Source organism: Somniosus microcephalus, unplaced genomic scaffold, assembly GCF_052327205.1.
Source record: "Somniosus microcephalus isolate GS21.2 unplaced genomic scaffold, FLI_Smic_1.0 scaffold196, whole genome shotgun sequence".
Taxonomy (NCBI): Eukaryota; Metazoa; Chordata; class Chondrichthyes; order Squaliformes; family Somniosidae; genus Somniosus; species Somniosus microcephalus.
Genome location: NW_028225383.1, coordinates 180,284 through 324,462, shown reverse-complemented (window position 1 = coordinate 324,462; position 144,179 = coordinate 180,284).

The window sequence follows — 144,179 nt, the reverse complement described above, 5'->3', positions numbered from 1 at the left end:
TCTCGGCACTCACGCAGCGGATCGAAGCGGTTTTCACAGTGTTAGACTCGGCTTCGGTTGCCCCTTCGAAGGACAACTCGGCCGACGTCCAAAATGTTTTTTTTAATTTCGGCCGCTTTCGATCATTTATTTCCCGGCTAGCTGAGATCCGACCACCGGCACCACTTTGAAAGGTCATATCTCGGCACTCACGCAGCGGAGCGAGGCGGTTTTGCCACCATTCGACTTGTCTTGGCTTGCCCTGTCGAACGCCACCCTTGTTTCAGAAAATGCACACATGACCATTTGCCGAGACCAACTCGGTTCCCCAAGCGGGAAATCTGCACCCGACGCCCCGGTAAGGCGGCCGAATCCATTCCCATCGGACAAACGGTGAGTGCCCATAATTCAGTTACTGAGTTGCCACTTTGGTTAACCAGTTGTCGCTCTGGCTTTTGGTTACCCAGTTGGTAATGTTCAAATTTCAGTTATTGAGTTACCACTTTAAAATTTCAGTTAATGAGTTGCCTCTTTGGTTACTCATTTGTCCCTGTGCCTTTTGGTTAGCCAGTTGTTAGTTTTCAAATTTCAGTTACTGAGTTGCCTCTTTGGTTAATCATTTGTAGCTCTGACTTTTGGTTATCCAGTTGTCGATGTTCAAATTTCAGTTACTGAGTTGCCCTTTTAGTCTATGATTTCCTACCTTGACAACTCATTAACCAGTGTTTCAGACAATGCACAAGGCCATTTGCCGACCCCAACTCGGTTCCCCAAGCGGGAAAGCAGCACCCGAAGCCCCGGTAAGGCGGCTGAATCCATTCCCATCGGACTTCCGTCCCCAATGTGAATGCCAAGTATTCAGTTATTAAGTTGCCTCCTTGGTTACTCATTTGTCCCTCTGGCGTTTGGTTACCCAGTTGTCAGTATTCAAATTTCAGTTACTCAGTTGACTTTGTCTTTATCACTCTGTGTATCTCTCTCTTCTCTCTGTCTCTCTCAGTGTATGTGAGTGTCTGTGTGTTCCACTGCCGCCCGGCCGAACCGGTTGCAAAGGCCCGCCTTGTTACACAGGAAAACCCCGGGCTCGATTCCGAGCAACGGGCACCCGGCTTCCCTGTGTGGGACTGACTCCGTTCCAGTACCGTTGGATGCCGCTTGCACCTGGCTTGCTCTGGCAGCCGGCGAGTGCAGGCTGCCCCTCGCCCCGCCCTCTCAGTGGTCGGAAAGCGGTCTCCAGCGAACAGCTGTACCTCGGCCGGGGAGAGGGGCAGCTACACATGCCCGGTACTGCTCTGTGCGGCCCCGCCACCCCGTTCAACTGCCGTTGTCCTCGACCGGATCGGACTTTCCTTCCCGAAGTTATCCCCGGTAAGCTGCCGCTGACCGATGGCCCGGCAGCCGGTACGGGACGGCATCACTTTCCCGAACTCACCTGGGGCCAGCCTGGTAATATAGTGTGCGGCAGCGCCGGGGCTTTCCAACGAGCCGTCCGGGAACGAAATCGGACACGGGAGCCGGGAGCGAGAGGCGTTCGACTGGTGCCGGGCAACCGGGTCCAAATGCCCTCCGAGTTACACACTCGAAAACCCCGGGCTCGATTCGGAGCGACGGGCACCCGCCTTCCCGGTGTCGGACCGACTCCGCTCTGATACCGTTGGATGCCCCTTGCCCCTGGCTTGCTCTGGCAGCCGGCGCGTGCAGGCTGCCCCTCGCCCCGGTCTCTCAGACGTCGGAAAGCGGTCTCCAGCCAACGGCTGTACCTCGGCCGAAAAAAGCGGCATCTGCACACGCTTGGTCCTGCTCTGTGCGGCCTCGCCGCCCCGTTCAGCTGCCGTTGACCCCGACCGGATCGGACTTTCCTTCCCGATGTTATCCCCGATAAGCTGCCGCTGACCGACGGCCCAGCAGCCGTTACGGGATGGCGACACTTTCCCAAACGCGCCCGTGACCAGCCTGGCAATATAGTGTGTGCCAGCGCCGGGGCTTTCCAACGAGCCGTCCGCGAACGAAATCGGACACGGGAGTCGGGAGTGAAAGGCGTTCAAATGCCGCCCGGCCAACCCGGGCAAACATCCCCCGCCGTGAGGACCCCCCGGGCTAACTTCGGAGGAGCGCCCGCCCGCCCGCCACCGGCCTTTCGAAACAGCCCAGCCCAGCAGCAAGTCCCAGAAGCAACGCCGGAAAAAAACGCCTTGGCCAGCCAAAGCCATTGATACACTGCAAAGAGGACAGATTAAAACCGCTCACACTGGAGATCGGCCGATCAACTTCGCTTCCGAGAACGGACACTCGCCTTGCAAATACAACTCACGATCCTGTGTTGCAGACAATGCACATGACCATTTGCCCACCCAAACTCGGTTCTCCAAGCGGGAAAGCAGCACCCGACGCCCCGCTAAGGCGAGCGAATCCATTCCCATCGGAATACCGTCCCCAATTTGAATGCCCAGCTTTCAGTTAATGAGTTGCCTCCTTGGTTAATCATTTGTCGCTCTGGCTTTTGGCTATCCAGTTGTATGTTTTCAAAATTCAGTTACTGAGTTGCCACCTTGGTTTATCATTTGTCGTTCTGACTTTTGGTTAACCAGTTGTCGATGTTCAATATTCAGTTCATGAGTTGCCTCCTTGGTTAATCATTTGTCGTTCTGACTTTTGGTTAACCAGTTGTCGATGTTCAAATTTCAGTTACTGAGATGTCTCTTTGGTTTATCATTTGCTACCTTGACAACTCATTAACCAGTGTTTCAAACAATGAACAAGGCAGTTTGCCGACCCCAACTCGTTTCCCCAAGCGGGAAAGCAGCACCCGAGGCCCCGGTAAGGCGGCCGAATACATTCCCATCGGACTACCGTCCCCAATATTAATGCCCAGTATTCAGTTAATGATGTTGCCTCCTTTAAATTTCAGCTAATGAGTTGCCTCTTTGGTTAACAAGTTGTCGCTTTGAAATTTCAGTTACTGAGTTGCCTCCTTGGTTAATCATTATTCGCTCTGGCATTTGGCTGCCCAGTTGTATGTTTTCAAAATTCAGTTACTGAGTTGCCTCCTTGGTTTATCATTTGTCGTTCTGGCTTTTGGTTAACCAGTTGTCGATGTTCAAAATTCAGTTACTGAGTTGCCTCCTTGGTTTATCATTTGTCGCTCTAACTTTTGCTTAAGCAGTTGTCGATGTTAAAGTTTGCAGCCTGACCACCATCTCCAGTGTGACCACACTGGATCCATGTTCTGCTGTTATTCGAGCTGGCGTTCACCTGCTCTGCCACCCTCAGCCACACAGCCTTGGTTTGCTGGGGTGGCTTCTTCCTCCCCGAAGAGGGGAAGAGCACCTCCCTGCTCTCTGTCGCTCCCTCCACCAGTGCCTGGAGGGCTGCCTCATCAAAACTGGGGTGATGCCTTACTCCGATGTGTCGCCATGATTGGTGATGGTAGCAGCAGCTGCCAGGGCCAATTTATCATAGCCAATCAACCTAACCTGCACACCTTTGGACTGTGAGAGAAAATCGGAACTCCGGGCGGAAACCCACGCAAACACGGGCAGAATGTGCAAACTCCACACAGAGAGTCACCCGAGGTCAGATTCGAACCCGGGTCTCTGGCGCTGTGACGCAACAGTGCTAACCACTACGCCGCCGTGCTGCCATCAGAGGCGAGCTTCCCACCTGAATAGCTCTCTGGCTAGTGGTTCCCACACGTGGGGAATCAATTGGGCTGTTAAATCAAAATTGCATCAATTTCCCACATCGTGCAGAATTCGTGTGGGAAACAGGAAATGTGGGGAACACGACTCCAACCCGCCCCCGTAGCAAAATCCGGCCCTTCGTGTTTCCCACACGAATTCTGAACGATGTGGGAAACTGATGCAATTTTGTTTTAATAGCCCAATTGATTCCCCACGTGTGGGAACCCCTAGCCTGAGAGCTTTTCAGGTGGGAACCTCGCCTCCGATGACATCATCACTGCTGTTTCATTTAATGGCTTCCACAAGCCTTGCTCACTTCAGCAGATTGCCAACTTCTGGCCCTGGCAGCTGCTGCGAACATCATCAGTCATACCGACACATCGGAGGAAGGCATCCCCCAGATTTGACGAGGCAGCCCTCCAGGCATTGGTGGAGGGAGCGAAAGAGAGCAGGGAGGTGCTTTTCCCCTCCTCGGGGAGGAAGAAGCCACCCCAGCAAACCAAGGCTGTGTGGCTGAGGGTGGCAGAGCAGGTGAACGCCACCAGCAATACCATCAGGACATGGATCCAATGTTGCAAACGCTTCCATGACCTTCTGCGCACTGGAAAAGTGAGTATGTTGTTCCCATCACTCTTAATCTGATCCCCATTGCCTTTCCTCACCAGCTCTCAGCTTTACCAATCTCTTCCTCCACATCCCACTTGACACTGACATCCATGCACCCTTTCCCACTCCCTCTCTCTCTATGATCACATTCACCTAACTAATGGACTATGCAGCCCTCACACTCCCTATCACTGTCATGCTATGAAAGCAACATACATCACATAGGGAGGGCCGTTGGCCTTGCCATCTCACTCCATCTTTCTCTCCTTCTAAGCATCTATGCCATCGATTCTCTACACTCACTCATTCATTCTCGCTCAAACTCCACTTGTCTCCCCCATTGCAGGAAAAGAGAGCTCACAACCGAGCAGAGCGAGCCAAGACAGGGGGAGGGGCAGCCTCCTTAGCCCAGCTGACCCCATGGGAGGAGGCGGTCCTGGAGATCGTCGGCATCCAGGAGGACACACAAGTGGGGGACGGAGAGACCGGTGCAGCAGAGCAAGCTGGTGACAGATGAGTTTTCCAACTCTCTCAATTGCATTGCATGACTCGCTGATAATGACTTGGAAGCTCTAACAGATGGACCTTTGATCATCTGCAATAAGCAGTGTGCAGGTAACACTGGCCTCTCAACTCTGACACTTTCCTTTACTCCCCCACAGGTCCATCGCAAGCTCCCGTCTCCAGGACGCAGGAGGAGGTTCAGCCTCAGCTACCAGACTCCTGAGAGGAAGCTGCAACCTCTGAGGGCGCAGCGTCAGCAGAACGCAACGCACCCAGCACCAGCGCAGACACTGACACCTCGGTGGGACCTTCGGGACATAGAGTAGTGTCGTCACCTGGTGTATCACAGCTCACAAGTGAGCCTCAGCAGATGGTGGAGACAGGGAGAGCAGTGGAGAGTCCTAGTCGGAGGGCGCAGCACTCTCCCAGCTCGGCTCAGCTGCATGTCGACCCTCTGCCTCTGGGTCCATCCACAGTATCAGCGGTGATGGCACTCCAGGAAAATATGCAGGAGTCTCTGGCAGGTTTTGTCTCCAGGGCTGCTGCGAGTGTGGAGCGAATGGAGGAGTCCGCCACTAACATGAGCAGAGCCTTTGTGGAGTCATTGGCGCATCAACGCATTACCACGGAAAGGATGGCAACCTCCGTGGAAAGGCTGGCTACGGCCATGGAGGAGATACGTCGCGCGAGTGTTGAAAACATGGTGAGTGTTCAGACTAGACTGACATCTCTGGAGGAGCGATGCACAGCTATTGAACTGAGAAACCAGACCTTCATGGCAGTCCCTCTGAGAAGGACTGCCAGTCCCGACACGGGTCCCCATGGCTCCCCTGATGTGCAGCAAGGTGCTCTCTCGCCACTTGCAAGCGCTGAGGGGGACCTGACCCATGAGAGGGATGATGGTGGCAGAGAACAAGGAGGTGGGGGCTCCTCTCCAAGCGCTCAAACTTCCATGCCACTGACAAGTCCTCCGTCAGAGCCCCACCTGAGTCAGCACCCAAGTGAGATCGGCTTCTCAACCCCTGCACAGCCGCAGGAGCAGCAGACTGCTGCGCAGCCCTTACAGGCTCGCAACCCCAGAGGACACCCGCCAATGGCAAACATTTAAAGATAGAATGACAAAATTGCAAAAATTGTTTATACCAATCTGGCATAAAAGGAAATCTAAAAAGGTGACTCAACCGTGGATAACAGGGGAAATTAGAGACAGCATAAAATCCAAAGATAGGGCGTATAAAATAGCCAAAAAAAGCGCCAGAGCGGAAGATTGGGAACAGTTTAAGATAGAGCAAAGGAGGGCAAAGGGCATGATCAAGAGGGGCAAAATAGCTTACGAAAACAAGCTGGCGGAAAATATAAAAACTAACTCCAAAAGCTTTTATAAATATATCAAAAGGAAAAGACTGGTGAAAACCAAAGTTGGTCCATTGCAGTCAGATACGGGGGAATATATAATGGGAAATAAGGAAATGGCAGATCAACTAAATGCATACTTTGGGTCAGTCTTTACGAAGGAAGACACAAAAAACCTCCCTGGGATATCGGGAAAAATAGGGACATTGGCAAAGGAGGAACTGACGCAAATCAATATCTCTAAGGATATGGTGTTAAGGAAGCTAAAGGGATTGAAGGTGGACAAATCCCCAGGGCCTGATAACATGCATCCTAGGGTACTGAAGGAGGTGGCCCTAGAGATAGCGGATGCACTAAGGATGATTTTTCAGAATTCATTAGACTCGGGAACAGTGCCGATGGATTGGAGGGTAGCTAACGTTACCCCACTATTCAAAAAGGGGGGTAGGGAAAAAGCAGGTAATTACAGACCTGTAAGCCTTACATCAGTTGTGGGCAAAATGCTGGAGTCCATCATTAAGGATGAAATAGCGGAGCACTTAGCAAATGGGGACAGGATAGGACAGAGTCAACATGGATTTACAAAGGGTAAATCGTGCTTGACTAATCTATTGGAATTTTTTGAGGGAGTAACTGGTAGAATAGATGGGGGAGAGCCAGTAGATGTGGTGTACCTGGACTTCCAAAAGGCCTTCGATAAGGTCCCACATAAAAGATTAGCATGGAAAATTGAGGCTCATGGGATAAAGGGGAAAGTTTTGGCGTGGATAGGGAACTGGCTGTCAGATAGAAAACAGAGAGTTGGAATAAACGGCTCATTTTCTGAATGGCAGGCAGTAACAAGTGGGGTACCACAGGGATCTGTCCTGGGCCCCCAGCTGTTCACAATTTACATTAATGACCTGGATCAGGGAGTCGGATGCAGCATTTCCAAATTTGCAGACGACACTAAACTAGGAGGGGGGGTGGGCTCAGAGGACGAGACCAGGAAGCTCCAGAGCGATTTGGACAGACTGGGCGATTGGGCGGATAAATGGCAGATGCACTATAATGTGGACAAGTGCGAAGTTATCCACCTTGGGTGCAGGAACGGGAGGGCAAATTATTATTTAAATGGCAATAGATTGGGAGAGGGGGAAGTACAGAGAGACCTGGGTGTTCTTGTACACCAGTCACTGAAGGCGAGCATGCAGGTGCAACAGGCGGTCAAGAAGGCAAACGGTATGCTGGCCTTCATAGCAAAAGGGTTAGAATACAGGAACAGGGATACCTTGCTGCAGCTGTACAGGGCACTGGTGAGACCACACCTCGAGTACTGTGTACAGTTTTGGTCGCCTCATCTGAGGAAGGATGTTCTTGCCATGGAGGGGGTGCAGCGGCGATTCACCAGGCTGATACCAGGAATGGCGGGAATGACCTATGAGGAGAGACTATGTAGTTTAGGGATGTACACACTGGAGTTTAGAAGATTGAGAGTGGACCTCATAGAAGTGTATAAAATTCTGACAGGTCTAGACAGACTGGATGCAGAAGGAATGTTTCCCTTGGCGGGTGAGAACAGAACTAGAGGACATAATTTAAGGATAAGGGCTAAACCATTTAGGACAGAGATGAGGGGGAATTTCTTCACTCAGAGAGTGGTGAACCTGTGGAACTCATTGCCACAGAGGGCAGTGTACGCCAGCTCATTAAATATATTTAAGAGGGAATTAGATATATTTCTACGGGCAAAAGGGGTTAAGGGTTACGGAGAGAAGGCGGGGACGGGATACTGAATTAAAGGATCAGCCATGATCTCATCGAATGGCGGAGCAGGCACGAAGGGCCGAATGGCCTACTCCTGCTCCTATCTTCTATGTATCTATGTATCTAAGGTGTCCAGACAGGAGCAGCAAGGAAGTGAGCAAGGGGCCTCCACATCTGCTGATGCCACTGGGGTACCACTACGTAGGAGCACGCGTAAGAGAAATAAACTGCACAAATAGTCACAAGGGTAGTCACTTGGGTGGAATTTAATGTGTTATGGTTGAAAGCCATCAGAATAATGTGATTAAAACATCTGTTGGCTACTGCTGTAGTTGTGGCGTGTGTCATTTCGCGAATGGGACTTTCACTTTGAGGTCAGTATGGTGGTCACATCGCTAGAACTCAGCTGCTCCCTGGCTATTGTCAGTGCTCAGGTAAAAGGATGCGAGGCACTAGTCCCTCATGGGCGAGGCTCAGCATATCTGGCCACTATGAGCGCATCCCTTGCATGCCGGCCACCAATGTTCTCGTGCACTGCTGCCGCTGGTTGATGAGCCTCTGCAAGATGTTCATCTTCGCTCTCCTCCTCCCCCTCCTCCTCCTAATCTGAGGAGGATATGTCAGGAGCCACTTGGTCCTCGGCCATCTGCAAGCCACGACGCTGTGCCATGTTGTGAAGCACACAGCAAACCACAACGATTCTGGAGACCCTGGCTGCTGAGTATTGCAGGGCTCCACCTGGTCTATCCAGGCATCTGAAGCGCATCTTCAGCAGACCAATGGTCTGCTCGATCATGACTCTGGTGGAAAGGTGGCTGGAGTTGTAGTTCTCCTCAGCTGCGTTGGATGGGCTCCTCAGCGGCGTCAATAGCCACGTCCTCAAGGGATAGCCCTTGTCTCCAAGTAGCCATCCGTTCAGTTGGTCTGGCGGACTGAATAGCGGAGGCACAGTAGACTGGCACAGTATGAGGGAGTCATGGCAACTGCCAGGGTACTTGGCACAAACATGCAAAATTTCCTCCTTGTGGTTACACACCAGCTGAACGTTGAGGGAGTGGAACCCCTTGCGGTTGACAAATATACCAGGATTGCGATGGGGAGCCTTAAGGGCCACATGTGTGCAATCAACGATGCCCTGCACCCTTGGAAAGCCTGCAAGATTCGCAAATCCAACCGCTCTCGCCATGACACTTGCAAGATCCTTGGTGAAATTGATGTGATTGTGCGCGATGGCAAAGAGGGCATCGGTTACCCGCTTGATGCTGGTGTGTGCGGCCGCCTGTGAGATGCCGCTGATGTCTGCTGCTGATCCCTGGAATGAGCCTCAGGCAAAAAAGTTGAGTGCGATGGTGACTTTGACGGCCACTGATAAGGGGTGTCCAGCTGCTCCTCTGGGCTCCAGGTCTTGCTGCAGCATTGCGCAGATGTCAGCCACTATCTCTCGCGAAAGTCGGAGCCGCCTTTGGCACTGCCGCTCAGACATGTCGAGGTAGCTGACCCTGCGTCTTTAGACCCTGTTTGGGGGGTATCTCCTGCGCCGACGGACTTCCATGCGCTGGCCCCTTCTGGCCTGTGCATCCTCAGGTGGGGCAGCAGCAGCTTGGCGCAACTGTTGTTGCTGCTGCTGTTGGGCGGCCTCATGTAATATCCAGAAGGGCAGGCCAAAAAAAGCTCCCATGCTTCTGGTAGATGCCTCAGTTGAGGAAGCGCTCAGTGAAGGTGGCGAGAGGGGTTTCCCAGGAGGTCACACTGGAGATGGTTGTCAGGCTGCAAACTTCCAGAGCTTTGGGAAGCCTTCTGAAAGATCCCCCAGACCTGCGAGAGCAAAGTTATGCCACCTGCAATTAAAGCCTGTTGAAATCTGCCATTTAATGGTTGAGCTGCAGCTGCTGCTCCACAAGCCAGTTGTGCTCGCGCCAGGGTTCAGTTGTGTGTTTCCCACCAGGCGTGTTTCACGTGGGAAAACGATTAAACTTGCAACTGGATAGGAAAATGGGATTATAGAGCCAATTGAGGGCTTGTTAAGGGCCTTAAGGGCCTATCCCGCCTCCTGGAGGCGGGACGGAGTCGGGACCAGCAGACACGAATTTAGGAAAATTGCATGGAGGCGGGTTTGCGCCCGCACGCCAGTTTTGCGATTTTTATCCCCCACACGTCTCCAATCCCGCCTCCACGGCCCTAGCAAAATCCAGCCCGAAATGTGGGGAACACGATCCAAACCCGCCCCCCGTAGCAAAATCCAGCCCATAGAGTCCAAGGGACAAATTACAAAGGGATATTGCACAAACTCGGGTTTTTTGCCCTGGAATTTAGAAGCTTAAGTGGTGATTTGATTGAAGTATTCACGATATTAAGTGGAACTGCTAGTGTCGATAGCGAGACGTTATTTCTGATGGTTGACCCACCTGGGAGTAGGGGCCATATCCTCAACATTAGATCCAAGCCTTTCAGGAGAGAAGTTTGTGTGACAGAAATTTGTAACACACTTCCACAAACAGCAATTTAATCTGGGTCAATTGTCAATTTTAAACTTGAGATTGAGAGATGTTTGTTAACCAAAGGTATTCAGGGATCTGGAGCAAAGGGATATCGATCGATGATTTAATTAAATGGCAGAAAGGCTGCAGGCGTTAAACAGCCTGCTCCTGTTGTTATTTTCTTTGTTAAAGGATCAAAGCGCGAATGTAGAGTTGAGTATCGCAAATTGAACGCAGCGCCCGAACAGGGACTTGAACCCTGGAACCTCAGATAAAAAGTCTGATGCTCTCCCGACTGAGCTAGCCAGGCTTTTGCAAGCCCCAGCTCACAAAAGTACTTTCATTGGCTGCAGTGCATCATTGTATCTCCTGCAAATTCAATTTACTTGTCCATAATCCAGCCTGTACAGCACATTTCTCCCACAAATCCAGAGTGACTGCCTCAGACCGCCATCACTTCAGAAATATTAACCCACCCACAAAAGACATGCTCTTTAGCAGCGGCGTCAGATGTGACAAGTGCCGTCCCCCAGATATCTGTATTAGATCATCAACTTTTCACCGTATTTATGATTGACTTGGATGGAGCGATGGAGCACTGTAGATCGTATTTTGAAGATCGCACTAAGTTAGACGGTCCGCTCGTCGTGCAGTTGGGAAATGGATGTAACCAAATCGTCAGAGATAGACATAGTAAGCCGGCAAAACAAAGTCAAATCGAGTTCACTGTACGCAAGTGCTACACCACCCAGTTTGGAACAACGTAAGATAGTTCTGAGTATTTTCTAAATAATGGGAAGCTAGTAACTGTTGAGGACCAAAGAGGTTTATGAGTCCCAGTTCACAATTTATTATTAGCTTGTAGACATGGAGCAAAAGACATTTGATAAAGTCCCGCATATGGGACATTGGGCTAAATTTGAAATGCATGTAATTGAAGGCAAATTATTGACCTGGTTAGGAAATTGGTGGCACGACAGGAGACAAAATTTACAGATGATGATCAGGCACATTAATTGGCAGATTATGACGAGTGGTGTCTCTGATTGATCACTTTTGGGGCCTCAACTAATCACCGATTTCATTAACGACTCACTTGATGGGATTGAGAGCCACACATCCAAGTTTGACGATGACAAAAAAGATAGGCGGCATTATAATCAGTTGAGATGGAAGCAAGAAATTTGACCAGATATTCATAGATTAAGTGAACGTGCAATTTTCTGGCAAATTGATTTAAATATTAGCAAGTGTGACGTGTTCCACTTCCGATCTTTATAGGAGTATTTAGAATACACTCCTTATAATGTTAAGCTGGAAACAGCTGAGATCCAAATAGACTTGAGTCCCTGTACATATATCATTAAATGGTCATGGACAGGTACAGAAAAGATTCAAAAAGCTAATTGAAAAGTGATACTTATATCTGTAGGATTACAATATAAGAGGGTGAAATTATGCCACAGCTTTCCAAAGCACTGGTTAGACCACAGCTGCGGTACTGTGTTCAATTCTTGGCATCACAGCTAGGAATGTAGTATTAGGCTTAAAAAGTGAAGTGTAGATTTACCAGAAGGAGACATTTGATAAAGTACCGCATAGGGGACTTTTAGTTAAAGTTGATGTTGTTAGGAAATTGTTTGCGCCGCAGGAGACAAAGTTGATGAATAATGATCAGGTACATTAATTGGCAGCATATGACGAGTGTTGTCTCTGAGAGATCACTTTTGGGGCCTCAACTATTTACCGATTTTATTAACGACTTACTTGATGAGATTGAGAGCCACCCATCCAAGTTTGACGATGGCAAAAAAGATAGGCGGCATTATTGTACATTGAAAATGTACGTTTTTGCTATGTAAGCTTTGGCAATATGGTTCTCTGTAAACTTTCATGCCAATAAAGCATTTGAATTTGAATTTGAATTTGAGAGAGAGGGGGGGGAGAGAGAGAGAGAGGGGGGGGAGAGAGAGAGAGGGGGGGAGAGAGAGAGAGAGAGAGAGGGGGGAGAGAGAGAGAGGACTGTTTAAAATTAAGACTGTTTAAAATTAATATTGAACGTACCAAATGAAGTACAAAGACTGTTTAAAATTAATATTGTTTAAAAGTAATATTGTATGTACCCAACAAATGTCAAATCGATTGACACCTACAGAATGTTTGAAAATGTACCTTTTTGCTATGTAAGCTTTGGCAATATGGTTCTCTGTAAACTTTCATGCCAATAAAGCATTTGAATTTGAATTTATACGCAGTTTAGATGGAAGCAAGTAAATTGACCCCATATTCATAGATTAATTGTATGAACAAATCTTTGGCAAATTGATTTTAATATTAGCAAGTGTGCCGTCATGCTTTATAGATCTAAATTGGCGGGTTTAGAATACACTAAATATAATGTTAAGCTGGAAACAGTTGAGTTCCAAATAGAGTGAAGGGCTCCTGTACAGATATCATTAAATGGTCATGGACAGGTATAGAAAATAATTTAGAATCTTAAGAGGTGATTTTGTTGAAATATTGACGATAGAAAATGGAACTGACAGTGTTGAAAGATTCAGCTTGTTCCCAATGAATACTGGGTTACTTGACTATGTTAACCCCTATTTACCCATAGTGCAGGTTTAGCTGACTGAAGCACATTTGTGGACTGGAAGACGCCACATTACTTATCAAACTTCGGAATGTTTGTGTTCACAGACTCAGTAGAGCCATTGTCTAAACACGGCCTGCCCTCCCAGTAGATGAGAGTACAATTAACAACCAACATTGTTACAGTCACAAGGTACATGAATTACTGCGGCCTTGTAGCCATCCTGCTTGTTCGACAGTTAAGGATAACACATGTTTTCTCAAAATATTAAACTATGCCAACAACGGGGAAGAGATAACAGCAGGAATGTGGGGAGCAGGATGAAACAACTAGCATCTGTGACTGGCATGATCAGAGGGTACCCGAGTTCAATGGCTGGGCCCGACAGTTGAATGACTAACCACTTAAACCAATAAAGAATAACTGTTGTGACACTGTACGTGTGCCCCCCATTCTGTAGTAGGTGGGCGTTGCTTATAGAATTGTATAACTTGAATGAACAACTGCTTGTCCCCCGAGAGTGCATCCCTCGTTTAATGAAGCTGCGTGGCTCTCCCTTGTGCCCAAGTTCCTCTTAGTTGTTTTAATAAGTTCTGTACTTGTCCTCAAATCCATCTCCGACGGCAGTTTCTCCATATTCGAATCTAACACCTTTGCAATTTGATATTGCACTTCAACTGACGATAATATTGCAGTGCAATTCCATTGCAAAGCTGTGTTTCATTGCAAATTCCTATTATATTGCAAAGTGAAATTCCATTGCAATGTTTTCTTCATTGCAAATGACGATCATATTGCAAGGCGATATTGCATTGTAATATGCTTTTGCATTGCAAATGCCGATAATATTGCAAAGCGATATTCAATTACATAGATACATAGAAGATAGGAGCAGGAGTAGGCCATTCGGCCCTTCGTGCCTGCTCCGCCATTCGATGAGATCATGGCTGATCCTTTTATGTGCTATGTGCTATTGTTATGTGCTATTGTATTGCAAACGACTATTATATTGCAAAGTGATATCTCATTGCAATGTTCTATTGAATTGCAAATGACATTCATATTGCAAACTGATATTCCATTTAAATGTTCCATTTCACTGCAATGACTATTCTGTTGTAAAGAAACATTCTATTGCAATGTTCTATTGCATTGCAAATGATGATTGTATTGCAGTGATATTCCATTGCAATGTTCTGTTGCAATGCAAATGACTACTATGTTGCAAACTGCAATACCATTGCAATGTGCTATTGCATTGCCAATGAATCTAGTATTTTAGTTAAAATTCCATTGTGAAATCTATTGCATTGCAAATGAATATTATATTGGAAAGTGACATTCCATTGCCATGTTCTATTGCATCGCAAATGACGATCATGTTACAAAGTGATATTCAATTGCATTGTTCCATTGCATTGCAAATTACTATTATATTGCAAAGCGATATTCCATTGCAATGTTCTACTGCATTGCAAATGGCGATCATATTGCAAACTGATATTCCATTGCATTATGCAATTGCATTGCAAATGACTATTATTTTGCAAAGTGATATTCCACTGCAACGTTCCATTGCATTGCAAATGACTATTATATTGCAGTGAAATTCTATTGCAATGTTCTATTGCATTGCAAATTCGTATTATGTTGCAAAGTGATATTCCACTGCAATGTTTTTTTCATTGTAAATGGTGATCACATTGCAATGCGATATTCCATTTCAGTTTGCTATTGCACTCTAAATTACTATTATATTGCAAAGTATTATTCCATTGCAATGTGCAATTGCATTGCAAATTATATTCTGGTTGCAAACTGATATTACATTGCAATGTTACATTGCACTGCAATAACTATTCTGTTGTAAAGAAATACTCTGTTCTAATGTTCTATTGCATTTCAGATGCCGATTTTTCTGCATTGATATTCAATTGCAATGTTCTGTTCCAGTGCAAATAACTACCATGTTGCAAATTGCTATTCCAATACAATGTGCTATTGCATTGCAAATGATTATAATATTGCAACTTAAAATTCCATTGCAATGTTCTATTGTATTCCAAATGAATAATATATATCAAATTGCTATTCCATTGCAATATTCTATTGCATTGCAAATGACGATCATATTACAAAGTGGTATTGCATTGCAATGTTCTATTGCATTGCAAATGACGATCACATTTCAAGTCAATACTACATTGCAATGTGCAATTGCATTGCAACAGACTACAATATAGCAAAGTGATGTTCCATTGCAATGTTCTATTGCATTGCAAATTACGTTTACATTGCAGCGATATTCTATTGCAATGTGGTATTGCATTGCAAATGACTATTATATTGCAAAGTGATATTCCACTTCAATGTTCTATTGCATTGCAAATGACGATCATATTACAAAGCGATATTCCATTGCAATGTTCTATTGCATTGCAAACCACGATTGTATTGCAGTAATATTCCATTGCAATGCTCTACTTCATTGCAAGGAGTACTATATTGCAAAGCTATATTCAATTGCAATGATCTATTGCATTTCAAGTAAATATTATATTGAAAGCTAATAGTCCATTGCAATGTGCTATTATATTGAAAATGAATATCATATTGCAAAGTGATAATCCATTGCAATGCACAATTGAATTGCAATGATTATTATATTGCAAAATAATATTCAATTGCAATATCGTATTGCATTGCAAATGACGATTATATTGGAGTGATATTCCATTGCAATTTTATATTGCATTGCGAATGAGTACTCTATTGCAAAGTGTTATTCCATTGCAATATCTTATTGCAAAGCAAATGACAATCATTTTGCAAAGCGATATTCCATTGCAATTCACTATTGCAATTCAAATGACTATTATATTGCGAAGTGATATTCCATTGCAATATGTTACTGCGCTGCAAATGACGATTGTACTACAAAGTGATATTCCATTGCAATGATCTATTGCATTGCCATGTTCTATTGCATTGCAATTGACTATTATATTGCAAAGTGATATTCCTTTGCAATGTTCTGTTGCATTAAAAATGACGACTATTTTCCAAAGTAATATTCCATTGCAATGTCTTTTGCATTGCAAATGATGATCATATCCATTGCAATGTGCTATTTCACTACAAATGTCGAATATATGGCAGTTATAATCCATTGCAATGCTCTATTGCATTGCAAATGATTATTATATTGCAATGTGATATTTCATTGCAAAGTTCTATGGCATTTCAAATGACTGTTATATTGCAAAGTGATAGTCCATTGCAATGTTCTATTTCATTGCAAATGACCATTATACTGCACTGATATTCCATTTCAATGTGCAATTAAATTGCAAATTGCTGTTAAAATGCAAAGCGATATTCCATTGCAATGTTCCATTGCATTGCAAATTATGATCAAATTGCAAGGCAATATTCGCTTGCAATGTGCTTTTGCATTGCAACTGACTATTATATTGCAAGATGATTTTCTATTGCAATGTTCCATTGCATTGCAAATGACGATCAAATTGCAAGGCAATATTCGCTTGCAATGTGCTTTTGCATTGCAACTGACTATTATATTGCAAGGTGATATTCTATTGCAAACTTCCATTGCATTGCAAATGACGATTATATTGCAGTGATATTCCAATGCAATGTGCAATTACACTGCAAATGACTACTTTATTGCAAAGTGATGTTACTTGCAAAGTCCTACTGCTTTGCAAATGATGATCATATTTCAATGCGATATTTCATTGCAATGTTTTGTTGCATTGCAAATCATTATTATTTTGCAAACTGATATCCCATTGCAATGTTCTATTGCATTGCAAATGACGATTATATTGCGAAGTGATATTCCATTGCAATTGTGCTATTGCATTGCAATTGACGGTTATATTGGAGTGATCTTCCATTGCAATGTACTGTTGCATTACAAATGATTAGTATGTTGCAGAGTGATATTCCATTGCAATGGCTTATTGCATTCAAAATACTTTCATATTGCAAAGCGATATTCAATTGCAATGTTCTTTTGCATTGCAAATGATTACTATATTGCAAACTGATATTCCATTGCAATGACTATTATATTGCGAAGTGATATTGCACTGCAATGTTCATTGCAATGTTCTATTGCATTGCGAATGATGATCATATTGCAAAGCGACGTGCCTTTGCAACGTGCTACTGTACTGCAAATTAATTTTGAATTGGGAGTTAATCGTACATTACAAAGTCATATTGCATTGCTATTGCATTGCAAATGTATATCGCACTACAAGTAAATAATCCATTGCAATGTTCTATTGCATTGCAAATGATTATTTCATTGCAAAGTGATATTCCATTAAGATATGCTATTGCATTGCAAATGACAATGATATTGCAAAGTGATATTCCATTGCAATGTTCCATTGCAATGCAATGACAATGATATTGCAACGTGATATTCCACTGCAATCTTCTATTGCATTGCAAATGACGATTTATTGCAAACTGATATTTATTTGCTTGTTCTGTTACATTGCAATGACTGCTTTTATTCCATTATAGTGTTCCATTGCAGGGTAATGACTATTATATTGCAAAGTGATGCTCCATTACAATGTCCTATTGCATTGCAAATGAAGATTATTTTGTAAACTGATATTCAAATGCAATGTTTCATTGCATTGCAATGAATATTATATTGCAAAAAGATATTCCATTGCAATGTTCTATTGCATTGCAAATGACAATCATATTGCAAAGCGATATTCCATTGCAATGTTCCTATACATTGCAATGACAATTATATTGCAAAGTGATATTCAATTCCAATGCTCTGTTGCATTGCAAATGACGATTATATTGCAGTGCTATTCCATTGCAATGTTCTGCAATGCCAATGAATACGATGTTGCAAAGTGATATTCCATTGCAATGTCTTGTTCCATTGCAATGTCCTGTTGCACTGTAAATGACTATTATATTGCAACCTGATATTCCAGTGCAATGTTCCATTGCATTGCAATTACTAGTATGTTGCAAAGTAATATTCCATTGCAATGTTCCATTGCATTGCAATGACTATTTTATTGCAAAGTGGTATTTCATTCCAAAGACCTATTGCATTGCAAATGTCAATTATATTGCAATGGGATATTCTAAATCTTATGATACGAGCATCACACTTACTCAAGTGTTCTCCCACAGACACTTGGTCGACCTGGACCACCTCATTCGCCAGCACCAGATCCAGCAATGACTGCTTCTTAGTTGGGCCAAGAACATATTAGTCAAGTGAATTCTCCTGAACACATGTCAGAAATTCCTCCCAGTGCTTTCCCTTTACCGTAGCATTAACCCAATCGATATTTGTGTAATTAAAGTCCCCCAATATCACCACTCTATAGCTCTTGCATATTTCTTCAATTTACCTGTAGATTTGCTTCTCTACCATACTCTCACTATTTGGAGGCCTATAGAATACCCACAATAGCATGATCATAAAGCTTTTGCTCCTCAACTCCAACGAAATGGATTATGTCCTTGTCCCCTCAAGAACATCCGCCCTTTACAACACTACAATGTCTTCCTTAATCAGCACTGCCACCCCACCTCCCTTTTTTCCTTCCCTATCTTTTCTGAACATCTTGTACCCTTGAATAATAAGTGCCCAGTCCACACCGTTTTTAAGCCTCGTTTCCGTTATTGCCAGAACATCACATTGCCACATGGCTAATTCTGCTTGTAGCTCACCAACTTTATTCAACACACTTTGTGCGTTCACGTACATGCATTCTAAACCCATTTTTGAATTTTTGGTATTCTTTCTTAGTCAGCTCGTATCTAATATGGTACTATTACCGCCCCTAATACCATCTTCTCTAGTACGATCTAACACACTCACTCTTGTATGCATCTTATTCCTCTTTTCTACTCCTTTTTGATGGTACCCAGTCCCATGCCAATTTAGTTTAAAACCTTTCCAAAGCAGCAACAATCCTCCCCCGACAATATTGGTCCCAGCTCTGTTGAGGTGTAAACCGTTCAGCTTCTACAGGTCCCACCTTCCCCAGAAACGACCCCAATGCCTCAGCAATCTTCAGCCCTATCTCCTGCACCATCTCTCCAGCCACGCATTTATCTATTCTATCCTCCTATTCCTGTAATCTCTAGCCCGTAGCACCGGGAGTAATCCGGAGATTACTACCTTTGATGTCTTGCTTTTTAATTTCTTTCATAGCTCCCGAAATTCTGTCTGCAGGAACTCTTCCCTCTTTCTGCCTATGTCGTTGGTACCGATATCGACCACGGCCTCTGGCTCTTCACGCTCCCCACTCAGAGTTTCCTGCAGCAGCTCAGTGACATCCTTGACCAGGGAGGCAACGGACCATCCTGGAGTCACGTCTACGGTGATTGGAACCGGTTTAAAGCAGCATGGTCTGCATTGTTACACACACACGGTAAATGGCAGTTGACAACGGGGCCGAGAGGTCATTTAACTCCTTAAGGTGAGCTCATTTAAATCCTTCGCGATAGTTTCACAGTAATGCTTGTGTTTCCGGGCATTCTGATGGCTGGACGAGACAGTGCGGCCATTTTATATCAGAGGCTGGGTCGCCATTTTGTTTTACGTCACTTCGTGGAGCGCCGGTTTGATTAACATACGGGTCCATTATTTTGCTTATCTTACTGGGCCGTTATTTTGTTTAAGATACTGTGCCATTATTTTCCTTAATCTACTGTGACACCATTTTGTTTCATGTAATATTGGGTTGCCATTTCGATTAAGTTGCTGGGCTGTCATTTAGTTTTGAGGCGGTTAGTGGGACGTCATTTTGTTACAGATATTGTCAAGCCATTTTTTTTCAGATACTGCGCCCCCATTCTGTAATGTGCCTTGCATTGGGACCCGATTTAGATTTGTTTCAGGTACTCGGCCATTATTTTGAAACCTGGTACAATAAACGCATCACCCGGGTCTAGGAGGCCGATCAGAGGAAAATTTGTTCAACATCTTAAAGCAGTAATATCAGCTTTTAAACAAGAAAGAGGCCAAGCCCGAGATTAAACAAACTGTCAGATTTTATTAACACAGCACAGGGCCACGTCTTTCAGAATCCCACTCCCCACTGGGACAGACATGTGCTGCACAGAGGGGCACATATTACAGTGTCCGACTCCACACTGCGAGAGACACACGCTGTACACAGGGACACATATTACAGTGTCCGACTCCACACTGGGGGAGGTTCACCCTGTACACAGTGACACATATTACAGTGTCCGACTCCACACTGGGAGTGACACACGCTGCACACAGCGACACATATTACAGTGTCCGGCTCCTCACTGGGACAGACATGTGCTGCACAGAGGGACACATATTAGTGTCCGACTCCACACTGGGAGAGACACACGCTGCACAGAGGGACACATATTACAGTGTCCGACTCCACACTGGGGGAGACACACCCTGTACACAGGGACACATATTACAGAGTCCGACTCCTCACTGGGACACACGCTGCACATAGGGACACATATTACAGTGTCCGACTCCTCACTGGGACAGACGCTGTGCACAGGGACACATATTACAGAGTCCAAATCCACATTGGGAGAGACAGACGCTGTAAAGAGGGACACATATTACAGAGTCCGACTCCACTCTGGGAGAGGCACACGCTGTACACAGGGATATATATTACAGTGTCTGACTCCACACTGGGAGAGACACAGGCTGTACACAGGGACACATCTTACAGAGTCTGACTCCACTCTGGGAGAGACACACGCTGTACACAGGGACACATATTACAGTGTCTGACTCCACACTGGGAGAGACACACATTGTACACAGGGACACATATTACAGAGTCCGACTCCACTCTGGGAGAGACACAGGCTGTACACAGCGACAAATATTTAAGTGTCCGACTCCACACTGGGAGAGACAGACGCTGTGCACAGGGACACTTATTACAGATTCCGACTCCACACTGGAAGAGACACACACTGTCCACAGGGACAATATTACAGATTCCGACTCCACACTGGGAGGGACACACACTGTACACAGGGACAATTGTTACAAAGTCCGATTCCACACTGGGCGAGACACACCGTGTACAGAGGGACACTTGTTACAGAGTCAGACTCCACACTGGGAGAGACACACCCTGTACAGAGGGACGCTTGTTACAGAGTCCGACTCCTAACTGGGAGAGACACACACTGTGCACAGGGACACTTGTTACAGAGTCCGACTCCACACTGGGAGAGACACACCCTGTACAGAGGGATATTTGTTACAGATTCCGACTCCACACTAGGAGAGACACACTATACATAGGGAAACATGTTACAGAGTCAGACTCCACACTGGGAGAGACACACCCTGTACAGAGGGACGCTTGTTACAGAGTCCGACTCCTAACTGGGAGAGACACACACTGTGCACAGGGACACTTGTTACAGAGTGCGACTCCACACTGGGAGAGACACACCCTGTACAGAGGGATATTTGTTACAGATTCCGACTCCACACTAGGAGAGACAAACTATACATAGGGAAACATGTTACAGAGTCCGACTCCACACTGGGAGAGACACACACTGTACAGAGGCACACTTGTGACAGAGTCCGACTCCACACTAGGAGAGACACACACTATACACAGGGAAACATGTTACAGAGTCCGACTCCACACTGGGAGAGACACATCCTGTAGACAGGGCCACATATTACAGAGACCGACTCCACACTGGGAGAGGCACATGCTGTACACAGGGCCACATATTACAGAGTCCGACTCCACACAGGGAGGGACACCCGCTGTACACAGGGTCACTTGTTACAGAGTCCGACTCCACACTGGGAGAGATACACACTGTACAAAGGGAGAATTGTTACAGTGTCCGACTCCACACTGGGAGAGACACACACTGTGCACAGAGACACAAATTGTCATGTCCCTCTGCCTCTGTTTCCATCTATCTCTACCCCTTCATCCATCTTTCTGTACCTCATTTTCCATGTCCCTCTATATCTGTTTCCATCAATCTCTCCCTCACCCTCCATCTCACTCTGCACTCCCTATATCTCTCCCTACCTCTTCCTCCATTTCTCTCTACCTTTTCCTCCATCTCTCTCTACCTCATATTCTATCTCTCTCTACTTATCCCTGCAACTCTCTCTACCTCTTCTTCCATCTCTCTCTACCTCTTCCTCCATCTATCTCTACATGTCCCTCCATCTCTCTCTACCTCTCACCCGATCTATCTGAACCCCTCACTCCAACTTTCGCTTGCTGTCCCTCCATCTCTCTCTACCTAATCCTTCATGCCTCTCTGTCTCTGTCTCCTTCTATCTCCAACTCTTCATCAATATTTCTGTACCTTTTCCATATCCTCCTATCTCTGTCACCATCTCTCTCTACCACTTCCTCCTTCTCTCTCTACTTGTTCCTCCATCTTTTTCTACCTCTGTGTCCATTTCTCTATAGCTCTTCCTTCATCTTTCTCTACCTCTTTCACCATCTCTCTCTACCTCTGCCTCCATCTCTTGCTACTTCTCCATCCGTCTCTCTCCACCAATTTCTCCATCTCTCCCTACATCTTCCTACATCACTCTCTAGCTCTACCTCCATCTCTCTCTGCCTCTCCCTCCATCACATTCTACCTCTTCCCTGATCACCATCTACATCTCCCTCCATTTTTCTCTACCTCTCTCTCCAACTCTCTCTAGATCTTCGTTCGTCACTCTCAACCTCGGTCTCGCCCTCTCCGTAACTCTGTCTCCATCTTTCTCCATACCTCTTTCTCTATCTCTCTCTACCTCTGCCTCCATCTCTCTCTAACCCTCTCTCCATCTCTCTCTAGCTCTTCCACAATCTCTCTCTACATATTTCTCCATCTCTCTCCACCTCTGTCACCATCTCTCTCTTCCTCTATCTCCATCTCTCTCTACTTCTGTCTCCATCTCTCTCTATATCTGTCTCCATCTCTCTACCTCTTTCTCTAGCTCTCTATACATCTTTCTCCAGCTCTCTCAACTGTTCCTCCACCTCCCTCTACCGCTTCCTCAACCTCCCTATACCTCCCCTTCCATCCCTCTCTACCTCTCTCTCCACCTCACTCTAGCTCTCTCCCCACCTATCCAATGTATACTAATGATCTACAAAAGGGAAATAGATGTAAATCTCCAAATTTGCAGACGACACAAAGCTGTGTGGGCGTGTTTCTTGTGAGGCGGATGCCGAGAAACTTCAGTATGATTCGGACAGGTTGGGTAATTGGGTAAAAGCATGGCAGATGCAATATAACGTGGATAAATGCGGGATTATCCACTTTGGTGGCAAAAACAGGAAGGCAGATTATTATCTGAATGGCAATAGATTGTGAGAAGGGGAAGTGCAACGAGACCTGGGTGTCCTTGTGCACCAGTCGCTGAAGGTAAGCATGCAGGTGCAGCAGGCGCTTAAGAAGGCAAATGGTATGTTGGCCTTCGTAGCGATAGGGTTTGAGTACAGCAACCAGGATGTCTTTCTGCAGTTGTACAGGGCCTTAGTGAGACCACATCTTCAGTATTTTGTGCAGTTTTGGTCGCCTTATGCGAGGAAGGATGTTCTTGCCATGGAAGGAGTTCAGCGAAGATTCACCAGGCTGATAGCTGGGATGGCAGGAATGACGAATGAGGAGAGATTGGGTCGATTGGGCTTATACTCGCTGGAGTTTAGAAGAATGAGAGGGGATCACATTGAAACTTATAACATTCTGACAAGTCATAGATACATAGAGATAGGAACAGGAGTAGGCCATTCGGCCCTTCGAGCCTGCTCCGCCATTCAATGAGATCATGGCTGATCTTCGTCTGAGATCATAGCTGATCTTACCAGTTCAGTACCCCGTCCCCGCCTTTTCTCCGTAACCCTTAATCCCCTTAGCCTTCAGAAATATATCCAATTCTGTCTTGAAAATATTTATTGAATTAGCCTTCGCAGCCCTCTGTGGCAGGGAATTCCACAGGCTCACCACTCTTTGAGTGAAGAAATTCTTCCTCATCTCTGTTTTAAATGATTTGCCCGCTATTTTTAGACTGTGGCCCCTGGTTCTGTGCTCCCCGGCCATTGGAAACATTCTCTCTGAATTCAGCCTGTCCAGGCCTGCCATAATTTTATATGTTTCGATGAGATCCCCTCTCAATCTTCTAAACTCCAGTGAGTACAAGCCCAAACTATTTAGTCTCTCTTCGTAGGTCATTCCCGCCATTCCAGGTATCAGCCTGGTGAATCGCCGTTGCACTCTTTCCATGGCAAGAACATCCTTCCGCAGATGGGGCGACCAAAACTGTACGCAATACTCCAGATGCGGTCTCACCAGCACCTTGTACAGCTGTATAATGTATCCCTATTCCTATACTCGAACCCCCTTGATATGAAGGCCAACATACCATTTGCCTTCTTAATCGCCTGTTGCACCTGCATGCTCTCCTTCAGTGACTGGTGCACAAGAACACCCAGGTCCCTCTGCACTTCCCCATCTCCCAATCTATTGCCATTTAGATAATAATCTACCCTCCTGTTTTTACCCCCAAAGTGGATAACCTCGCATTTATCCACATTATAGTGCATCTGCCACGTATCCGCCCATTCCCCCAACCTGTCCAAATCGCACTGTAGCCTCCTGACATCCTCATCAGAGCCCACCCCTCCTCCTAGTTTAGTGTCGTCAGCGAATTTGGAAATATTGCATCCAATTCCCTGATCCAGATCATTTATATATATTGTGAACAGCTGGTGTCCCAGGACAGATCCTTGCGGCACCCCGCTGGTCACTGCCTGCCACTCCGAAAACGAGCCGTTTATTCCAACTCTCTGTTTTCTATCCGCCAGCCAGTTCTCTATCCACGTTAATACTTTGCCCCCAATCCCATGAGCCTTAATTTTGCATGATAATCTTTTGTGTGGAACCTTATCGAAGGCTTTCTGGAAGTCAAGGTACACCACATCCACTGGCTCTCCCCCATCTATATTACCAGTTACTTCCTCAAAAAATTCCAGCAGATTAGTCAAACACGATTTACCCTTTGTAAATCCATGTTGACTCTGTCCGATCCTTTCCCCATTTGTCAAGTGCTCCGCTATTTTATCCTTAATAATGGACTCTAGCATTCTGCCCACAACCGATGTAAGGCTTACTGGTCTATAATTCCCTGCTTTCTCTCTACCCCCCTTTTTAAATATTGGGGTAACATTAGCTACCCTCCAATCCACGGGTACTGTTCCCGAGTCAATGGAGTTCCGGAAGATGATCCTTAGAGCATCTGGACAGACAAGATGCAGGAAGGATGTTCCCGATGATCGGGGTGACCAGAACCAGGGCTCATAGTCTACGGATAAGGGGTAAGCCATTTATGACAGAAATGAGGAGGAATTTCTTCACCCAGAGAGTGCTAAACTGTGGAATTCTCTACCACAGAAGGCAGTAGAGTAGAATTCATTAAATATATTCAAGAAGGAGTTGCATATATTTCTTAAGGCTAAAGATATCAACGGGTATGGGGAGAAAGCAGGGACAGGGTACTTAATTTGGATGACCAGCCACGATCTCATTGAATGGCAGAGCAGGCTCGAGGGGCCGAAAGGCCTACTCCTGCTCCTATCCTCTATGTTTCTATGTCTATGTATCTCTCTCTACCTCTGTCTCCATCTCTTTCTTCCTCTTTCTGAATTTCTCTCCACCTCTAACTCCATTTCTCTCTACCCCTGTCTCCAACTCTCTCTAGCTCTTCCTCCATCTCTCTACCTCTGTCTCCATCTCTCTCTACCTCTGTCTCCATCTCTCCCTAACCCTCGCTCCATCTCTCTCCAGCCCTTCCACCATCTCTCTCTACCTCTTTCTCCATCTCTCTCTACCCCTGTCTCCATCTCTATCTACCTCTATCTCCATCTCTCTCTACCTCTGTTTCCATCTCTCTCTAGCTCTTTCTCCATCTCTATCTACATCTGTCTCCATCTCTCTCTACCTCTGTCTCCAGCTCTCTCTACCTCGTTCTCCATCTCTCTACAACTCTTCATCCATCTCTCTCTACCTCTTTCTCCATCTCACACTACCTCTTCCTCCATCTTTCTCTACCTCTCGCCCCATCTCTCTCTACCTCTTTCTCCATCTCTCTCTACCTCTTTCTCCATCTCTCTCTACCTCTGCCTCCATCTCTATCTACCTCTATCTCCATCTCTCTCTACCTCTGTCTCCATCTCTCTCTAGCTCTTTCTCCATCTCTATCTACATCTGTCTCCATCTCTCTCTACCTCTGTCTCCAGCTCTCTCTACCTCTGTCTCCATCTCTATCTACCTCTATCTCCATCTCTCTCTACCTCTGTTTCCATCTCTCTCTAGCTCTTTCTCCATCTCTATCTACATCTGTCTCCATCTCTCTCTACCTCTGTCTCCAGCTCTCTCTACCTCTTTTTCCATCTCTCTATACCTCTCCCTCCATTTATCTCTACCTTTTTCTCCATATCTGTCTAAATACTCCTCCATTTCTTTCTACCTCTCATCTCTCTCTCTCTCTACCTCTTTCTCCATCTCTCTCTACCTCTGTCTCCATCTATCTCTACCTCACCGTCCAACTCTCTCTTGTGGTCCCTCCTTCTCTCTCATACCTCTTCCTCCATTGCTCTCAACCTCTTCCTCCATCACTCTCCAGCACTTCCCCCCTCTTTCCCTAAGTCTTCATCTATCACTCTCTGCCTCTCCCTCCATCTCATTCCAACTCTTCCCTCTTCCCTCTCTACCTGTCACTCCATCTCTCTCTACCTCTTGATCCATCACTCTCTAGGTCTTCCTCCAACCCTCTGTACCTCTTCCTCCATCTCTCTCTACCTCGTTCTCCATCTCTCTACAACTCTTCATCCATCTCTCTCTACCTCTTTCTCCATCTCCCACTACCTCTTCCTCCATCTTTCTCTACCTCTCGCCCCATCTCTCTCTAGCTCTTCCTCCATCTCTCTCTACCTCGTTCTCCATCTCTCTACAAATCTTCATCCATCTCTCTCTACCTCTTTCTCCATCTCTCTCTACCTCTCTGTCCATCTCTCTCTACTAGTTTCTCCATATTTCGCTACCTCTGTCTCCATCTCCCTCTATCCCTCTCTCCATCTCTTTCAAATCTTCCTCCATCTCTCTGTACCTCTTTCTACATTTCAATCTACACGTCTCTCATCTCTCTCTTCCTCTGTCTCCATTCCTCTCTACCAATTCACAATTCACAATTCACAATTCAAATCGCTTTATTGGCATGATAAGTTACATCTTATGTTGCCAAAGCATCAAAATACATTTATGGTTTAGCACATAAACGCAGTTCTATTCATATTCTACCTCTTTCTCCATCTCCCTATACCTCATTTTCCATCTCTCTCCACCAATTCCTCCATCCCTCTACACCACTCCCTCCATCTCTCTCTTCCTCTTCCTCCATCTCTCTCTAACTCTATCTCCATCTCTTTATAGCTCGTTCTCCATCTCACTATACCTCTATCTCCAGCTCTCTCTACCTCTTCCTCCATCTCTCAGTACCTCTTTCTGCACATTTCTATACTGCTCCCTCCATCTCTCTCTATCTCTTTCTCCATCTCTCTCCTCCTCTACCTCCATGTCTCTCTACCTCTTTCTCCATATCACTCGACCTCAATCTCTCTATACCTCTCTCTCCATCTCATCTCTCTCTTCCTCTTCCTCCATCATTCTCTAACTTGCTCTCCACCTCTTTGTAAATCTTTCTCCAGCTCTCTCTACATCTTCCTCCATCTCTCCTTACATCTTTCTCCATCTCTCTCTGCCACTATATCCAGCTCTCTCTACCTCTCGCTCCATCTCTCTCTTCCTCTACCTCCATGTCTCGCTACCTCTCCCTCTATTTCTCACTAGCTCTTCCTCCATCTCTCTGTACCTCTGTCTCCATCTGTCCCTACCTATCCATCCAACTCTCTCTGGTTGTCCCCCCACCTCTCTTTTCCACTTCCTGAATTTCTCTCTCCTAATTCCGCCATTTCTCTCTACCTTTGCCTCCATCTCACTCTACCTTTTCCTCCTTCACTCTCTGACTCTCCCACCATCTCTTTCTACCTCTTCCCTCATCTCTCTCTACCTTTCCCTCTTTCTCTACCTACCTCTTTCTCCATTTCTCTCTAGCTCTTCCTCCAGCACTCTCTACCTCTTTCTCCATCTCTCTCTACTTCTGTCTCCATATCTCTTTACCTCTTTCTCCATCTCTCTCTACCTCTTTCTCCATCTCTCTCTACAACTCTCTCCATCTCTCTCTAGCTCTTCCTCCATCTCTCTCTACCTCTCCCTCCATCTCTCTCTACATCTCCCTCCATCTCTTTCTACATCTCCCTCCATCTCTCTCTACCTACTTCTCCTTCTCTCTCTATCTCTATCTCCATCTCCCTCTATCCCCCTCTCCATCTCGCTCTAACTCTTCCTCCATCACTCTCTACATCATCATCCATCCTTCCCTATCTCGTTCTCCTTCTCTCTCTGCCTCTGTATCCAACTCTCTCTTCCTCTACCACAATCTCTCTCTACCCCTTCCTGCATCACTCCCTCCCTCGGTCTCCATGTCTCTCTTCCTCTTTCTCCTTCGCTCTCTTCCTCTGTCTCCATCACTCTCTACCTGTCCCTCCATCTCTCTATACCTCGTTCTCCATCTCTCTATAACTCTTTATGCAGCTCAATCTACCTCTTTGTCAATCTCTCTATACCTCTCCCTCCATCTCTCTCTTCTTCTTCCTCCACCTCTCTCTACCTCTCCCTCTGTCTCTCACTATCTCGTCCTCCATCTCGCTGTACCTCTGCATCCATCTCTCTCTACCTCTCCATTCAACTCTCTTTGGCTGCCCCTCCATCTCTCGCTAGATCTTCCTCAATTTCTCTCTACCTCTTCCTCTATCTGTCTCTATCTCTTCCTCCATCTCTCTCTAGCTTTTCCTCTATCTCACTTTGCCTCTCCCTACATCTATTTCTACCTCTTCCCTCTTCTCTCTCTACCTCTACCTCCATCTCTCTCTACCTTCATTCTCCATCTCTCTCTACCTCTCTTTGCAGCTCTCTGTAGCTCTTCCTCCACCTTTCTCAACCTCTTCCTCAATCTCTCTGTAACTCTTTTTCCATCTCTCTATACCTCGTTCTCCATCTCTCCCTACCTCTCCCTCCGTCTCTCTCTACCCCTCCCTCCATGTCTCTCTAGATCTCCCTCCATCTATCTCTACCTCTTTCTCCATTTCTCTATATCTCTATCTCTATCTCTCTCTATCTCCCTCGCCATCCCGCTCTACCACATCATCCATCACTATCTACATCTTCATCCATTCTTCGCTATCTCTTTCTCCTTCTCTCTCTGCCTCTGTCTCCATCGCTCCCTTCCTCTCCCACAATATCGCTCTACCTCTTCCTGCATCTTCTCTCCCTCTGTCTCCATTTCTCTCTTCCTCTTTCTCGTTCGCTCTCTTCTTCTGTCTCCATCTCTCTCTACCTCTCCCTCCATCTCGTTATCCCTCTTCCTCCATCTCTCTATACCTGTCTCTCCATCTCTCTCTTCCGCTTTCTCCATCGCTCTCAAACTCTTTCTCCATCTCTTTATACCTCAATCTCCATCTCTCTATAAATCTTTCTGCAGCTCACTCTACCTCTTCCTTCATCTCCCTCTACCTCTTTCTCCATCTCTCTGAACCTCTCTCTCCATCTCCCTCATCCTCCATCTCCCTCTAGCTCTCCGTTTGTCTCTCACTATCTCTTCCTCCATCTCTATGTTCCTCTGTCTCCATCTCTCTCTACCTCTCCATCCAACTCCCTCTGGCTGTCTCTCCATCTCTCTCTACCTCTTCCTCCATTTCTGTCTATTTATTCCTCCATCTCTCTCTACCTTTTCCTCCATCTCTCTCTGCCTCTCCCTCCATCTTTTTATACCTCTTCGCTCATCTCTCTCTACATCCACCTCCATCTCTACCTACCTCTCCATCTCTTTCTACATCTTCCTCCAACTCTCTCTACCTCATTCTCCATCTCTTGCTACCTCTCTCTCCATCTCTCTATACCTCGTTCTCCATCTCTCTCTAACACTTCCCTCATCTCTCTTTATGTCACCCTCCAGTTTTCTCTAACTCTTTCTCCACCACTCTCTACCTCTATCTCCATCTCTCTCTGCCTCGCTCTCAATGTCGCCCTACCTCTTCCTCCATCTGTCTCTACCTCTTCATTCATCCCTCTCAATCGCGTTCTCCATCTCTCTCTGCCTCTGCCTCCTCCTCTCTCTTCCTCTCCCACAATCTCTCTCTACCTCTTCTCCAATTCTCTCTACCTCTTCCTCCATCTCTCACTAACATTGTCTCCATCTCTCTCTACCTCTTCCTCCATCCCTCTCTACCACTTTCTCCATCTATCTCTACCTTTTTCTCCATCACTATCTACCTCTTCCTCCATCTTTATCAACCTCTTCCTCCATCTCTCTCTACCTCTTCCTCCATCTCTCTCTAACACTTCTCTCATCTCTCTTTATGTCACACTCCAGTTTTCTCTAACTCTTTCTCCACCACTCTCTACCTCTATCTCCATCTCTCTCTGCCTCGCTCTCAATGTCGCCCTACCTCTTCCTCCATCTGTCTCTACCTCTTCATTCATCCCTCTCAATCGCGTTCTCCATCTCTCTCTGCCTCTGCATCCCACTCTCTCTTCCTCTCCCACAATCTCTCTCTACCTCTTCTCCAATTCTCTCTACCTCTTCCTCCATCTCTCACTAACATTGTCTCCATCTCTCTCTACCTCTTCCTCCATTCCTCTCTACCACTTTCTCCATCTATCGCTACCTTTTTCTCCATCACTATCTACCTCTTCCTCCATCTTTATCAACCTCTTCCTCCATCTCTCTCTACCTCTTCCTCCATCTCTCTCTACCTCTTCCTCCATCTCTCCCCACCTTTTTCTCCATCACTATCTACCTCTATGTCCATCCCTCTCTCACTCCCTCTCCCCGAGAGTGAAAGATGGTTTAGCTAAGGTAAAGCAGTCACGCTGCGAGGGGCCATGTGGTTCAATTTTCTACTGTGTTTTTCCGATTTACCAACATAAATCCCGTCTCTACCTTTCTAAATGTCCAGCTCTTTCTGCCCCTCTCCCTCAATCTCTGTTACACAAGATATGCACTGTTATAAAATAAAGAAGGAAGGATAAAAAGAGATAGACATGGTGCGGGAGAGGAGAAAAACATGCAACGAAAAACAGAGATGTATTAATGCAGAATTTGAAACAGAGAGAGAGGGGCAGAGACTCAGAGAGAGAATAGAAGAACAGGAACAATCATGGACAGAGATACAGCAGATAAGGAGAGGGGAGACATGGGACCAGATATGGTGTGAGGTCTGAATTTTCCATGGTGGTAGCGGGTGCGATCGGTTAACTTGATATTTTACACCCATATGGCTGCACATGATGTGCCAGTTTGGCACCACCACACAACAACACCATAACGCTTATCTTCAGTGACCAAGCAATTCCCTTCACACACATCACCATTGTGAGGTGGGGCGGCGGTACCATGCACTGCAACTTACTACGACACTTGCAAAGCTGCACACATATCTATCCAAGACCAGAATGTATTGAAAATAAAGAGGCCGATAAATTCCCAGGGCCTGATAATCTACATCCTCGGGTACTTAAGGAAGTGGCCCTAGAAATAGTAGATGCATTGATGATCATCTTCCAACATTCGATGGAATCTGGAACAGTGCCCATGGATTGCAGGGTAGCTAATGCTACCCCACTATTCAAAAAAGTTGGTAGTTAAAAAACGGGGAATTACAGACTGGTAAGACTAATATCGGTATTGGGGAAAATGATAGAGTCCATTATAAAAGATGCAATAGCAGAGCAATTGGAAAACAGGACAGGATAGGACAAAGTCAACATGGATTTACAAAATGTAAATCGTGCTTGACTAATCTACTGGAATCAGTTGAGTATGTAACTGGTAAAATAGATAAGGGAGAACCAGTGGAAGTGGTCTATTTGGACTTTCAGAAAATAAGAGATTAGTTTGTAATGTTAAGGCACATGGGATTGGGGACAAGTTATTGACTTGGATAGAGAACTGTTTGGCAGACAGAAAGCAAAGAGTTGGAATAAACGGGTCTTTTTCTGAGTGGCAGGCAGTGACGAGTGGGGTACCACAGGGATCGGTCCTTGGACCCCAGCTATTCACAATATACATTTATGATCTAGACAAGGGAACTAAATGTAATATCTCCAAACTTGCAGATGGCTCAAAGCTGGGTGGGCGTGTGTGCTGCGAAGAGGATGCCGAGAAAATCCAGGATGATTTGGACAGTTTGGGTGATTGGGCAGAAGCATGGCAGAAACAATATGACATCGATAAAGGTGAGGTTATCCACTTTAGTGTCAAAAACAGGAAGGCTGATCATTATCTGAATGGTATTAGATTGGGAGAAGGGGAAGTGCATCGAGACCTGGGTGTCCTTGTGCACTAGTCGATAAAGGAAAGCATGCAGGTGCAGCAGGCGGTTAAGAAGGCAAATGGTATGTTAACCTTCGTTGAGAGGGTTTGAGTACAGGAACAACGATGTCTTACTCTGGTTGTACAGGGCTTTGGTGAGACCACATCATGAGTATTGTGTGCAGTTTTGGTCACCTTATCTGAGGAAGGATGTACTTGCCATGGAAGGAGTTCAGCGAAGATTCACCAGGCTGATACCTGGGGTGGCAGGAATGACGTATGAAGAGAGGTTGGGTCGATTGGGCTTGTACTCGCTGGAGTTTGGAAGAATGAGAGGGGATCTCATTGAAACTTATAAAATTCTGACAGGACTGGACAGACTCGATGCAGGAAGGATGTTCCCGATGGCTGGGGAGACCAGAACCATGGGTCAGAGTCTAAGGATAAGTGGTAGGCCATTTAGGACAGATATTAGGAAGAAATTTATTCACCCAGAGAGTGGTGAACCTCTGGAAATATCTAACACAGGAGGCAGTAGAGGCCAATTACTTAAATATTTTCAAGAAGTAGTTGGATGTTTTTCTTAAGGCTAAAGGGATCAAGGGGTATGGGGAGAAAGCAGGGACCGGGTACTGAATTTGGATGATCAGCCATGATCGCATTGAATGGCTGAGCAGACTCGAGGGGCCGAATGGCCTTCTCCTGCTCCTATTTTCTATGTTTCTATGTTTCTATCGGCTGTGTTAGTTTGAGGGGCTGTGTTAGTTTGAGGGGATGTATTAGTGTGAGGGGCTGTATTTGTTTGAGAATATGTATTATTTTGAGGGGCTGTATTAGATTGAGGGACTGTATTAGTTTGAGGGGCTGTATCATTTTGAGGGGCTGTGTTAATTTGAGGGACTGTATCGTTTTGAGGGGCTGTGTTAATTTGAGGGACTCTATTAGATTGAGGGGCTTTGTTAGTTTGAGGGACTGTATTAGTTTGAGGGACAGTTTTAGTTTGAGGGGCTGTATTATTTTGAGGGACTGTATTAGATTGAGAGGCTGTATTAGTTTGAGGGGCTGTGTTAGTTTGAGTGTTTGTATTAGTTTGAGGGGCTGTATTAGTTTGAGAGGCAGTATTATTTTAAAGGGCTGTATTATTTTGATGGGCTCTATTAATTTGAGGGGTTGTATTTAATTGAGCGGCTGTATTAGTTTGAGTGGCGTATTAGTTTGAGGTGCTGCGTTAGTTTGAGGGTCTGTATTAGTTTGAGAGGCTGTATTAGTTTGAGATGCTGTATTATTTTGAGGGGGTATATTAGTTTGAGGGGCTGTATTAGTTTGAGGGGCTGTATTAGTTTGAAGGGTTGTATTTAATTGAGGGCCTTAATAGTTTGAGGGACTGTATTAGTTTGAGCTACTGTATTAGTTTGAGGGGCTGTATTAGTTTGAGGGGGTGTTTTATATTGAGGGGGTGTATTTGTTTGAGGGGCTGTATTTGTTTGCGAGGCTGTATTCGTTTGAGAGGTTGTATTAGTTTGAGGTGCTGTCATAGTTTGAGAGGCAGTATTATTTTATAGGGCTGTAATATTTTGAAGGTTTGTATTAGTTTGAGGGTCTGTATTAGTTTGAGGGGCAGCTTTATTTTGAGGGGCTATATTTGTTTGTGTTGCGGCTTTATTTTGAGGGGCTGTATTAGTTTGAGTAACTGTATTAATTTGAGTTGCTCTATTTGTTTGAGGGGCTGCATTAGTTTGAGGTGCTGGGTTAGTTTGAGAATGCATTGAATCAAATTCCCCACTTTAACTACTTAACGGTATGGCCACAGTCAAATAGGGCAACCACATCCCAAAATGCAAAAGAGCAACCTTGTGACGGACACTACAACATTTGAAATTTAATTACTAAATGTCTACAGCAGAGTGAAGCGCATTGCTGGATTAAGATGAGATCTGATGATGATTGAAACAACAACCCCATTGCTGGGAGAATACAACTGGCAATTTCCATTCGCTAACAAACCCGATCAGAATTCTCCAGCCTTTGGCGTTTTCAATTACAATCTCAGCACTAAATAGATTCCATCAATCAGGGAATTATCTCGGCTGGCGTCATCTGTTTGTTGAAATTTTTTAAATAACTCTTTTGAATGATGTTGCAACCTCAACGTCCCCGTGGAGATCCCTCACGGTATAAATTAAAGTCTCTGGGAGTGTATCTCTCAGAGTATAATTCAGAGAGATTGCCTGCGGCACGAATGAACACATCGCTTCTCACAGAAAATGCATCGGCCAATTCAACATGTCCGTAAAATATACTACATGATCATTGCCATCATTGGTGTTCCTGGTAAGTGATTATAGCTGTTAGATCCGTGATTCTGAGAGTATGGTGTTCTTCAATAGCCACACGGATGCTGTAACTTAACAATCAACAAGTATTTACTGGAGAAGGGTAGTCTCAAGACTGGGGGTACAGAGGCATGCGCAAGGCTTATATACAGGTTTGGTCACTGCCAGTACTACAGTATACAGGAGCTGTAAAAGTAGTTCTGTCTTAAAAGTACATACACTACAATAGCCATTGAATTTGTGTAAATCTGTGTGTGAGCAGGTCTCTGGTTTTGCTATGTGAATGATAATGTAACATGCTAATATAATGGTATCCGTTATACAGGCACCTCAGCAATGATGTCATTCTGCTAAGTCAAATATCTTGACTTTCCTGGGCGGGTTTATTCTATTGTCTTAACTTAAAATAAACCTCTGTTTGTAGCTCCCAGGCTCGCTGAATTGTTACGTTATTGCCTTTAATGGAATAAGGTGTATTGTTGAATCATACAATAAGCTTGGGCAACTGTCTCACAGACGCTATTACTGGGAGTGTCTGTCACTGTATAACTGTATTGAGCGAGGGTCACTAACTAGAGTGGAACGCCTGACACCAGTGGCCATGAATTACTGGGAGTGTCTGTCACTGTATAACTGTATTGAGTGTGGGTCACTAACTGGAGTGGAACACCTGACCCCTGTGGCCATGTATTACTGGGAGTGTCTGTCACTGTATAACTGTACTGAGTGTGGGTCACGAACTTAAGTGGAACACCTGACCCCAATGGCCGTGTATTATTGGAGTGTCTGTCACTGTATAACTGTATTGAGTGTGGGTCACTAACTGGAGTGTAACACCTGAACTCAGTGTCCATTTTTACTGGGAGTGACTTTCACTGTAGAACAGTACTGAGTGTGGGTCACTAACTGGAGTGGAACACCTGACCCCAGTGGCCATGTATTACTGGGAGTATATGTCACTGTAGAACAGTACTGAGTGTGGGGTTACTAACCAGAGTGGAACACCGGACCTCAGTGGTCATGTATTACTGGGAGTGTCTCTCACTGTAGAACTGGACTGAGAATGGGTCACCAATCAGAGTGGAACACCTGACCCAAGCTCCCATGTATTACTGGGAGTGTCTGTCACTGTAGAACTGTACTGAGAGTGGGTCACTAACTGGAGTGGAACACCGGACCCCAGTGGCCATGTATTACTGGGAGTGTCTCTCACTGTAGAATTGTACTGAGAGTCGGAAACTAACCGGAGTGGAACACCTGACCCCAATGGCCATGTATTAATAGGAGTGTCTGTCACTGTAAAACTGTACTGAGAGTGGGTCACTAACCGGAGTGGAACACCTGGTCCCAGTGGCCATGTATTACTGGGAGTATATGTCACTGTAGAACAGTACTGAGTGTGGGGTTACTAACCAGAGTGGAACACCGGACCTCAGTGGCCATGTATTACTGGGAGTATATGTCACTGTAGAACAGTACTGAGTGTGGGGTTACTAACCAGAGTGGAACACCGGACCTCAGTGGTCATGTATTACTGGGAGTGTCTCTCACTGTAGAACTGGACTGAGAATGGGTCACCAATCAGAGTGGAACACCTGACCCAAGCTCCCATGTATTACTGGGAGTGTCTGTCACTGTAGAACTGTACTGAGAGTGGGTCACTAACTGGAGTGGAACACCGGACCCCAGTGGCCATGTATTACTGGGAGTGTCTCTCACTGTAGAATTGTACTGAGAGTCGGAATCTAACCGGAGTGGAACACCTGACCCCAATGGCCATGTATTAATAGGAGTGTCTGTCACTGTAAAACTGTACTGAGAGTGGGTCACTAACCGGAGTGGAACACCTGGTCCCAGTGGCCATGTATTACTGGGAATATCTTTCACTGTAGAATTGTACTGAGTGTTGGTCACTGACTGGAGTGGAACACCGGACCTCAGTGGCCATGTATTTCTGGGAGTGTCTGTCACTGTAGAGTTGTACTGAGTGTGTGTCACTAACTGGAGTGCAACAGCTGACCTCAGTGGCCATGTATTTCTGGGAGTGTCTGTCACTGTAGAACTGTACTAAGTGTGGGTCACTAACTGGAGTGGAACATCTGACCCCAGTGGCCATGTATTACTGGGAGTATCTGTCACTGTGGAATTGTACTGAGAGTCGGTCTCTAACCGGAGTGGAACACCTGACCCCAGTGGCCATGTATTACTGGGAGTATCTGTCACTGTAGAATTGTACTGAGTGTTGGTAACTGACTGGAGTGGAACACCGGACCTCAGTGGCCATGTATTTCTGGGAGTGTCTTTCACTGTAGAATTGTACTGAGTGTGTGTCACTAACCGGAGTGGATCACCTAACCACAGTGGCCATGTATTACTGGGAGTGTCTCTCACTGTAGAATTGTACTGAGTGTGGGTCACTAACCGGAGTGGAACACCTGACCCCTATGGCCATGTATTACTGGGAGTATGTGTCACTGTAGAATTGTACTGAGTGTGGGTCACTAACTGGTGAGTGTGGGTCACTAACTGGAGTGGAACATCTGACACCAGTGGCCATGTATTTCTGGGAGTTTCCTTCACTGTACAACTGTACTGAGTGTGGTTTACTAACCAGAGTGGAAGCAACCGGTTCTATATTGAATTCATTGTTTCAGGTGACTGATCTCTTCTGTCAATGCATCTGCCCTCATCTTTTATGAATCGATGACAGAGGGAAAGATATTTTGTTGCTAAAATCCTGTCTGGGCTCAGACACGGGGAATGCTTGCCTAGTAATTTCCAGTCTCTTTTCCCTTCTGTGTTTTACAGTGAATTTGCTGGCGATTGTGATCCTGTCCCGGGGAAAGTGCGGGCTCTCCACCTGCACCACTCGCTACCTGGTGGCCATGGCAGCGGCGGATCTACTGGTCATTGTCACTGATGTCATCCTAAGGCAGATCAGATGGCATTATTTTCCAGATTCTTTTCTGGACATCACCCCTGTGTGTAGTGTTATCAGTGTCCTGTCTCGTGCAGCCACAGACTGTTCTGTCTGGTTCACCGTCATTTTCACTTTTGATCGATTTGTGGCCATTTGTTGCCAGAAGCTGAAAACAACATATTGCACCGAGAAAACTGCGGCTGTAGTTCTGGGAGCAACCTGCATTCTGCTCTGTTTAAAAAACGTTCCCCACTACTTTGTAATGGAACCTAGAAGGATAATCAACAATGTGCCGTGGTTCTGTTACCCAATCCCAAGCTATTTTACTGATCCCGGGTGGGTGGGATTTGACTGGTTTGATACGGTTTTAACCCCATTGCTCCCATTCGCTTTAATTTTGCTACTCAACGCTTTGACAGTCACACACATTTTAGTGGCCAGTCGGGTCCGTAAGGGACTGAGGGGGGAGAGCAAGGGAGAGAATCGGAGTGACCCAGAGATGGAGAGCAGGAGGAAATCTATGATTTTACTCCTCACCATATCTGGCAGCTTCATACTTCTCTGGTTGGTCTATGTTATATTTTTCTTTTATTATGTCATTGCAGGAATAGATATGAACAATGTTCCTTTATACAACTTTCAAAGAGTCGGATATATGCTGCGGAGTTTTAGTTGCTGTACAAACGCATTTATTTATGGGGTGACCCAGTCCAAGTTCAGAGAGCAGGTGAAGAGTGTGGTGAAATATCCGGTTTCCTCAATTATTCTATTCATTAAGAATCAGAACAACTGAACGCTGCCCAGGGGCGGCTCCCAGTGTTTTCAGTTCATGAATGTGATATCTAGCCCCAGAATGCCAGCAACTGAATTACAACATAAAGCGTTCGTGAGCTGAAAATACAACCAGCGGCGGGGCAAGCACTATGTTTATGATACAGTATTATATCTGATTGACAGTTCCAAAATTGTCTGTCTAGACAGGACCATTAGTTTGTTTTATTCAGTCTGAGATCTTTTGTAAAGAGTCACATCTGCTATTTAGTGAAGCAATTAATTTGCAGCTTCCAGAGTAAGAGCCTCGTCAATAGTTGGGCTGACAGAACTGAGCCACAGTTCAGAGGATTGCATTACATCGATTATACAGCTAAAATAAAGCCGTTCAGGCCAACTAGTCTGTGCTGGTGTTTATGTTCCACAAGAGACTCCTCCCATTGCAACTACCTCATTTCATCCTTTCAGCATATCTTTCTATTCCCTTTTCTCTCGTGCATTCGTCTAATTTCCCTTTGATAGCCTCTAAGCTATTTCCCTCAACCACTTCCTGTGGTAGTGAGTTCCACATTCTAAACACTCTCTCAGAAATGAAGTTGCTCCTTAGTTCCCTGTTGGATAAAGTACTTTGTATGTTTGGCCCGCTAATTTTAGAAACTCCCACAAGTGGAAACGTTCTCTCCACATCCATTCATGGTTTTCAAGACCTCTATCAGGCCTTCTAAATGTCCCCCCTCTTCCAAAGCAAAGTGTCCAACCTATTAAATCTACAGATAGCTGTTAATGCTCAGCCCTGGTGCCAAACAACAAAGTATTTGTACGACCGTAGCCATTGTCCCACACCACAAACTCCATTGCCCAGCCACCGACTCCATTCCTCTCTCTGACACCTGCCTAAGGCTGAACCAGACCATTCACAATCTTGGGGTGGTATTTGACCGCGGGATGATTTGCCGACCACATACCCACTCCATCACCAGGACGGCCTAATTGCACACCATAACATTGTTTAACTCCGCCCCTGCCTCAGCTCATCTTCAGGCCGGTCCCATCTCCCACCCTCCATCAACTTCAGCTCATCCAAAATTCTAGCTCGCACCAGATCCCAATAACTCATCAACCCTGTGCTCGCTGACCTACGTTGGCTCCCTGCATGGCAACGCCTCATTTTTTAAATTACCGTCCTTGTTTTCAAATCTCTATTTGGCCTCCCTATATCTGTAAACTACACCAGCTCAACAAACTCCAGAGATCTGTGCACTCCTACCAATCTGGCATCTTCCAAACCCCCGATTGTAACCTCTCCAACATTAGCGGCAGTACTTTCTGTTGTATCCGTGTGTTAATGGTACCACGGAATGCAGGAGTTGGTTTAACAGGTGTTTGCTGAACAAAGCCTGGAGGTTAACTAAAAGATACAAGACACTATACAGGCTTATATAACCCGAGTGGCCACTACCGGCATTAGAGTACACAGGGGCGCTTAAAGACACATACACTACAATTCCTCCCCTTCTAGACAACCAGTACACAACATTTTAAAGTGATCATTAATTAACATGTTTACAAGAACAATAATCTACACATTTGCTGCAGTTAATCAATTATAAGTTAGTCTCTGTGGAGGTTTCCTGACTCGGTCCTGATAAAGCCTCGGTGGTGTAGCAGTTTTCGGTAGTGTAGTAGGTTCTTTTGGCAAGGTCGATTCTGCTTCAATGCCAGTATCGGGTTCATCTGGTTCCAGTATCATCGGATCGGAGGTAGAGTCTATGGGTATCTCTGCTTCATCATTACGCATATAGAGTTGTGGTGTAGGTTGCCCTTTTCGGATGGCTCTATGATCTGGTCAGCATGGCACCTTATTATGCTTTCTCCAATGTCCACGGTATACATCAGCGGTCCTAGTAGTGTGCAAATAGTTCCAAGCTCTCATTTCTCGGTATGGTAGTCCTTGGCCAAAACTTGTTGACCTATCTGGAAGGTTCTAGTTGGCCTTTCATTCATAAGAACATAAGAACATAAGAAATAGGAGCAGGAGTAGGCCAATCGGCCCCTCGAGCCTGCTCCGCCATTCAATAAGATCATGGCTGATCTGATCCTAATTGCCAATCCACTATCACAGAACCATCTCCTGCATCAACAGAATTTGACACACGAAATAGGAGCAGGATCAGGCTACACGGCCCCTGGGCCCGCTCTGCTACCCACAGGGCCATGACCGATCCGAACCTAGACTCATGTCCAAATTCCTGCCCGCTCCCCATAACCCTTAATTCCCTTTACTTCTAGGAAACTGTCTATTTCTGTTTTAAATTTATGTAATGATGTAGCTTCTACAGCTTTTTGGGGCAGCATATTCCATGGACCTACCACCCTCTGAGTGAAGTCGTTCCTCCTCATCTCAGTTTTGAAAGAGCAGCCCCTTATTCTAAGACTATGCCCCCTAGTTCTAGTTTCACCCATCATCGGGAACATCTTCCTTGCATCCACCCGATCCTACCCCTTCACAATCTTATATGTTTCAATAAGATCGCCTCCCATTCTTCTGAACTCCAATGAGTAGATTCCCAATCTACTCAACCTCTCCTCATATGTCCATCCCCTCATCCCCGGGATTAACCAAGTAAACCTTCTTTGTACTGACTCGAGAGCAAGTATGTCCTTTCTTAAGTATGGACACTAAAACTGTACGCAGTATTCCAGGTGCGGTCTCACCAATACCTTGTACAACTGAAGCAATACCTCCCTATTTTTATATTCTATCCCCCTAGCAATGAAGGCCAACATTCCATTGGCCTTCTGAATCACTTGCTGCACCTGTATACTAACCTTTTGAGTTTCGTGCACCAGGAGCCCCAGATCCTTTTGTACTTCAGTACTTTCCAGTTTCTTGCCATTAGGATAATAAGTTGCTCTACGATTTTTCCTGCTAAAGTGCATAACCTCACACTTTCCAGTATTGTATTCCATCTGCCAAATCTCTGCCCACTTACTTAGCCTGTCTATGTCCCCTTGAAGGTTTTTTATGTCCTCCTCACTCACTACTTTCCCCCCCATCTTAGTATCATCTGCAAACTTTGATATGTTACACTCGGTCCCCTCCTCCAAATCGTTAATATAGATTGTAAAGAGTTGGGGACCCAGCACTGACCCCTGTGGAACACCACTAGTTACTGATTGCCAGCCTGAGAATGAACCATTTATCCCAACTCTCTGCCTTCTGTTAGATAGCCAATCGTCTATCCATGCCAGAATATTACCCCCAATCCCGTGATTTGTTATCTTAAGCAATAATCTTTTGTGTGGCACCTTGTCAAATGCCTTTTGGAAGTCTAAATACACTACGTCTACTGGTTCCCCTTTATCCAAACTATATGTTAATTCCTCAAAGAACTCCAGCAAATTTCTCAATCATGACTTCCCCTTCATAAAACCATGCAGACTTTGTGCTGTTAAGTTATGATTATCCAAATGTCCTGTTACTGTCTCCTTAATAATGGACTCCAAAACGTTACCTACCACAGATGTTAGGCTAACCGGTCTATAGTTTCCAGCCTTCTGCCTGCAGCCCTTTTTAAATAAGGGTGTTACATTAGCAGTTTTCCAGTCTGCCGGGACAATTGCCGAGTCCAGGGAGTTTTGGAAAATTATTACCAATGCTTCCACAATCCCTTCCGCCACTTCCCTCAAGACCCTAGGATGTAAGCCATCAGGTCCAGGTGATTTATCCGCTTTGAGTCCCATTATTTTACCGGGTACCACTTCCTTAGTGATTTTGATCGTGTTTATCTCCTCCCCCCCTTTAGCCCCCTGTTTGTCCAATGTTGGGATACTCTTAGTGTCTTCTACTGTAAAGTCTGATATAAAATATTCACTCAGTGTTTTTGCCATCTCCATATCTCCACCATTAATTTCCCGGTCCCAACCTCTAAGGGACGAACATTTACTTTAGCCACCCTTTTTCTTTTTATATAACTATAAAAACTCTTACTATCTGTTTTTATATTTTTTGCTAATTTACTTTCATAATCTATCTTCCCTTTCTTAATCAATCTTTTTGTTATTTTTTGCTGTCTTTTAAAGTTTTCCCAATCCTTTATCCTCCCACTAGATTTGGCTACCTTATATGCCCTTGTTTTTATTCGAATACTATCCTTAATTTCTTTACTTACCCACGGATGGCTGTCTTTTCTTTTACACCCTTTTCTTCTCAGTGGAATATGTATTTTTTGGAAGTTGTAAAATAACTCCTTAAATGTACACCACTGATCATGTATCGTCATACCCTTTAATCTATTTTCCCAATCCACTCTACTCAATTCCGCTCTCATACCTTCATAATCTCCTTTATTCAAGCTTAGCACGCTTGTTTGAGATCCAACCTTCTCACCCTCTAATTGAATATGAAATTCAACCATGTTATGGTCACTCATTCAAAGGGGATCCTTTACTAGGACATTTTTAATTAATCCTGTCTCGTTACACAGGACCAGATCTATTGTTGATTGCCCCCTGGTCGGTTCAGTTGCATACTGCTCAAGAAACCCATCCCTAATACACTCAATGAACTCATCCTCAAGGCAGCCCTGCCCAATTTGATTTGTCCAAATAATATGATAGTTGAAATCCCCCATAATTATAGATGTTCCCTTACTACAAGCCTCAACTATTTCCTGATTGATACTCCGTCCAACAGAGTTGCCACAGTTCGGAGGCCTATAGACTACGCCCACTAGTGTTTTTTTCCCTTATTATTCCTTACCTCCACCCAAACTGATTCATTGTCCTGATCTTTTGACCCAATATCCTTTCTCTTTATTACAGTGATTCCTTCCTTTATTAACATAGCCACCCCACCTCCCCTTTCCTTCCTGCCTGTCCTTCCTGATCGTTAAATAACCTGGTATGTTTAATTCCCAGGCATTGTCACCCTGCAGCCATGTATCTGTAAATGCCTTGAAATTGCCGGTTCTCTACGATCCTTCTTATGTTTGGCTTGATCAAATCCAGCAGGCATCTTAGTCTTCTATTGAAAAACATCATGGCGGGAGTTTGGTTTGTTACCACATGTGTTGCATTCCTGTATGCAAACAAGAACTTATCTACCTTATGCTGTATTTTTATGTCTTCATTACCCATGGCCTTTATGGCCTTCTTGAAGGTCTGGACAAACCTTTCAGCCAATCCATTGGTGGCGGGAAGGTATGGGGCGGACGTGTAGTGCTTAACCCCATTGTTTTTTAAGAACTTCCTGAATTCTTCGGACACAAATTGCAGTCCATTATCTGAACAGATCTGTTCCGGCAGCCCATTCCTGGCAAATATGGTCCTCAATACTGTGATGGTTTTTTCCGTGGTGGTGGAGGACATCTTTATTACCTCTGGCCACTTGGAGTGTGCATCAACCGCGATTAAGAACATTGAGTCCATAAATGGACCAGCAAAGTCCATGTGTACCCTTTGCCATGGGGATGAGGAGCACTCCCATGGATGTAGAGGGGCTTGTGGTGGGGCGTTTTGGAGCTTCTGGCATCCTAGACAGCCCTTGGTCATTTCTTCGATGTCTCCATCAATACCTGGCCACCACACAAACGCTCTGGCTAGGTTCTTCATTTTCACTCCACCCAGATGCCCCTCGTAAAGTTCATTTAGCACTTTATCCAGGAGTTTGGGTGGAATCACCACTCTGGATCCACACATTAAGGTTCCTCGGCACACTGACAGCTGTTCTCTTCTTTGCGAGAATGCTGGCAACAGTGGTTCGCCATGTGCTGGCCATCCCTTCACTGTTAAATCGTAGACTCGTGAGAGAGTCGGCACATTTCCCATTTCCGTTTCAATGGTAGAATTTGTTACTGATAGACATTCCACCATGGTTGAGTGGAACATTTCCACTGGGTCCACTGTAGGTGCCTCTTCTACCGTTGGCAATGGTAGACGCGATAAACAGTTAGCATTTCCATGCTGTTTTGATCCTTTGTATTCTCTGTCATTTTGGTGTGCCCCTTGGAAAAGGGACCACCTCTGTAGCCTTTGCGCTGTCATAATGGGAATGCACTTTTTCGGGTTGAATATGGAGACGAGGGGTTGATGGTCAGTCAACAATGTAAATTTTTGTCCGTGTAGGTAATGGTTGAATTTCTTCACTCCCCATATCAGGCTGAGTGCTTCCCTGTCGATCTGGGCATAGTTACGCTCAGCTGTGTTCAATGAGCATGACGCAAAAGCTATCGGCCGCTCCGAGCCATCAGGGAATCTATGCGATAATACCGCTCCTACGCCATAAGGGGATGCATCGCACGCCAGTCTGATTGGCAGTGATGGGTTGTAATGAGCCAAAACTTCCTTGGACGTAATCAAGCCTTTGTATTTATGGAAGGCACGTTTACAGTTTTCGCTCCATTTTCAAATTACTCCCGTTTGTAGAAGTTCGTTAAGAGGGTGCAGAACAGTTGACAAGTTCGGTAAAAATTTATGATAGTAGTTTATCAATCCCAGGAACGACCTTAATTGTGAGACATTTTCAAGTGCTGGGGCTTTTATGACCGCTTCAATTTCTTCAGGTGACTTATGCAACACTTCTTCGTTAATCATGTGGCCACAACATGATATTTGTTTCTGGAAAAATTCGCACTTGGGGCGATTTGCTCGTAGGCCCCGTTCTCTCAGCCGAGTGAGCACCTGCTCCAAATTGGAAAGGTGCTGGTTGTCGTTTTCTCCTGTTAAAAGGATGTCGTCCAGGTAGCATTGAGTCCCCGGAATCCCTTGCAGGACTTGCTCCATAGCTCTTTGCCAGATAGCTGGAGCTGATGCTACTCAGAAAACCAGACGTTTGTACTGGTACAGGCCTTTGTGTGTGTTTATCGTGAGATACCTTTTAGAGGCCTCCTCAATCTCCATCTGTAGATATGCCTGTGCCAATTCAATTTTGGTGAAAGGTTTTCCTCCGGATAGTGAGGCGAAAATATCTTCTATCCTCGGAAGAGGATACTGTACCGTATGAAGGACCGGGTTTACAGTCACCTTAAAGTCCCCACAGATGTTAATTTTTCTCTGTTCTTCAGATTTATCATTATTCAACGTTTTCTTCATGACCGGGACGATGGGTGTTGCCCACTCGCTCCAATCTATCTTGGATAACACGCCTGTCTTTTCCAAATTCTCCAGCTCTGCCTCGACTGCTGGACGAATTGCGTATGGCACCGGCCTTGCCTTAAAAATCTTGAGAATTGCCGCATCTTCCAATTTTATTGAGGCGGTGATGCCTTTCATGGTTCCTAGTTCCTGTTGAAACACTTCTTTGGCGTTGGCCAAGATGTCTTTTAATCATTCAGGTATGACGTTAACCTCATTTTTTTCCTTCGTGGTCACCGTCAGTGCCTGAATGGAGTACCAGTCTATACGTATCATCCTGATCCATTCACGTCCCAACAGCGGTGGGCCACCATCTTGCAGAACGTATATATACAACTTTTGTATATCCTTGCCGTTGCATAGAACAGGCACCCTTATTTTCCCTCTGGGGTATACTTTCCGCCCCGTATATGTTTTCAAGATAATGGATCTGTCTTTCAAAGATATATGCGGAAATAGCCGCTCGTAATCCCGTCGAATTATGACGGTCAGAGCTGATCCTGTATCTAGCTCCATTTTAACTGGGGACCCCGCTAGCGTGAGGGTAACCCAAATGGTCTGGTAATCTTCTTTGGCAATTACATTATGTAATTTCAGACAGCTTAGTCTCTTGTTTCCGGAGTCGCTATCGCTCTTCTTGTCTTCGGAGCTACTGTCCGTCATCATTTGTACCTTTCTGTACTTTTCCTTATTGACTTTTTTTCTGTCAGTAGATTTTTTATTTCCAGATCGACATACACGTGCAATGTGTCCCATCTTTCCATCTTGCCTGCATGCTTTGTCCTTGAAACAGCAGTCCCTCTGGTCATGGGTGGATCTGCCACAGCGATAACATCTCTCGAAACCCTTTGTAATTTCATGGCTGCCGAAGTCCTGTGGCTTTTGCTGTATCTCTGCAGCTGCTGTTGCTGCTGCTTTGTATGATACAGCTACACTGAAAGCCTTGTCCAGTGTTAAATCTTTCTCAGAAAGTAGCCTTTTCTGTGTTCCTTCACTTAGGAGACCACAGACGAATTTGTCTCGAAGAGAATCTGCCAGTCCTGCCACGAATTGGCAATTCTTTGATAGCTTCCTTAATTCGGTGAGGTAATCAGCGTTACTTTCATTCTTGTGCTGATTCCTCTTGAAGAATTTGAATCGCTCTGCTATCAGCAGCGGTGTTGGGTTTAAGTGCTCCTGTAGGGTATCAACAATCTCCTTAAAATTCTTGTCCATCGGTTTGGCTGGAGTGATTAAGTTTCATAACAGCCCGTATGTCCTTGCGCCCATTAGATTTAGAAGTACCGATGCCTTTTTATCATCCTCTACTTCATTCGCTGTGCCATATACCTCCACTCTTTCCATATATTGGTCCAATCCTCTACATCACTATCGAAAGCAGTAATATTGCCAGTCTTAGGCATCCTGAAAAAAAATGGCACCTCCCGCGCTTTCCTTTCATCCCTGCCGAGATAAAATGGCACCTCCCGCGCTTTCCCGCTGCTGCCGTTGCTGACAACGCTGTTCTCCGCAGTTTTTATTTATACAGATATTTTTAATAGTTGGAGACTCGTTCCCGTCGGACTCTCTGGGACTTTTCCCTCCCTCTGCTTGGTCCGAACGCCGACCTGCCTTGCAGTGCTGGCCGTCTCCCGAGTGCTCCACCCTCCATCTCTGTTTGCCTCCGCCTTCGCTGCTCGGCCCCGCTGCAGAGCCAGCCGATCGAGTCCCAGCCCACCACCCAGGAAGGATTATTGCAGTACGTGCCACCAGCCTGGCTAGCTGGTGAAGCCACAGTTTCTTTTCTTTTTTTTTCTTCGACTTTCGTCTGAGGAATCGATCTCCTTGAGGTGCTGCCGAATTGCAGGTAAGTCCGTTTCCAATTCGTCGCCACTGTTGTATCCATGTGTTAATGGAAACATGGAATGCAGGAGTTGGTTTAACAGGTATTTACCGAACAAAGTCTGGAGGTGAACTAAAAGATACAAGACAATATACAGGCTTATATAGCCCGAGTGGCCACTACCGGCATTAAAGTACACAGGGGCTCTTAAAGGCACCTACACCACAATTTGAGCTGCCTGGGTCCTACGCTCTGGGTGCCCTCCATAATCCTCCCTGCCTCTCTATCACTTTCTCCTCATTTTAAGATGCTACTTAAAACTTATCTTTATTACCAAGCTTTGGTGATCTTTCTGAATATCTCCTTATGTGGCTCGATGTCAAATTATGTTTGATAACGCTCCAGTTATTTTACTACTTTAAATGCGCTGTAGAAATGCAAGTTGTTGTAAATATTGTTTGCACTTTCTCCAATACTTCAATGTCCTTTTTATAGTAAATAAAATATAACTACGCACTGTTCTCTAAGTGTTACATGGCCAGAGTCCTATACAGGTTTAACAGAACTTACAAAGTATGTGCAGGACAGAGGCAGGCCATTCGGCTCCAAATGCACATGTCGGTGTTCATGCTCCACACGAGTCTCCTTCCAGCCTCCTTTACCTATGCCAGTCACAATATCCTTCTGTTCATTTCACCCTCATGTGTTTACTTCGCTTCTGCTTAAATATATCAATTACATTCACACCAACTGCTCCTTGTGGTAGCGAGTTTCACATTCTATCCACTCTCTGAGTATAGAAGTTTCTGCTGAATTCCCTATTGGATTTATTTATGACAAATTTAAATCCCCGAGTCCTGGTCACTCCCGCAAGGTGAAACACCTTCCCTAAGTCTACACTATCAAATCCTTTCATATTCTTAAAGAACTCTATCTGTTCATCCCTCAGTCTTCTCCTCACTAAAGAAATGAGCCCCAGCCTGTTCAATCATTCCTGATAGGTATAACCTCCCAGATCTGGTAACATTCAATAAATCCTTATTCACCTTCTCCAGTGCCTCTATGCCCATTTTATAAGTTGAAGAGAGGAAATGTTTGCAGAATTCCTAGTGCGGTCTAACCAAGGTTCTAAATAAGCTTAACATAACAAACAGAGCTGCCCGGGTAAACCATCGTTTCAGCCTGTTCTTGCCCCACGGAGCTTATTTCTACCATTCTCGATGAAATTTTTTCGCCGCTTGTCCAGTCTCTTCCCACCTACATCCACGACACTTCCGACACCCTCCGCCACTTTAACATTTTCCAGTTTCCTGGCCCCTATCGTCTGCTTTTCAGCATGGACGTCCAATCCCTCTACAGCTCCATCCCCCATCAGGATGGCCTGAGGGCACTCCGCTTCTTCCTTGAAAAGAGTCCCAAGAAGTCCCCATCCACCACCATCCTACTTCGCCTGGCTGAACTTGTTCTCACATTGAACAACTTCCCCTTTGACTCCACTCACTTCCTCCAAATTAAAGTTGTTGCTCTGGGAAGCCGCATGGATCCCAGCTCTTCCTGCCTTTCCGTGGGATAAGTGTAACTTTCGTATTTCCAGTTTTCCTCAGGTCCCCTCCCTCACCAATTTTCCAGTACGTTGATGATGTGGCATTTCCTGCTCTCACCCTGAATTTGAAAATTTCAGTCAATGTGTTTCCCCTTTCCACTCTTCCCTCAACTTCACATGATCAATCTCCGACTCTTCCTTTCCTTTACTCGACTTCTCTGTCTCCATCTCTGGGGATAGGCTATTGATAAACATTCACTATAAGCCCCACTCCCATGGCTATCTGGACTAAACTTCATCGAAGCCCGCTTCCTGTAAGGACTCTATTCCATTCTCCCAGTTTCTCTGTCTCTGCCGTATCCTCTCAGATCATGCCACCTTCCATACTAGTCCTTCCGACATGTCTTCAGTTTCCTCATCAGAGGATTTCCCTGTACTGTTGTTGACATGGCCCGTGACCTTGTCTGTTCTATTTCCCGCACTACTGCTCACATCCCTTCCCCTCAACCCCCGGAACCGCGATCATGTTCCACTTTTCCTCACCTTTCACTGCATCAGCCTTCACCACCAAACACATCTTCCCCTCATCTCCCCTTTCAGCCTTCAGAAGGGATCGCTCCCTCTGCGACACCCATCCCATTGTCCAGGGCCCCAAACACTCCTTCCAAGTGAAACAGCGATTTACTTGTACTTCTTGCAATTTAGTATACTGTATTCACTGCTCACGATGCTGTCTCCTCTACATCGGGGAGATCAAACGCAGATTGGGTGACCGCTTTTCAGAACAGCTCCGTTCATTCCGTAAGGGGAACCAAAGTTTCCGATCGCCTGACTCTTTAATTCTCCCCTCCATTCACACTCTGGCCTCTACATCCTCGCGTCTTACACAGTTCCAAGGAAGTTCACTGTAAGCTCGAGGAACAGCACCTCATATTTCTAATGCATTCCCACTACTTAAAAAAGGTGGTAGAGAGAAAATGGTGAATTATAGACCGGTAAGCCTGAGATCGGTAGTGGGGAAAATGCTAGAGTCCATTATAAAAGATGTAATAGCAGAGCAATTGGAAAACAGTGACAGGACCTGACAAAGTCAACATTGATTTACGAAAGGTAAATTATGCTTGCCAATCAACTCGAATTTTTGGAGGATGTAACTGGTACAATTGAAAAGGGAGAACCAGTGGAGGTGGTGTATTTGGACATTCAGAAAGCTTTCAATATGGTCCTGCATAAGAGATTGGCATGCAAATTTGAAACACATGGAATTGGTGGTAAGGTATTGATTTGGATAGAGAACTGGTTGGCGGACAGGAAGCAAAGAGTTGGAATAAACGGGTCTTTTTCCAAGTGGCAGGCATTGACTAGTGGGGTACCGCAGGGATCGGTATTAGGACCCCAGGTATGCACAATATATACCAATGATCTAGACAAGGGAAATGGATGTAATATCGTCAACTTTGCAGGCGACACAAAGCTGGGTGTGCGTGTGTGCTGTGAGGATGATGCAGATAAACTCCAGTATGATTTGGACAGATTGGGTGATGGGGCAGATGCATGGCAGATGCAGTATAAGGCGGAAAAATGCGAGGTTATCCACTTTGGTGACAAAAACAGGAAGGCAGATTATTATCTGAACGACAATAGATTGGGAAAAGGGGAAGTGCAATGAGTCCTGGGTGTCCTTGTGCACCAGCCGCTGAAGGTAAGCATGCAGGTGCAGCAGTCGGTTAAGAAGGCAAATGGTATGATGGACTTCATAGCGAGAGGATTCGAAAAAAGGAGCAAGGATGTCTTGCTGCAATTTTACAGGGCCTTGGTGAGGCCACACCTTGAGTATTGTGTGCAGTTTTGGTCGCCTTATCTGAGGAAGGATGTTCTTACCATGGAGGGAGTGCAGCGAAGATTCACCAGCCTGATACCTGGGATGGCAGCAATGATGTATGAAGAGAGATTTAGTCGATTAGGCTTATGTTCGCTAGAGTTTAGATGAACGAGAGGGGATCTCATTGATACTTATAAAATTCTAACAGGCTAGACATACCTGATGCAGGCAGGATGTTTCCGATAGTGGGGGAGTCCAGAACAAGGGGTCACAGTCTAAGGATAAGAGGTAAGCCATTTAGGACTGAGATGAGGAGGAATTTCATCACCCGGAGATTGGTGAACCTGTGGAATTCTCTACCACAGAAGGAAGTTGAGGCCAATTGATTAAATATATTTAAGAAGGATTAAGATATATTTGTTAAGGCTAAAGGGATCAAGGCATATGGGGAGAAAGCAGGGACAGGGTGTTATAAATCTCATCATCGAGAAACTACCTATGAAATAACACTGGACGGCCAGCTAGTGGCGCCGTCCAAGGAGTATAAATACTCGGGCATTGGCCCCAGCTTATCTGGGACATTTTGTAAAGACAAGAAGCTAGTGGATGCAACTATACCTCCATGTTCTGAAAAAGTTGATTAAAGCCTTGCTTTATGCTCAAACCAAGTGCGTAGTGAGTTTTATTACGTCAATTTAATCAACTTAATATCGACTCCGCACTTTGGGTGATTTCGGGAAAAGCCAGCTACAACTCGAACCATAGAAGGGAACTCAGACAAGTAATCGATCCATCATGGAGAAAGTACTCAGCCCTGCTCGTCGTGACCTGGACCCAAATCCACTTATAGCTGCTAAGGTATGCAAACACTGGTATCCTACCTTTAGCAACTTTGTCAGGTTGCTAATTATGTATCCCCTCATGTGTTTGATTATATTGAAGACTGTGTAGACTATGACGCCACTATCCAAATACTACAGTAGCTATATGTCAATCACCAAATGACTTTTTTTTTTTGGCATATACTGGCCACAACTCGACAACAACCCGGGGAATCACTTGACGAATTCCTTCAGAAACTTCGCAGGCTCAGCAAGGATTGTAATCTTAAAGCTGTTACAGCTGAGCAGTACCAGGAGGAGTTAGTTCATGATTCCTTTATTAATGGGATTACATCTCCCTTCAAACATCAGTGTCTGTTGGAGAATAAAACCCTCAAGTTACAGGCTGCCTATGACCAGGCATGTTCTCTGGACTTAGCAAAGAGGAATGAAGACACATATATTTTGCCACGTGTACGGGCTGCTGCTATCTCTTTTAGTGACTCTTTCAATAGGCCTCGGGCAGAAGCCCTCACGGATGATAACTCCAACCCGGCTGATGACAACCCTACCCTAGAAACCTACACTGATGATGACCCCATCCTAGCGGCATCTTCGCAATCTGAAAGGAAGTGTTTTTTCTGTGGAGGAGCATTCCATTATAGGAAATTTTGAACTTATTGTAACAAGACCTGCAATCCTTGCAGCAAGAAAGGTCACTTTTCTAAGGTATGCCAGTCAAGAGCCGCTGTTAGTAAGAAAGGCCACATTTCTAAGGTATACCGGTCGATAGCTCCTGTTAGTTTTGCAGCTACTATCTATAAAACAGATCCTCCCCCAAGATCCACTACTAAGGTTACAGCTGCAATCTATAAAACTACTCCTCCCCCAAGAACCACCGCTAACGTTACAGCTGCCAAGGGTAAAACTGCCCCTCTTCCCATCACAGCTGTTTTTCCCCAAAGTATGTCCCATGCAGCCATGAAGGTTTCGATAAATCGGCGCATTTTGAGTGCACTAATCGACTCATGCAGCACTGACTTCCTTCGTGAGCGGGCTGTCAGTAAGATAAAACTGCGTATTTACCCCGCGGACAGGGAAATTGCAATGGCGCTGATAACAGTGACCACCAATTCTTTCGGCTTTTGTCTTGTCGACCTTATTCTCCATGGCCACACTTATTCCTCCACCCAGCTTGGGGTGCTCAAGAACATATGCAGTGCTGTGCTCCTGGGCCAGGATTTCCAGAAACAACACAAAAGACCCACTTTCGAGTTCGGAGGGTCAAAGCCGGAGCTTACAATTTCTAAAGTACCGTTTTGTGCACTTTTGGCGGCTTTGCTCGACGAGCCCTCCTTGTTTGCCAATCTTTCGTCCCGATATAAACCCATAGTCACTAAATCACGACGTTTCAGCCAAGATGATCGAGCCTTTATTGAGGCAGAAATCTCTCGCCTTCTAGCTGACTGTATCATTGAGCCATGTTCATCTTCCTGGCGGGCTCAAGTCATCGTTGTTAAAAATCCTCTGAAGCAATGCAAGAAACGTCTTTGCATCGATTACTCGCAAACTATTAACCAGTATACAGACCTGGATGCCTACCCACTACCATGCATCGATGACATGGTCAATATCCTTGCCAGCTACAAGGTATTTTCAACTTTTGATTTAAAGAGCGCATATCATCAAGTACCTTTAAAGGACTCTGACAAAAAGTATACGCCCTTTGAGGCCAACGGTCGCCTTTACCAGTTTTGTCACAATCCATTTGGAGTCACCAATGGGGTGGCCATCTTTCAACGGGCAATGGATAGGCTAGTCAAATAGGAGAACCTAATGGACACTTTTCAATATCTGGATAATAAAATCATTGCTGGTCATGACAAGAAGGAGCATGATGACAATCTCCAGAATTTATTTGATCTTCTACGTCGTCGCAACTTAACCTTAAATTAGTCCAAATCTGTGAAAACAGTACCATCAGTCAACATCCTGGGCTGTTGGGTGGGCATCGGTGTCATCAAACCGGTTCTGGAGTGACTTCCTCCACTTCAGGGGCTCCCTCCCCCTACGAATCTCGGCTCTCTTCATCGGGCACTCGGTATGTTCGCCTATTATGCAAAATGGATACCCCACTTCTCCGATAAGATCCAGCCCTTCCTTCATGCAAAGTTATTTCCATTGGAGGCAACGGCTATTTCAGCTTTGAACCTCCTCAAGCGACAACTGGAAAAAGCAACGCTACATTCCATTGATGAAAATCTTCCTTTCATGGTCGAGTGCGATGCATCAGATGTGGTGATCTCTGCTACCTTAATTCAAGGTGGTTGACCCGTTCCATTTCTGTCCAGAACTTTGCAGGGCAGCGAGCTCCATTATCCTCCTGTCGTGAAGGAGGCTATGGCCATCATCAAAGCTGTACATAAATGGAGTCATAAGAACATAAGAAATAGGAGCAGGAGTAGGCCAATCGGCCCCTCGAGCCTGCTCCACCATTCAATAAGATGATGGCTGATCTGATCCTAACCTCAAATCTACTATCACTCTACATCCCACCCGAACCCATGTGATCTCCTGGGAGAGGCGAAAAACCAGATAAAAAACCCAATGGCCAATTTGGGACAATAAATCTGGGAAATTCCTCTCGGACCCATCTAGGCGATCGAAAATCGTCCAGGAGATCACTCTGTCCCTACATTTTCTACAGTACTTACCTTCTGTAAAAGGTGAACTCCACCCCAGCGAGGAACAGGAATAGAACCATCTCCTGAAATCTAACACATAATTAGAACACATGAAGTAGGAGCAGAACCAGGCTACACGGCCCCTGGTCCCGCTCTGCTACCCACAGGGTCATGACCATTCCGAAGCGAGACTCATGTCCAATTTCCCACCTGATCCCCATAACCGCTAATTACCTTTACTTCTCAGAAACTGTCTATTTCTGTTTTAAATTTATTTAATGATGTAGCTTCCACAGCTTTCTGGGGCAGCAAATTCCACAGACCTACTATCCTCTGAGTGAAGAAGTTTCTCCTCATCTAAATTTTGAAAGAGCAGCCCCTTATTCTATGATTATGCCCCCTAGTTCTAGTTTCACCCATCATTGGGAACATCATCACCGCATCCACCTGATAAAGCCCCTTCACAATCTTATATGTTTCAATAAGATTGCCTCTCATTCTTCTCGCTCATCGCCATTTCACACATAACCAATCAGCACTCCATGGCCTATAAGCTGGATAACCGGAAATTCACGAAGATCAAGAATAACAAAATACAACACTGGAGGGTGGAATTCACCGCCTTTGGCTACACCATACATTATCGACCCAGCAAAGAGAATGTGAACCCGGATAACCTCACGTGGGCATTCTGCTCTCTATGTAAACTTCGACTCTTGCAGATCTTCAAACTGATTTATGCCATCCTGGCATTACCCGTATGTTGCACTTTGTGTGATCTAAAAATCTCCCATTTTTTACCGAATATTTCAAAAGAACATGCTCCTCCTGCAGAATTTGTACGGAATTAAAACTGCAATTCTTCCATCCATTGGATGGCTCGCTCAAACACGCTATGCCGCCTATGCAGCGACTCAGCATTGATTGTTAATTGCCATTGCCTTCCTCAACGCGAAACACCTACTTACTTACTATAGTGGATGAATATTCACACTTTCACTTTGCTTTCCTCTGTCCCAATATGCTTATTTCCACAGTGATCAAATGCATGGATCAAGTCTTTTCCCTCTGCGGTATGGCCAATTTCATCCACTCTGATGGGATCCCTCCTTCATGTCAAGCGAACACAAAAGTTATCTCTCCCAACAGGGAAACGCCACAAGTAAAATGACACTTTACCATCCCATTATAGTGGACAGGTTGAGAAATACAATGCGATCATTTGGAATGCTATTTTTCTTGCACTGAGGTCATGCAACCTACCAGACCAGCAGTGGGAAACTATGCTACCTGACGGTTGCATCCCATCAGGTCTCGTCTTTCTACATCCACCAATGTCACACCTCATGAGCGATTCTTCAGCTTCCAGCATCGCTCCACTCATACGACAACCCTATCATCATGGCTGGCAGCTCCCGGCCCCGTGCTGCTCTGAAGATTCGTCTGATATTCTGAAAACGACCCCCTCGTCAATGAGGTAGCACTCACGGACGTCAATCCCATGTACACACACCGCGCAGTACACTGATGGCCGGCAGTCCACCATTTCATTCTGGGACCTGTCTCCCTGTCCAGCCGTTTCCACTGACCCAACAGATAGAGGGACCCACGGTGATGATGCCGCTACTCAGTGCTACCTCATAGATGACACCCTAACTGTGACCTCGCGAGATCTGCCGGCTGCCCCAGCGGATCCACTCGGGGACACGAGCGCTCCCTGTGGGATGGCCACCTGAGGCCAGGATGGTGGTCAATCCCAAGCTATAAAACAGGATGAAGCCAGCTCTGTGCCTGTGGGGATCCACACCCAGCGGCATGAGCTCCCCAGCCTCCCTCAGGCCGATCAGGGCAACACGGGCCCTGTCGATCCACTAGACTGGATCAAGTGGCCCAGCGACCAAGATACGGTCTGGGCAGACGTGCCTTCTAGCCATAAACAAAGATCTAATAGACTGCGGCTATTTGTGGTCCACCTAATCCGTTAAGAGGAAGTCCTCGACTTCCAAATTATTTAGGCAGGAAGAATGTTTTAAATTTCATCATCATAAAGGAACTGCTCATGAAAAAACGCTGGGTAGCCAGCTGGTAGCGCCGTCCAAGGAGTATATATACTCGGGCGTGGGCCCAGTTTTCAGGGACATTTTGTCAGACAGGAACTAGTGAAGTACAACTAGACCTCCATGTTGTGGAAAAAATTGATTAAAGCCTTGCTTTATACTCAAAGCAAGTGTGTAGTGATTTTTATTATGTCAGTATTGCAGTGATATTCCGTTGCAATTTTCTTTTGCATTGCAAAAGACGATGATATTGCGAGGTTATATTCCACTGCAATTTTCTATTACGTTGCAAATGACTATTGAATTGCAAAGTCATATTCCATTGGAAAGTCCTGTTGCATTGCAAATTACTATTATATTGCAAAGTGATATTTCATTGCAATGTTCTATTGCATTGCAAATGATGATTATATTGCAAAGCGATGTTCCATAAAAATGTGCAAGTGCATTGCAAATGACTACTATATTGCTAAGCGCTTTTCCATTGCAATGTTCTATTGCTTTGCTAATTATTATTGACTGGCATACCTCAGAAAACTGTCATTTCTTGCTTCAATGAGTGCAGGTTGCATTAAGAGCAGGAAAAAAATGTCCTGCAATGGAATGCACCTCCAGAGAAGAAACACTTCCTTCCAGATTGCCAAGATGCCGCTAGGCTGGGGTCATCATCAATGAAGGCTTCTAGGGTAGGGTTGTCATCCGCTAGGTTAGAGTCATCATCAGTGAGGACTTCCGCCCGAGACCTATCGACGGAATATTTAAAAGTGATAGGAGCAGCCTTTGCACGAAATAAAAGTTAGGCATCTGCATTCCTGTTTGCTAAGTCCAGGGAACATGCCTGGTCATAGGCAGCATTTAACTCGAGTGTTTTAATCTCCAACTGATGCTGGCATATGAAGGGAGACGCCATCCCATTAATAACATAATCACGAATTAACTCCTCCTGCTACTGCTCTGCTGTGACAGCTTTAAGATTAAAATCCTTGCTGAGCCTGCAAAATTTCTGAAGGAATTCGTCAATGACTCCCCGGGTTGTTGTCGAGTTGTGGCCAGTTGCTGCCAAGCAAAATTTCGTTTGGGGCCTTAACATATAGTTGCTGTAATATTAGGATAACGGATTCACAGTTTACACAGTCTTTGATAAAATCAATCATGCAAGGAGATACATAATTGGCAATGTCTCTAATTTATCAGGAACATTCTCACCACACACCCTGAGGAAGTTGCTGATGTTACGATACCAAAGTTTCCATACCTTAGCAGTTTTAGGTGAATTCAGGTCCAGGTTAAGATGGGCAGGTCTGAGTAGTTTCTCCATGATGGATTGATTATTATGCCGGAGTCCCCTTCTGCAGTTGAATTCGGAGCTGGCTGTTCCGGATCATTCACAGCATGGAGTCGATAACAAGTTGATTAAATTGACATAATAAAACTCACTACACAATTGGTTTGAGCATAAAGCAAGGCTTTAATCAACTTTGATCAGAACATGGAGGTCAATTGTACTTCAACAGTTCTTGTCTTGGAAAATGTCACTGGGCAAGCTGGGCCCATGTCCAATTATTTATACTGCTTGGACAGGGCCCCCAGCTGGCCATCCAGCGTTATTTCATCAGTAGCTTCTTTATGATGATGAGATTTATAAAAAATAATATCATCATTTGCAATGCACTAGAACATTGCAAGCAATATCAATTTGCCATTTATTAGTCTTGCAATTCAATGGAACATTGCAATAGATTAATAGAGCATTGCAATGGAAGTTCGCTTTGCAATATGTTCGTCATTTGCAATGGAACATCATTTTGCAATATAGTAGTCATTTGCAATGCAATAGAACATTGCATGGAACATCAACTGTTAATAATATTTTCTTTTGCAATGGAATGGCAAATTGCAATATAATATCGCTGCAATATAAACGTCATTTGCCAGGCAACAGAAAATTGCAATGGAACATCACTTTTCAATATAGTAGTCATTTGCAATTGCACATTGCAAAGAAATATCACTGCAACATAATCGTTATTTGCATTGCAATAGAACATTGCAATGGAATATCGCTTTGCACTATAATAGTCATTTGCAATGCAATAACACGTTGCAATCGATTATTGCCTTGCAGTGTGATCGTCATTTGCACTGCAATAGAACATTGTGAAGGAATATCACTTTGCAATATAATAGTCATTTGCAATGCTAAAGAACATTGCATTGGAATATTAACTTTCAATATTATATTCATTTGCAATACACAAGCTCATTGCAATGGCATATCGGTTTGCATTATGATCACCATCTGCATTGCAATAGGACATTGCAATGGAATATCATTTGCAAGATCATAGTATTTTGCACTGCTATAGAACATTGCAATGGAATATCAGATTGCGATATAATAATTATTTGCAATTCAATAGAACATTGCAATGGAACATTGCTTAGCAATATAGTAGTCATTTGCAATGCAATTGCACGTTGCATTTGGACTATCGTTTTGTAATATGAACATCATTTGCAATGCAATAGAATATTGCAATGAAATAACACTTTGCAATTTAATAGTCATTGCCAATGCAATAAAACATTGCAGCAGATTATTTCTTTGCAATATAACAGTCATTGCAATGCAATGGAAAACAGCAATGGAAATTAAGCTCACAATATAATAGTCATTTGAAAAGCAATGGAACATTGCAATGGAAATCGCTTTGTAATATGAAAGTAATTTTCAATGCAATAGAAAATTGCAATGAAATATAATTTTGCAATATAATAGTCATTTGCAATAAAACAGTACATTGCAATGGAATATCGCTTTGCACCATAATAGTCATTTGCAAAATACTAGAACATTGCAGTGAAATGTTACCTCGCAATATAATACGCATTGCAATGCAATGGGACAATGCAATAGAATATCAGTTTAAATATAATCGACATTTGCAATGCAACATCAAATTGCAATGGAATATAACTTTGCAATATAATAGTCTTTGCAATGCAGTGGAACATCAGTTTGCAATAGCACATTGCAGTGGAATATCACGTTTCTATATAATAACCATTTGCAGTGTAATAGAGCATTGCAATGGAATACCTCTGCAATATAATCGACATTTGCCATGCAATGGAACATTGCAATGGAATAGCGATTTGCAATATAAAAGTAATTGCATTGAAATAGAAAATTGCAATAGAATATCAGTTTACAATGTTATCGTCATTTGCAATGCAAAATAACATTGCAATGGAATGTAATTTTGCAAGATAATAGTTATTGCAATGCAAAGGAACATTGCAATGGCATATCAGTTTGCAATATACTATTCATATGCATTGCAACAGAACATTGCAATGGAATATCACTGCAATATCATCGTTATTTGCAATGCAATAGAACATAGCAATGGTGTAACACTTTGCAATATACAGGTCATTGCAATGAAATGGAACATTGCAATGAAGTATCAGTTTGCAACATAATCATCATTTGCAATGCAATATAACATTGCAATGGCATATCGCTTTGCAATATGATGGTCATTTGCAATGCAATAGGACATTGTAATGGACTATTACCTTGCAATATAATACTCATTAGCAATAAAATGACAAATTGCAATGGAATATCGATTTGCAATATGATTGTAATTTGCAATGCAATATGACTTTGCAAAGGAACCTCACCGAGCATTGTAGTAGTCATTTGCAATGCAATTGCACATGGCAATGGAATATTACTGCAATGTAATCGTCATTTGCAAAGCAATAGAAAATTGCAGTGGAATATAATTTGGCAATATAATACTCGTTAGCAATGCAATATCACATTGCAATGGATTATCACTTATCAATATAATTCATTTGCAATGCAATCCCACATTGCAATGGAATATCACTTTGCAATATAAGTCATTTGCAATGAAGTAGAACATTGCAATGGAGTATCCCTTTGCAATATAAAACATTTGCAGTGCAATGCCGCATTGCAATGCAACATCACTGCAATGTAATCGTCATTTGCAACGCAATAGAAAATTGCAGTGGAATATCACTTTGCAATATAATACTCATTTGCAATGCAGAGCACAATTCAATGGAATATCATATTTCAACATAATTAATTTGCAATGCAATACCACATTGCAATGGACTACCACTTTGCAATATGACAGTCAGTTGCAATGCAATTGCACTTTGCAATGGAATATCACTTTCCAATATAGTTCATTTGCAATACAGTGCCACATTGCAATGGAATATCACTTTACAATATAAAAGCCCTTTGCAATGCAATAGAACATTGCAATGGAATATCACTTTGCAATATAGTGTTCATTTTCAGTGTCATTGCGCATTGCAGTGGCATTTCACTGCAATATAACAGTCATTGGCAATGAAATATAACATAGCAATGGATTATTAACTTGCAATATTATGTTCATTTGCACTGCAATAGCACGTTGCAATGGAATATCATTTTGCAATATGATCGTCATTTGCAAAGCAATAGGACATTGCAATGGAATATCACTTTGCAATAAAATAGTCATTGCAATGCTATTGAACATTGCAACAGAATATTACATTGTAACAGAACAGTCATTTCAATGCAATGGAACACTGCAATGGAATATCAGTGGGCAACATAATAACGATTTGAAATGCAATAGCACATTGCAATGGAATATCAATTTGCAATACAATAGTCATTTGCACTGCAATACGACATTGCATTGGACTATTAACTTGCAATTTAAAAGTCATATGCAATAAAAAAGCCCGTTGAAATGGAATGTTGCTTTGCAATACGATCGTCCTTTGCAATGCAATAGAACATTGCAATGAAATATTGCTTTGCAATATAATAGTCATTTGCAATGCAACAGCACATTGAAGTGGAATATCACTGCAGTTTAATCGTCCTTTGCAATGCAACAGAACATTGCAGTGGAATATCACGTTGCAACATACCAATCATTTGTAATGAAAATCACAATTGCAATGGAATATGACTGCATATAATCGTCATTTGCAATGCAATAGAACATTACAATAGAATATCACCTTGCAATATCATAGTCAGTGACGTAAAAAAACTCAAAACACACTTTGTGTGAGCATAATGCAAGGCTTTAATCAAATTATTTCAGAAAATGGAGGTCCAGTTGTACTTCCCTAGTTACTTATCTTACAAAATGTCCCTGTCAAGCTGAGCCCACGCCCGGGTATTTATACACATTCAACGGCGCCACCAGCTGGTCACCCAGCCTTATTTCACGAGCAGTTTCTTGAGGAATTATGAGATTTATAACATTCAGTTGCAATGCAATAGCACATACCAATGGAATATTGACTTGCAATTTGATCATCATTTGCAATGCAATTGGGCAGCACGGTGGCATAGTGGTTAGCATTGTTGCCTCACAACGCCAGGGACCCAGGTTCGAATCCGGCCTCGGGCGACTGTCTGTGTGGAGTTTGCACATTCTCCTCGTGTTTGCGTGGGTTTCCTCCGGGTGCTCTGGTTTCCTCCCACAGTCCAAAGATGTGCGAGTTAGGTTGATTGGCTATGATAAATTGACCCTTAGTGTTAGGGGGATTAAATACGTGGGGTTACGGGGATAGGGTGGGATATGTGTTGGTGTAGGGGTTACGGGGATCGGGTGGGATATGTGTCGGTGCAGGCTCGATGGGCCGAAATGGCCTCTATCTGCACTGTGGGGATTCTGTGATTCTGTGATTGCAATGGAATATCACTTTTCATTTTAGTAGCAATTTGCATTTTAATTGCACATTGAAATGGAATATCAGTGCAGTATAATCGACATTTGCAATGCAATAGAACATTGCAATGTAATATCACTTTGCAATATAACAGTCATTTGCAATGCAATAGAACATTGCAATGAAATATCACATGGCAATATATTAGGCATTTGCCAAGCAATTGTACATTGCAATGGAATATCACTGCAAAATCATCGTAATTTTCAATATAATGGAACATTGCAATGGAATATTGCATTGCAATGTGATTGTCATTTGCAAAGCAAAAGAACTTTGCAAAGGAATATCACTTTGCAATATAATAGTCATTTGCTATGAAATAGAACATTGAATTGCAATTGAATATTGCAATGGAATATCAATTTGCAATACTATAGCCATTTGGAGTGCAGTAGCACATTGCGATAGAATATCACTTCGCAATATAATTGTCATTTGTAATGCAATAGCTCATTGCAATGGAATTTTGCTTTGCAATATGATCCTCATTTGTAATGCAACAGAACTTTGCAAAGGAATATCACTTTGCAATATAATAGTCATTTGCTATGAAATAGAACATTGAATTGCAATTGAATATTGCAATGGAATATCAATTTGCAATACTATAGCCATTTGGAGTGCAGTAGCACATTGCGATAGAATATCACTTCGCAATATAATTGTGATTTGAAATGCAATAGCATATTGCAATGGAATATCACTTTGCAAAATGATCGTCATTTGTTTTGCAATATTATATTGCAGTGGAATATCATTTTGCAAAATGGTACTTATTTGCAATGCAATAGAACATTGCAATGGGATAGCAGTTTGCAATATAATAATGACTTACAATGCAATAGAAAATTGCAATGAGATATCGCATTGCAATATGACCATCATTTGCAAAGCAGTCAGGCTTTGAAATGGAACATCGCTTTGCAATAAAGTAGTCATTTGCAATGCAATTCCATATTGCTTTGGAATATCACTGCAATAAAATCATCATTTGAAATGCAATAGAACCTTGCAATATAATATCACCTAGCAATAAAATAGTCAGTTGCAATGCAATAGCACATTGCAATAGAATATCGCTTTTTAAGATGATCGTCATTTGCAATGTTATGCAATATTGCAGCGGAATATCACTTTGCAATATAATAGTAATTTGCAATGCAATAGAACATTGCAGTGGAATATCACCTTGCAATTAAATATTCAGTTGCAATGCAACAGCACATTGCATTGGAATATTGCCTTGCAAACTGATCGTCATTTGCAATGCAGTATCACGCTGCAATGGAACATTGCCTTGCAATGCGATCGTCATTTGCAATGCAATAGAACGTTGCAATGTAATATCACTTTGCAATATTATAGACATTTGCATGCAATAGAACATTGCAATGGAATATTAACTTGCAATATTATATTCATTTTCAATGCAGTAGAACATTGCAATGGAATAACGCTTTGCAATATGTTCAACATTTCCAAGGCAATAGGATATTGCAACGGAATATCATTTTGCAATATGAGAATCATTTGCAATGCAATAGCCCATTGAAATGGAATATCACCTTGCAATATGACCGTCATTTGCAATGCAATATAAAATTGCTTTGGAATATAACTGTGCAATATAATAGCCATATTTAATACAATAGCACAATGCAATTGTATATTGGTTCACAATATGTAATAGTACATTGCAATGGAATTTCACTTTGCAATACAGTATTCATTTGCAATGTAATGGAATATTGCAGTGGAATATTACCTCGAAATTGAATACTCATTTGCAATGCAATAGCACATTTAAATGGATAATCGACTGCCAATAAGATCGTCATTTGCAATGCACTTTAAAACTGCATTGGAATATAACGTTGCAATATACTAGTCATTTTCAATGCAATAGAACATTGCAATGTAAAGTCGCTTTGTAATAAACTCATCATTTGCAATGCAATAGGTCTTTGCAATTGAACATCAATTGGCAATACAGTTGTCAATTGCAATGCAATTGCACATTGCAATGGAATATCACTGCAATATAACCGTCATTTGCAATGCAATGGGAAATACAGTGACACATCACTTTGCAATATAATAGTCATTGGCAAAGCACTATAACATTGCAACGGGCTATTAGCTTGCAATATAATAGTCATTTGCAATACAATAACACATTGCAATGGAATATCGCCCAGCAATATGATCGCCATTGGCAATGAAATAAGGATTAATCAGGGATAGTCAACATGGCTTTGTCAAGGGAAGATCATGTCTGACTAATTTGATTGAATTTTTTGAGGGGGTGACTAGGTGTGTGGATGAGGGTAACGCAGTGGATGTGGTATACATGGATTTCAGTAAGGCCTTCGATAAAGTCCCGCACAGGAGACTGGTCAAGAAGGTAAGAGCCCATGGGATCCAGGGTGCCTTGGCACATTGGATACAAAACTGGCTTAGTGGCAGAAGGCAGAGGGTGATGGTCGAAGGTTGTTTTTGTGACTGGAAACCTGTGGCCAGTGGGGTACCACAGGGATCGGTGCTGGGTCCCTTGCTGTTTGTGGTCTACATTAATGACTTGGATATGAATGTAAAGGGTATGATCAGTAAATTCGCGGATGATACTAAAATTGGTAGGGTGGTAAATAGCGAGGAGGGTAGCCTCAGTCTGCAGAACGATATAGATGGGTTGGTCAGATGGGCGGAACAGTGGCAAATGGAATTTAACCCGGAAAAGTGCGAGGTGATGCACTTTGGGGGGTCTAACAAGGCAAGGGAATACACAATGAAGGGAAAGACCCTAGGCAAGACGGAGGGTCAGAGGGATCTGGGTGTGCAGGTACACAGATCCCTGAAGGCGGCGGAACAGGTGGATAAGGTGGTAAAAAAGGCATATGGGATACTTGCCTTCATTAGCCGAGGCATAGAATATAAGAGCAAGGAGGTTATGATGGAGCTGTATAAAACACTGGTTAGGCCACAGCTGGAATACTGTGTGCAGTTCTGGTCGCCACACTACAGGAAAGATGTGATCGCGTTAGAGAGGGTGCAGAGGAGGTTCACCAGGATGTTACCAGGGCTGGAGCGCTTCAGCTATGAAGAGAGACTGGGCAGATTGGGTTTGTTTTCCTTGGAGCAGAGGAGGCTGAGGGGGGACATGATTGAGGTGTACAAAATTGTGAGGGGCATAGATAGGATGGATGCTGAGGAGCTTTTCCCCTTAGTAGAGGGGTCAATAACTAGGGGGCATAGATTCAAGGTAAAGGGCGGGAGGTTTAGAGGGGATTTGAGAAAGAACTTTTTCACCCAGAGGGTGGTTGGAGTCTGGAACTCACTGCCTGAAAGGGTTGTGGAGGCAGAAACCCTCACAACATTTAAGAAGCATTTGGATGAGCATTTGAAATGCCATAGCATACAAGGCTACGGGCCAAATGCTGGAATATGGGATTAGATTAGACAGGGCTTGATGGCCGGCATGGACACGATGGGCCGAAGGGCCTCTATCCGTGCTGTATTACTCTATGACTCTATGACTCTAATGGTATATCACTTTGCAACATAGTAGTCACTTGTAATGCAGCAGAACATTGCAATGGAAGATCACTGCTATAAAATCGTCATTGGAAATGCAATAGAATATTGCAGTGGAATATCACTTTGCAATATAATATTCATATGCAATACAATTGCACATTACAATGGTATATCTCACTGCAATATGATCACCATTTGCAATGTAATAGGCCGTTGCAATGTAAAATGAGTTTGCAACATAGTAGTCATTTGTAATGCAACAGAACATTGCAATGTAATATCACTGCAATATAATCGTCATTTAAAATGCAATAGAACATTGCAATGACATATCACTTTGCAACATGGTAGTCATTTGTAATGTGACAAAGCTTTGCTTTGGAAAATCACTGCAATCACAGAAACACAGAATCACAGAATCACAGAAAACCCCACAGTGCAGATAGAGGCCATTTCGGCCCATCGAGCCTGCACCGACACATATCCCACCTGATCCCCGTAACCCCTACACCAACACATATCCCACCCTATCCCCGTAACCCCACATATTTAATCCCCCTAACACTAAGGGTCAATTTATCATAGCCAATCAACCTAACTCGCACATTTTTGGACTGTGGGAGGAAACCGGAGCGCCCGGAGGAAACCCACGCAAACACGGGGAGAATGTGCAAACTCCACACAGACAGTCGCCCGAGGCCGGATTCGAACCCGGGTCCCTGGCGTGTGAGGCAATCGCCATTTGAATTGCAATAGAATATTGCAATGGAATATTGCTTGGCAGTATAGTAGTCAGCTGCCATACAGTAGCAGATTGCAATGGAATGTTGACTTGGATCATGACCGTAATTTGCAATGCAATAGAATATTGCAATGGAATATCAGTTTACAATCTAATAGTCATTTCCAATGCAAAATAATATTGCAATGGAATATTGTTTTGCAATGTAACAATCATTTACAATGTAATATGACATTGTAATGGAGTATTAGCTTGCAATATAATAGTTATTTGCAATACAATAGCTCATTGCAATGGAATATCGCCCAGCAATATGATCGCATTTGCAATGCAATAGGCCATTGCAATGGAATATCACTTTGCAACATAGTAGTTATTTGTAATGCAGCAGAACATTGCAATGGATGATCACAGCAATATAATAATCATTTGCAATGCAATGTATCCTGCTGCAGCTACTAACGGGCCGTCTTGGGGCGCTGGAGCTGCGGGTGGATGGTTTGTGGAGCATTCATGATGCTGAGAGGGTTGCAAATGACTCGTACAGTGAGTTGGTCACACCGCAGGGTAGGGCTGCACAGGCAGTAGGGAAATCGGTGACCACCAGGCGGAAAAAAAGAAACAGGCTGGTAGTGCAGGGGACCCCTATGGCCATCCCACTTTCATCCAGGTATACTGCTTTGGATACTGTTGGGGGGGATGACGTACCATTGGAAGGCAGCAGCAGGCAACTTCGTGGCACTGGGGATGCTCCTGCTGCCCAGGAAGGGAGGATAAAGAGTGGGAGAGCAATAGTGGTAGGGGATTCTATAGTAAGGGGAACAGATAGGCGTTTCTGTGGCCATAGACGTGAATCCAGGATGGTTTGTTGCCTCCCTGGTGCCAGGGTCAAGGATGTCACTGAGCAGCTGCAGGGCATTCTGGAGGGGGAGGGCAAGCAGCCAGAGATCGTGGTCCACATTGGTACCAACGACATAGGTAAAAAGAGGGATGAGGTCCTGCAGCAATAATTTAGGGAGCTAGGTAGAAGATTAAAGAGCAGGACCTCAAAGGTTGTAATCTCTGGATTACTCCCGGTGCCACGTGCTAGTGAGTATAGGAATAGGAAGATAGAACAGATGAATGCGTGGCTAAAGGGATGGTGCAGGAGGGAGGGCTTTAGTTTCCTGGATCACTGGGTCTGCTTCTGGGAAAGGTGGGACTTGTACAAGTCGGACGGTTTACACCTGAACCAGAGGGGGACCAATATCCTTACTGGGAGGTTTGCTAGCACTGTTGGGGGAGGTTTAAACTAACTTGGCAGGGGGATGGGATACAGAGTGGAGCTAAAGTACGGGGTGACTTACAGCCAAATACGGAGGAAAAACAAGTCAAATGGGAAGGCAGAGCAAATATGTGAAGGAAAAAGGGAATATGGCAAGGCTGGAAGGCATTTATTTTAATGCAAGGAGTCTTGCAAATAAGGTGGATGAACTGAAGTTGTTGTTGAACACATGGGAGTATGATATTGTTGCTATCACGGAGACATGGTTGAGGGAGGGTCAGGAGTGGCAGCTCAATATTCCGCGGTATAGATTCTTCAGGTGAAACAGAGGGGGGTGTAAAAGGGGAGGGGTGTTGCAATAGTAATTAAGGAGTCAATTACTGCTGTAAGGAGGGATTGTAGTGGTTCGTGTTAATCGCCACTATATAAAAGAGTTTAGCTTCGACGAACTATAAATAAGTTGTTTATTTACCAGAACAGGATAATACAGCAGGTAAGGTAGCAGGTAAGATGGCTGACTGCAAGAGTACCATATTGTAGATCACAAGATAATTACAGCAGATAAGGTAGCAGGTAAGGTGACTGACTGCAGGAACACCATGTTGTAGGTCTTACGGTAGGTAAGATAGCAGGTAAGATGGCTGACTGCAGGAGCACCATGTTGTACACCTTGTCCCAGCGGGGACTCCACAAGGACTGCATTCCCAGTCCCGTGGGGAGCGTGTGGGGAGCCTCATGACCTCCTCACACTCGGCTCTATATTCCCGACGTCACGTGACCGCGTCATGATGTCAGCACATTCACGTGCGCTTAGGCATTCATGTGACCTGCGCCGTTGTCAGTGCATCTCCCCGTTATGGAGGGTGGCCTTTAAGACCGAGGTTACTAGGCCGGGTTGTGCCAGTACTGACCGCGGGAGTGGAGAATCCCTTCGCTCCCGCTTGCCGGCTAATGCAGCCGAAGTCTCGATAGGCCGGGCTATGCCGGCGGCCGTCTTGGAAGCCCGAATCGGGCCGGCGGCCAGTGCGCATGCGTCGTGTGACGTCAGCGCGTTAGGTCGGCGGCCGACGCACATGCGTCACGTGATGCGTGACGTCAGCGCGTTAGGTCGCCTCTTAAAGGGGCAACGGCCCAACAGGTAAGTTAAAGAGGCAACAGCCCTAACTGGTAAGTTATACAATAAGTAAATTAAGTACATACAGTTAGGTAAGTTATACATACATAAATAAGTTAAGTTAAAGGGAATTATGTATATATCTCAATGTAAAAGGCAACCGTTGGGAGCGCCACAGGATGATATATTAGCGGGTTCCTCTAATGAGACAATATGGGTAGAACTTAAAAACAAAAAGGGGGCAAGCACTTTGCTGGGAGTGTACTATAGGCCCCCAAACAGTCAGGGGGAGATAGAGGAACAGATATGTAGGCAAATCTCAGAGAAGTGCGAAAATAATAGGGTAATAATAGTGGGGTATTTCAACTTCCCCAATATTAATTGGGATAGTCAGAGTGTGAAAGGCTTAGAGGGTGCAGAATACTTAAAGTGCAACCAGGAGAGCTTTTTGAGCCAACATGTACAAAGTCCTACAAGAGAGGGGGCGGTACTGAACCTAATTCTAGGGAATGTAGCCGGGCAAGTGGTGGAAGTGTCAGTAGGAGAGCATTTTGGCGACAGTGACCGTAATTCGGTGAGATTTAAGGTGGTCATGGAAAAAGACAAAGACGGCCTGGAAAGAAGGGTTCTAAATTGGGGGAAGGCCGATTTTAATATGATAAGGCAGGATCTGGCCAAAGTGGACTGGGAGCAGCTACTTATAGGAAAATCCACATCAAAGCAGTGGGAGACTTTCAGAAGGGAAATAGAGAGAGTACAACGCCAACATGTTCCCGTAAAGGTCAAGGGTGGGACCAACAAGCAAAGGGAACCTTGGATGACAAGGGATATACAAAAATGCATTAGGAAAAAAAGGGGGGCTTTTGGCAGTTACAAAAGACTAAAGATGGAGGAAGCCCTAGAGGAGTATAAAAAGTGGAGGGGCATACTTCAAAAAGAAATTAGGAGAGCGAGGAGGGCCATGAAATAACACTGGCGAGCAAAATAAAGGAAAATCCTAAGATGTTTTATAAGTATATTAAGGGCAAGAGGATAACCAGGGAAAGGGAAGGGCCCATTAGGGACCAAAGTGGCAATCTTTGTGTAGAGCCTGATGATGTAGGCGGGGTTTTAACTGAATTTTTTGCATCTGTGTTCACTATGGAGAAAGACGATGTAGACATAGAAATAGGGCAAGGGGACTGTGATATAATTGAACATATTAGCATCGAGAGGGAGGAGGTACCAGCGGTTTTAGCAGGCCAAAAAGTGGATAAATCTCCAGGCCCGGATGAGATGTATCCCAGGCTGCTGTGTGAGGCAAAGGAGGAGATTGCAGGGGCTCTGACACAAATTTTCAGAACCTCTCTGGCCACAGGGGATGTACCAGAGGACTGGAGAACAGCTAACACAGTACCATTATTCAAGAAGGGTAGCAGGGATAAACCAGGGAATTACAGGCCAGTGAGCCTAACATCTGTGGTAGGGAAATTATTGGAAAAAATTCTGAGGGACAAAATTAGCTTCCAATTGGAGAGGCAAGTATTAATCGGGAATAGTCAGCATGGCTTTGTCAAGGGTAAATCATGTCTGACCAATCTGATTGAATTTTTCGAGGGAGTGACTAGGTGTGTCGATGAGGGAAGTGCTGTGGATGTGGTATACATGGACTGCGATAAGGCTTTTGACAAAGTCCCGCATAGGAGACTGGTCAAGAAGGTAAGAGCCTATGGGATCCAGGGTGCCTTGGCATGTTGGATCCTAAACTGGCTGAGTGGCAGGAGGCAGAGGGTGATGGTCGAAGGTTGCTTTAGTGACCGGAAGCCTGTGTCCAGAGGGGTACCTCAGGGATCAGTGCTGGGCCCTTGCTGTTTGTGATCTACATAAATGATTTGGATGAGAATGTAAAAGGTATGATCAGTAAGTTCGCAGATGACAGGAAAATTGGTGGAGTGGTAAATTGCGAGGAGGAAAGCGTTAGGCTACAGGACGACATAAACGGGTTGGTCAGATGGGCGGAAAAGTGGCAAATGGAATTTAACCCTGAAAATTGCGAGGTGATGCATTTTGGATGGACAAATAAGGCAAGGGAATACACAATGAGTGGTAGGACGCTAGGAAGTACAGAGAGTCAGAGGGACCTTGGTGTACATGTACATAGATCCCTGAAGGCAGCAGAACAGGTAGATAAGGTGGTTAAAAAGGCATATGGGATACTTGCCTTCATTAGCCGAGGCATAGAATATAAGAGCAGGGAGGTTATGATGGAGCTGTACAAAACGCTGTTAAGGCCACAGCTGGAGTACTGTGTGCAGTTCTGGTCACCTCACTATAGGAAGGATGTGATTGCTTTGGAGAGGGTGCAGAGAAGATTCACCAGGATGTTACCTGGGATGGAGCGCCTCAGCTATGAAGAAGGACTAAACAGGCTGGGGTTGTTTTCCTTGGAGCAAAGAAGGCTGAGGGGGGACCTGATTGAGGTGTACAAAATGATGAGGGGCATAGATAGGGTAGAAAAAGAGGAGCTTTTCCCCTTAGTAGGGGGGTCAATAACAAGGGGGCATAGATTCAAGGTAAGGGGCAGGAGGTTTAGAGGGGATTTGAGGAGGAACTTTTTCACCCGGAGGGTGGTTGGAGCCTGGAACTCACTGCCTGAAAGGGTGGTAGAGGCAGGAACCCTCACAACATTCAAGAAGCATTTGGATGAGCACTTGAAATGCCATTGCATACAAGGCTATGGACCAAATGCTGGAAAATGGGATTAGATTGGACAGGGCTTGATGGATGGCACAGACACGATGGGCCGAAGGGCCTCTTTCTGTGCTGTATAACTCTATGACTCGATGACTCTATGAATGCAACATTGCATTGGAATATCAGTTTGCAATACAAATGTCATTTGCCGTGCAATAGATTATTGCAGTGGAATATCACTTTGCAATATAATAGTCATTTGCAATATAATAGCACATTGCAATGTAATATATCACTGCAATATGATCGCCATTTGCAATGTAGTAGGCCATTGCAATGAAATATGAGTTTGCAACATAGTCGTGAATTGAAATACAGCAGAGCATTGCAATGGAATATAACTGCAATATAATCGTCATTTGAAATGCAATAGAACATTGCAGTGGAATATCACTTCAAATATAATAGTCATTTGCAAGGCAATAGCACATTGCAATAGGATAGCGATTTGCAATATGATGGCATTTGCTGTGCAGTAGAACATTGCAATGGAATATCTCTTTGCAGTATAATAGTCATTTGCAATGCAAAGCATATTGAAAGGGAATATCACTTTGCAAATTAATAGCCATTTGCAATGCAACAGAATATTGCAATGGAAATTTAACTAGCAATATTTTATTCATTTGCAACGCACTACCACGTTACAATGGAATATCACTTTGCAATATGATCATCATTTGCAATGCAATAGGACTTTGCAATGGAATATCACTTTGCAATATAATAGTCATTTGCAATGCAATTTAACATTACAATGGAATATCAACTTGCAATTTTAATTTAACTTGCAATGCAATACCACATTGCAATAGAATATAGCTGCAATATAAACATCATTTGCAATGTAATAGAACATTGCAATGGAATATCACTTTGCAAGATTTTAGTCTGTTGCAATGCAATTGCACATTGCAATGGGGTATTGCCTTGAAATGTGATCGTCATTTGCAATGTAATAGAACATTGAACTTGAATATCGCTTTGCAATTTATTAGTAACTTGCAATATGGTAGAACATTGCAACGGAATATAACTTTGCTCTATAATATTCATTTGGAATGCAAAAGAACATTGCAATCGAATTTTAATTTGCAATATTATATTCATTTGCAATGCAATAGGACTTTGTATTGGAATAGCACTTTGCAACATAGTAGTTATTTGCACTGCAACAGAACATTGCAATTGAATATCAATGCAAAACAATCGGCATTTGAAATGCAACAGATCATTGGAATAGAATATTTCTTTACAACAGAATAGTCATTGCAGCGCAATGGAACATTGCAATGGAATAATACTTTGCAATATAATAGTCTTTTGCAATGCAATTGCAAACTGAAATGGAATATCGCCTTGCAATATAATCGCCATCTACAATGAATAACACATTGCAGTGGTATATCACTTTCCAATATAATAGCAATTTGCAGTGCAATAACATATTGCAATGGAATTTCAGTACAATACTTTCATCAGTTGCAGTGCAATAGAACATTGCAATGGCATATCAATTTGCAATATAATAATTATTGCAATGCAATGGAACATTGCAATGGAATATCTGTTTGCAATATAATAGTCATTAGCAATGCCATAGAACATTGCAATGCAACTTCACTTTGCAATATAATATTCTTTTGCAATGCAATAGACAGTGCAATGGAATTTTAACTTCCAATTTTATAATAATTTGCAATGCAATATCTCATTGCAATGGAATTGCAGTTTGCAACATAGTAGTCATTTACATTGCAGCAGAAGAATGCAATGGAATATCACTGCAAAACAATCGTCATTTGCAATGCAATAGAACATTGCAATAGAATATGTCTTTATAACAGAATAGTCATTGCAGTGAAATGGAACATTGCAATGGAGTATCAGTTTGCAATATGAATGTCTTTTGCAATTCAATAGAACATTGCAATGAAATGTCACTTTGCAATATAATATTCATTTGCAATGCAATTGCACATTGCAATGGAATAACACTTTGCAATAAAATAGACATTTGCAGTACAATAGCACATAGCAATTGAATATCGTATTGTAATATGATCGTCATTTGCAATGCAAAAGCATATTGCAATTGAATATCGCTTGGAAATATGATCGTCATTTGCAATGCAATAGGACTTTACTATGGAACATCACTTTGCAATACAGCAGTCATTAGCAGTATAATAGAACATTGAAATGGAATAACGCCTTGCAATATGATCGTCATTTGCAATGAAGAAAACTTTGCAATGGAATATCACTTTGCTATTTAAAAGGAATTTGCAATGCAATAGAACATTGCAAAGGAATTTCTCTGCAATAGGACCGTCAGTTGCAGTGCCATAGAACATTGCAATGGGGTTCGATTCGAATATTGAGAAAACACAGATGGAGGCGGAATTGAGGACAAGTTCAGAATTTATTCAAACAACCAAAAGACTTGTGCACAAGGGAGAGCCACCCAGCTTCCTGAAGCTAGGGGTGCACTCTCGAGGGACAAAGAGCGGTTTATTCAAGTTATACATTTCTATAAGCAACGCCCACCTACTACAGAATGGGGGTGTACATGTACAAATTGTGTCACAGCAGTTACTGTTTATTGGTTTATGTGGTTAGTCACTCAACTGACGTGCCCACCACTTGAACTCGGGCACCCTCTGACCATGCCAGTCACAGATGTTAGTCGTTTCATCCTACTCCCCACATTCCTGCTGTTATCTCTTCCCCGTTGTCGGCATAGTTTATAGTTTGAGAAAATATATTTTAACATTAACTGTCGATCAAGCAGGATGGATACAGGCCGCAGTGATTCATGTACCCTGTGATTGGAACAATGTTCGTTGTTAATTGCACCCTTATCTCCTGGGTGGACAGGCTTTGTTTGGACAATGGCTCTACTGAGGCTGTGAACACAAACATTCCGAACTTTGATAAGTAAATGGCATCTTGCAGTCTGCAAATCTGCTTCAGTCAGCTAAACCTACACTATGGCTAAATAGGAGGTTAACATAGTCAAGTATCCCAGAATTCATTGGGAACAAGCTGAACCTTTCAGTTCCCCCATCCTAACCCCAGAAAAGGAGCTTAAAGCGGGGATGGAGAGTATGCTCTCTACGCTACGATAATCTGATAAGCTGCTGGGTTTATAGTATGCCAGAAATGCATATGCGTTTTCCCAGATCAAATAGCACGAATGATGAAGGTTTTCCTGTAACCACCCCCCCAATTTGTTCTATACTTCCCACCCAGGCCTTTGGCTATTCCAGGTAGGCCGTACATTTCTTGCATATGGTATAGTGTGAATCCTGTCTGGGTGGCCACCCGTCGAGTCACCAGATATGCATCAGATGAGTAAAGTTAATATTTAGTCATTCCCTGATTCATTATATGATTGCTTCATTATTCATACACATGATTTTTCCAACAAGTTGTTAAAGTCATCATCTGAAACGCTTGGAGTAGGAGCAGTACAAGCATTACCAGTTTTAACCACTTGTTTTGCAATTTGTTTCGCCCGAGTCCGTTTACATTTCCTGCATGTCATACATAACAAGATCAGGACAATCACTAACTGCACCACGACTAATACATGTGAAATCAGTCGGATCCATGGATGGATCTGTATATTTCGTCCCCAGTCCCAAATGTCATCCACCCACGTGGTCACCCTGATCGCGTTGATGTCTTCAAATCCGTGTTCCGTTGTTGCAGAGTATATTACACCTTTTGGGAGATCCGTATCTCCTTCCGTAATTGCCTCAGGTGCTCGTGCAGTAGGGGTATAGGATACTCAAAGGTGTTGATGTAGTTCCACAATCCATACTTGATGTCTTCAGACACCTGAAGAGAGATAATATTAAACTGGTGTATGATCACCAACTCCTCATGTCCAATCCGTACTGGAACTGCTGGTGTGCAGCAGAACTCTGTACTGGGGATGTCGCAAGTTAGATTGGCATATTCAAACGTCTCCAAGTCGGTGTTACACAGTATTCACCTTTGCCAGCGTATGCCATCTGGGTTGGCTTTGAGGCTGCATCCAATGCCTCCATGATGGAATTAATCTCCATGCCTGTGTTAATGAACGGGCTTTGGCTGATTGCATGCAAGCATATGATGATGGCATCTCTGGAGACATATCCTTCCAGCTTGGTACCCATCCAGTTTCATTTCACTATCACTGTGTAAGGTAACATATTGTTGTAAGATATATGTATGCCATCTTTTAGTATACAAATATTTTGTACCTGACATACCGCCCGCCCTTGTGCCTCCGGTGTCATCACTGGGACGACCAAAATGAAACCCAGCTCCCCAACCCCGTCTGGTTTGCATTCGACCTGCGTGGGATATACCCATACCATGGCTCGGAATTGGCAAACTCTCATATTGAGGCTACTTCATACGTGGCGTTGAGGTGGAGGCGGTGGCCGTGCAACAGTGGCTCAATGTAACTTAATTGACTTATCATAATTCGGTGAGAATTAGGAGCCGTCGGACGGGAATGTAAGAATACAGGTTGCATGCTATTTTTTGTGCTTGATGAACAAGGATCCCCAGGTCCCTTTGAGCTGTAGCACTTTGTAAGCGCTCTTCAGTTAAATAATAATTGGCTTTTCTATTTTTTCCTGCCAAAGTGGATAACCTCGCAAAAATCCAACATTATACTCCATCTGCCAATTGTTTGCCCACTCATTAGCCTGTCTATGTCCCTTTGCAGATTCTTTGAGCCCTCTGCAAAACCTGCTTCCCCATCCACTTTTGTAGCATCTGCAAACGTTGCTACATTATACTCGGTCCCTTCCTTCAACTAATTCATGCAGATTGCAAATATTTGAGGCCCCAGCACTGTAGGGGTCTTTTGGCGTGTGTGCCCATTCAGCTCTGCCCCTGACTGCCTTTGAGTGGTTAGAATCGCTTCACACCCCATGGGTTCTAGACACCAGACTTAGGTACAAGCGGCGATACAGAAAAGCATGTAGACAAGTGGTTTGGTGCAAGAAAACCAAAATTTTATTAAAAGGCTGAATTAAACACAATACTACTGAGAATTACTGGTATAGTTGCAGGCATAAAACAGTTAATACACTTATGTGGGAATGGGTAACACACAGCACATCGAGGGAAACAAATACATTAAAAAATCCCCTTATCCTTAAACCCACCCCCTATGCTTAACTAGATTAAGCTTTGAGCGGCCAGGAATTCATGCTCACCAATTCAAAACCTGTTGCTTTAGACGGTGGGGTTTGAGGTCCGCTCTTCCTGTCCTTTGGGGAATCGCATCGCCACGTGGTCACAGGGCGCGACGCTGAAGTTGTTTCTGCGAAGCACCCCCCTTTTCTTCAGCTACAGTCGTCTTCGAGTCGCGATGTGTCCTCTTCTTCTTCTTCCTCAGGTGGTCGTTGGCGGTTTTGCTGCGGTTGTGGGTCGGTTGGCGGTCTTTACCATCTAAATGAATTTACTATCCATGCTTCGAACGCCAGTTTATTCCTTACCTGGGCCATCACTGTCAAACGCCAGCTTATAACTAGGCCGTTTGTCTCGATATTGCTACCCATTCATTGAACGCCAGCATATTTTTAAAAACGGGTTTTACTGTCCGTGCAAGTAACACCAACTTATTCACCAAACACCAGCTTATAACTGGGCGTTTGTCCCCCAAAGCGTCTTTCTGCTGCCCTTCTCTGCTTTACCGTATTCTTCATCTCGTCTCATCTCGTCTGCCCGTTTGTGGCCTGTGTGTCCTTTGTGGTTTTGAACTCAGGTCTCGTTCTCCTCCCACGTTTGGCTCCGGTGTAATGGGCGTCCTTCCTTGTTGAGCGGCGCGGGGAGCGAGAAGAGAGCCCGCAACGAGGCCAGGACAAGGTAACAAGAGCTAAGAGCTAAGAGACCGATCACTACCGATGGGCCTACAATTATAACCGATTGTTCATTCCTTATCTGCGCGCCAAATCAGGTCAGTGTTTTGTCTAAATTGTAGCGGGCTCATTTAAACAGATTACAGTCATTTACTTTAAAGACTCCTGAATTGGCTGTCTCTGTGTTATAATGATTTCGATGTCCTGGTTGTTGGTTATCTATGAGACTTTTTCGGGTTTTCCTGACTTGATGGCTTCTGTGAGCTGTTACCGACTAAAATATGCAGTAACCTGATGGCTGTGACTGGGGCCCATTCTAACCTGATCTGTTTCAAGGTGAATAGAATGTATATTCTGTATTTGCTCTGTCTGGCCTCACAGAGTCTATTCACAGGTCTATGCATTCTAAGTTTCATTCCAGGCTTGAAAAAAAAGAGGTATCTGCCTGCTTGCAGAGCCTTGCATTGAAAATCCTGTCCGTTTTGGTCACGTGGTTCCAGACGCCATTTTGGGTACCCTTTTTAATAACTTGTCCATACAGGTTCCCTGCATCCATAACATTTGGGGAATGTGGGAATTTTGTGAACTCTACACTCCCCCCTGTTGATACTAAACTTGCTTTAAGTATCATCCTGATAAGGTGAGCAAAATTTCTCACCCTCCACAGTTAATTTTCCCCTGCAGTTTCTTATCTAAGATACCCACGATCCATTTTGTAAAAATGTAGTGTACATAAGCATACATAGTATAATTACAGTCGTTTACACACATCCAATCATGGAGGGCGTCCAGCACCCCTGCACCACTTGGTACACCTCATCTTTATTCCAAACAACACGCTGAACATCTTTATTCAAACAACATAAGGACATAAAAAACAATCTTTCATCACTAATACAAACAGCAAATTCAAACAGGTGTATCTCCCTCCACCTTAACATAATGCTCCTTCCAGGTCCTTATCTTTCGGAATTCTAGTATGTACCTTTTCCCTTGCACAGAGTGCATACTAGGTACAATACTATCCCCAACTGGTAAACCACGAGAATGTGGGAAGCCAGTCTGATCCACGAAGGGACCTCTATATTATTGAAAATATCCCACCAGGGTGGAACTACAATGTCTAATATCTTAGCCCCTATCTCTACTGTTTTCTGCTCCAGAGTGCAAAAATGTTTCTGTGAAACTGTAACTGCACTGAGTAATTTGGTAAGGCATTCGGGGAGGGGGAATTTCGTAGCCGAAATGCGCTACGTACTTCTGTAGGTTGTTTAAATTCTCTTTACAGTGAGGTGAACAGTGGAAGGTTCAGGAATGGGGACAATTCATTCCTGGACCACTTGAAATTCTGCCTCGGGTTTAAAGCAGAAACTGCTGTCATTAACCGGACACCAGCTATGCTGTCCATGCTGGTAGTGGGTCGCTCCTGTGGTGACACAATATGTCCCACCTCCTATATATGCTACCTGAGGGGAACATGGTCTTGTGCCATTGCCTCCATGGTACAATTTATAGGGTTCGGGCCAGCAGCTCTGAATGCGCACTGTGGTTTTGAATAGGCATTCAAGTGCTGGGGACACAGGATTATGTGTACTCCCCGGCTCCGGCACCCCGAGAGGTTAGTACCTGTCATAGCGTGCTCCCACTTTATAATGTAAAGTGGGACCGCTGTGAAACGAATCTGCGCTCCCCCTTGAATGACTCCAATGCTCTCTAACCTGTATACCGGTGTGGGTCGGGCTGTCCTACCCATGACCGGAATCCTAACTATTATAGCCATAACAGTGTGGTTGGACCGTCCACAATCCACTGGGACTGGTTAGGCCTCAGAAGCTAGCCGGAGTTGACACGGGCTTAATGCATTCTCAAATGGATGGAGGGCTGCGAGGTGCTTTTGCTGATCCAGGAGGGGATTAAACCTATGCTCGGTGGCATAGTGGTTAGCACGTTACCTCACAGCGCCAGGGACCCGGGTTCAAATCCGGCCTCGGCTAACTGTCTGTGTGGTGTTTGCACATTCTCCCCGTGTTTGCGTGGGTTTCCTCCCACAGTCCAAAGATGTGCTGGTTAGGTTGATTGGCTACGATAAAAATTGGCCCTTAGTGTTAGGGGGGATTAAATACGGGGATAGGGTTGGGGTGGGATGGCTGTCGGTGTAGATACCGGTGCTAGGGTTTGGATGATCAGCCATGATCTCGTTGAATGGCGGAGCAGGCTCGAATGGCCTACTCCTGCTCCTATCTTCTATGTTTCTATGTTTAAATCCTCCAGGTTACTGCAGCTCTTGCCCAGCAACCACGCCCCATACAGCACGCACACCTCCTTCTGCGCAGCCTGATCCAAAGCATTTCTGTCCTCTCTTATGAGGGCAGTCACAGTCTTTGCGTGCTTCTCCAGCTCAGCTATTATTTCTTTTAAATGGACCGTCATGGCCTGGTCCTCATGTAACTCTGAGCCTAGTACCTTATTCTCATCCATTAGGATTTTCTTTCACTGAGTGTTGAAACCGTTTATCTGGGTCTGCAATTCTATGTCATCTAAACTGTTGATGACAGAGGACCCAGTGTTAAACGCAGTGAAAACATCATTCCATGCTCACCTTCTTTGCCTCCCTGCATTACCCAAAATCTCATGGTGTGTGGTGTATAGCTCGGTTTTGTCGATATTGGCAAAATCAAACTCATAAAATTTTCTGAACATCTCCTTTAACAGGGCCTGGTATACCTGCTCTGTTTCCCTGGGGCACCATTCCGGTAAATGTACCTCGGTGAGGTTTAAAATCACGGAGGCTACCGCGTCGTGTACCCCATGGTATAGCACCTGCTCCATAGGCACTAGTACCAGCCCATTCCCTGGTCCCTTGGTGGCGGTGGGACACCCCTCCATGTGTATACTTGCTGCCTGGATCTTGGGCAGGGGCTTTCGGGGGCGGGTTACAATTTCAGTGGCATTCATTGGGATCGGGGAGTATGGGACTGCACACGTCTCCAGGCTGGAATCATACTCCACCCCCTCCCCGGCATCTTGCCATTGCCGGTGGAAAATGATGGATATGCCTGTGGGGCAGACCTTTTCTGACCCCCACATACAGACATAAATCCCCTGATCCGGTTCCCACCACTTGTCCCAGCACACACTCAATCCCCCGTGAGTCCCTGTAATCGTCCGATGGGTATTGCTCTCCAATCGTTCCCACCTCACTGCGGGTTTTCCCATATTCTTGCTCAGTTTCCTGAGCCACCACCACCTAGCCAAAGGAATATGTCCCTTGAATGTTAAACATACACGTTTCCCTACGGTGACGCTGACCCTTGGGGCAGAGGAGGGAGGCCTCCCCGTACGTAAACCCGGTCTAGCTGGGGTACTGAGTCGAACTGGATCCCAGTCACCCTGGCCACCTTCCCTCGTGGAAGTAAATGGCGAGCTCCTCCGCATCCCTTTTGCCACTTTCATCGGTCACTATTGGTGCTCTATCCCCTGAACACCCATAGACGTGGGAGTCCTCCACGTCACCTCACGTTCCAATGCTCATTCCTATCAGTGCGAGTAGGAGTATGCCCCCCTTCATCCTGAAATCCTTTCTGCAAAGAGATACAAGAACATACAGCCTGGTCCCGAGGAGATTCTCTGGCTTGGGTGAAGCATAGTCGAGTCTTGCGACCTCGACTTCAATACAAACACTCTTAAAAATACTACTTTAAAACTACCAATCCTTATTTAAACTAAAACTAAACACCCAAACTTAAAAACACCAAAACTTAAAATTACTTAAAGATCCGCCGCCCATCTTCTGGCGGCCAGCCTAATCCCTGTATGGGATGCGACACACTGCTCCCTTCGGTGTGGCTGCACTGTCCTGTACTTTCGGCCCCTCGCAGCCTGTGACTGCTGGCTGGGGTCCTCTGTCCTTGGACTTACCCCTAAGTCGGGAGCCTGCCCCTTTCAAATGGGGAGCCGGTGACCATGTTTTCCTTGGCTGGGGCGTCCGTAGGGACGTTCTAGGGACTTTGGCGGGTGGGGGTTTTCTGGCTGGTGGTTCTTTAACCGGAACCGCTGCCCCCTCCGGTGCGGTCTGTGGGCTCACCACTACCGCTGGCTGGGGATCTTCTCCCTCAGGCTTTATCCATCCTGGACCTGGGCTAGGGGCAGGTAGCTCTTTGCAGCCTGTTCCTGTGGGCTGAAGGTCTCCGCCCCCATGTCCCAAATCTGGGTCAGGGGTGGAGCCTTCGCTCTCTGGTCCCTCATGCTCTAAACATGGGTCAGGGGCGGGGTCTTCGCTCTCGGGTCCCTCCTCATCTGAATCCCACAAGAGTGTGGGAGTGTCCCAAGCGGTGGGCGGGATTGCTTCTCCCCTTCAACAAGCCACCGTGCCTGGTTGTGCAGTCTGTGAACTTGTTCCCGCTGCAGGCGGAGGATTGCTATCCTCAGACCTTGCCCCCACTGATAGTTCTCTCTTCTCGGGTTTAAACAGTTTACACTGATTAATATGTAACCATTTGGGGCGTCGTGGCATCTTAACAACGTATACCATGGGCTTTCCTTGTCAACAATGCTGTAAGGCCCCATGTATAATTGTTCCAGACTCCCCATCCGAGCAAAATTCCTCACAATGACCTGATCCCCTATTTTCCACTCGTGGTGTTTTCGGGGTTCTAACAGGAATCGGTTGCTCCGATGTTTCTTTACCATATTTCCAGCCGCCTGCCCGTGGACCTGCTTAAGGTGCTCGAAGAGGTTGAGGGCGACCCTGTCCCGGTTTATCTCCCTGAGCTGACCTTCTGTGAGCTCCAGGTCTAGTACATGCGTGGGGGTTCTCTTAAACCTGCCAGTCGTCAGCTCATGCGGGGAGTACCCCGTGCTTTTTGATTGGCTGGCCCGAATCCCCATGAGGACCAACGGTAGGAGCTCTGCCCATTTTCGAGGTGAGTCCACCGTCTCTTTCCTCAAACTTTTCTTTAAGGTCCTATTCATTCTGTCCACAATCCCTTATGATGGTGGGTTGTGGGCGATATGCCACTTCCCCTCGAGGCTGAGCATCATAAGGTTATTCTGCATTACCTGTCCGGTAAAGTGTCTCCCTTGGCCGGACTCCACATACTGTGGTGCCCCCATCGCGAGAATACCTCCCGGACCAGGATCTTGGCTCTAGCCAGAGCTGTGGCCGTTCTGCAGGGGAAGGCTCCTACCCAATTGTTGAACACATTCACCAGAAACTAGGCAGTACTTATAGACTCCCTGGGCGGTGGGTATGGGCCCGATGTAGTAGACCTGTATCGACTGCCATGGTCCCTCTACCCTCCTGATGCGTCCTATGGGTACCTTCCATTTATGGGGGTCAGTGTTGTTCGCAGGGCACACCAAACAGCGGCGCAGAACACGCGGACATCTTCCCTGAGTCCTGGCCACCATCCCGCCGGTTCCACCCGCTGCCAGGTGATCTCAGGCTCGTGATGCCCCGTTCCTGGACCCTCTTGGGACAGTTGAAGGAATTCCCTCCTGTGCTGCTGTGGTACAACCCATATGTTTTCCCCTAAACAGGATGCCTCCTTTCACAGAGAGGGCTGCTGTGCCATAAGGACCCTCTACACTTTTCCCCTCAATCACTGCATTGAGGATGTCTTTGAGGACGGGGTCTTGGGCTTAGACCGCCTTAAGATCCGGTGGTAAAGCTACCCCTGCTTTTCCTGGTGTCCTGTCCCTACCTCTGACTGCTGCCATGGGTCTGGACCAATTTACCAGCATGTCAGCCTCCTGGTTACACTGACTACGGGTTTCTGTGGAGGAATGGGCGTTCACCTTATGAATGAAGACCTCTCCTTCCTCCCCCACTGCCGCTAGGATTTTCTCCAGCTGGGGTTTTACTGTGAGGGTTCTCCTGTCGGCGGAGGTGTATCCGCGGCGGTACCAGATGGCCAGGTACTCAGTGCACGAATTGCACGTGAACATGCTGTCCAAGCAAATCGTATATGGGGTGGGGAAGATTTTGTGGGGGGAAACGACGTATACTACCGCGGACAGTTCAGCCTGCTGAACGCTCATGGTGCTGGGGAGCTTAATTGCCACGGCAATGTTTGCCAATGGGTCATAAACTCCACACCCTGTGAGTAGCTCACCAGCAGATACCGTGCTGGAGCCGTCTACATAGATCTCGCGGCTCGTGGGATGCATCCCGGCCCGTAAACCTATGTTCACATCACAAACCCCTTCTGTGGAACACCGGTGGGCTGTTCCAGGTTATCCCAGGTTGACTGTAAGCTTCGGCTCGCAGAGACCCTTCACTCTAAGATCCATCTGTGAGAGGAGCAGGATCCAGCGAGCAATGAGGGCACTGCTCGCTGTTCCATCCTTGATCCTCCCATCCAGAAGCATATGGGTGGGTGTGTGATGTGTGTGGAGGGTGATGGGAGAGCTGCCTGTGAAGATCAGCGATCTTTTCACAGCCCAATGTATGGCCAGGAGGTGCCGCTCACAGTTGGAGAAGCTCCTTTCCACCTCCGTGAATATCCTGGAGGAGTAGCAAACCGGACTCAGCCTGCCATGCCACTCTTGAAGCAGCACAGAAGTCAGGCTATCCCCGCTGGCTGAAGTCTCTGCAGTACCCGGTTAACCCTAAATATGACCTCACACCCGCAACTGTGTTGGGGACTGGTAACTCCTGTACCACCTCCCTCCTAGCCTTATCTATGGCCATTTCTCCAGCTCATACAGTCAGGCCCAGGAATTTCACCTCCTGCTGGCCGATCTGCGCTTTCTTTGGGTTTACTTTAAAACCCTTTTGTCTGAGCAGCACCAGTAGTTCGGCCAGCAGTTGGTCATGCTCCTCTTTCGAATCCGTGAACAGGAGCAGGTCATTCACATACTGTACCAACTGTCTGGACTGACTGAAACATTTTAAACTGTGTGCCATGCACTGATGGAAAATGCTGGGGCATTTGTGGAAGCCCTGAGGCAAATAGTTCCATTTCTACTGTTGCCCTTTAAAAATAAAGGCAAACTTCTACTGATCCTCCCTCCTTAAAGGGATGGACTAAAACCCGTTGGAATCATCCAGCACCGTGAAGGTGGTCGCGAATGCTGGAATTCTTCCTATCAGGTCGGCAACTGCTGCTACCGTGGGTGCGCAGGCTGGGATGTTACTGTTGAGCACCCGATAGTCCACCGAGGCCCTCCAGGAATTGTCCAGCTTTCTAACCGGCCACAGTGGCGAGCTAATGTGGGTGGCTATCGGTCTCAGAAACCCCTGCTGTACTGAAGAGGACATGGCTGCTTCCATGCCCGGCTCCGCTTCCCTGTGGAAGTTGTACTGTTTTTGTGGCCTGGCCATGGGGTCCCCATCTACGCTGACATAAACCTGTTGACCCTCCTGCAGTTGTGATTGTGTGTGGCAAATGTGGCTAGGTGGACCTGCACAAATGCCTGGAACTCCTTCGGGGTATTACTGACCATGAGCTCGAGGTTATAACTCTCTTTGGGCTTCATGCTGCACAGGGTCCCTTCCCTTCTTTCCCTGGGGTGACTACCAGCTCGCCGCCCTTTCCTGTACTTGCCCCCCCATAAGCAATGATTCCTTAAATCTGCCAGGATCCCGTGGCCTAAAATAAATTCGGCTCTCAGGACCCCTCTTCCACACTCCACTTCCCATCTCATCAGGACACAGGTCCACCTGGAGCGGAGTGGTCCTAAACGAATGGCGAGCGGGATGGAAAACGAGCCAGCCTGTTCTTTGCCTATGAATCCCGACAGATTGTATGGGACCCCGTTAGATAGAGGCGAGGTGGTGGGGTTATCCGAATGGACCATGGTGCATGATGCCCCCGTGTCCAACAGATAGTTCCCCTTCACCTATTCCACCTCCATCTCCACGAGGGTCTTTTCCATTCATCGTATCGAAGGGAACACAGGTAAACAGGCTGCGCTGGCTCTAGTCATGGCTGTGGGTTGGAGGGGCTGACGGGGTCAGAGCACCGGTAGCGGCTGCTTCTCTCCCGTGGCCAGTCAATAAGGACCTCATGTTGTCCAAAAATGACTCGACCGTGGCGGGAGGGATTCCTGCCTCTGCCTTTTGGGCTGGGGCGGCGGAATTCTTCCACTTGTTGTCTTTCCAAGAGTTTTTCCACTCCTTCGTCCAGTGGCCGTACTTCCTACACCAATAACAATTCATCTTACTGTAAGATGGGTTATTCCCTTCCTGATGCCACTCCTTCCTACACTGTCCGGGTTTTACCTCATGCACCTTCCAATTAGGTGTGTGTGCATCACTTCCCCTACCGTTCTTATAGGATAAATTGAACGGTCTGATCACCGCAAGTTCAGTGGTCTGAGGATTCTTGGTTCAAACCAGACTGTTGCCTTGGCCTGGACCTCTGGCAAGCTTTTTGCCACCAGGCAACGAAACCAATGGGCCAGCTGACCCTGGTTCAGGAATGCCCGATTAGTTGCCCCGGGACAGGTGCTCCTTTTAACCGGCCATAACCTTTCCGCAGAAGCCTCCGGTGTTTCCCCTGTGTGCTGGACGGTTTTCTCCACACGGGAAATAGGACCTCCCTCATTCATCTCCATGGCCTCCAGAACCTCATCCCTGAGCTCCTCATTCCGGCTCTGCCCCTCCTTACACTCGTCAGAGAGGGATTGCAGGAGCCGACACTCCAGGGAGAATAGCAGCATTTTGGCCTGCTCAGCACCATCGCAGTTGTTGACGCTGGCTGCCTGCTCTACTTCCCTGAAGTGGATCAAGGGGTCCCGTTTTCGGAGAGCTTTGGGGTATGGCTCACCATGGCCCTAAGCTGTTGGCTGCTATAGGGTAATAGGAACTGGTTTTCGAGGAGTCACTCGTCATCGCCATTGACGGGTGGCCCGAAACACGGATGCTGTGCTGGAAACTTCGGTCCCGGCTCCGGCCTCTCTGGCGGGGGCTGTTACACCTCTGCTCCCAACCCTGAATCTGCCCCCCCTTGCTTCCAGACCTCGCTAAATTCTGGTGCTACGGGTGGCGGCCGAGAGACCTCCTGTTCTTCAACCGTGTCGCCCCTTGGCACTACCAGTGATGCCTGAACTGTTCACCCTCGGTCCCAATAAAATCCACCTGGCCTGCTTCCGGGCTTATGAGGCATACCATGCCTTTTGCCTTCCTCAGTGTCGGCTCAGATTTTCAATCTGTTCCTCGCAGCGGCCATGATCTGCATCTTCAAACCCCTGTTCACTCGCTAGATTTAAGCTGCATTTACCTCTTTCATCTTTTCCTCCTGCTCTCTAACTTGCCTTGCCAGGCGGGCGTTCTTTTCCCACAAACTCAACTCGTTACCCTTGGCTTCAGTGACATGGCACAGTAGGTATTACAACTTGGCCTTATGTTCTCCCATTAAATGTACCCTTTCCTGATTCAGGGCCTGTAATGCTACCATTAACTTCTCCCCTGATAGAGGCTAGTCCTGGATCTCCAGGGCTGACTCCTTTAACTTGGCTGCCTGAGCTGCAACGAGCCTGTCCAAAAGCAGGACCTGCTTCTTGCAACACATCAAGCCATCTGCCTTCTCTAGCGATTTCGTGTGCTCCCTCCCTTCTGTCCACTTAGCTGCAGCATCTACCGGACGAACAGCCCTTCACAGATTGGTGATCCACTTCTTTGTGATATTCACCTTACTAAATACATAATCAGAAATCCTTTCCTCCATGAAGGTTTGCTCATCCGAACCATTGTCTACTGTATCACTCCCCTGTTGCCGGAGTCCTACCACGGTCGCCATTTCTTTAGGGGGTTTTGGCGTGTGTGCCCAGTCAGCTCTGACCTTGACTGCCTTTGAGTGGTTCGAATCGCTCCACACCCCATGGGTTGTAGACACCAGAGTTAGGTACAGGCGGCGATACAGAAAATCGAGTAGACACGTGGTTTGGTGCAAGCAAACCAACATTTTATTAAAAGGCTGAATAAAACACAATACCACTGAGAATTATTGAGTGTATTAGCGTTGTGTTTCTTGAGCAGTATGTAACTGAACCGACCAGGGGACAAGCAACCTTAGATCTGGTCCTGTGTAACGATACAGGATTAATTAAAAATGTAAAGGATCCCCTTGGAATGAGTGACCATAACATGGTTGAATTCCATATTCAATTAGACGGTGAGAAGGTTGGATCTCAAACAAGCGTGCTAAGCTTGAATAAAGGAGACTATGAAGGTATGAGAGCGGAATTGAGTAGAGTGGATTGGGAAAATAGATTAAAGGGTAAGACGAGACATGATCAGTCGTGAACATTTAAGGAGTTATTTTACAACTTCCAAGAAATATATATTCCACTGAGAAGAAAAGGGTGTAAAAGAAAAGACAGCCATCTGTGGCTAAGTAAAGAAATTAAGGATAGTATTCCACTAAAAACAAGGGCATATAAGGTAGCCAAATCTAGTGGGAGGATAGAGGATTCGGAAAACATTAAAAGACAGCAAAAAGTAACAAAAAGATTGATTAAGAAAGGGAAGATAGATTATGAAAGTAAATTAGCAAAAAATATAAAAACAGACAGTAAGAGTTTTTATAATTATATAAAAAGAAAAAGGGTGGCTAAAGTAAATGTTGGTCCCTTAGTGGATGAGACCGGGAAATTAATGGTGGGAAATATGGAGGTGGCAAAACACTGAATGAATATTTTGTATCAGTCTTTACAGTAGAAGACACTAAGAATATCCCAACACTGGACAAACAGGGGGCTATGGGGGGGAGGAGCTAAACAAGATCAAAATCACTAAAGAAGTGATACTCGGTAAAATAATGGGACTCAAGGCAGAAAAATCACCTGGACCTGATGGTTTCCATCATAGGGCCTTGAGGGAAGTGGCGGTAGGGATTGTGGATGCATTGGTAATAATTTTCCAAAACTCCCTGGAATCAGCAAAGGTCCCGGCAGACTGGAAAACTGCTAATGTAACACCCTTATTTAAAAAGGGTAGTAGACAGAAGGCTGGAAACTATAGACCGGTTAGCCTAACAACTGTTGTAGGTAAAATATTGGAGTCCATTATTAAGGAGACAGTAACAGGACATTTGGATAATCATATTTTAATAGGACAAAGTCAGCATGGTTTTATGAAGGGTAAGTCATGTTTGACAAATTTGCTGGAGTTCTTTGAGGAAGTAACATATAGGGTGGATAAAGGGGAATCAGTGGACGTAGTGTATTTAGACTTCCAAAAGGCATTTGACAAAGTGCTACACAAAAGATTATTGCTTAAGATAAAAAATCACGGGATTGGGAGTAATATTCTGGCAAGGATAGAGAATTGGCTATCTAACAGAAAGCAGAGAGTTGGGATAAATGGTTCATTCTCGGACTGGCAATCAGTAACTAGTAGTGTTCCACAGGGGTCAGTGCTGGGTCCCCAACTCTTTACAATCTATATTAACGTTTTGGAGGAGGGGACCGAGTGTAACATATCAAAGTTTGCAGATGATACTAAGATGGGAGTGAAAGTAGTGAGTGAGGAGGACATAAAAAACCTGCAAGGTGACGTAGACAGGCTAAGTCAGTGGGCAGAGATTTGGCAGATGGAATACAATACTGGAAAATGTGAGGTTATGCACTTTGGCAGGAAAAATCGTAGAGCAAGTTATTATCTTAATGGCAAGAAACTGGAAAGTACTGAAGTACAAAGGGATCTGGGGATCCTGGTGCACGAAACTCAAAAGGTTAGTATGCAGGTGCAGCAAGTGATTAAGAAGGCCAATGGAATGTTGGCTTTCATTGCAAGGGGGATAGAATATAAAAATAGGGAGGTATTGCTTCAGTTGTACAAGGTATTGGTGAGACCGCACCTGGAATACTTCATACAGTTTTGGTGTCCATACTTAAGAAAAGACATACTTGCTCTCGAGTCAGTACAAAGAAGGTTCACTCGGTTAATCCCGGGGATGAGGGGATGGACATATGAGGAGAGGTTGAGTAGATTGGGACACTACTCATTGGAGTTCAGAAGAATCAGAGGCGATCTTATTGAAACATATAAGATTGTGAAGGTTTGGATCGGGTGGATGCAGGGAGGATGTCCCCGATGATGGGTGAAACTAGAACTAGGGGGCATAGTCTTAGAATAAGGGGCTGCTCTTTCAAAACTGAGATGAGGAGGAACTTCTTCACTCAGAGGGTGGTAGGACCATGGAATATGCTGCCCCAAAAAGCTGTAGAAGCTACATCATTACAGAAATTTAAAACAGAAATAGACAGTTTCCTAGAAGTAAAGGAAATAAAGGGTTATGGGGAACAGGCAGGAATTTGGACATGAGCCTAGGTTCGGATCGGTCATGGCCCTGTGGGTGGCGGAGCGGGCCCAGGGGCCATGTAGCCTGATCCTGCTCCTATTTCGTGTGTCTAATTCTGTTAAATTCAGGAGATGGTTCAGTGATAGTAGATTGGCGGTTAGGATAAGATCAGCCATGATCTTATTGAATGGCGGAGCAGGCTCGAGGGGCCGATTGCCCTACTCCTGCTCTTATTTCTTATGTTCTTGTGTTCTTATGTTATTAATTACTGGTATAGTTCGAGGCATGAAACATTTCATACACTTATGTGGGAATGGGGAACACACGGCACATCGAGGGAAACAAATACATTAAAAATCCCCTTATCCTTAATCCCACCCCCTATGACTAACTAGGTTAAGCTATGAGGGGCCAGGTATTCATGCTCGCCAATTCAAAAGCTGTTGCATTAGAGGGTGGCGTCCGCTCTTCCTGTCCTCTGGGGTATCCCGTCGTCACGTGGTCACAGGGTGCGGCGCTGAAGTTCTTTGTGCGAAGCACCCTCCTTTTCATCAGCTGCCGATGTCGGCGAGTGGCAATTTGTCTTCTTCTTCCTCGGGCGGTCGTCGGCGGTATTGCTGCAGCTGGGGGGTCGCTTGGCGTTCTTTACCGTCTAAATGATTATGCTACCCATGCTTCGAACGCCAGTTTATTCGTTACCCGGGCTATTACTGTCCAATTTTCAAGCCAGGCTTTAAATGCTAGCTTACTCTCAAAGGCTTTGAACGCCAACTTATTCTCACAAACGCCAGCTTATAACTAGGCTGTTTGTCTTCATTTACTGTCCATGCATCAGACGCCAACTTATTCAGCAAACATCAGCTTATAACTGGGCGTTTGTCCCCCAACACGTCTTTCCGCTGCCCTTCTCTGCCTTTACCGTATTCTTCATCTTATCTCGTCTCGTCTGCCGGTTTGTGGCCTGTGTGTCCTGTGTGGTTTTGAACTCGGGTCTCGTTCTCCTCCCGCATTTGGCCCCAGTGTAATGGACGTCCTTGCTTGTTGAGCGGCGCGGGGAGCGGGAAGAGTGCCCGCCACGAGGCCAGGGCATGTGAGCTAAAGCTAAGAACTAAGAGGCCGATCCTTACCGGTTGGCCTACAATTATACCCGATTCGTCATTCCTTAGCTGCGCGCCAAATCAGGTCAGTCCTTTGTCTATCTTTTGGCGGGTTCGTTTAAAGTGATTACAGCCATTTACTTTAAGGTCTTCTGAAATGGCTGTCTCTGTGTCATAATGGTTTTGTGCCCTGGTTGTTGGTTATGTATGAGACTTAATCGGGTTTTCCTGACTTGAAGGCTTCTGTGAGCTGTTACCGATTAAAATATGCAGAAACCTGATGGCCTTGATTGAGGCCCATTCTAACCTGATCTGTGTGAAGGCGAATGGGATGCATATTCTATGTTTGCTTTGTCTGTCCTCACAGAGTTTATTCACATGTATATGCATTTTAAGTTTCGTTCCAGGCTTGAAAAAATGGTATCTGCCTGTTTGCAGAGCCTTGCTTTTCAAGCCTGTCGTTTTGGTCACGAGGCTGCAGAAGCCATTTTGGGTACGCTGCCATTTCATAACTTGTCCATACAGGGTCCCTTTATCCACAACTTTGGGGAATGTGGGAATTTTGAGAACCCTGCAGTCTCCTTTGCAGTCGACACAGGAATTGTTTCTCCAAACGGCAGCGCTAAAGAGCTCAAAAGCACTTTAACTGAATAAGCTGCGCATCAAAGTAGCTGCTGTTGGCCAGCTGACAGAAGGGAATCATTTAAACACAGAAAAACAGGAGCAAGAGTAGGCCATTCGGCCCTTCGAGCCTGCTCTGACATTCAATGTGATCATGGCTAATCCTCTATCTCAATACCATATTCCAGTTCCGTCGACATAGCCCTTGATGACTTTTGTGTCTAGAAATCTATCCATCTCCTTCTTAAATATGTTCAGTGATTGGAATCCACAACTTCTGTGTTAGAGAATTCCACAGGTTCAACAGCATCTGAGCGAAGACATTTCTCCTCATCGCAGTCCTAAATCTCCTACCCCGTATCCTGAGACTGTGACCACACGCTCTAGACACCCACAGCCAGGGGAAAATTCCTCCCTGCATCCAGTCTGTCTAGCCCTGCCAGGATTTTAGACATTTCAATGAGATCCCCTCTCTTTCTTCTAAGCTCTAGTGAATACAGACCTAGTCGACGCAATCGCATCTCATACAAGAGTCCTGCCATCCCAGGAATCATTCTGCTGAACATTCTTAGATATGGACACCAAACTGCACATAGTACTCCAGGTGTGGTCTCACCATGGCGCTGTATAACTGCAGTAAGACACCTTACTCCTGTACTCAAATTCGCTTGCAATGAAGGCCAACATACCATTTGTTTCCTAACTGCTTGCTGCACTTGCATGTTGGTTTTCAGTTACTGGCGTAAAAGGACACCCAGGTCCCTCTGTACAACAACATTTCCCAATCTATCACCATTTAGATAATACTCTGCCTCTCCGTTCTTTCTACCGAAGTGGATAACTTCAAATTTATCCACCCTATACTGCAACTGCCATGTATTTTCCCACAAACTCAACTTGTCGAAATCGCCTTGATGCCTCTTAGCATCCTCCTCACTGCTCAAAATCACACCTGGTTGCGTGTCCACAGCAAATTTGGAAATATTACATTTGGTTCCATCATCCAAATCATTGATATATATCGGTCTAATGATGGAGATTAATAGGAAACAAGAAAGACTTGCATTTCAATAACGCCTTTCACGACAACCGGGTGTCCCACAGCACTTTACAGCCAATGAAGTAATTTTCGAAGTGTAGTCACTGTTGCAATGTAGGACACGAGGCAGCCAATTTGCGCACAGCAAGCTGCCACAAATAGCAAAGTGATAATGATCGAAGTGTTGAGTGAGGGAAAAATAGTGGCCCGGACACCAGACATAACTCCGTTGAGCTTCTTTGAAATAGTGCCATGGGATCTTTTAGGTGCAACCTGAGAGAACAGATGGAGCCTCGGATTGACATCTCGTCCGAAAGACGGCACCTCCGACATTGCTGCGCTCCCTCAGCACTCTACTGCAATGTCAGCCTGGATTTCTGCGCTCAGGCCTCTGGAATGGGACTATGAACACACAACCATCTGTTTCAGACACGAGGGAGCTACCAACTGAGCCACCATCGACAATATAGGTATATGGGTTGAAAGATAGACAGATGTAGGGAGTGATATTAAACGGATAGTTAGCAAGAAATGATAGATAAATAGATAGATGGAGAGCGAAACCCACAGCGAGTAACAGAGAGGTGGAGAAACAGGAAATATAAAGAAACAGGAGAGATGGAATCAGACAGAGCGATAGATAGAGAGACAGAGAAGAAATGGCAATTTACAGAGAGAGAGAGTTTGAAGCAGGAGCAGACAGCGGAACTCAGGGAAAGAGAGAAACATTTATAGAGGGAGCTGGAAACGGCAAGGGAGGGAAACATCAAAAGAGAAAGAGATAGAGAGAAGACGGGAGAGACAGAAAAACAGTGAAACAGAGAGATAGACTAACATAGAGTAGGAAAATAAATATAAAGAGAGATACTTCGCGACTGATAAACAGCTAAAACACAGAGTTCGATAGTAACAAAACAAGGAGATATTATAGCTATGCAGAGATGAGGGGGAAATTAATCATCTGTAACGTACAGCGTAGAACCTCTGCCGGTAGCATTCATGAGAGCTGCTCCTGGAAAGTGAAAATGAGAGGGAGAATCGAGATAAAGTGAGGCAAGGAAAGAAAGATACAAACATAGAGAGTGCGACATATTGCAAGATGCCGACAGAAAAGGGGTAAAGATGCAGCATGCGACAGGAAGCAGAGAGCGAGACAGAACAATACAAAAAGAGGTAAGTGAATGGAAATATAAGTCAGGGAGAGAGAAAGGCAGAAAATCGGAGACACTAGCTGAATAGCGAAAAGGAGCAAAGAGTGAAGATAGAAATCAAAAGGTGAAGAGGCACAAAAACGTGACAACCTAATAGAAACACAAAAAAGCAGGCATTGAAACATGTAGAGGGAGAAACAGGCAAAGACATTCATGAAGATAAAATGGATAGAAAGGGAGAACATGATTAATAGAAAGCAAAAATGAACAGCGAGAAAGAAGGAAAGAAATAAAAGAACCCGGGGGACGAGCATATGTAAACATTATGAACAAGGACAGAAAATCAATAAAACAGCTAATAGGAAGCGAGAGAGAGAGAGAGTTGAGAGGGGTAGACAGATGGAGAAAGTAAATGAGGGGCACAGACAAAGTTAGTTAGAGGGAGAGAGAGAGACACTGGGAAGTGATCCACTATTGCTGGCCATGCCTTCAGCTGCCTGGGCCCTCAGCTCTGGCATTCCCTCTCTAATCCTCTCAGAATCTCTAACTCTCTCTCCTCCTTTAAGATGCTCCTTCAAACCGATCCCTTTGACCAAGCTGTTGGTCATCAGTCCTGATATCTCCTTCTGTGGCTCGGTGTCAAATATGGTTTATTGATATTGCTCTTGTTAAGCGCCTTGGGAGGTGTTGCTGTGTAAAGTGCACTATATAAATGTAAGCTGTTTTTTTATGAAAGACGGGAACATATACACAGTAAACCAAGAAAGAGGCGCAAATCTTTTGGTCCACAATACAACGTTATCTTTAATTTACATTTATACAGCTGCTTTTACATTTTCACATCTCCAAACACTTTATCCAATGAATTACCTCTGAAGTGTGAAGCCTGTTATTTCGCAAATGTGTTAACTAATATATCTGTGTGATGTGTCTGAACAAACGAATGTTACAGTTTCATTTCAAATGCATAATTGGAATAGAAACGCGGACTGGGTGACCGCTTTGTGGAACTCCTCCATTCAGTCCACATGTTGAACCTGAGCTTCCGGTCGCCTGTCACGTTAATTCTCCGCTCTTCTCCCACTCTGACCTCTCTGTTCTCGGCCTCCTACACTGAATCTCAACATAAGCTCGAGGAACAGCAACTCATCTTCCGACTATGCACTTTACAGCCTTCTGGGCTCAAAATCGAGTTCATCAATTTCAGATCATAACCTCTGCCCCTATTTTTTCAGACGGCAGTTGTTGATGAATCTGCCATTCCCATTTACACCTCTTCTAGACCCATCTTTTGTTTCTTAATCCTTCCATTACCTTGCACCATCAGCCCTATTGAAATTCAAACTTTCCTGCCGTCCTCCCTATTAATGAACTTCCCATTTGTTCAATTCTCCCCTTCCCGATTTTCCCGACCCTATCCTCGCTTAAAACATTTTACATCTCTAACATTTTCCAATTCTGATGAAAGGTCAGCAGCCGGAAACGTTAACTCTGTTTCTCTCTGCACAGATGCTGCCTGACCTGCTGAGTGTTTCCAGCATTTTACATTAATATTTCATAATTATAATTTTAAGTTTGTCTTCATTTATATAATACATAAGGTCAAAAGTAGTAATACATCTGTGCAGTCTGTGAACACTGGAATAAAAATTGCTATTCAATTGTAAAATCGAAAGGAAGCGGCGGCGAAGACAAAGAGAGAAATTAAAAAATGAAAGATTGAAGAAAGAGAAAAAGTAACGGAATGAAAAACAGAGACAGTGATAAAGCAATGGAGACAATATTAGTAATATAGAGAAAGATAAAAGGAAAAACAGGAATGGAATGATAGTGAAACACTTTGATAGAGAAAGACTGAGATAAAAAGGAAAACAAATAAAGAGAAATAGAGAAAGAGAAAAGGATAAACACAGAGACACAGAGGCTCAGAAATAAACAGAGGCTGACAGAAGTGGAAAGAGTAAACAGCGTTGCAGGCAATGAGTTGGAGGTACAGTGTGGCTGAGGGAGAGAGGAGCCAAAGGCGGCAGAGACAATCAGAGGCAGGCAGACATTAGGAGAGAGGGAGCGAGAGGACAGCAGAAAAAAAGCAGAGTGACAGATTGGAAAATATAGAGACAGCAATACAGAGGCAGAAAGTAACAGAGGTGGATAAAACATGACAGGAAAACACAGAAAAGAGACCGATGAAGAGAAATATGCATAGAGAGAGAGAGAAAACGAGAGGCAAACAGAGGTAAAAAGGGAGATGGAGGCAGTGTCAGAGAGTGAGTTAAACACACCGCGTGCCCTGAGCACAATTGTATGTATTTATAATGATCTCCTTTATAACGATTTTAGTATACAAATAAACATTGTATAATAAGCCTGGCCTCTCAGAGAATCAGCTGATGAAGCAGGCGAGACTTTTAATGCCTGTTCTGGGGTAATACTCATTTGGGTTCAATTCTAAGTGTGATGCCTCCAGACTGCACAATACAGTCACTCAGTCTTGTGTAACTGTCCCTGGCCATTACTTACTGCAGGAGATATCCCAGCTGCTCTGTACAATGTGTAACTTTCCCCAGTGATTTGCTCTATTCTGCAATAAATCAGTATGTATTGTTAACCTTTCTCCTGCGTTACTGAGCTGCATAGGGTCACGCAGCACTGTCCTGCTCTCTGTTGTGTCTCGATATTCTATTTTATTCAGATCAAATAAAAAACTGTTGAATAAAGAGATAACAACTAAACACTGAATCAGAAGAACTCTCAGACGCAGTCCAGTTTTATGTCTAACGTTTGAAATAAAGGTTATAATTGCATACACTACAAAAAATGCCTTCTACATGGGCATTACTTCAAAATAACAAACTTCAGTCCTTTTGCCTTATACAGAAGTTCATATTTCAGGGATTAATTCACTCTATGCATTGCATTCTGTGTTTTAAAATCTAGCTGGTCCATTTTTAACAGCTTGCAATCCCGATTTAAAAAGTCCTTTTTATTTAATCCCAGCAATGATTTCATTGGAACAGCAGATTTAGACTCTCAGTGTCCCTCATCATAAACATCTCTTACGACTTGACTTCTTCACCGAGAATAAACAGCCCGTCCTGTGATACAAATTACATCGAACTAAATGTAGCAATTAGAGGATGCCCCCAGAGACACACTCACATGGGAAACTGATGGTCAAAGGTCCATGTCTCTCATCCTTGCAAGGAATCTAGGGAAATAATTTGTGACGGGAGAAACACATTGTGCATCCAGATATCTATTGCCACATCAAACACTCGCATGGCAGGTACAGACTTTTTATCTCCGTGAGTGCTTGTTACAAACATTAGAATATAGAAACATAAGAAATAAGAGCAGTATTCGGCCTGCTCCAACATTCAATAACTTCATGTCTGATCATCGACCTCGACTCCACTTTCTCGCCCGTTCTCCATATCCCTGGATTCCCTTAGATTCCAAAAATCCATCGATCTCAGCCAGGAATATACTCAAAGAATCATGATTCACGGCCCTCTGGGGCAGAGAATTCCATAGAGTCTAAACCGTCTGAGTGAAGTAATTCCTCCTCATCTCACTATGAAATGGTCTAGCCCTTATCCTGAGACTATGCCCCCTAGTTCTAGCTACTCAAACCAGGGGAAACAGCCTTTCAGCATTAACATTGTCAATCCCCTTCAGAATCATATCTGTTACAATGAGATCACCTCTCATTCTTCTAAACTCCAAAGGGTATAGGCCCATTCTGCGATATATCTCATCATCGGACAGTCCTCTCATCCCAGGAATCAATCTAGTGAACTTTTGTTGCTCCGCCTCCAAGGGAAGTATATCCTTCCTTAGATAAGGAGACCAAAACTGTGCACTGTACGCCAGGTGTAGTCTCACCAAGGCCCTGTAAAATTGTAGCAAGACTTCCTTACTCTTAAACTCCAACCCCCTTGCAATAAAGGCCAACGTGACATTTGCCTTCCTTATTGCTTGGTGTAGCTGCATGCTAGCTTTCTGTTTCCTGTATTTGGTAACGTAAACCTCTCTGAACAATAATATTTGAAATTTTCTCACCATTGAAAATATATTCTGTTTTTCTATTCTGCCTACCAAAGTGAATAACCTCACATTTCCCTACATTATACTCCATCTGCGACCTTACTGCCCACTCACTTAGTCTATCGATATCCCTTTGCAGGCTCTATGTATCTCCTTACAACTTACTGTCCCACCTAGCATTGTATCATCAGCAAAATTCGATACCTTACATTCGGTCTGTTCATCTAGGTCATTAATATAGATTGTAAATAGCTGAGGCCCCAGCACTGATCTTTTCGGCAACCCACTAGTTACAGCCTGCCAGCCTGAAAAGGTTCCATTTCTTCCAACTCTCTGTTTTCTCTCCGTTAACTAATCCTCTATCCATGCTACCATATAACCCCCAACCCAATGAGCCCTAACCTTGTGTAATAACTTTTCATTTGGCAACTTTTCAAATGCCTTTTGGAAATCCAAATATTCTACATCCACTGGTTCCCCTTTATCTACCCCGTTACTTACTCCCGTAAAAATCTCTAATAAATTTGTCAAACTCGATTTGCCTTTCATAAAACCAAGTTAACTCTGCCTAATCATGTCATTATTTTCTAAGTGACTTACCTGTGTCTTCAGCATTCATTGATTGGGGCAGTTCTGTTCACTGAGTCTATCTATTATCTGGATTAATGTTGTGGAAATTATCAGATGATACCAAAATAGGATGTACAACGAATTCTATAGAAGGCCAAAGGAAAACAGAAAGGGATATTGATTAGAGGGGGAGTGCGGCAGATGGATTTCAATGTGAGTAATTCAATGTCACCTGGCCTACTCCCAGTTGATTCCACACACCCACCCCTTGCACACGCCGGACCCTGCCCCTCGCCACTCACAGGTTCAGGGGCTGCCACCTGTGGATTTTTTAATATTACAAGCAAGTTTTCCCTGCTGCTCCGTACAATGTGTAACTTTCCCAGTGACCGGCTGTTTTCTGTAACAAATCACAATGTATTCCTAATCTTTCTCCTGTGTTACTGAGCTGAATAGGGTCCCGCAGCACTGTCCTGCTCTCTGTTATGTTTTGATATTCTATTTTTTTAAGTTTAATTTTAAAAAATTCAATAAAGAGATAAAAACTAAACACTGGATCAGAAGAGCTCTCAGACTAAATTAAGTTTTATGTCTAACTTTTGAAATAAAAGCTAGAATTGCATACTCAACACAAACTGCCTTCTTCATGTGCATTAATTCAAAGTCTCAAACTCTAGTCCTTTAGCTTTATACAGAAGTTCACATTTCAGGGAGTAATTCACTCTCTGCACTGCATTCTCAGTGTTAAAATCTAGCCTGTCCATGTTTAACACAGTTTGTAAACCCGATTAAATTAATTCTTGATATTTAGTTGCAGCAATGATTTAAGTGGAACAGCAGATTTAGACTCACCGTAACTCTCAACATAACAAGCTCTTACCGGCATGACCTCTTCACCGAGACTTAACAGCCTGTCATATCTTACTCATCACATCTAACTGCAATCGCCTAACGGACTGCACAACAGAGACAGACTCACATGGGAATCTGATGGTCAAAGCTCCATGTCTGTCACCCTTGGAAGGGCTCTAGGGAAATAAATCGGGACGGGAGAAGGGCATTGGGCATCCAGATATCTATGTCGTATCAAACACTCGCAGCCAGGTACAAAATTTTTGTTTAAAGCTGCCCGTGATTACTTGTTAGAAACATTAGGTCTGCCTTCAGCATTCAGTGCTTGGCCGAGTTCTGTTCACTGAGTCTATCTGTGATCAGGATCTAGGGATTGAGTGCCTGCTGTGGAAATTTGCAGATGATTCCAAAATAGGAGGTACAGTGAATTCTATAGAAGACCAATGGGAACCACAAAGGGATATTGATTATTGGGGGAGTGTGGAAGATGGAATTCAATGTTAGTAATTGAATGTCACCTGGCCTTGTATAAGAAAAGCCATATTTCAGACAAATACACCATCCTATTAACGGAATGCTTGGCTTTATTAATACATGAAAACTGATTTTAATAATTGTGATGAAATAACTGTGTTCTGATATTTGTACTTGCACTTGTAATGTCTGGAATGTTCCACTAGGGGGAACAACTACTGCTCCTCCCTGGCCCCGCCCCTCTTCTGGTATGTTCTACCAAGGGCTCGGTCGATGATGGACGCTGTTAACTCTGCCATGATTCTTATTTAATAAAGGGCTTCAGTCTTAAGCTTTAACTTCGGATTCGGGCAGTTATTTGGCACATCAATTTTATTAAATAACTACTTTTGGAAGATGGATCGATTTTGAAACCAGAGCGTCTGGATATCGATCCCCATTTGGCAGATGCGTCAAAGAAATTTACGCATTGGCTCCGATGTTTTGAACACTTCATCGCATCATCGACCGATCCGACGGTTAACAAGTTGGGTCTTCTAACCAACTTGGTAAGTCATCAAACTTACTCTATAATTGAAGATATTACTACATATGAAGAGGCCCTCGCAGCTCTTAAAGCCCAGTACCATAAGTCGGTTAATGAAGTATATGCCAGGTATCTCCTGTCTACTCGCAGGCAATTACCCGAAGAATCACTGGACGATTTCCTGCAGGACCTTAAGGCTTTGGCTAAGGGTTGCAACTACAAGGCTGTCTCTGCCATACTGTATCAGGAAGAAACCATCCGCGATTCTTTCATATCTGGGCTCCGATCTAATTATATTAGACAGAGACTCCTTGAGAACGACTCGTTTGTTTTAAAAACGGTTGTCGCTGCTGCTCGATCATTAGATGTAGCCCAGAAGAATTCAGAAGTGTATGCATCAGCCCATGCATCTCTCTCAGCCTCGCGTGTTCCGAGTATGGAGGCATCCATAACACCAATGGAGCCCCCACTTAATCCTATTGTTGCGGCTGTGCCCCATGGGTCTAAGTATTATTTTTGTGGCCAATCTAAACACCCCAGGCAAAGTTGCCCAGCCAGAGAGGCTACCTGTTTTAAATGTAAGAAACGGGGACATTTTAGTAAAGTGTGCAAGGGTAATCCTGTACCCGAGGTCTTCTCTGCTGCCGCCTATCATTTTACTCTAGCCTCGGCTACGGTTGACCAGACCATACCGTGTTCCTTGTCAAAATCTATGATGGACATTAAGATTAATGGTCGTCCTACTGGGTGTTTGATAGACTGTGGCAGTACTGAAAGTTTTATACACACCAACGTTGTTAACTCCTGTTCTTTGAAGGTGTATCCCGCTCGAAGTGAAATTGCGATGGCGTCCAAATCCCTTACTTCAGAGGTAACTGGATATTGTAAAGTCACATTGACCATTAAGGATACGGAGTATAAGAATTTTAAACTCCTCATATTACCTCAGTTGTGTGTGAACTTAATATTAGGCTTGGATTTCCAGTGTCAGCATGAGAGCGTTACCCTTAAGTATGGTGGTTCCCAGCCTCCGCTCACAGTCTGCGGCCTTTCTACTTTAAACGTAAGCCCGTCTTCTTTGTTTGCGACCCTTGCTCCTAATTGTAGACCTATAGCGACTAAGAGTCGACGGTATAGTTCAGAAGATAAAACATTTATAAAAGAGGAAGTGGAAAGGCTTCAACGGAAGGGAATCATCGAACACAGTGGTAGCCCGTGGCGTGCCCAGGTGGTGGTGGTTAAAACTAATGAGAAGAAAAGACTTGTGGTCGATAATAGCCAGACTATAATCTTGTATACCCAATTAGACACCTATCCTTTGCCTCGTATTTCTGAGATGGTGAACCAGATAGCTCAGTACCGCGTGTTCTCCACCATTGATTTAAAGTCTGCCTAACATCAACTCCCCATCAAAATAGAAGACCAAACTTATACGGCCTTCGAAGCTAATGGGCTCCTGTTCCAATTCCTTCGGGTGCCCTTTGGAGTGACGAAAGGGGTATCCGTCTTCCAACGGGTGATGGATCGTATGGTGGATGAATACGCGTTAAGAACATAAGAACATAAGAAATAGGAGCAGGAGTAGGCCAATCGGCCCCTTGAGCCTGCTCCGCCATTCAAAAAGATCATGGCTGATCTGATCCTAACCGCCAATCCACTCTCACAGAACCATCTCCTGAATCTAACAGAATTAGACACACGAAATAGGAGCAGGATCAGGCTACACGGCCCCTGGGCCCGCTCCGCTACCCACAGGGCCATGACCGATCCGAACCTAGACTCATGTCCAAATTCCTGCCCGCTCCCCGTAACCCTTAATTCCCTTTACTTCTAGGAAACTGTCTATTTCTGTTTTAAATTTATGTAATGATGTAGCTTCTACAACTTTTTGGGGCAGCATATTCCATGGATCTACCACCCTCTGAGTGAAGTAGTTCCTCCTCATCTCAGTTTTGAAAGACTATGCCCCCTAGCTCTTGTTTCACCCATCATCGGGAACATCTACCCCGCAACCACCCGATCCAATCCCTTCACAATCTTATATGTTTCAATAAGATCGCCTCTCATTCTTCTGAACTCCAATGAGTAGAGTCCCAATCTACTCAACCCCTCCTCATATGTCCATCCCCTCATCCCCGGGATTAACCGAGTGAACCTTCTTTGTACTGACTCGAGAGCAAGTATGTCCTTTCTTAAGTATGGCCACCAAAACTGTACGCAGTATTCCAGGTGCGGTCTCACCAATACCTTGTACAACATTCCCGTACCTGGACAATGTTACCATCTGTGGGCGTGACCAACGGGAGCATGATCAAAATCTCGCGAAGTTCCTAGAGACTGCAAAGAGGTTAAACCTGACCTACAACGAAAACAAGTGTACCTTCAATACTACACGTTTTTGTATTCTTGGTTGCGTTGTGGAGAATGGGGTAATCGGGACAGACCCTGAAAGATTACACCCACTTAAGGAATTACCTTTACCTCACACTGTAAAAGCCTTAAGAAGGTGTCTTGGATTCTTCTCGTACTATGCCCAGTGGGTGGCTAGCTACTCAGATAAAGTTCGACCTCTTATTAAGTCGACGTCTTTTCCGCTATCGGCGGAAGCTCAGGAGGCTTTCCTTAATAACAAACGGGACATTGAAAAGGCAGTGGTATGTGCCGTGGATGAGAAGATCTCATTTCAAGTGGAAAGTGATGCATCTGATTTTGCGTTGGCAGCAACTCTTAACCAAGCTGGTAGACCAGTAGCCTTCTTCTCTCGTACATTGCAAGGACCAGAAGTTCGACATTCTTCAGTGGAAAAGGAGGCACAGGCAATTATTGAAGCAGTCAGGTATTGGAGACATCTCGCTGGCCAACGTTTTACGCTCATTACTGACCAGCGATCTGTGGCCTTTATGTTAAACACTAAGCAGAGAGGCAAGATCAAAATTGATAAGATTTTAAGATGGCGAATAGAACTGTGAACATATGACTATGATATTCAGTACAGGCCTGGAGTACTTAATGAGCCATCGGATGCTTTGTCACGAGGAGTATGTGCTAGTCTAGGTACAGATAAGCTTCAAAGTCTCCACGACGCACTCTGCCACACTGGGGTTACCAGAATGAACCACTTCATTAAGTCCCACAATCTACCCTACTCTATTGAGGAGGTCCGGACAATGACCAGAACCTGTCATGTCTGTGATGAATGCAAACCCCGCTTCTATAAGCCGTCCGAGCCAGCTCATCTTATTAAAGCAACTCGAGCATTTGAGCGTTTGAGTCTCGATTTTAAAGGCCCCCTTCCATCGAGCGACCGTAATGTCTATTTTCTTAATATTATAGACGAGCACTCTCGCTTCCTTTTGTTATCCCCTGTCCGGATGTGACTAGTGCTGTTGTAATTAAATGCCTCTGCCAACTGTTTTCCTTGTTCGGCATGCCTAACTATATACATAGTGATAGGGGTTCTTCCTTTATGAGCGAAGAATTACGACAGTTTTTGCTACCGAAGGGGATTGCAACGAGTAGAACTACCAGCTATAACCCTCGTGGTAATGGGCAGGTCGAGAAAGAAAATACGACAGTGTGGAAGGCTATCGTACTGTCTCTGAAGTCACGAGGCCTGCCGACCTGTCGCTGGCAGGATGTCCTGCCAGACGTGCTGCCTTCCATAAGGTCTCTTTTGTGTACAGTGACGAATGCCACCCCACATGAAAGGATGTTTAGTTTTCCAAGAAAAGCTACTAATGGGGTATCGTTACCCACATGGTTGACGACCACGGGCCCTGTGTTGTTGCGCAGACATGTGAGAGGCCACAAGACTGATCCACTGGTGGAGGAAGTACAACTCCTCCATGCTAATCCCCAGTATGCGTATATTCAATATTCGGATGGGCGAGAGGATACAGTCTCTATTAAAGATCTTGCACCTGCTGGAGCTCGAAAAGAGTTCGACTCTGAGAGTAGAGTTTTCAATCGTGGTATTGGACCTTCAGAGACACAAACCCGCAGTGTGGAAAATACTGATGATTCTGGGAATTCGAATGAACCGGAGTTAGTTCTCCGGGAGGAGCCTCAGCAAGAGTTACGTCGTTCCCAGAGGACTATCAGACCACCTGACAGACTGAATCTATAGCAGGGGGTGAATGTGATGAAATAACTGTGTTCTGATATTTGTACTTGCACTTGTAATGTCTGGAATGTTCCACTAGGGGGGAACCACTAATGCTCCTCCCTGGCCCCGCCCCTCTCCTGGTATGTTCTACCAAGGGCTCGGTCGATGATGGACTCTGTTAACTCTGCCATGATTCTTATTTAATAAAAGGCTTCCGTCTTAAGCTTTAACTTCGGATTCGGGCAGTTATTTGGCACATCAATAATAAAAAGCCTCAAAAACATAGGTTGTAAACAGAATACAGGCTTCTGAGATAAGATGGTTTTTAACACAAAAGTTGTACAAACACCACACAAGTTTTTCAAATGGGAATTGATTGTCAGTACTGAGACAATGGCCCTGTTGAAACAGCAGGTTGGAAGTTCCTCTATGTCTGAACATTGGAAGAAACACATTAGCAATGCCCAAGTTAAGTATTATAAACCAACACTTTAGAAAGCATCAAATAAATTAAAAAAACATGTGCCTTTGAAAAAATGACATCAAGCAAAATAAATACCTGCCGTAAAATAGATTTATGTTAAACTTAGAACAAGTAGACACGAAGTCTGTGATACAACCAACTGAATTAGATAAGAAATGCATAAGAACACCCTAGTTGAAGTGTTTTTAATTTACATGTTGTAAAACATACCTACAGAAGACTTTGGAAATATTACGTCAATAGATGCACTAAATAAACCCATTGTGTTTGTATTGAAAATGGAAGAGTTAGGAGACACAACGTCTGCTTATAACCAGTTAAGGTGATATTAAGAAATGAATTGAAGTCCTTCATGAGAGTGGCGTCAAAATATATTTCCGTAATAACCATTTTTTATGATATGTTTTTGAACACCTATACAGCAGACAGGATTCTGAAAGTTTCTGAACTGACAGTAAGATTAGAAAGAAGTCAACAGAAAGAATGACTAGAGATAATTAGCTTACAACAGCAGAAAACTTCAAAGAATATACCACCGCAAAAAGGATATAAAATATGGAACTTTCAGATAGAGAGTCAGAAGTCGCTGGAGGGGGCAAGCGATTCTGAACTTCAGAGGCAGGCTCTGTAAGTTTTAACACTTTGAGTCTCGGGGTTCAAAATATACTCGTATTTGATTTTGCTGGATAAAGTGGATTGAGATTAACAAGAAATGTAAAAGTGTAACGAAGTTAAGATTTGAGAATAAGGATCTCTGAGAACAAGAAATGTAAGCTATTTGTATTTTGAACTGTTATCGTTTCGATTGACTCACCAGCTGTTAACTACATGTCGGTTCGTTAATAAATCTATATATTTTAGAATTGTTTCACAGAGTATTTCTGTATCAAACTCGTGAACACAATCTCTCTACACTCCATTGTGAGGAGCCGCAGAGTTCTGGGTGGCGGGGGGGGGGGTTGTTCCGGACCCTCATTATATCTGGAAGGTTACAGTCTAGTTAAACTTATTAAAAGTGCTTTCTGGAAGACGCTAACATCTTCAAGTCCGTCCCTTTCTTTAGAGAGAGATAGCCTGGATCTTTAGACACAATTAAGCGTCTTATAGAATTCGGCAATCTCTAACTTTAGTTCAAGTTAAACTTCTGGGGTATACGCCTGAACTTGGGTAACCCGAAAAGGGCTAGGACTAGTAATTATCTCTTCAGCCTGCTCCAAGTTCATTCCCCACACCCACCTTCCCCCGCCGGAAGCAGCACCCCGCCACTCACAAGTTCAGGGGCTGCATCCTGCGGCTTTATAAAGGTTACAAGGACGGAATTGTATTTGTATTTCCAGACTGCCCCATGAATCATTAAATCATACAGCACAGAAGGAGGCCATTAAGCCCATCGTTTCTGAGCTAGCTCTTTGGACAACCTCTCCCATTAACCCCTTCCCTTTCCCCATAGACCTACAATTTTTCCCCATCAGGTATTTATCCAATTCCCTTTTGAAAGTTATTCTTGAATCTGCTTCCACCGCCCATTCAGGCAGCGCATTCCAGATTACATCAACTCGCTGTATAAAAATATTCTCATCTCACCCCGGTTCATTTGTCAATTATCTCAAATCTGTGTCCTTTGGCTACCGACTACGCTGCCAGTGGAAACATTCTCCCCTTATTTGCACTATCAAAACACTTCAGAATTGTAAACAACCAAATCCAATCTGCCCTTTACCTTCCCTGCTCTAAGGAGAACAGCCCCAGTTTCTCCAGTCTCTCCATATGTCTGAAATCCCTCATCTCCAGTACCATTCTGGTGAATCTCCAATTAAACTTCTCCACTCTAAGGAGAACATCTCCAGCTTTCCAGTCTCTCCACATCACTGAAGTCCCTCATCCCTTGTACCATTTTGGTCAATCTCCCCATAACCTTCTCTGCTCTAATGAGAGCAACCCCAGGTTCTCCAGTCTCCACATCACTGAAGTCCCGCACCCCTGGTACCATTCTGTTCAATCTCCCCATAACCTTTTCTGCTCTAAGGAGAACAAAACCAGCTACTCCCAGTCTCTCCACATCACTGAAGCCCCTGATCCCTGGTACCATTCTGGTCAATCTCTCATTAACCTTCTCTGCCCTAAGGAGAACAATCCCAGCTTCTCCAGTCTCTCCACGTCACTGAGGTCCCTCATCCCTGGTACCATTCTGGTCAATCTCCCCTTAACCTTCTCTCCTCTAATGAAAGCAACCCCAGCTTCTCCAGTCTCTCCAAATCACTGAAGTTCCTCATCCCTGGTACCATTCTGGGCAACCTCCCCTTAACCTTCTCTGCTCTAAAGAGACCAATCTCTGCTTTTACAGTCTCTCCACTCACTAATGTCCCTCATTCCTCGCACCATTCTAGTAAATCTCCTCTGCAGCCTCTCCAAGGCTTTGATATCATTCCTAAAGTGTGCGGTGACAGAATTGGAAAAATACTCCAGCTGAGGCAAAAGCAGTGATTTATATAGGGTTGAGCGTCGCTACTTCAGCAACTTCCATATTAACTGTGCAACCCGCCTCTGGTACTGGAAGCGGGGCCCCAGAACGGATGCCCAGGGGTTGGCGAGAGGGCCCGTGCTGGCCCACACACTCTGTATCTCCAGTGCCAGGTTCAGGATGCAACTGGTCTCGCACAGCACGCTCTGAAAATGGGCAAACGTTGCATTTCGTACATCAGGTGCCTTTTTTAATGGGACAGCCTCACTGTCAGTTTCACTTTTCAAAGGGAAGTCTCACTGTCAGGGGGCCGTTTAAATGATGAAGTTCCAATGTCAAGCGCTTTGGTTTAAATGTCACAGTCCCAGCCCCCAGTCAGTCGCTCCCTGATTCCAACCGGCCACTCAGCCTCAGCTTGCGGACGAACCCTTCTACTCCAACCCTTCTCCCCATCTCCCATGTATCTCCAAACCCTTCTCCCCACCTATGGCAGGAATTATCTGACCCGTCTTCCCCCGCCGCGATGCAGGAATGGTGGACCTTTCTCCCACCCCGCCCAGGAATGGTCCGAATCTTCTCACTACCAACAGAGGGCTGTGAGTTGGGTGAGTCAGGGAGGTTTAACTGGTTGCTGAAATCAAACTTTTGTTTGTCTCACATTTACTGTTACAGTCTACTGTTTACAGTCTAAATTTCTCAGCATTAAGCAGGGCAGTAAAGGGATATACAAGGTTTACAATTCAGAGCAGCTGAAGGCAGCTAATTAGGGAAACTAGATTAAGCTGCTTCTCAACAAGTCTCAACAAGTCTCCCTTGATTAAGGCCTATAAAACAGGCTTTGAAGTGCGATTTTGCACTGAGTGCGGTTTCAACAGAGCTATGATTTGGGTGAGTCAGAGTTAGGTGATGAGTGGTAGGAGGAGCTCCCTTGCTGCACCTTTGTTTTTCCTAACATTTCACCGTGTAGGCTGAGGCCGGTGTCGGGAGCAGCAGGAGAGTAGTGAGTTTTTAAACTAACTTTCATGGGCTTTTTCTCAAAGTCCGGTTTATCTCACAGACCGGCGGTGGCATTCCAGAGCCACGCAACGATTCAAAAAGTGATGTGGACAAGAGGAAGCAGCTGATTGGATGAGTACGGCCAAGTGAGCATTTCTACTCCTGTTTTGGTTGACAGTTAAGTTTAATCGTTTATAACGTTTAGAAGGTCATCATTTTTATCGTTATAGTTGTTAAGTTCTCTGTTGTTTATCGGTGAATGCTGGTAACCAAGGGCCCTTGAGTATATCATTTAATTGTAGTGTAATTGTTGGTATTGATTTGATTTACGTTAATTTAAATTTATTCTAGGGTAAGTCATGACAGCACAGCTGGGCACCGTGGCACGCTCCTCCTGCCTTATGTGGTTAATCAGGGACACTTCCTGTATCCATGTCGACCATGTGTCCGGGAAGTGCATCCAGCTGCAGCAACTGGCAAATCGCATTGCGGTGCTGGAGCTGCGAATGGATACATACTGGAGTAACGCTGAGGACGTCATGGATATCACGTTTAATCAGTTGGTCACACCACAGGTAAAGGCTACACAGGCAGGAAGGGAATGGTTGAACGCCAGGCAGAGTAGTAGGCATAGGCACGTAGTGCAGGGGTCCCCTGTGGACATCCATCTCTCAAACAGATATACCGCTTTGGATATTATTGAGGCAGATGGCCTATCGGGGGAAGGCAGCAACAGCCAACTTCCTGGCACTCTGGGTGGATCTGCTGCACAGGACGGGAGCAACAAGAGCGGAAGAGTTATAGTGATAGGGGATTCTATTTAAGGGGAATAGGTAGGCTTTTCTGCGGAGGCAAATGAGACACCAAGATGGTGTGTTGCCTCCCTGGTGCAAGGGTCAAGGATGTATCTGAGCAGCTGCATAGCATGCTGGGGGCGGTGGGTGAACAGTTAGTTGTCGTGGGGCATAATGGTACCAATGATTTAGGGAAAAAAACGGGGATGAGGTACTAAAAGCTGAATATAGGGTGTTAGGAGGTAAATTAAAAAATAGCACCTCAAAGGTTGTAATCGCAGGATTGATCACAAGTGCCACGTGCTAGTCAGAGTAGAAATAGAAGGATATTTCAGTTGAATACATGGCTAGAGGAATGGTGTTACAGGGGTGGTTTCAAATTCCTTGGACATTGGAACCGGTTCTGGGGGAGGTTTGAACATTACAAACTGGATGGTTTGCACCTGAACAGGACTGGGACCGATGCCCTAGGGGGAGTGTTTGCTACTGCTGTTGGGGAGGATTTAAACTAAAATGGCAGGGGTTTGGGAACCTGTGCAGGGAGACAGAGGAAATGGAAACAAGGATAGAAGCAAAAGACAGGAAGGAGAAAAGCAAAGGCGGCAGTCAGAGAATTCAAGGGTTTAATTCAAACATGGCCACGGTAAATAATAATTCTAAAAGGTCTAAGAGTGTTAAAAAAAACAAGCCTGAAGGCTTTGTGTTTTAATGCGAGGAGAATTCATAATAAGGTGGATGAATTAGCTGCGCAAATAGATGAAAACAGATATGATATGATTGGGGTTACAGAAACATGGCTGTAGGGTGACCAAGGCTGGGAAGTAAACATCCAGATGTGAGGGTGCCGGTTAGTTCCCTCAGTAACCCCTAGATGGCACCTTCGCTTCTTTGTTTCCTTTTCCTAATTGTTACTTGTTTGCTTAACTGCCTTTTATCAGGTTCATTGGTTTCACCTGCTGTTGCTTGCATTTAAGTTCACAGAAATCACAGAAATCACAGAAACCCCACAGTGCAGATAGAGGCCATTTCGGCCCATCGAGCCTGCACCGACACATATCCCACCCGATCCCCGTAGCCCCTACACCAACACATATCCCACCCTATCCCCGTAACCCCACGTATTTAAACCCCCTAACATTAAGGGTCAATTTATCATAGCCAATCAACCTAACCCGCACATCTTTGGACTGTGGGAGGAAACCGGAGCACCCGGAGGAAACCCACGCAAACACGGGGAGAATGTGCAAACACCACACATACAGTTGCCCGAGGCCGGATACGAACCCGGGTCCCTGGCGCTGTGAGGCAACAGTGCTAACCACTATGCCACCGTGCTGCCCTTGTTCTGTGGTTTCTTCCCGCTGTGCTCAGTCTTGACAAGCCGTTGGCCTAGTGGTAGCTTGTCTTGAGCTCCTATGTTTGTAAATGTTTACCTGTGTGATTCTGGTAAAGTGCTTTTGTTTAAGACTGCATACCTGCTTCTCGCCTCGTCTTTCTGCACTTGGGTCCAGAACCAGCCTCGCTCTGACAGCAAGACTAAGCCAGTAAGGACCCAGCAGTGATGGAGGAATTTCGTGTTATTCTCTCCCTTCAAGGTGCTTTCCTCGGCAGCCTTGAGCAACTTCTCCAAAGCATTTTGAACAAGGTAGTTACGTGGACTCAGACCATTAAACACCCAGCCGCTGTGGCTTCTGCTCAGGATGTCCCTCCTCAGTCAGTTCCTTTGGATACTACCCCACTGGTCGCCGATCTCCAGACTCACCAAGAGCCTCGCCTACCTGCGCCAGAGCGCTATGACGGTCATCCGGGCAAGTGTTGCGGATTCTTGACCCAGTGCTGCCTAGTTTTTGAACTCCAACCCTCCATGTTCCTATCACGCCGCTCTAAGGTAGCGTTCATTATATCACTACTCTCGGGAAAAGCTCTCGCCTGGGCTACCGCTATCTGCGAGCAGCAATCTTTCGTCTGCTCGGACATTCTCCTTTTTGCCGAAGAGATGAACAAAGACTTTGACCATCCTGCAAGTGGACGGGAGGCAGCTGAGAGGCTTCTGAATCTCTGCCAGGGCAACTGCAGCGTAGCTGACTTCGCCATTGAGATCCGCACACTCGCTGTGGACAGCTGCTGGAAAACCAAGGCCCTTCCCTCCAAGTTTCTTCATGGCCTCTCTGAATCTATCAAAGATGAAATGGTGTCCAGAGATGTTCCAGAGGACCTTGACCCGCTCATCTCCCATGCCATCAGAGTGTATAACCGCCTCCGGGAGCTTGGTAGAGAGAGGAGATTCACTACTTCCACAGAGGTGAGATCTTCCGGTGTTTCGAATCTGACCAAGAGTTACCAAGTACCCCCGAGTCCACCTGTTAGCACCGAAGAGGAACCTATGCAACTCGGCAGAACTCAGCTCTCCCAGTTTGAGATGCAGAGGAGATTGAGAGATGGGTGTTGTTTTTACTGTGGCCTGACTGGCCATCTCAGTGCCACATGCCCTGAGCTTCAGGAAAAAGCCAGGAGGATTGGGAAAATACGGACAGATCAAATCCCTTCTCCTACCCCATTTGTCTTACAAACCCTGCTTCCACTCATCTCTCTTGGGAGGGACAACAGTACAACCTCCAGGCGTTTGTTGACTCCGGGGCCGCTGGCGTGTTTTATCGATGACACCCTTGTGCGCAGCCTGAAAATTCCTTTCTCCCGCCTTAACAAGCCTTTACAAGTCACCGCCCTCGATGGCAGGCCCCTTGGTTCTGGGCGTATTCATCATATCACTGGAGTATTACATGTCCAAGTAGGGGAGAGACATCTAGAGTTGCTGCAGTTTCACCTTATCGATTCACCTGAGCTCCCTCTCGTTCTTGGACAACCGTGGCTCTCTCTTCACAACCCTCACATTGACTGGACTACCGGGACTGTGCTGGAGTGGGGTCCTTCATGTCAAACCAACTGTCTAAAGGTCTTCCCTAGTCCGCCCCGCCCTTCCTCTCCCGAGCCAGCTGATCAGCTGGAACTTGCTCATGTGCCCCCTGAATAATCGGACCTCCATGCTGTGTTTTGTAAGAAGCAGTCCACTACACTCCCCCCACACGGGCCCTACGACTGCGTATTGATCTCCTGACTGGCACTAGCCCCCCTCGGGTTCGGCTTTACTCTCTCTCTGGCCCTGAGAATGTTTCGATGGAAGGATACATCAAGGAAGCCCTCGCTACAGATTTCATTCGCCCTTCCACCTCCCCAGCGGGTGGTGGCTTCTTTTTTGTAAAGAAGAAGGATGGTGGTCTCAGGCCTTGCATAGACTATCGGAGGCTTAACAAAATTTCCATTAAGAACCGCTTCCCTCTCCCTTTGAAGTCTTCAGCGTTTGAGCAGCTGCAGGGAGCTACCATCTTCTCCAAACTTGACCTCCTCAACGCGTACAACCTGGTCCACTTTAGGGAGGGGGAAGAATGGAAGACTGCCTTTCTCACCCCTAGCGGTCACTGGGAATACCTCGTCATGCCCTTTGGTCTCACTAATGCTCCTGCTGTCTTCCAAGCTCTGGCCAATGACGTGCTCCGGTACCTGCTGAACCAGTTCGTGTTTGTTTATTTGGATGAGATGCTCATCTTCACAATGTCTCCCCAGCAGCATGTCCAACACGTCAGACAGGTTCTGCAGAGGCTTTTGGAGAACGTCTCTTTGTCAAACCCGAGAAATGTGAATTCTACGACTCTAAGGTCACCTTCCTGGGCTACATCATCTCCTGTGGAAGCGTCCAGATGGATCCTAGCAAGGTTCGAGCCGTCTTGAACTGGCCGCGTCCCATGTCGGTTAAGCAGGTTCAGTTGTTCCTCGGATTCGCCAACATTTACAGACGCTTCATCCGCAACTTTGGTTCCATTGCCGCCTCCCTCTCCGCATTGACGAAGGGCTCATCTCTATGGTTCAGTTGGTCTTCTGAAGCGGAACTGGCCTTCCAGGAGCTCAAACAACGTTTCACCTCTGCTCCCATCCTGGTACACCCGGACCCCACCCTGCCCTTTTTCGTAGAGGTGAATGCCTCGGATATTGGAGTCGGGGCTTCCTGTCCCAGCACTCCCCTAAGGACCAAAAGCTGCATCCCTGTGCCTTCATTTCCCGTCGTCTGAAATCAGCAGAGAGTAACTACGATGTCGGCAACAGGGAGCTCTTGGCAGTTAAGTTGGCCTTGGAGGAGTGGAGACACTGTTTGGAGGGAGCAGAGCATCCTTTTGTCATCTGGACCGACCATAAAAATCTGACCTATATTCAGGACGCCAAGCGCCTCAACCCTCGGCAGACCAGGTGGGCTCTCTTCTGTAACCGGTTCAAATTTCCCCTGTCGTACCACCGAGGGTCTAAGAACCTCAAACCGGATGCCCTTTCTCGCCAATTTGACCCCTCGGAAAAGGACCGGACCCCGGAACCTATCATCCCCAGTTCCTGCATCGTTGCTCCCGTCGCATGGTAGATTGAGACGGTGGTTCAAGAGGCCCAACGTCAGGAGGCAGACCCTGGATGAGGCCCTCCTAACAGCCTTTATGTCCCCAGTCAGGTGCGCGCCCAGGTCTTTCAATAGGGGCACTCTTCTCGATTGACTGGTCTTCCTGGGATCGATCGGACTCTCGAGTTCCTAGAGAGGAGGTTCTGGTGGCCCTCTATTGAAGCCGACAGCCGGGCCTTTTGCTCCGCTTGTCCCGTCTGTGCCCAGAACAAGACATCCCAACAATCCCCGTTTGGTCGCCTGCATCCCTTGCCCATCCCCAGCCGTCCCTGGTCTCATATCGCCCTGGATTTCATCACCGGGCTACCTCCATCTGAGGGATTCACTACCTTCTTAGTTGTGGTCGATCGCTTTTCCAAGGCTGCTCACTTCGTTCTCTTGTCAAGCTTCCCTCTGCCAGAGAGACTGCCCAGCTGGTTGTCCAGCATGTCTTCCGCCTCCATGGCTTGCCCCTGGATGTCGTCTCTCTCCGTGTTCCCCAGTTCTCATCCAGGTTCTGGAAGGCTTTTTGTTCCCTCCTGGGCGCTACCATCAGTCTCTCCTCTGGGTTCCACCCACAGTCGAACGTCCAGACAGAGAGAAACAACCAAGATCTGGAAAGGATCCTAAGAAGGTTTGTGTCCTCCAATCCTTCCACCTGGAGCAAGTATCTGGTCTGGGAAGAGTACGCGCACAAAACCCCTCAGAGCTCCTCCACAGGCCTCTCACATTTCGAATGTCAACATGGCTTCCAACCGACACTCTTCCTGAACAGGAGAGGAAGGGAGGAGTCCCGGCTGCCCAGGGGTTCGTCCAACGCTGCTGCCATACCTGGAGAAGGGTCCGATCCGCCTTGCAGCTCGCCTCTTCTCGGCAGAAAGTGCAGGCTGACCGACACCGCCGCCAAGCTCCTCGTTTCTGGACCGGACAGAAGGTCTGGCTGTCTACCCGGAATCTTCCGCTCCTTGTGCAGTCCCGCAAGTTGGTTCCCTGGTTCATCGGACCGTTTCGGATCTTGGAAAAAGAAACCCTGAGGCCTACCGGCTTCTCCTTCCTCGGCTGATGAAGTTACATCCCACATTCCACGTCTCTCACCTCAAGCCGGTAATTACCAGTCCCTTGGTCTCTGCTTCCAGACCTCCCCCCCACCCCACATGATCGATCTTCAGCAAGCCTACACTGTCCGTCGCCGCCTTGATAGTCGCTGGTTTAGGAGGATGATTCAATACCTGGTCGACTGGGAGGGTTATGGTCCTGGAGATCGTTCCTGGGTTCCGGCCCGGGACATTTTGGATCCTGCACTCATCAGGGATTTTCGCCGTCGCCACCCAGATCGTCCAGCAGGAACGTCAGGAGCCGTTCCTAGGGGAGGGGGTCCTGTGAGGGCGCCAGTTAGGTCCCTCAGTAATCCCTAGATGGCACCTTCACTTGTTTGTTTCCTTTTGCTAATTGTTACTTGTTTACTTAACTGCCTTTTATCAGGTTCATTGTTTTCACCTAGTTTTGCTTGTATTTAAGTGCTGTGGTTTCTTCCCTCTGTGCTCAGTCTTGAAAAGCCGTTGGCCTAGTGGTAGCTTATCTGGAGCTCCTATGTTTGTAACTGTTTACCTGTGTGACTCTAGTAAAGTAATTTTATTTAAGACTGCATACCTGCTTCTCGCCTCATCTCTCTGCATTTTGGTCCAGAAAAAGCCTCGCCCTGACAGCAGAGGTATTGAATATTCAGGAAAGACAGGCAAAAAGGAAAAGGAAGTGGGGTAGCGTTGCTGGTTAAAGAGGAGATTAACAAAATAGTAAGGGAGGATATTAGCTCTGTTGATGTGGAATCTGTATGGGTAGAGCTGAGAAATACCAAGGGGCAGAAATCGTTAGTGGGGGTTGTATGCAGACCCCCAAGCATTAATGCTGTGGTTGGTGATGGCATTAAAAGGGAAATTAGAGACACGTGCAATAAGGACACTGCAGTTATCATGGGTGACTTTAATCTACAATTAGTTTGGGCTATCCAAATTAGTAACAATATTGTGGAGGAGGAAATCCTGGAGTGCATACGGGATGGTATTCGGGACCAATACGTCGAGGAACCAACTGGAGATCAGGCCAGCTTAGACTGGGTATTATGTAATGAGAAAGGATTAATTAGCAATCAGTTGTGCGAGGCCCCTTGGGGTGGAGAGATCATAACATGATAGAATTCTTATTTAAGATGGAGAGTCAAGTATATATCTCAAAGTCTAGGGTTCTGAATTTAAGTAAATGAAACTACGATTGTATGAGGCGCGAGTTGGGTTGGCTATATTGGGGAAATTTGCTTAAAGGGTTGATGGTGGATCGGCAATGGCAAACTTTTAAAGATTGCATGGATGATCTACCGAATTTGTTCATCCCTCTTTGGCATACAAACAAATCAAAAGAGGTGACTCAACCATGGCTAAGAAGGGAAATTAGGGATAGCGTAAGATCCAAGGAGAGTACATAAAAATTGGCCAGAAAAAGCAGCAACCATGAGGATTGGGAGCAGTTTAGGATTCAGCAAAGGAGGAGAAAGGGATTATTTCAGAGGGGGATAATAGAGTATGAAAGTAAGCTTTCAGGAAACATAAAACGTGAATGTAAAAGCTTCTATCGATATGTGAAGGGAAAAACATTGGTGAACTCATGCATAGGTCCCTTGCCGCCAGAATCAGGGGAATTACTAATGGGGAACAAAGAAATTGCAGATCAATTAAATACATACTTTGGATATGTCTTCAATAAGGAGGACACAAATAACTTCCCAGAGGTGTCGGGGAACATAGGGTCTACTGAGAGGGAGAAACTGAATGAAATCAGTATTTGTAGGAAAATGGTGTTAGGGAAATTGACGGGATTGAAGGCCGATAAATCCCCAGGGCCTGATAATCTACATCCTAGAGTACTTACAGAAGTGGCCCTAGAAATAGTAGATGCATTGCTGGTCATATTACAAAATTCTATATACTCTGGCACAGCTCCCATGGATTGGAGGGTAGCTAATATCACTTCACTATTCACAGAAGGTGGTAGAGATAAAACTTTGATTAATAGACCGGCAAGACTGACATCGGTAATGAGGAAAATGCTAAAGTCCATTATAAAAGATGTAATCAAAGCGCACTTGGAAAACAGTGACAGGATCGGACAAAGTCACCATGGATTTACAAAAGGTAAATCGTGCTTGAATAGTCTATTGAAATTTATGGAGGATGTAACTGGTAGAGTAGATAAGGGAGAACCAGTGTATATAGTGTAATTGGACTTTCAGAATGCTATCAATAAGGTCCCGCCGAAGAGATTAGCGTGTAAAGTTAAAGCACATGAGATTAGTGGTAAGTTATTGACTTGGATAGAGAACTGGTTGGCAGACAGGAAGCAAAGAGTTGGATTAAACGGGTCTTTTTCCAAGTGGCAGGCAGTGACTAGTGGGGTACCGCAGGGATTGGTGCTAGGACCCCAGCTATTCAGGATATATATTAATGATCTAGACGAGGGAACTTGATGTAATACGTACAGGTGTGCAGACGAAACAAAGCTGGGTGGGCGTGTGTGCTATGAGAAGAATGCAGATAAACTCCAGTATGATTTGGACAGGTTGGGTGATTGGCAGCTGCATGGCAGATGCATATTAATGTGAATAAATGCGAGCTCATCCAATTTGGTGGCAAAAACAGGAAGGCAGTTTATTATCCAAACGGCAATAGATTGGTAGAAGGAGAAGTGCAACGAGAACTGGTTGTCCTTGTGCACCAGTTGCTGAAGGTATGCATGCAGGTGCAGCATTCGTTTAAGAAGGCAAATGGTATGTTGGTCATCGTAGCGAGAGAGTTTGAGTACAGGAGCAACGATGTCTTGCTGCAATTCTACAGGGCCTTGGTGAGACCACATCTTGAGTATTGTGTGCTGTTTTGGTCGCCTTATCTGAGGAAGGATGTTCTTGCCATGGAGGGAGTGCAGCCAAGATTCACCAGACTGATACCTGGGATGGGAGTAATGATGTATGAGGGGAGATTGGCTCGATTAGGCATATATTCGCTGGAGTTTAGAAGAATGAGAGGGGATCGCATTGAAACTTCTAAAATACTAACATGATCATACAGAATAGATAGAGGAAGGATGGTCCCGATGGCGGGGGAGCCCAGGACCATGGCTCAAAGTCTAAAGATAAGGGGTAAGCCATTTAGGACAGAGATGAGGAGGAATTTCTTCACCCAGATAGTGGTGAACCTGTGGAATTCTCTACCACAGAAGGCGGTGGAGGCCAGTTCATTAAATATATTCAAGAAGGAGTTGGATATATTTCTTGAGGCTAAAGGGATCAAGGGATATGGGGAGAAGGCAGCGACAGGGTACTCAATTTGGATGATCCGTCATTATCTCATTAAATGGTGGAGCAGGCTCGAGAGGCCGAATGGCCTACTCCTGCTCCTATCTTCTATGTTTCTATGTTTCTGCCCCCACCCCAATTATTGTACCACCCGTCTCCCCCCTCCCCCCTCAGCGACCAAGCCAATAGGGGAGCACCAGTTGCGGTGGGATAGGGTCGTGGTTGTGTTGGGGGTGGTGCGCTGGTGGGTGGAGGTGAAAGAGTTTACCGGAGTCTCAAGCACGAGCTTGACGATCCGGCTCAGACCCATAATAACACAAGAAATAGGTGCTGGAGTAGACCATTTGGCCCTTTGTAACTGCTCCTCCATTCAATATATTCATGGCTGATTTCTATCTCATCTCCACTTTAATGCACTGTCCGCATATCCCTTGATTCCTTTAATATTCAAAAATCTATCGATTTCTGCTTTGAATAAAATCAACGACTGAGCCTCCAGAGCCCTCTGGATTAGAGAATTTCAATGACTCTTGTTAGATCCGTGTGTTAATGGAGACACGGAATGCAGGAATTGATTTACCAAGTGTTTATTGAACAACGTCTGGAGGTGAACTATCTACACAAGATGCTATACAGGCTTATATACCCGAGTGGTCACTACCGGTACGACAGTACACAGGGGCTTCAAAAACATAGTTCCTCTTAAAGGTACATGCACTACAATTCCTCCCCTTTTAGATAAATAGTACATAACATTTTTACAAGAACAATAATCTACACATTTGCTGAAGTTATTCAATTACAAATTCATTCTCTCTGGAGGCTTTCTGACTCGATCCGGATAACGCCTCGGTGGTGTAGTAGGTTTCGGTGGTGTAGTAGGTACTTTTGCCAAGGTCGATTCGGCTTCCATGCCAGTGTTGGGTTCATCTGGTTCCAGTATCACCGGATCGGAGGTAGATACTATGCGTATCCCTGCTTCATTACTAGGCGTATAGAGTTGTGGTGTAGGTTGTTCTTTTTCGGATGACTCTATGATCTGGTCAGCATGGCGCCTTATTATGCTTTCTCCCATGTCCACGTTATACATTAGCGGTCCTAGTCGTGTGCAAATAGTTCCAGGCTGCCATTTCTCGGTACGGTAGTCCCGGGCCTAAACTGGTTGACCTATCAGGAAAGTTCTAGTTGGCCTTTCATTCATGCTTTGAAATTGCCAGTTCTCTACGTCCCTTCTGACGTTTGGCTTGACCAAATCCAGCCGTCATCTTAGTCTTCTATTGAAAATCATCATGGCGGGGGTTTGGTTTGTAACCACATGTGTTGCATTCCTGTCCGCAAACAAGAAGTTATCTACCTTATGTTGTAGATTTATGTCTTCATTACCCATGACCCTTATGGCCTTCTTGAAGGTCTGGACAAACCTTTCAGCTAATCCATTGGTGACGGGATGGTATGGGGCGGATGTGTAGTGCTTAACCCCATTGTTTTTTAAGAACTTCCTGAATTTTTCGGATACAAATTGCGGTCCATTATCAGAGCAGATTTGTTCAGGCAGCCCATTCCTGGCGAATATGGTCCTTAATACTGTGATGGTTTTTTCCGTGGTGGTGGAAGACATCTTTATTACCTCTGGCCACTTGGAGTGTGCATCCACCGCGATTAAGAACATTGAGTCCATAAATGGACCAGCAAAGTCGATATGTACCCTTTGCCATGGAGATGAGGGCCACTCCCATGGATGTAGAGGGGCTTGTGGTGGGCCGTTTAGGACCTTCTGGCATCCTAGACAGCTCTTGGTCATTTCTTCGATATCTCCATCGATACCTGGCCACCACACAAACGCTCTGGCTAAGTTCTTCATTTTCACTCCACCCAGATGCCCCTCGTGAAGCTCCTTTATCACTTTATCCTGCAGTTTGTGTGGAATCACATCTCTGGATCCACACATCAAGGTTCCTCGGCACAGTGACAGCTGTTCTCTTCTTTGAAAGAATGCTGGCAACAGTGGTTCGCCATGTGCTGTCCATCCCTTCACCAGTAAATTGTAGACTCGTGAGAGAGTCGGGTCATTTCTCGTTTCCTTTTAAATGGTAGAATTTGTCACTGGTAGACATTCCACTATGGTCGAGTGGAACATCTCCATTGGGTCCACTGTAGGCGCCTCTTCTACCGTTGGCAACGGTAGGCGCGGTAACACGTCAGCATTCCCATGCTGTTTTGTACTTTGTATTCTATGTCATATTGGTGTGCCCCTAGGAAAAGGGACCACCTCTGTAGCCTTTGCACTGTCATAATGGGAACGCCCTTTTTAGGGTTGAATAAGGAGACGATGGGTTGATGGTCAGTCAACAAGCTAAATTTTTGTCCGTGTAGGTAATGGTTGAATTTCTTGCCCCCCACACCAGGCTGAGTGCCTCCCTGTCGATCTGGGCATAGTTACGCTCAGCTGAGTTCAATGAGCGTGACGCCAAAGCTATCGGCCGCTAGGAGCCATCAGGGAATCTATGCGATAATACCACTCCCACGCTGTAAGGGGATGCATCGCACGCCAGTCTGATTGGCAGTGATGGGTTGTAATGAGCCAACACTTCCCTGGAAGTGATCAAGCCTTTGCATTTATGCAAGGCGCGTTTACAGTCTTCGCTCCATTTCCAAATTACACCCGTTGGTAACAGACCATTAAGAGGGTGCAGAACCGTTGACAAGTTCGGTAAAAATTTATGACAGTAATTTATTAATCCCAGGAACGACCTTAATTGTGAGACATTTTCAGGCGCAGGGGCTTTTACGACCGCTTCAATTTTTTCAGGTGACTTATGCAATTCTTCTTCGTTAATGACATGGCCACAATATGATGTTTGTTTCTGGAAAAATTCGCACTTGGGGCGATTTGCTCGTAGGCCCCGTTCTCTCAGCCTCGTGAGCACCTGCTCCAAGTTGGCAAGGTGGTCGTTGTCGTTTTCTCCTGTTACAAGGATGTCGTCTAGGTAGCATTGAATCTGTGGAATCCCTTGCAGGACTTGCTCCATAGCTCTTTGACAGATAGCCGGAGCTGATGCTACTCCGAAAACCCGTCGATTGTACTGGTACAGGCCTTTGTGTGTGTTTATCGTGAGACACTTTTTAGAGGCCTCCTCAACCTCCATCTGTAGATATGCCTGTGCTATGTCAATTTTGGTGAAACGTTTCCCGCCGCATAGTGAGGCGAAAATATCTTCTATCATCGGAAGAAGATACTGTACCATGTGAAGAACCGGGTTTACAGTCACATTGAAGACCCCACAGATGCGAATTTTTCTCTGTTCTTCAGATTTATCATTATTCAATGTTTTCTTCATGACCGGAATGATGGGTGTTGTCCACTCGCTCCAATCTACCTTGGATAATACGCCTGCTTTTTCCAAATTCTCCAGCTCTGCCTCGACGGCTGGACGAATTGCGTATGGCACAGGCCTTGCCTTAAAAATCTTGTGAATTGCCGCATCTTGCACTTTTGTTGATGCGGTGGCGCCTTTCAGGGTTCCTAGTTCCTGTTGAAACACTTCTTTGGCCTTAGCCAAGATTTCTTTTAATCGTCCAGGTATGACGTCATCATCAGTTTTTTTCTTACTGGTTACCGTCAGTGCCTGAATGGAGTGCCAGTCTAAACGTATCTTTCTGATCCATTCACGTCCCAACAACGGTGGACCACCATCTTGCAGAACGTATAAATACAACTTCTGTATTTCCTTGCCGTTGTATACAACAGGCAACCTTATTTTCCTTCTGGGGTATACTTTCCACCCGTATATGTCTTCAAGAGAATGGATGTGTCTTTCAAAGGTATATGCGGAAATAGCCGCTCGTAATCCCGTCGACTTATGACGGTCAAAGCTGATCCTGTATCTAGCTGCATTTTGACTGGGGACCCCGCTATCGTGAGGGTAACCCAAATGGTCTGGTAATCTTGTTTGGCAATTACATTATGTAATTTGAGACAGCTTAGTCTCTTGTTTCCGGAGTCGCTATCGCTCTTCTGGTCTTCGGAGCAACTGTCCATCATCATTTGTACCTTTCTGTACTTTTTCTTATTGACCTTTTTACTGTCAGCGGATTTTTTTCCAGAACTGCATACATGTGCAATGAGTCCCAGCTTTCCGCATTGCCTGCATGCTTTGTCCTTGAACCAGCAGTCCCTCTGGTCATGGGTGGATCTGCCGCAGCGATAACATCTCTCGAAACCCTGTGTCATTTCATGGGTGCCGAAGTCCTGTGGCTTTTGCTGCATCTCTGCAGCTCCTCTTGCTGCTGCTCCGTATGATACAGCCACACTGAAAGCCTTGTCCAGTGTCAAATCTTACTCAGAAAGTAATCTTTTCTGTGTTCCTGCGCTTAGGAGACCGCAGACGAATTTGTTTCGTAGAGAATCTGCCAGTCCTGCCCCGAGTTGGCAGTGCTTTGACAGCTTTAGTAATTCGGTGAGGTAATCAGCGTTACTTTCATTCTTGTGCTGATTGCTCCTGAATAATTTGAATTGTTCCGCTACCAGCAGCGGTGTTGGGCTTAAGTGCTCCTGTAGGATATCAGCAATCTCCTTACAATTCTTACCGTTGGTTTGGCTGGAGTGATCAAGTTTTGTAACAGCCCGTATGTCATTGCGCCCATCAGATTTAGAAGTACCGATGCCTTTTTATCATCCGCTACTTCATTCGCCTTGCAATATACCTCCACTCTTTCCACATATGTGGTCCAATCCTCTATATCACTATCGAAAGCAGTAATATTGCCAGTCTTCAGCATCCTGAAAATGAAAAATGGTGCTTCCCGCACTTTTCCTTCTTCCCCGCCGAGTCAAGATGGCGCCTCCCGCGCTTTCCCGCCGCTGCCGATACTGCCAACGCTACTCTCCGCGATTCCCGTTGCGACCTGCAGCTTTTCGCGGTATTTCTATTTTTTTTAAATATATATTTTAAATAGTTTCTCCATTACTTGGAGAACCGTTCCCGTCGTGGAGCGGATCCTCTGGGACCTTCCCCTCCCTCTGCTCGGTCCGAACGCCGACCTGCTTTTAAGCACCGGCTACCTCCTGAGTGTTCCACTCTCTGTCTGTCTTTGCTGCTGCTTTCTGACTAGCTGCCCGGCCCCGCTGCAGAGCCGCCCGATCGAGCCCCAGCCTGCCGCAGCCCAGGAAGGATCAGTGCACTACCTGCCACCAGCCCGTTTAGCTGGTGAAACCACAGTTTTTTTTTCGTTTTTTTTCTTGCTTCGACCTTTGTCTGAGGAATCGATCTCCTTGAGGTGCTGCCGAATTGCAGGTAATTTCGTTTCTAACTCGTCACCACTGTTAGATCCGTGTGTTAATGGAGACACGGAATGCAGGATTTGATTTACCAAGTGTTTATTGAACAAAGTCTGGATGTGAACTAACTACACAAGATGCTATACAGGCTTATATACCCGAGTGGTCACTACCGGTACTACAGTACACAGGGGCTTCAAAGCCATAGTTCCTCTTAAAGGTACCTACACTACAATTCTCCTCCCTCTGAGTGAAGAATTTTCTCCTCATCTCAGTCCTAAATTGTCAACCGCATATTCTGAGACTGTGAACCCTGGTTCTAGCCTTACCAGTCAGGGAAACAGCCTCCCTTATACTACCCTGTCAAGCTCTGTAAGAATTTGGTACGTTTCAATGAGATCACCTCTCATTCTTCTGAACTCTCGAGAATATAAGCCTAGTTTGCTCAATCCCTCCTCATAGGGCAATCCCCTAATCACAGGAACCAGTCTGGTGAACCTTCGTTGCACTATCCCCATGGCAAGTATATCCTTCCTTAGGTAAGCTGAGCAAAATTGTACCCAATACTGCAGGTGTGTGCTCAACAGGGTCCAATAGAATTGCAGAAAGACGCCTTTACAGTGGCACTCAAATTCCCTTGTAATAAAGGCCAACATACCATTTGCTCTCCTAATTGCTTGCCCTACCTGCATGACAACTTTCAGTGATTCGTGTCCCAGGACGTCTAGGCCCCTCTGAACACCAACATTTTCCAATCTCTCACAATTTAAAAATACTCTGCTTTTCTATTTTTTTCTGCCAATGTGTATAACTTCACATTTCTCCACGTTATATTCCACATGCCATGTTCATTCTCACTCACATAGCCTGTCTATATGCCCTGAAGCCTCCTTACATCCTCTTCACACTTTACATTCCCACCCAGCTTTGTGTCCTCAGCAATCTTACATATGTTACATTTGTTCCCCTTCTCCAAATCATTGATATAGATTGTGAATAGCTGAGGCCCAAGCACTGATCCTTGCGTTACCCCACCAGTTATAGCCTGCCAACGCAAACATGACCCGTTTATTCCTACTTTCTATTTTCTGCCCGTTATCCAATCCTCAATTCATGCTCGTATATTATCCCCAATCCAATAAGCCCTAATTTTGTTGCATAACCCCTCGTGCGGCACCTTATCAAATGCCTTCTGAAAATCCAAATACCACATCCACTGGTCGTTATAACCTGAAAAAACTGTAACGGATTGGTAAAATGCGATTTCCCTTTCATAAATCACTGTTGACTCTTGCCAATCCTATTATTATTTTGTAAGTGCTATTTTGCCACGTCTTAATAATAGATTCTCGTATTTTCCCTACTAGTGATTTCAATCTAACTGTTCTGTAATTGCCCGTTTTCTCACTCCCTCCTTTTTTAAATAGTGGGGTTATATTTTCTAACTTCCAACCTGAAGGAACCCTTCCAAAATCTATTGAATTCTTGACAAAGGCAACCGTTGCATCCACACTCTCTATCGTCACCTCTTCCACAACCCTAGGATGTAGGCCATCAGGTCCAGGTTATTTATCGTTGTTCAGTCCCATTAATTTCTCCGATATCTCCATCGATACCTGGCCACCACACAAACGCTCTGGCTAAGTTCTTCATTTTCACTCCACCCAGATGCCCCTCGTGAAGCTCCTTTAGCACTTTATCCTGCAGTTTGTGCGGAATCACATCTCTGGATCCACACATCAAGGTTCCTCGGCACAGTGACAGCTGTTCTTTTCTTTGAAAGAATGCTGGCAACAGTGGTTCGCCATTTGCTGTCCATCCCTTCACCATTAAATCGTAGACTCGTGAGAGAGTCGGGTCATTTCTCGTTTCCTTTTCAATGGTAGAATTTGTCACTGGTAGACATTCCACTATGGTCGAGTGGAACATCTCCATTGGGTCCACTGTAGGCGCCTCTTCTACCGTTGGCAACGGTAGGCACGGTAACCCGTCAGCATTCCCATGCTGTTTTGTACTTTGTATTCTATGTCATATTGGTGTGCCCCTTGGAAAAGGGACCACCTCTGTAGCCTTTGCACTGTCATAATGGGAACGCCCTTTTTAGGGTTGAATATGGAGACGATCGGTTGATGGTCAGTCAACAAGCTAAATTTTTGTCCGTGTAGGTAATAGTTGAATTTCTTCCCCCCCCCACACCAGGCTGAGTGCCTCCCTGTCGATCTGGGCATAGTTACGCTCAGCTGAGTTCAATGAGCGTGACGCAAAAGCTATCGGCCGCTACGAGCCATCAGGGAATCTATGCGATAATACCACTCCCATGCTGTAAGGGGATGCATCGCATGCCAGTCTGATTGGCAGTGATGGGTTGTAATGAGCCAACACTTCCCTGGAAGTGATCAAGTCTTTGCATTTATGCAAGGCGCGTTTACAGTCTTCGCTCCATTTCCAAATTACACCCGTTGGTAACAGTTCATTAAGAGGGTGCAGAACCGTTGAGAAGTTCGGTAAAAATTTATGACAGTAATTTATTAATCCCAGGAACGACCTTAATTGTGAGACATTTTCAGGCGCAGGGGCTTTTACGACCGCTTCAATTTTTTCAGGTGACTTATGAAACTCTTCTTCGTTAATGACATGGCCACAATATGATGTTTGTTTCTGGAAAAATTCGCACTTGGGGCGATTTGCTCGTAGGCCCCGTTCTCTCAGCCTCGTGAGCACCTGCTCCAAGTTGGCAAGGTGGTCGTTGTCGTTTTCTCCTGTTACAAGGATGTCGTCTAGGTAGCATTGAATCCCCGGAATCCCTTGCAGGACTTGCTCCATAGCTCTTTGTCAGATAGCCGGAGCTGATGCTACTCCGAAAACCAGTCGATTGTACTGGTACAGGCCTTTGTGTGTGTTTATCGTGAGACACTTTTTAGAGGCCTCCTCAACCTCCATCTGTAGATATGCCTGTGCTATGTCAATTTTGGTGAAACGTTTCCCGCCGCATAGTGAGGCGAAAATATCATCTATCATCGGAAGAAGATACTGTACCATGTGAAGAACCGGGTTTACAGTCACATTGAAGAACCCACCGATGCGAATTTTTCTCTGTTCTTCAGATTTATCATTATTCAATGTTTTCTTCATGACCGGAATGATGGGTGTTGTCCACTCGCTCCAATCTACCTTGGATAATACGCCTGCTTTTTCCAAATTCTTCAGCTCTGCCTCGACGGCTGGACGAATTGTGTATGGCACAGGCCTTGCCTTAAAAATCTTGGGAATTGTCGCATCTACCACTTTTGTTGATGCGGTGGCGCCTTTCAGGGTTCCTAGTTCCTGTTGAAACACTTCTTTGGCCTTAGCCAAGATTTCTTTTAATCGTCCAGGTATGACGTCATCATCAGTTTTTTTCTTACTGGTCACCGTCAGTGCCTGAATGGAGTGCCAGTCTAAACGTATCTTTCTGATCCATTCACGTCCCAACCACGGTGGACCACCATCTTGCAGAACGTATAAATACAACTTCTGTATTTCCTTGCCGTTGTATACAACAGGCAACCTTATTTTCCTTCTGGGGTATACTTTCCACCCGTATATGTCTTCAAGAGAATGGATGTGTCTTTCAAAGGTATATGCGGAAATAGCCGCTCGTAATCCCGTCGACTTATGACGGTCAGAGCTGATCGTGTATCTAGCTCCATTTTGACTGGGGACCCCGCTATCGTGAGGGTAACCCAAATGGTCTGGTAATCTTGTTTGGCAATTACATTATGTAATTTGAGACAGCTTAGTCTCTTGTTTCCGGAGTCGCTATCGCTCTTCTGGTCTTCGGAGCAACTGTCCATCATCATTTGTACATTTCTGTACTTTTTCTTATTGACCTTTTTACTGTCAGCGGATTTTTTTCCAGAACTGCATACATGTGCAATGTGTCCCAGCTTTCCGCATTGCCTGCATGCTTTGTCCTTGAACCAGCAGTCCCTCTGGTCATGGGTGGATCTGCCGCAGCGATAACATCTCTCGAAACCCTGCGTCATTTCATGGGTGCCGAAGTCCTGTGGCTTTTGCTGCATCTCTGTAGCTCCTCTTGCTGCTGCTCCGTATGATACAGCCACACTGAAAGCCTTGTCCAGTGTCAAATCTTACTCAGAAAGTAATCTTTTCTGTGTTCCTGCACTTAGGAGACCGCAGACGAATTTGTTTCGTAGAGAATCTGCCAGTCCTGCCCCGAGTTGGCAGTGCTTTGACAGCTTTAGTAATTCGGTGAGGTAATCAGCGTTACTTTCATTCTTGTGCTGATTGCTCCTGAAGAATTTGAATTGTTCCGCTACCAGCAGCGGTGTTGGGCTTAAGTGCTCCTGTAGGATATCAACAATCTCCTTAAAATTCTTACCGTTGGTTTGGCTGGAGTGATCAAGTTTTGTAACAGCCCGTATGTCATTGTGCCCATCAGATTTAGAAGTACCGATGCCTTTTTATCATCCGCTACTTCATTCGCCTTGCAATATACCTCCACTCTTTCCACATATGTGGTCCAATCCTCTATATCACTATCGAAAGCAGTAATATTGCCAGTCTTCAGCATCCTGAAAATGAAAAATGGCGCTTCCCGCACTTTTCCTTCTTCCCCGCCGAGTCAAGATGGCGCCTCCCGCGCTTTCCCGCCGCTGCCGATACTGCCAACGCTGCTCTCCACGATTCCCGTTGCGACCTGCAGCTTTTCGCGGTATTTCTATTTTTTTTAAATATATATTTTAAATAGTTTCTCCGTTACTTGGAGAACCGTTCCCATCGTGGAGCGGACCCTCTGGGACCTTCCCCTCTCTCTGCTCGGTCCGAACGCCGACCTGCTTTTAAGCACCGGCTACCTCCTGAGTGTTCCACCCTCTGTCTCTCTTTGCTACTGCTTTCTGACTCGCTGCCCGGCCCCGCTTCAGAGCCACCCGATGGAGCCCCAGCCTGCCGCAGCACAGGAAGAATCAGTGCACTACCTGCCACCAGCCCGTTTAGCTGGTGAAACCACAGTTTTTTTTTCGTTTTTTTTCTTGCTTCGACCTTTGTCTGAGGAATCGATCTCCTTGAGGTGCTGCCGAATTGCAGGTAAGTTCGTTTCTAACTCGTCACCACTGTTAGATCCGTGTGTTAATGGAGACACGGAATGCAGGATTTGATTTACCAAGTGTTTATTGAACAAAGTCTGGATGTGAACTAACTACACAAGATGCTATACAGGCTTATATACCCGAGTGGTCACTACAGGTACTACAGTACACAAGGGCTTCAAAACCATAGTTCCTCTTAAAGGTACCTACACTACAATTCTCCTCCCTCTGAGAGAAGAATTTTCTCCTCATCTCAGTCCTAAATTTTCAACCGCATATTCTGAGACTGTGAACCCTGGTTCTAGCCTTACCAGCCAAGGAAACAGCCTCCCTTATACTACCCTGTCAAGCTCTGTAAGAATTTGGTACGTTTCAATGAGATCACCTCTCATTCTTCTGAACTCTCGAGAATATAAGCCTAGTTTGCTCAATCCCTCCTCATAGGGCAATCCCCTAATCACAGGAACCAGTCTGGTGAACCTTCGTTGCACTATCCCCATGGCAAGTATATCCTTCCTTAGGTAAGCTGACCAAAACTGTACCCAATACTGCAGGTGTGTGCTCAACAGGGTCCAATAGAATTGCAGAAAGACGTCTTTACAGTTGCACTCAAATTCCCTTGTAATAAAGGCCAACATACCATTTGCTCTCCTAATTGCTTGCCCTACCTGCATGACAACTTTCAGTGATTCGTGTCCCAGGACGTCTAGGCCCCTCTGAACACCAACATTTTCTAATCTCTCACAATTTAAAAATACTCTGCTTTTCTCTTTTTTTCTGCCAATGTGTATAACTTCACATTTCTCCACGTTATATTCCACATGCCATGTTCATTCTCACTCACATAGCCTGTCTATATTCCCTGAAGCCTCCTTACATCCTCTTCACACTTTACATTCCCACCCAGCTTTGTGTCCTCAGCAATCTTACATATGTTACATTTGTTCCCCTTCTCCAAATCATTGATATAGATTGTGAATAGCTGAGGCCCAAGCACTGATCCTTGCGTTACCCCACCAGTTATAGCCTGCCAACGCAAACATGACCCGTTTATTCCTACTTTCTATTTTCTGCCCGTTATCCAATCCTCAATCCATGCTCGTATATTATCCCCAATCCAATAAGCCCTAATTTTGTTGCATAACCCCTCGTGCGGCACCTTATCAAATGCCTTCTGAAAATCCAAATACCACATCCACTGGTCGTTATAACCTGAAAAAACTGTAACGGATTGGTAAAATGCGATTTCCCTTTCATAAATCACTGTTGACTCTTGCCAATCCAATATTATTTTGTAAGTGCTATTTTGCCACGTCTTAATAATAGATTCTCGTATTTTCCCTACTAGTGATTTCAATCTAACTGTTCTGTTACTGCCCGTTTTCTCTCTCCCTCCTTTTTTAAATAGTGGGGTTATATTTTCTAACTTTCAACCTGAAGGAACCCTTCCAAAATCTATTGAATTCTTGACAAAGGCAACCGTTGCATCCACACTCTCTATCGTCACCTCTTCCACAACCCTAGGATGTAGGCCATCAGGTCCAGGTTATTTATCGTTGTTCAGTCCCATTAATTTCTCCGATATCTCCATCGATACCTGGCCACCACACAAACGCTCTGACTAAGTTCTTCATTTTCACTCCACCCAGATGCCCCTCGTGAAGCTCCTTTAGCACTTTATCCTGCAGTTTGTGTGGAATCACATCTCTGGATCCACACATCAAGGTTCCTCGGCACAGTGACAGCTGTTCTCTTCTTTGAAAGAATGCTGGCAACAGTGGTTCGCCATGTGCTGTCCATCCCTTCACCATTAAATCGTAGACTCGTGAGAGAGTCGGGTCATTTCTCGTTTCCTTTTCAATTGTAGAATTTGTCACTGGTAGACATTCCACTATGGTCGAGTGGAACATCTCCATTGGGTCCACTGTAGGCGCCTCTTCTATCGTTGGCAACGGTAGGCACGGTAACCCGTCAGCATTCCCATGCTGTTTTGTACTTTGTATTCTATGTCATATTGGTGTGCCCCTAGGAAAAGGGACCACCTCTGTAGCCTTTGCACTGTCATAATGGGAACGCCCTTTTTAAGGTTGAATATGGAGACGATGGGTTGATGGTCAGTCAACAAGCTAAATTTTTGTCCGTGTAGGTAATAGTTGAATTTCCTCCCCCCCCCACACCAGGCTGAGTGCCTCCCTGTCGATCTGGGCATAGTTACGCTCAGCTGAGTTCAATGAGCGTGACGCCAAAGCTATCGGCCGCTACGAGCCATCAGGGAATCTATGCGATAATACCACTCCCACGCTGTAAGGGGATGCATCGCACGCCAGTCTGATTGGCAGTGATGGGTTGTAATGAGCCGACACTTCCCTGGAAGTGATCAAGCCTTTGCATTTATGCAAGGCGCGTTTACAGTCTTCGCTCCATTTCCAAATTACACCCGTTGGTAACAGTGCATTAAGAGGGTGCAGAACCGTTGACAAGTTCGGTAAAAATTTATGACAGTAATTTATTAATCCCAGGAACGACCTTAATTGTGAGACATTTTCAGGCGCAGGGGCTTTTACGACCGCTTCAATTTTTTCAGGTGACTTATGCAATTCTTCTTCGTTAATGACATGGCCACAATATGATGTTTGTTTCTGGAAAAATTCGCACTTGGGGCGATTTGCTCGTAGGCCCCGTTCTCTCAGCCTCGTGAGCACCTGCTCCAAGTTGGCAAGGTGGTCGTTGTCGTTTTCTCCTGTTACAAGGATGTCGTCTAGGTAGCATTGAATCCCCGGAATCCCTTGCAGGACTTGCTCCATAGCTCTTTGACAGATAGCCGGAGCTGATGCTACTCCGAAAACCAGTCGATTGTACTGGTACAGGCCTTTGTGTGTGTTTATCGTGAGACACTTTTTAGAGGCCTCCTCAACCTCCATCTGTAGATATGCCTGTGCTATGTCAATTTTGGTGAAACGTTTCCCGCCGCATAGTGAGGCGAAAATATCTTCTATCATCGGAAGAAGATACTGTACCATGTGAAGAACCGGGTTTACAGTCACATTGAAGACCCCACAGATGCGAATTTTTCTCTCTTCTTCAGATTTATCATTATTCAATGTTTTCTTCATGACCGGAATGATGGGTGTTGTCCACTCGCTCCAATCTACCTTGGATAATACGCCTGCTTTTTCCAAATTCTCCAGCTCTGCCTCGACGGCTGGACGAATTGCGTATGGCACAGGCCTTGCCTTAAAAATCTTGGGAATTGCTGCATCTTCCACTTTTGTTGATGCGGTGGCGCCTTTCAGGGTTCCTAGTTCCTGTTGAAACACTTTTTTGGCCTTAGCCAAGATTTCTTTTAATCGTCCAGGTATGACGTCATCATCAGTTTTTTTCTTACTGGTTACCGTCAGTGCCTGAATGGAGTGCCAGTCTAAACGTATCTTTCTGATCCATTCACGTCCCAACAACGGTGGACCACCATCTTGCAGAACGTATAAATACAACTTCTGTATTTCCTTGCCGTTGTATACAACAGGCACCCTTATTTTTCTTCTGGGGTATACTTTCCACCCGTATATGTCTTCAAGAGAATGGATGTGTCTTTCAAAGGTATATGCGGAAATAGCCGCTCGTAATCCCGTCGACTTATGACGGTCAGAGCTGATCGTGTATCTAGCTCCATTTTGACTGGGGACCCCGCTATCGTGAGGGTAACCCAAATGGTCTGGTAATCTTGTTTGGCAATTACATTATGTAATTTGAGACAGCTTAGTCTCTTGTTTCCGGAGTCGCTATCGCTCTTCTGGTCTTCGGAGCAACTGTCCATCATCATTTGTACCTTTCTGTACTTTTTCTTATTGACCTTTTTACTGTCAGCGGATTTTTTTCCAGAACTGCATACATGTGCAATGTGTCCCAGCTTTCCGCATTGCCTGCATGCTTTGTCCTTGAACCAGCAGTCCCTCTGGTCATGGGTGGATCTGCCGCAGCAATAACATCTCTCGAAACCCTGTGTCATTTCATGGGTGCCGAAGTCCTGTGGCTTTTGCTGCATCTCTGCAGCTCCTCTTGCTGCTGCTCCGCATGATACAGCCACACTGAAAGCCTTGTCCAGTGTCAAATCTTACTCAGAAAGTAATCTTTTCTGTGTTCCTGCGCTTAGGAGACCGCAGACGAATTTGTTTCATAGAGTATCTGCCAGTCCTGCCCCGAGTTGGCAGTGCTTTGACAGCTTTAGTAATTCGGTGAGGTAATCAGCGTTACTTTCATTCTTGTGCTGATTGCTCCTGAAGAATTTGAATTGTTCCGCTACCAGCAGCGGTGTTGGGCTTAAGTGCTCCTGTAGGATATCAGCAATCTCCTTACAATTCTTACCGTTGGTTTGGCTGGAGTGATCAAGTTTTGTAACAGCCCGTATGTCATTGCGCCCATCAGATTTAGAAGTACCGATGCCTTTTTATCATCCGCTACTTCATTCGCCTTGCAATATACCTCCACTCTTTCCACATATGTGGTCCAATCCTCTATATCACTATCGAAAGCAGTAATATTGCCAGTCTTCAGCATCCTGAAAATGAAAAATGGCGCTTCCCGCACTTTTCCTTCTTCCCCGCCGAGTCAAGATGGCGCCTCCCGCGCTTTCCCGCCGCTGCCGATACTTCCAACGCTACTCTCCGCGATTCCCGTTGCGACCTGCAGCTTTTCGCGGTATTTCTATTTTTTTTAAATATATATTTTAAATAGTTTCTCCGTTACTTGGAGAACCGTTCCCGTCGTGGAGCGGACCCTCTGGGACCTTCCCCTCCCTCTGCTCGGTCCGAACGCCGACCTGCTTTTAAGCACCGGCTACCTCCTGAGTGTTCCACTCTCTGTCTCTCTTTGCTGCTGCTTTCTGACTCGCTGCCCGGCCCCGCTGCAGAGCCGCCCGATCGAGCCCCAGCCTGCCGCAGCCCAGGAAGGATCAGTGCACTACCTGCCACCAGCCCGTTTAGCTGGTGAAACCACAGTTTTTTTTTCGTTTTTTTTCTTGCTTCGACCTTTGTCTGAGGAATCGATCTCCTTGAGGTGCTGCCGAATTGCAGGTAAGTTCGTTTCTAACTCGTCACCACTGTTTGATCCGTGTGTTAATGGAGACACGGAATGCAGGATTTGATTTACCAAGTGTTTATTGAACAAAGTCTGGATGTGAACTAACTACACAAGATGCTGTACAGGCTTATATACCCGAGTGGTCACTACCGGTACTACAGTACACAAGGGCTTCAAAACCATAGTTCCTCTTAAAGGTACCTACACTACAATTCTCCTCCCTCTGAGTGAAGAATTTTCTCCTCATCTCAGTCCTAAATTTTCAACCGCATATTCTGAGACTGTGAACCCTGGTTCTAGCCTTACCAGCCACGGAAACAGCCTCCCTTATACTACCCTGTCAAGCTCTGTAAGAATTTGGTACGTTTCAATGAGATCACCTCTCATTCTTCTGAACTCTCGAGAATATAAGCCTAGTTTGCTCAATCCCTCCTCATAGGGCAATCCCCTAATCACAGGAACCAGTCTGGTGAACCTTCGTTGCACTATCCCCATGGCAAGTATATCCTTCCTTAGGTAAGCTGACCAAAATTGTATCCAATACTGCAGGTGTGTGCTCAACAGGGTCCTATATAATTGCAGAAAGACGCCTTTACAGTGGCACTCAAATTCCCTTGTAATAAAGGCCAACATACCATTTGCTCTCCTAATTGCTTGCCCTACCTGCATGACAACTTTCAGTGATTCGTGTCCCAGGACGTCTAGGCCCCTCTGAACACCAACATTTTCTAATCTCTCACAATTTAAAAATACTCTGCTTTTCTCTTTTTTTCTGCCAATGTATATAACTTCACATTTCTCCACGTTATATTCCACATGCCATGTTCATTCTCACTCACATAGCCTGTCTATATGCCCTGAAGCCTCCTTACATCCTCTTCACACTTTACATTCCCACCCAGCTTTGTGTCCTCAGCAATCTTACATATGTTACATTTGTTCCCCTTCTCCAAATCATTGATATAGATTGTGAATAGCTGAGGCCCAAGCACTGATCCTTGCGTTACCCCACCAGTTATAGCCTGCCAACGCAAACATGACCCGTTTATTCCTACTTTCTATTTTCTGCCCGTTATCCAATCCTCAATCCATGCTCGTATATTAACCCCAATCCAATAAGCCCTAATTTTGTTGCATAACCCCTCGTGCGGCACCTTATCAAATGCCTTCTGAAAATTCAAATACCACATCCACTGTTCGTTATAACCTGAAAAAACTGTAACGGATTGGTAAAATGCAGTTTCCCTTTCATAAATCACTGTTGACTCTTGCCAATCCTATTATTATTTTGTAAGTGCAATTTTACCACGTCTTAATAATAGATTCTCGTATTTTCCCTACTAGTGATTTCAATCTAACTGTTCTGTAATTGCCCGTTTTCTCTCTCCCTCCTTTTTTAAATAGTGGGGTTATATTTTCTAACTTCCAACCTGAAGGAAACCTTCCAAAATCTATTGAATTCTTGACAAAGGCAACCGTTGCATCCACACTCTCTATCGTCACCTCTTCCACAACCCTAGGATGTAGGCCATCAGGTCCAGGTTATTTATCGTTGTTCATTCCCATTAATTTCTCCAGTACTATTTTTTTACAAATACTACCTACTTTTAGTTCCTCATCTCGCCAGAGCCTTGGTTCTCCACTATTTCTGTGAAGTATTTTGCGTCTTCTTCCATCAATACAAAGCATTTCTTTAATTGCTCCGCCATTTCCTTGTTCCACATTATCATTTCTCCTATCTCAGCCTGTAAGGGACCCGCGTTTACTTTCGCCAATCTTTGCCTTTTTACATACCAATATAAGCATTTAGAGCTGTTTTATATGTATCTCGCTAATTTACTCTCATATTCTACTTTTCGCTTTCTTTAACAATGTCTTGGTCATCCTTTGCTGATTTCTAAAATCCACCCAATCCGTAGGGGTACTACTCTTTCTGCTAACATTATAAGCCTCTTCCTTTGATCTAATGCTATCTTTATCTTCTCTTGTTAGCCACGGTGGGACCACATTTCCTGCGTGGTTTTTGTGCCTTAATAGAATGCATATTTGCTCTAAATTAGGTATTGAATCTTTAAATGCTAGCCATTGCTTATCTGCCTTCACACCTTTTAATGCAGTTTCCCAATCTACCATAGCCAACTAGCCTCTCATATCTATATAGTTGGTGTTCTTTAGATTTAAGAACCTAGTTTCGAATTTAGTGAAATCACATTAAATCTCAATATAAAATTATATCATATTATGGTCATTCTTCCCTAAAGGCCCCTTTACAACCTGTTCCCTAATTGGTTTCTCAGCATCGTGATCTAGAATACCATAGAGTCAAATCGGTGCATAAGAAGGCCATTTGGGTCATCGAATCCGTGCCGGATCACTGCAGAGCAATCCAGTCAGCTCCACTCCTCTGTTCCATCCCCGCAGCCCTGCAAGTTTATTTCCATCAAGTGTCCCCCCTTGAAAATATTTGAGTGTCACCTCTTCCACCACTTCCGCTCGCAGCCAGTTCCAGGTTCTCACCACTCGCTGCTTAAATTTTTTTTCCTCACATCCCCCTATATCTCTTGCCCAAAACGTGGCCCCTTGTCCTCGTACCATCAACTAGTGGGGACAGCCTTTCTCTTTCGAGCCTATCCAACCCCGTCATTATGTTTTACACCTTTATCAAATCACCACTCATGCTCCTTTGCTCTAATGAAAACAAAGTTTAAATATGAATAACATTTAATAAATCGAGCTTCTCCAACCTGCCCTTGCAGATAAGATGCCCCGAACCCCAGAATCATCTTGATAAATCTCCTCTGCAACATCTCAAGCACCTTCATATCCTTCCTAACCTTCCGTGACTAGAACTGGACGCAATACTCCAGTTGTGGCCTAACCAGCGCCATGTAAATGTTCAGCATAATTTCTCTAATATTGTACTCAATAGCTCTATTTATGACGACCAAGATACCATGGGCTAGATTTTCAGTTGCTTGCGCCAGCAGTTAGCGCCTTAAGAGAAGTGATTTTCGGGCGCTATGCGTGTAGCGCCCGGGCGCAGCGCAGTTTGCGGCCCGCCCCAAATTAAGCTGCCCGTTAGCGCCGGCGCAAAGTTTAGCGCCCGCCCGGATGCGCGCGCAGAAAATGACGTCACATCCTCGTGCAACGCCCTTTGGCCGCCCCGATTGCAAACTTCAGTCGGACCGCCCCATTGTGCGGCGGGCGGCCGGAGCGTTTGGAAAAAGGAACGCAACACAACCAGCGCGGGCCCCGGGGGGCGCTAATTAAAGGGAACGTCCTCTCCAGTATAAAGGCCAGCCTTTTTTCAGAAAACAGTCTTGTGCAACGCATTTCTGGAGACACAACAAGAAGGATAGCTGACTGGTTTCAAGCAGCAAGAGCCAGGTATTTTTGGACTCAGGCCATAGCGCTGCAAGTGGCCATTTGAAAATTAGACTGTTTGCCAGGATTTGATGGGGGCTGCATGGGGTGCCAACGCGCAGCTGCAGCACCATGTCCGTAGGGCTCGCAGATGCATTGTGAGAGGTGCAGCCCTGGCTAGAGGCGGAGGGGGCGAAAGGCGTCGGCCACGTAGGCCTTACCCAGTCAGGCTATACCACCAGCAGCGCTCCTACATAAACATGAGTGCCGCGCGATGTGTTAGAAGGCTCCGATTCCGAACGGAGGTGATTGCAGAGATCTGCCACCTGCTTCGCCGAGATCTGCGGCCAAAGCTCAGGTGCAGGACGTCTCTGTCGGTGGAAGTGAAGGTGACGGTGGCATTGAACTTCTATGCCACCGGCTCCTTCCAATACGCTGCTGGGGACATAGAAAACATCTTCCAGTATGGCGCGCATCGCTGCATCCGCCACGTGACCGAAGCACTGTTCAGAAGGAGAAGCCAATTCATCTCCTTCCCCATGGCCCTCGAGCGCCAGCATCAGCGCGCATTGGGATTTGCCAGACTCGGGGAATTCCCCTTGGTGCAGGGCGCCATTGACTGTACGCATGTGGCTTTGCGGGCCCCTCTGGAGCATGGCGAGCAGTATCGCAACAGGAAGGGCTACCATTCTCTGAATGTGCAGCTGGTATGTGACCACAAGCAGCGCATCATGGCAGTCAATGCCAGCTTCCCAGGCAGCAGCCACGATGCCTTTATCCTGCGGCAGATACTGTGCATGACATGTTCCAGGCACAGCCTCCCCCAAGAGGATGGCTCATCGGGGACAAAGGCTATCCTTTGTGCACCTGGCTCATGACCCCACTCCGCGCGCCCAGGACCGCTGCTGAAGAGGCCTACAACGAGAGCCATCAAACCACCCGCAACATCATCGAGCTAACTATTGGGGTCCTCAAGCAGTGGTTCCGCTGCCTTGATCGCTCCGGAGGAGCTCTCCAGTATTCGCCGGACCGGGTCTCCCAATTTGTGGTGGTTTGCTGCATGCTACACAACCTGGCTATCCGCAGGACCCAGGCACTGCCACCTGACGTTGGACCAGCACCTCAGGAGGAGTAGCAGGAGGAGCATGAGGAGGAGGAGGAGGAGGAGGAGCAGGAGTACGTTCCCAGGAGGGAGCGACCAGGGCCAAGGGCCGCACGACGCCACCTTATTACACGGTACTTCTAAGCCCCCTGTCAGGGAATGGCCAGGGGCCATGAGGGAAGATGAACGCAGCCGCTCCGCAAGCCCTCAGCCGGCGAAGCCAACAAACACTAAGAAGAACAACCATGGAGACCGCATGAATAAAGATAATTTTTTATTGCACAAAAATGAAAAGCCCTTCCCACATGAATCCCCAAAAACAATAAACGGGCAACCACAAAAAGCCCAACAAACGACTCACTCCCAGAAACTGGGGAGGAGTCACTCCACCTTTCTTCAAACCGGGCCTCAACGTCGGCCTAACGCAAAAAATAAGCCCTCCAAAAGCACAACCATGGGCAAAATAAAGATGGCCACCGCCATATTAAAGGAAAGCTGCCCACACCCTCTACTGAGTGGCCCGCGAGGGCGAGACCTTGGCCAGCCTTTTGCCTCCCCTGCCCGGCCTGCTGCTCATTCGCAAGCTCTGCCCAGTGGCTGCTGCGAGGCTGGGGGAAGGCGCCTGAGGCTCAGATGCCCTTCCGCCAGATGCCGCTGGGGGGCGGCCTACACGGCGTTTGGGCCTCGAGGGGCCGTCTGCTGAGTGGCGCACCTGAGCCTGGCCACCATCAGCTGCAGCCGCTTGCCCTTAACGCCCCAGTGGGGGAATGGCGGCGACGGATGGCGCAATGTGGGCCAGCTGGCGTCTGGGATGCGCTGGCTGGTGCTGTGGCGCGGTGGCACTCGGCCGGGCCTGCACTGCACGATCCGCAGCAATCAGCCGACGGGCGGCTTGCTGGGATGGTTCAGCGCGGCGGCTGCCCTGGTGATGCCTGCCTGAGACAGCGCGTGTGGCAGCAGTGAGTGCCCCTGTGGTCCTGGTGGGCGCGCACATCACATCCGCCAGGGTCTTGACGGCATCAGTCAGCATGCGGCCACTCGCGGCAGTTGCTGCCCCGAACTCACGCACACTGGTCGCCAGCGACTCGATGGCCTCAGGCATGCACCCCACCACGCTCATGAGCTCCGTGTGTCGCCGGTCCGAGTCGTCGGCCATCTTATCCAGCTTCCGCACCTCCTCCGAAGTGAAGGTGTCCGGACTGGAGTTGCGACTCTCCCGCTGGGGAGGAGGGGGCCGAACTAGGGGACCCTTGCCGCGTTGGTGACGGCGAGTGTGCCGAGCAGCAGCACTCCCCTCTGATCCTTCACCCCTTTGGGGGGAAGACCGCGGGCCACGCGCACGGCTGCTGGGTGGCTGGACACCACTGGTCACAGAAGCTGCATTGCCCTGCGACAGTTCCTCCAGGCAATCGTCCAGTGAGGAGGTGTCAAGCATTTCCTCCTCTCCTGCGGGACGTGACTGTACCCCCGAAAGTCCGGCTTGCTCCTCCTCCTCCTCCTGGTCGGAGGTGCTGTCACTGGCAGCTTCAGGGTCCTGGTCGTCACCAGCTGAAAGCAGGAATGCACAAGAGTAGCTTCAGAGTGAGAAGACGGCATCAGCGAGGGAGTTAGGACTGGTGGGATTCAGCGCATTGGTGGGACAGTGGCAAAGGAGGTAGCTCGGATGGGCCAGTGCGACGCGAGAGGGCCAAAAGGCGAGGTCCTTACCATTGCTGGGCAGTGGAGGGTCGGATACACCGCACGCTGTGGGGACAATCACACGGGCTCCCATAAGCACACACACGCGCTCCTCCAGCCGAGTGAGCTTCTGCAGCTTGGCGCGGCCACCCCTGGCACGGGCCTGGCGATTAAACGCTACTTTAGCCTGCAAGAGAAAGGACGGGCTGTAAGTGCGCAGTGAAGCCCTGGTGTACTGTGCACTGCCTCCCATGGTGGAATAGCTTGGACAGAGTGAAGCCCTGATGTAGTGTGCACTGCCTCCCATGGTGGAATAGCTTGGACAGAGTGAAGCCCTGATGTCGTGTGCACTGCCTCCCATGGTGGAATAGCTTGGACAGAGTGAAGCCCTGATGTAGAGTGCACTGCCTCCCATGGTGGAATAGCTTGGCCAAAGTGCAGAGTGCCGAATGGCCATTTGATGCTCATGACTGTCCCAATGCTGCTGGCTGAGGGCTGGCCAATAGGACGTTCAGCTCCCTTTGCCCATCATGTCAGGTGTACATGCAAGAATGAGGAGGAGACTGGAAAGGCTACTCACCTTCACAATCCTGGTCAGATCGTTGTATTTTTTACGACATTGTTTGTGGGTCCTGGGGGCCTCGCCGGTGAACGTCACCCTCTGGGCGATCTGCTTCCAGGCTTTGGTGTAGTCATGGTGGGTTGGATTCCTCCCACTCTCTGGAAACAAGATCTTGCGCCTCACCTCCAGAGCTGTGACCATTATGTCCAGATCACCCTCTGAGAAGCGCAGGGCACGCTGACGGGCCTTCTCTGGCGTTGGCATGACTCCCTGGGGCTGAGCAGCAGTGTTGAGGCCTCTTTGCAAGGCTGCAGTGTGCAGGGCGTGGCAGCAGACCAATTCGTCCCTTCCCCCTTAAACAGCTGGTCGGCACCACGGGGTCTGCTGTCAGTGCAAAAAGGACCGCACCCGCGCTGCGCCCCGCCTGGGCGCTATCCCTCTGGACCGCCGGCTTAGCGCCTAAAGGTAGGAGTGGAACTCCTCTTTTAGCGCTCCACCACTCTCTTAGGGTGAAGCCACTGAATTTCCGGCAACAGGGTGCTACTTTGGGGCGGGCGCTAACTTCGGGCGGGCGCTAAGGTTAGCGCCCCAAAACTGTCTATACTGAAAATCTAGCCCCATATGCTTTGCTAACCACTCTCTCAATATGGCCTGCCACCTTCAGGGTCCTATCCACATTGACTCCCGGGTCCCTCTGTCCCTGCACACTCTTTAAAACTGTTCCATTAAGTGTATATTGCCACTACACTGTTCCTACTGGCAAAAGGCAACACCTCACAATTTTCCATATTAAATTCCATCTGTCAGTTTTCTGTCCAGTCTGCAACCCTATCTATGTCATGTTGCAGTCGATCAGTAACATCTTCAGTGTTTGCCACACACCAAATTTTGGAGTCATCGGCAAATTTAGAATTTCTACTCTGAATTCCGATATCACTGGGCTAGATTTTCAGTATAGACAGTTTTGGGGCGCTAACCTTAGCGCCCGCCCGAAGTTAGCGCCCACCCCAAAGTAGCGACCCCTTGCCGGAAATTCAGTGGCTTCGCCCTAAGAGGTTGGTGGAGCGCTAAAAGAGGCGTTCCACTACTATCTTTAGGTGCTAAGCCGGCGGTGCAGAGCGCAACACCCGAGCTCGGGCGCATTGCACAGCAGACACTCTGGTGCCAGTGAGCTGTTAAAGGGGAAGGGTGCATGTGTTATTTTCAAAGGCAGAGTCTGGGGGGGACAACAACAACAACAACAACAGGAGGAGGATGAGGAGGAGGAGGAGGAGGAGGAGGAGGTGGTGGTGGTGGTGGTGCTGGTGGTGGTGGTGGCCGGAAACATAAAAACACCGTTCACAACAACACACTGGCCAGGGCTAGATTTTCAGTATAGACAGTTTTGGGGCGCTAACCTTAGCGCCCGCCCGAAGTTAGCGCCCGCCCCAAAGTAGCGCCCCGTTGCCGGAAATTCAGTGGCTTCGCCCCAAGAGGTTGGTGGAGCGCTAAAAGAGGCGTTCCACTACTATCTTTAGGCGCTAAGCCGGCGGTGCAGAGCGCAACACCCAAGCTCGGGTGCAGCGCACGGCAGACACTCTGGTGCCAGTGAGCTCTTAAAGGGGAAGGGTGCATGTGTGTTTTTCAAAGGCAGAGTCTGGGGGGAAAAGAAGATCAAGAGGATGTTGATGATGATGATGATGGAGGAGGAGGAGGATGTGGAGGTGGATGTGGAGGAGGAGGAGGAGGAGGAGGAGGAGGAGGAGGAGGAGGAGGAGGAGGAGGAGGCCGGAAACATAAAACTGGAGCCTTCCACACAACACATGCAGACTGCCTTATATAGTGCAGGAGGAGTGCCCTTTAATTTGCGCTCCCCAGGGTGTGTTGCGTTCCATTTTACAAACGCTCTGGACGCCAGCCACACAATGGGGCGGTCCGACTGAAGTTTGGATTCGGGGCGGCCAAAGGGCGTTGCACGAGGATGTGACGTCATTTTCTGCGCGCGCATCCGGCCGGCCGCTAAACTTTGCGCCGGCGCTAACGGGCAACTTAATTTGGGGCGGGGCGCAAACTGCGCTGCGCCCGGGCGCTACACGCATAGCGCCCGAAAATCACTTCTCTTAAGGCGCTAACTGCTGGCGCAAGCAACTGAAAATCTAGCACCGGATCCTTCCACACAACACATGCAGACTGCCTTATATAGTGCAGAAGGAGTGCCCTTTAATTTGCGCTCCCCAGGGTGTGTTGCGTTCCATTTTACTAACGCTCTGGATGCCAGCCGCACAATGGGGCGGTCCGACTGAAGTTTGGATTCGGGGCGGCCAAAGGGCGTTGCACGAGGATGTGACGTCATTTTCTGCGCGCGCATCCGGGCGGCCGCTAAACTTTGCTCTGGCGCTAACGGGCAACTTAATTTGTGGCGTGGCGCAAACTGCACTGCGCCCGGGCGCTACACGCATAGCACCCGAAAATCACTTCTCTTAAGGCGCTAACTGCTGGCGCAAGCAACTGAAAATCTAGCCCTATGACTTTTATATATATATGAAAGAAGCAGTGGCCCCAACACATACCCTTGCGGAGCACCACTGTCTATCATTCTCTCGCCTGAATAACAGCCATTTTCCACAACTCGCTGTTTCCTGTTCTGAAGCCAGTTCCTTATCCAAGCTGTCACTGACCCACCTATTGCGTGAGCCTCAATTTTGTTAAGCAGCCTTCTAGGTGGCACATTGTCAAACGCCTTCCGAAAACCCATGTAGACAACGTCCATTGCAATCCCTTCATCAATCATCCTTGTTAATTCATCAAAAAGTTCAAGAAGATGAGTCAAACAGTATCGTGTATACATTCCACGAATTCGCTCTCCACACTATCGCAGCATATTTGGTTTGTACAGTATCTATGTAGAATATATTCCCTCATGATTACTCTATTACCCTTGTTACATGCGGCTCTAATTTCCTGGTTTATACTCTGCCCTACATTACAACTACTGTTTGGAGGCCGATAAACAATTCCCAAAAATATTTTCTGCCCTTGCTCTTTCTTAGCTCCACAGAAACTGCAGCAAATTCTTGATTTTCGGAGATAAGTTCCTTTCTCTCTACTGTCTTTACCACATCCTTTATTATTAGGTCTACCACTCCTCCTTTGCCATTTTGCCCATCTCTTCTAACTTTAAGTATCCTAAAATATTTATTTCCAACCACGGCCACATTGCAACTACGTTTCCCTAATGGCTATTAAATCACACCTCTTACGTTCTATCTGCGCTCTTAATTCATCTACTTTGGTGCAGAAGAGATTTACCAGAATGGTTCCAGGGATGAGGGATTGGATATAGGTGGACATATGGAGAAACTGGGGCTACTCTTCTGACAGCAGAGAAGACTAAGTGGATATAAGGTAGAGGTGTTTTAAATCGTGAAGGCTTTAAGATATATTAAATAAAGATAAACAATTTCCAATGGCTGACGTGCCTATAACCAGAAGGCACAGATTTAATTTGTTTGGCAAAAGAAACAGGTGCGAGTTGAGGAAAAATGGAACGAGTGTCTATAATTTGAAATTTACTGCCTGATAGGGTGTTGGTTAGAGATTCAATACTAGTCTTTTAATCGTCATTGGACAATAGTTGAAGTGGAAATAATGTTTTGACATGGGGAAAGAGTGGGAGTGTGGGACTAAGTGGATGGCTCTTCGAAAGAACGGGCACAGATTCATTTGGGTGAATGGCCTCCTTCTGCGATGTACTATTCTATAATTCCATGATTGTTGGAGATGGCAAGTTATAACTGGTGTCGTCAGCGTACATGTAAAAGCTGCTCACATATCTGATTTAGACTCCAATGGGAAGCATGTTAATGAGGAAGTGGAGAGAGCCTGGATAGATCCTTGGGAGGCATCAAAGGTAATGGGGCGGTGGGGAGGGAGAGAAGCAATTGCTGGAGATCCTCCTGCTCCAATCAAATAGTTAAACGTGAAAACAAGCAAGGGAAGTCCCACCAAAAGAGAGGCCAGTGATAGAGGATTGAAGAGGAGACAGAGTGGAGGAGAGAACTGAGAGACTGGAGCTGATCAATGCATGATTGAGGTGTTCAGCGCCAGATCAGGGACAAGTAGTCGTCACAGGTTACAAAGCAGCTTACTGAGCCTGTGACAACAGCCAGGGAGGGGAGGGAATGGGCGACATTGGCTTGGAGTTTGTGGTGGGGCAGATATGATGGCTTCCGTCTTCCTCATGATTAATTGTTGTAAATCGCAGCTCATGAAGATCTGTGGCAGTCTGATAACACAGAAATAGTGGAGAGGGGGAGATGGTGGAGAGCTGGTGCTGGGTGTTGTCAGCAGATATGTGGAAGCTGGC